The sequence below is a fragment of the Sorex araneus genome, chromosome 5, assembly GCF_027595985.1.
Source record: "Sorex araneus isolate mSorAra2 chromosome 5, mSorAra2.pri, whole genome shotgun sequence".
Taxonomy (NCBI): domain Eukaryota; kingdom Metazoa; phylum Chordata; class Mammalia; order Eulipotyphla; family Soricidae; genus Sorex; species Sorex araneus.
Genome location: NC_073306.1, coordinates 208916299 through 209028721, shown reverse-complemented (window position 1 = coordinate 209028721; position 112423 = coordinate 208916299). Strand labels below are relative to the sequence as shown.

Genomic DNA, 112423 nt, shown 5'->3' with positions numbered 1-112423 from the left:
CATTTCCCTTGCATGCGGTAGACCCCAGTTTGATCCCTGGGTCCGAGAGAGTTCCCGAGCACTGTCAGGAGTAATTCCTCAGTGCAGAGCCAGGAGTAACCCCTGAGCATTGCAGGGTGTGACCCAAAAAGCAAAAGAAGTAAATAGAGTAAATAGAATTACCATAGGATTCAGCAATCATAGGATTCAGCAATCATAGGATTCAGCAATCCTATATATATATATATATATACGTATGTATTTTCTGTTATATATATATACAAAAAATTTAAGCAGGTACTCAAAGATCTACTTATACATGACATTCATAGCAGCATGATTTATAACAACTACAACATAAAAGCAAACCTAGCACTCAATGGCAGGTCATAGAACGCTGTTCAGTTTGCAAAAAGGAAATTCTTGTATGTACTATGTGTAAACCTCCTGGTATATGCTGTATATATAGATTTATGTTAAATGAATTTAGTTTGGTCATACAAATACTACATGGCTACTCATACAAAGTACTTAGAATGATCAATATCACAGCTGGGTTTTTTTTGCTTTTTGGGTCACACCTGGCGATGCACAGGGGTCACTCCTGGCTCTGCACTCAGGAATTAACCCTCGTGGTGCTCAGGGGACAATATGGGATGCTGGGAATCAAACTCGGGTCGGCCGCGTGCAAGGCAAACGCCTATCCGCTGTTCTAGCGCTCCAGCCCCTATCCCAGCTGTTTTAGGCTAAGGGCACATTTGAAAAATAATAATACAGGGGGATGAGAGCGATACTACAGCGGGTAGGACAGTTGGCTTGCACACGGCTGACCCGGGTTCAATTCCCAGCATCCCATATGGTCCCCCAAGCACCACCAGGAGTAATTCCTGAGTGCAGAGCCAGGAGTAACCCCTGTGCATCGCCGGGTGTGACTCAGAAAGCAAATAATGATGATGATGATGATGATGATGCAATAACCCACCAACACTGAACTCCCATTTTCCCATGACAGTAAGACTGCAGGAGCTGGGGGCAGGGGCCATCGCTGGATGGATGGCAAGTTCCAATGCTCCCTCTTGACAGCCCCAGTGCCAGCTGCCAGTCAGTCGGCCATATGGGTCATCTCCCATCCCTGGCCCTTGAAAGTGGCTGCATTTACGAGCTCAGAGAGAGAAAACAGCTCGATGTGAAGTAAGGGCTTTCCCCACAGACATGATCACGGGAAGAAGAAAGGCACAGCAGGAGACATCAGCCCTCCCGGCTTTGCTGAATCTCAACCATCAGCAAACAGTATGAGAAGTGCTAACGGGGGAGAGAGGGGACCTTAATTTTCCCAGAAACCTAATCATAGTGGAATTTGCACCGTGTTTCCTCAGTTAAGCTTGTTTGAATCCTTGTTTCCTTATGAAGTTTCTAGAGGCGCTGGCTCCAGCATTAGAGCAGAGATGTACCGAAGTGCCAAGGCCCTGAGTTTGAGCCCAGCACCACAAACCCCCCTGAGCATTGTTGGGTGTGCACCCTATAGTTTTTTTCCTAAACAGTAATGAAATCTTGTGAATATTATGTAAAGCTCAACCTATTTACAGGAACACAAACATGGAGTTATTTTTCAAGACACAAATTCATAAATTATAAATTGTAAGTGCAGATTGAGTACACCACAGGATTTTGTGTGTGTGTCAGGAAGGCCACATCTGGCTGTGCTCAGATCTTACTCCTGGCTCTCACCTCAGGAATAACTCCTGGTGGACTCGGGGGACAAGATGGGACGCCAGGGATAGAAGCCAGAGTCTCCTCGTGCAAGGGGAGTGCGATACTCGCCGTCCTATTGCTCCAGCCCCCACAACCGTGTTTGAAAGCATGAGATGTTTTAGGCTATTGTGAAGCACATTAGTCAGGAACCACAAAACTGGTCCGGGGAGGGATGAAGAAAAATCTCTTTTTACATATAAAACACAGCCGTACAGAGCAAGCAGGTAAAGGACCAAACAGGACAGGCTCTCAGTACCTGTATTATAAGCCATTAAGTCCCAAAGGGGCAAGACAGACAGACAGACACAGAGACAGACAGAGAGAGAAGGAAAGTGCCTGCAAAGAGAGACAGGTGGGGGAGAGGGTGGCCGGAGGGAAATGAGGGATATTGGTGGTGGGAATGTGCACTGGTGGAGGGATGGTGCTGGAACACTGTGTGACTGAGATCAGACCATGATCAGCTTTGTACATCTATATCTCATGGTTATTCAATAAAAATAAATAAATAAATAAATAAATAAATAAATAAATAAATAAATAAATAAAATTTAAAACTGAAATTTTTAAGGAAGAAATAAGAAAAACAAACACACCGCCATAGACGTCGATCAGAAGTGGGTGTGCAGTGTGTCTGTGGTGGTGCAGTTCTCCAAAGGGAGGGCCTCCAGGAAAGGAACATTCGAAAGGTCCCTTGAGAGTGATGATGAGGACATTCTGGGCAATGGCCAGTGGCAGGGCACGATGGCATCAGCATTTAGTCACTATCCCCGCTGCCGGCCAGCCAATGCCCGGGGAGCAGCTGAGAAGCCCTAACCGGGCTCCCGTCCTCTCACAGTCATTCCCCGCTGCGGTTCCGCCAATACTCAACAACCAGGCCACGAAAAATGCCTGTGAGGAACCCAGTGCACATTCACTGCAAAAATAGGACCCGAAAGCACAAATGCTTTTGCTCAAAAAAGGAGACGCGCGCCAGCACAGATTTCCAGAGTAGGATGGCTTCGTTACACAAGCAGAGGTTCATCTAGGGAAACTCTGCACCCGGGCCAAGAAAACATCCTACAGATACGGAGGAGGGCAGCTCTGGGCAAGTCCCCGCGAAGTGACCTCACCCAGGAGAAGGCTCGTAACCTCCAGTCTGGCTGCTCGAGACACGTCCTGCGAGGGGAGAGCACAGATGTGTCTGACAGCCCAGCGGTGCCTCCCCGGGGCTGCACTGCTTCAGAGGGGGGCCTGGGGGTCCGTCCCAAGGTGAGGTCAGAGCAGAAGAGCAGCAGCATTCCTCGCTCCTGCGGCCCATGACTACCGGCCCAAACGCCCCGACACTCAAGGAGGGCCGGGTCCGAGCTCAGCGGTGACAGGCGACCCCGGGGAGTTTGTGAGCGGATGTGTTCCCAGAGTTTGATGAAAGGGCTGTGTTTTATCTCCTGGCCTGCAAGTCATCATCCCTCCCGGAGCATCGTAGCAGCTCATGTGAAAAGAAGAGGCGTCCTGGTTCCTAGTGCGGGAGGCACCCGGCATCTCCAGAGGCGTTCAGCTGCCTCATGATGACGTCATCATCTCACCGTTGCCTTTGTGTATCTATTTCCTACAGTGACTATAGTTTGTTGAGCTCAAATCTAATTATGCATTGGACAAAATACTGAGCAAATATTGTTTCTTTTGATGGAAGTTACCCTTTAAAATACATATTATACTGAGAGCATCCTGCCCACACGGCAGAACCTGGCAAGCTCCCCGTGGCGTATTTGAGATGCCAAAAACAGTAACGATAGGTCTCATTCCCTGGACCCTGAAAGAGCCTCCAATCATTGGGAAAGATGAGTAAGGAGATGCTGCTAAAATCTCAGGGCTGAGTGTAATAGAGACATTACTGGTGCCCACTCGAGTAAATCGATGAACAATGGGATGACAGTGATACAGTAGTATTATATTATTATATTTCTCACTTGACAGATAGGGCACAGAGACACAGAGGTTGAATCCACTAGCCAACGCCCCCCAGCTAGGATGAGTCAGAGCTGCAAGCTGAATACAGGTCTGTGTGACAGTGCCATTTCCCACTTGGAGGAAAAATAATTTTATTTTATTTGTATAAAGTAGTTCACAATATTTAATTACTTGTAATATTCGAACACCAATCCCACCACCATTACACCTTCCCACCACCATATTTCAGATGTTTCCTTCCTGAACCCCAACCCCTACCACAAGGTGGAATAGAAATAATTTATTTTGTATTTTTTGTGTGAATAAACTGCTGAAAATTCTCTAAAAAAGTTTCCTTAGAGGAAGTGTGTGAAGATTGTTGTATTTCACCCAGGGGCCAGTTAAGCCCTTCTCTAAGAGATGACTAAAGGTTGTTATGTTGACTAGAGATGACTAAATGTTGTTAAAGGTTGAGACTTGTGTGATTATATGTGTGTAAGCTTAGCACAGCGGTTGGGCATTTGCCTTTCATGCGGCCGACCTATGTTTGATTCCTCCGCCCATCTTGGAGAGCCCAGCAAGCTACTGAGAGTATGGAGCCTGCACAACAGAGCCTGGCAAGCTACCTGTGCATATTGGATATGCCAAAAAAACAGTAACAATAAGTCTCTCAATGAGAGACGTTACTGGTGCCCGCTCGAACAAATCGATGAGCAACGGGATGACAGTGACAGTGATACACATATATACATATATATCTACAAAAATATGTTTCCCTCTAAGATTGGTTGCTTCTGTTTTAAACCGCATTAAATGTGGTATGCTACTCTTGGAATATGAGTGGTGTGAGGTATGAGATGTCGCAGCCACACGGTCCAGGGGAAAAGGAATTTGAGCACAATCTCAGAGTATTTGATAGGTACACTTGATTGAGGGGCACCAGAATTTATTCCTGATAGTATTCGGAGGCAGCCGTCTCTGTCAGTCAAGTATTTGGACATCCTCGGACAGTCTACTTTCTGTTGGGAGGTGGGTACAAAAGAGAATGGTACAAATGACCTTCAATTTAGAGTTTAACTGACTCTGCGTCAAAGTTCTGGACACGAGTACCTTCATGTAACTCTCTGAGCTGCGATTTAAACATAGGTAATAGATTTAACAATCCATGGTCATGGTCAAATATCATCACCTTAGTGTTTTTCATAGTATTTACTCATGCCAGGGATTGAACCCAGAGTCTTACAAATGCAAGATAAGTGCTCTGCCTTTAAACCACATCCCTGGCTCTCAAACTAGGTTCATTCAGAATTTTTTCATTGGTGACTAAAACTTCTCAAATGATGGTGGAGGGAGAGAGAGAGAGAGAGAGAGAGAGAGAGAGAGAGAGAGAAATTTCTTCATTAAAAACCCACCCAGGGGCTGGAGAGATAGCACAGTGGGTAGGGCGTTTGCTTTGCACGCAGCCGACCCAGTTCAATTCCCAGCATCCCATATGGTCCCCTGAGCACCGCCAGGGATAATTCCTAAGTGCAGAGCCAGGAGTAACCCCTGAACATCACCGGGTGTGACCCAAAAAACAAACAAACAAAAAAAAAAACACCCAGCAGAAGGCAGCTGGAATAAAGGAGGGATGACTAAGTCAATGATGGTTGGAGGAATTACTCGGGATGGGAGATGTGTACTGGAAGTAGATAAAGGAACAAACGTGATGGCCTCTCAGTATCTGTATTGCAAACTATAATGCCGCAAAGTAGAGAGAGAGTTGGGGGGAAATTGTGTGCCATGGGGCAGCGGGAGGGGGGTACTGGGGATATTGGTGGTGGAGAATGTGCACTGATGGAGGGATGGCTGTTCAATCATGGTATGACTGAAACTCAAGCATGAAAGCTTTGTAACTGTATCTCACAGTGATTCAATTAAAACGTTAAAAAAAAAAAAACACCCAGCAGGACTCAGGAACTAGTCCCAGGTTCATGTTGAGGTCATGCCCACAGTTTCTGCTCCGGCCTGTTGAGCCCTTTCTCCAACCCCCCACCCCCAAAGAGATTTCTTGCTATTGTGATGAAAAACTGCAGTAACACAGAGAAAGCGATGGAGATTATGACTACAGTGTAAAATCTGCTTCACACAGGTACAGCCTATCATGAACTGGACCATATTTAAGGAACTGGAGATTTTGATTAAACTGAGATTCCAGAAGGGGAAAAAAATGCATTAAGGTATCCTGTTGGGGCCAGAGAGAGCTTTCATCAGACAGGGGTACATACTCTACGCAGGAGACATTGGGTCAGTTCCTGCCACCAGCCGGTCCCCCAATCACTGCCAGGAGCAACCCCAAGCACTAAGCCAAGAGTAATTCCTGTGTACTATCATATATGGCCCCAAGTCAAAATAAATAAATGAAATAAAATATAATATCCTGATCCCCCTTGCCCGCCAGTGCAGTCTTACTTCTTTGACTTAAACTGTGCTCCGTAAACTCAGTCCTCCATCTCAAAGTGTATTTTCCTAAATCTTTATTTTCCTAAAGTCCTCAAAGATTCCTTATGTTCCCGATTCCCAGTTGTCACATGATGCTGCCTGTTTCGTCATCTCTTGCCATGACTCCTCCGGGAGTATTCACTTCCTGAGATCAGTCCTCCCCTGAGACCCATGCCTGGGCCACCTCTCAGCACGTACCTGCCCTCCTGGGGAGCACCACTCTGTGGGGGCCACTTCCCCACATCTGGGACACCACCCTCCCCGCTACATGCTCCAGCCCCGCAGCAAGAGAACTGCTGAACCCTGGTACTGCCGGTCAAACCCTAGTGGCCGCCACCTGGCCGTGCTCACTGTCCTCTCTTGTGCGGCCAGGTAGCGTGTCTGCCTGGAGTCACCCATACGACAAAGAACTGAGACTTTTCATTGTCCCAGTCCTGAAGTGGAAACAGGGCTGCTGAGGTCCTGAGTTTTCGGAGGTTCCATTAAATGGCTTGTTGTGTTTAAGGCCAAGGTCGCCACTTCCCAAGATGCACTTGAGTCCATTGAGGTCTGGCCTGGGGTCAAGTCTAAGGGAAACAGACTGTTCCACACCCCAATGGCCATGATATTGAGCTGATCTGTCTGCCTGGTTTCCGTTACAATGAGCTTTTCCTCATGGAGAATCTATCCCACTCATCCCTTGGGCATAGCCAAAGTCATTAAGTCATACAAAAAGCTAGGTTCAAAGTGGACCCAACAGACAGCAGGCTTCCATGCAAATAGCAATTACCACACACACACACACACACACACACACACACACACACACACATTTTTTTGAGTTTTGCTAATGTCAAAAATATCCAACCTACCACAGATTATGTTTCTGTCTCACAGAATTTTATTACTGAATGTTCACTGTCCCCTTGTGCCATTATCTTTTCACCAAGAATGTTAGAGGGGCCAAAAAGAAAAGCAGGCTACTGAAAGGATGCTGAAAAGAGTACATTTGCTATTTACATTGTGTCATTCGTGATACATAATATTCACTGTCACTGTCATCCCATTGCTCATCGATTTGTTCGAGCGGGCACCAGTAATGTCTTTCATTGAGAGACTTATTGTTACTGTTTTTGGCATATCCAATACACACGGGTAGCTTGCCAGGCTCTGGCACGAGGGCGAGATACTCTTGGTAGCTTGCCGGGCTCTCCGAGAGGGGCGGAGGAATCGAACTCGGGTCGGCCTTGTGAAAGGCGAATGCCCAACCGCTGTGCTATCACTCCAGCCCATACATAATATTAAACCTGAAAATAATGGAGCCAGAGGAGGGCACTTGCCTTGTACATAGTTCAGTCCCTCGCACCCATATAGCCCCCTGTGCACCACCAGAGGTAATTCCTGAGTGCAGAGCCAGGAGTTGCTGAGCTTCACCGGGTGTGACCCAAAAACGTATAGTGGATGCAATGTGGTCACAGCAGTGCTGAAGTCACCACACCCATCACACTCCCCCACTGTCCCGAGGTCCGCTCCCACCTGAACTTCATTCCCCTCGAGTGCTCGGTAATGCTTATCATCCAAGGCTATGGATTTATCACACTCAGCATTGTCTTTGCACAGTATTGTATGCCTTTTCTGAAATGCTTTACATGAGGGACTCATTTCCTCAGTCAATCAGAAGTTCGGAATCAACAGCTACTTGTCTTGCTGTGGGTTGAATTGTGTCACCCCCAGAAATAGATGTTAGAATTTCAATGCCTGGAGTTTGTAAGTGCCATTTTTTTTTTTGTAATTAGGGTCTTTTCTGTGTAAGGAAGTTCAAACGAAGTCACATGGATTAGGATGGGTCTTTAATCTAGTGACTGGGGTGCTCCTAAGAAGGAAAGAGGGACACACAGGGAGAAGGGGGCCACGTGACATAGAGGCAGAGACTGAACCTTCTCTACGAGCCAAGAAATGCCAAAGATTATTGGAAGCCACTTGAAACGGGGGAAACGTCGGGAAGGATTCTTTTGTAAAGTCGTTCTAAGGGACAAGTGCCTGCTGCCACCTGCTTGCAGACTTCCAGTCTCCAGGAGAGTGAGAAAATAAATTCCTGGTGCTGAAGTCATGGTCTGGTCATTTATTCTAGCCCTAAAAGAGCCGTTTTGTTCCGAAGGTGCTGGGGGTTGGGGGGACCTTCCCAGGCCAATGGTGGGGGGGACCTGCAGGCCAGGAGAAAGACCCCAAGCCCCAAAGGACTGGGCCTGGGCTTGAGACATCTCAGAATGTACCTTTCAAAGAAAGTTTTAAACTGACCTGCAACAGAGACCCTCCTACCTTCTCTCTTCTCCCTTCAGAACAGAAACACCTGTCCTGTGTCTTTCCCCCGGGCCCTCCACCACCGCCACCACCTCCCCCCGTGGGTTTGGAAGCAAATAACTTGATTTTTAGGGGCTGGAGCAATAGCACAGCGGGTAGGGCATCTGCCTTGCACACGGCCAACCCGGGTTCGATTCCCAGCATCCCATATGGTCCCCTGAGCACCACCAGGAGTGATTCCTCTGAGTGCATGAGCCAGGGGGAATCCCTGTGCAACGCCAGGTGTGACACCCCCCTGCCAAAAAAAAGTGGATAACTTGATTTTTAGTTTCACAGATCCATAGATGGACCGAATTTTGCCCCAGAAGGAAACATATCCATAAGGACATTCAGCTCTGTGGTGTTGAGCTTCCTAGTCAGCAAACCAACCGGGAGCGGCTTCCTGGCCGGGCTCTGACAGAGACCGTCGCGGCCACTCTTCATGGTTTCGTTTTCTCCTCCATGTCCACTATCACGTGGGCGCCCGGTGACTCCCAGGGAATCGCACTCCTTCTGACAGTGGCCCCTAAACTCCTTCTAGGCAAGATGTTTCCTCGGACACCGAACAGAGACAGAGATGTGTCCTTCATGTCACTCAAAGCTCGTTGGATGCACAGAGGTTGTTGAATGGACCTTTTGGTCTTCCATCTGAGTCCCCCCTTCTGAAGCTCATGGTGAGTGCGTGGAGCTCATACCGACCACAGGGCCTTGTCCACAGTTTGCATCCGAGACTCAAAGGAAACCCTAGCACTAAAAATATTTTTAACTGCTTTAGCTTCGTGCTGAACCTTCTGGACAGTGCTGTGCTGGTTGGGTGAGTTCCTATGCAGTCATGAAAAAGCTCTTGAAATGTCGAAACTCTCTTGTCCCACTTAGACTCTGGATAAGCTTTTCAAATCTGATCTACAGCCGCATTTGTGAGGTGGGCTTTGCTGCGGGCCTATTGTCCTCGGCTTCTTGAATGGTAGGCTATTTTAGAAATGAGAGAAACAATGAGAGTTGAACACCAGCCAATGAACATTTCCAACATACTTAAAAGCCATTGTGCATTCAAGAGACTTTTATTTCCAAAAACAACTCGATGACATAGTTATTAGAAGTACAGTGGATCTTTTTTTACTGTGTTTAGATCAATAAAACCTAGAGACAATCTCCTACATAATTGAGGGAAAATGCTCTAGCTTTTCTCTTCAGATGTATTTTAAGAATTTATCCGTAGGGATCAAAGCTTGAGAGTTTTGTAAGAAATATGTAAGAGTTTTAACATGTAAAAATTTTAGACTTTGGGCCCCCGGCGGCCTCTTGTAGAAATGCATCTAAATGTGAACTGAGCTACAACCCCATGCCGCCCCAGGAGGGGGAAGGTTTTTCTCTCTCGACTTTTTCTCTCGGCGGGGGTGGTGGCAGTGGCGGCGGCACCCACGTGGCGACCGCTGTCTTCTAGAACCCAGTACCCAGAGGTACGAGTTTGCAGTGACGTGGCGCGCAGGAGATCTTGGGATGGGGGTGTTACCGGCACGCTCTCTGCCCAGACGAGATCCGGAGCAGCCACACACGAAACTGTGAACTGAGCTAAAATATCAGAAACCCAAAACCGAGCTCATATATTCTTCATTCTCAGCAATGGAAACAAGTTACCAAGTGATGCCTTTTCAGCAGGTTTGATTGTTGGGGGGAAATTCCAAATAATAATAGTTTTCCATTGAAATATTGAGTGTATTCAAAGTTTAGAGAGAATAAAGTGAAGATCATTAGCCACAGAGGTGGGGGGATGGGAGGGGGTATACGGGGGTTCTTGGTGGTGGAACATGTGCACGGTGAAGGGATGGGGGTCTGATCATTGAGTGACTGAAACTTGAACCGGAAAGCTTTGTAACTTCTTTCACAGTGGTTCAATTAAAAAAAATTTTAAATTAAAAATTAAAAAATTATCCAGTTCACTTTGATCAAATTATTTTGGGATGGTTGGTTGGTTTTGTTTATTTGGTGGGGAGGGAATTGGGGGCAACACCTGGAAGTGCTCGGGAATTATTCTCGACAGTGCTCAGGGGATCGTGTAAGTGCTGGGAATCGAATGTGAGCCTTCTCTATATGAAGCCTTTCTCCCCCGTTTTCTAATTCTATTATTCGTATGTTGATTTCATCATCATTTATTATTCCATTTAAATTTTTCTCTGACAAATTTTATTTCAATGATATCATAGAAACATAAAATATCAATTTCATTACTAGAGTATATTGTGTGTCAGATCTCCAGGGGCTGCTCGCTACAGCTTTCTGCTCACTGAATCTCTATCATGAGCTAAAGTCAGCCTGGCAAGACCGTCTCAGATCGGGCCAGAGAAATCAATCATGCAGGGGTCTCGGCAATGATCTCTGGCACTACACATGGTCCCCTGGACTCCACCAGGAATGACCCCTGAGCACAGAGCCAGGAGTAAGCCCTGAGAATAACATGGTGTGCTTGGCCCTCCACCCCCAAGGGAAAGAAAAACAAAACGAAAAGCGATCTTGAACAGAGAATATTTATTGGAATAAGAAGTTAACACTCGGGGTTCCCGGGAAAATTACTTGGAGTCAGCCAAGACGTGCCATCTGGCTAGTCCTGCGTTGGTCGGCCTCAGCCCTGTCCTGCGTCTCCAACGCCCCGGAGTAGCTCCCTGGCACTGGGCACCAGGCACCGGGCAGAGCAGGACCCGCCCGCCCTTTCATGCTGCCTGCGGGGAGACTTCTCACACTCTGGATCTCAGCTGAGGAAACACCTCTCATTGTCTGACTTGGCGTCGTCTCTCCTGCGCCTGGAGAGGCGATTTAGAACAAGGACTCCTGATGCCGGGGACCTGAGGCGTCTCCTGCCAGCTGCGACTTGTTCTCAGTTCCCGGGCAACGCGCCCAGTTTCCTCTGCCGAAAGCCCCCGACTGCCGCGGAGAGATAATCCTTGCTCCTGTTCTCTGCCGGCTCGCAGAGATAAACAGGACATGCCCGGCAGCCCGTGGTCTGAAGGCTCAGACGCCTAGGACCAGAGGTGGCCTTTTTTAGGGCTTTTTTGTTCGGGATTTGTGTTGGCGCTTGCCTTTTCACCCTGACCCGAACATAAATGTCAACGAGCGCAATTAAATTACACCCCAGCCCTCCAGCTGGTGTTGGCAGAGAACTTGCAGTGCGCAGAGCTCAGGGTTGGGCACTTAGAGGATGGCCCCTTCCAGCTCACTCGGAAAGAGGTTTTGGGGGGCCGGAGCGATAGCACAGCAGGTAGGGCGTTTGCCTTGCACGCAGCCGACCTGGGTTCGATCCCCGGCATCCCATATGGTCCCCCAAGCACTGCCAGGAGTAATTCCTGAGTGCAGAGCCAGGAGTAACCCCTGTGCATCGCCGGGTGTGACCCAAAAAGAAAAAAAAAAAAGAAAGAGGTTTTGTAGCCTTGCAGGTAGGGGAACAGAGGTGTAGTAGCCTCCCAAGGGTCTGGACCTTGGACCCACCCTACACCCACCTCATAAAACGGATGACACTGGAAACTACTGCTCAGCATTACCAGGCTCCTGTCTCTGCACATGCCAGCCCCGTCACTAACACTTGCGGAGCGTCTGAGGGAGACAGGGCTTCTGCAGACCTCCTAACGGAACACACGAACCAACTGTAGAGCTCAGAATCACCTCGTTTCGCTGGCGACGCTCAGTGCCTCCTCTGCCAGCTAAGGACACTAAAGATGAAACCGCTTACATAGCGTGTCCCAGTCACAGAGAGTTAGGAGGGATAAAACCAGGCTGGGAATCCAAGTTCCCAGCAAGCACACACACACCTAACCACTGCATGGCACTCCCCTTAAAGGCGGCCTTGGTCAGACTTTCCTCATCCAGACTTGTGAGGATCAGCTGAACAGACGCAAAAAACACCGTGCAAACAGCGTCTGACACGTCGGAAATGTGCGAGAAATGAGAAGCAGCAGCAGCAACAATTAGACACACACGTACATATAAATAGGCCGGATGCTGAGACGAAAATAAATGCATCCCTCCCGCCTGTTTTACAGGAAAACTTGTCCTATACACCAGTAATCCCCTCAGAGGTACTCGTGGCTGTGTTTGGGAGATAACTGCAGCATTTAAAACCACACACAAGTGTGCTGCATTATATAAAAGGGTGATGCTTCACGCACATGTGAATTTCCCAAGGTCACGCAGAGACAGGGTTAAAGCATCTGACGTACTCTGCGCTTATTAAAATTCAGAGTGGATTCATGAGGACAGTTTCCAATTTAGCGATGTAAAACCCATCTGTAGTAAATCTCCCCTGCCTTGATTCCCCTCCACCCCCGCCCCCACCCGATGGTCTTTCTGAAGGATCTCATGGAGGATGTTGTGTTTTTTTTTTTTTCTCAAAGTCTTAAAATAAAAATCCCCCTCCCCACGCCACCCCCCGCCCCGGCCCCCGTGCAAGATATCTTGCTTATAAAATCTTTGAGTTGCTTGAGAAAAAAAAAAAATGCATAGAGCCAAGTGCTTCAATTCTGGCCAAGTCTGAGCCTCTCGGAACAAGAGCTGGAGGCTAGGATTCTTTAACCCGCGCTGCGCCAACAGGATCGCTCCCTCCTCGGGCTGCAAGCCGCTCAGCCTGTAAGAAAGCTCCTCGTGGAGGAAGAGGGAGGGAGAAGCCAGCCAGAGAACTGCAGGAAATCTGCACCGGTCCCAAAGGGGGGGAAAAAAAAAAAAAAACGATGACAGTGTGAAAAGATCTGCAGCATCAACCTCCAGATTGCCTGTCACCTCAGAGCCCAGGAGTTGACAGAGCCGCAGACTCCCAGCCGCAGATTTGAAAGAAAGCAGAGCTAACAAGGGAAGAAATCTCAATTATTTCTTCTCATTTCCTGGCTGGGCGTGAAGAGGGAATTCAACTTCAGTTTCAAGCTGAAGTTCTGGGTTCAGCCACCTCCCCAGAAGGTAAGTTTGAATACATCATTATGTTGTCTACTTGCATTAGCTAAACTAGCTTGGGTGATCTCATAAAGCTAACACTGTTGCCTAGATTTAAAAAAAAAAAAAAGCCGCCGTTATTTTTACCAAAAATAAATAAATAAACCTGTCGTCTTATTTACAGATCACTGCTTCATGGAGCGGGGGGGGTGGGGGGGGAGGGGGGTAGCTAACCTTTTTATGCTCCCTTGTCTTCTCTGAGATTAAATAGGTTTAATGAATGATAGTTTTAGTAGGGACCAAGAGCTCATGTAGCTGAGTCGATAACAATAATAGCAATCAAAGTCTATAATGCCCGATCCTGAAATGTGATTCTGATTCGTAGAAATATTTTACTCATTAAATAAATCCCAAGAGAATTGCTTCCCAAAAAAGCTTTCAAATCAAGGGAATTTGCATGCTTTCCATGCTTAAATGATCTGCAATTGTTCAGTCAATAATATCCTTGGCCCAGTTTGTACCTAGCAACAATGTAGAAAGGGAACATTTTGCTTCCTTTGATAAGAAAAAACAATCTCCTAATCAGCATACACGTCTTCATGTTTTAATTGCTATAACTATCACGCTTTTCTGGATCCATTGTATAGCTCTGTAACTAATCATTCCGTTTCTCCTTTTATCATGTTTTAAGATGCAGACACACACATTCGAGTTCCCTGATTCCTAATGCAGAAAGGAGGAAGGGAAATGAAAGAGAAGGGAAGCGTATGGTAGCATGCTTGGTCAGGCGCTCCCACACTTGCCTTCTAAGCAGAACAGCAATGCAAAGTCATGCCCAGCTCACTCGTCCCCCCCCTTATCTGAGGTCGCACTGGAAGGAAAAAAAGCTGGATCCCAACTGCAGATCAATACTGTTGATACATAACCAAGAGGCACTGCAGAAAGAAAATCTCTTGTGCAATGCCTTAAACCTACAAGGAGGTTATATATGTCACCTTGGCGTTGTAGCTCAGTCCTCCCTGGCCCAGAGCCTAACAGCACTGAAATGTTCCCTCCGTCCAACTCAGCAGAAATCTACTCCCCCTTCTCTCTTCTCCTGGGGACCAGTTTTATTAGTTTACAGTCTAATCTCTTAAATTTTGATGGCTACAATTAGTATCGACTCTATTTCTTTTTAAAAGGTCGCCACCCTTAAGGAAGATTTGTTTGTGTTTTTCTTTATTCAATAAGTTCTAGCAAAACAAAACCATCTAGTTGAGCTATTTATCTTCTCGCCAACTGAACCTGCTTTACGCATTTTGGAAAAGAACACTTGCATGTTATTGATGAATTTTTCCTCTTTCAGGGAATTTTTGTCCTATCATTTGACTATTAAAATACTGGGGTTTCCTTTCAGATCCCTTGGGATTTTGTCTCTTTAGCTTCTTGCTTGCAACTTCACTTATCAACTGGGTAAAGGAAAAAATGATGACAGAAATGGAATGATAGTGACATACCTGGACAACTTCAAAACATTATTCATTTCATGTCCTCTTGACTGTTTCTTAGTTTTACTCAGCTGACTTGTAACAGCAGTTAAATATTCCTACTTATGTTTAACACAATATCCAGAATACGTTAGGGATCTTTTTTCCCACCAGGAATAAACAACTCTTTGGTTGAAAGATTCCACTTGTCCTTACCCCTCACACATCACTTAAGAATAACCTTCACTGGGGAGAAGGCAGATGGAATAGAGAAGGGATCACTAAGAAAATGATGGCAGGAGGAACCAATCGGGATGGGAGATGCGTGCCAAAAGTAGATAATGGACCAAACATGATGACCTCTCAGTGTCTGTGTTGCAAGCCATGATGCCCCAAAGTAGAGAGAGAGAGTATGGGGAATATTGTCTGCCATGGAGGCAGGGGGAGGGTGGAAAGGGGGGTATACCCGGGATACTGGTGGTGGGGAATGTGCACTGGTGGAGGGATGGGTGTTTGATCATTGTGAGATTGTAACCCAAACATGAAAGCTTGTAACTATCTCACGGTGAATCAATAAAATTTTTTTTTAATTTTAAAAAAGAATAACCTTCACTGAAGGGCAGAGGCCAAGAGAAGCAGGAGAATTCCCTCCTTGGGCCAGGCTGCCTGAGCTACACCAACAGGGAGGGGAGCTAAGGCCAACAGCAGGAGCCCAACAAAAGCAGGATGGACTCCGTGGTGGCACCCCCTGGGCTGGCCCTTTTGTCTTGGCCATCAGAAGGTAAACAAAACTCCAGTGTGGTCTTAACTGCAGGAGGGACGGTAGGATGCGAAAGTAAATAAGAAGGGTGGGTTGTAAATACATGCAGTCCCGGTTTGTATCAGGCCTTTATCTGGCTCCGTGATCAGACAAATGCATCTTTCTTTGGCCCCATGCCGACAGATGACCCTTTGATTTTTAGTTCTCTCCTTTGTGGGAACAGGGATCATAAAACTAGCTGCCTCCCCTCCCCTAGACTTTCTGTGAATTGAATGAAGAATTGGCCGAGCCTGGGCTATACGATGCTTCATATATTCCCGTTGATAGTAGCACGGACGACGTCCCTGTGTCCGTCACAGCTCTGCAGAGGGATGTATCTGCTAGGTGCGGAGTCGGACGCCAGCGTCAGCTCCGTGTCAACGTGAGCAGAGCAGTTCTGACAGAGCCTCCGACTCAGAGCACACGCAGGTTCAAACCCCGGCTCTGCCCCCGTGGGTTCCGTGAGCAGCGAGAGCTTCCGAGCTCTCTGACTCCGTTTTCCCCTATCTTGTAACCAAATAGCACTTTGGGGAAAAAAGAGAAAAAAAAAACACACACCCAAATGCAGTGGCTGCCGGAATCGAGATATTTGCTAAGTGTCAGGGGTAGGACCTGGAGATTTCAGGTGGCCGGAAATTGCACTGATTTTTGGAAGAAACCTTATCTCCCCCCGAGAAGTGTCCAATTGTGCACTTGAAATGATTGCTCTGATGATAAAGTTGGGAGCCAAGCAAAAATTGATCTTTTGAGGAGTCCTTTTGTGCCCTAAGACATTGAAACCGACACTCCACACCCCGCAGGAGCACCTGGACTAGGAGTATTTATTACTGAGGGTCTCCGGCCCCATCAATTAGTTGTGTCTTAATGGCCAACTGCAGGGAGCCCGGAGAGCGTTTTCTGTTTCAGGCTGCCATTAAGAAGAGAGACAAAATGCTGCCTTGCAGTCAGCTCTGTTTTACTGGCCTACTTGGACAGAGGGGAGACCCCCAACATCGCCCCTTTCTCATCCGTGCCAAAGGCAAGAATAGGGGTTTTGACTTGCCCGAGGGGGAGTTTTTCCCTCTCCACTGAAACTCCAAGGCAAGGATTTGCTTTTTTGTCTTTTGTTTTTTGTAAACGTCGCCCCTATGTTCCTCGCACTGAAATGTCAGCTGCTTTTTCTGGCGACATGTCTCGGAACAGCCTGTCGCCATAGCGATGAAAGAGTATAGAGAGACTCCAGTTTCGTGTGCCATTCTGAGAAATAATTCTTAGGCTGCTTTTAAAATCCCTCTTTAGAAACGAAGTCTCCAGGCCTGGCTCTCTTCCTTCCTCTTATGCAACTGACATAATTCGGCCAATTGCAGTAGCTAAATGTTTCCTTTAAAGGTTCAGTGAATGGGTGTTAAGAAAACGAGCAGGAAAGCCACAAAGATAGTGGCCAGTTTACTGTGCGGTGGTGCAGGGGGAAGTAACGGGGGAGGCAAAGAAAGGGAAATAGGAAATGACCTTACTTTATAGCACAGAGGGGAAAAGTCCAAAAGTCCAATTTCCGAGTTCCCACTGGAAATTGGGAACTTTTTTCCCAATTTCTGTTCCTACATGACCCTCCAGGAGGGCTCTGGACTCAGGCTTCTCTTTCTCCTCAAACCAGGTCCTCTCTTTGCCTTCGACCTGCCCTTTGACATTGAAACATCACAAAATTGTCTTGGGAATGGAAAGCAATAATGCACCTCAGAATCTTACCTTCTCTGTTGGATTTGAATAGGGGTGATTGTTGTTATGAATGAAGCAGGCCAAACCTCAGTTTCCCTTATCCAGTGAGGATGACGGTTCGTTTGTAAGTTTCATAAGGTGAACAAAAATAATGGTTATGGAAGCAAAAAAAAAAAAAATCGGGGCTGGAGTGATAGCACAGTGTGGAGGGTGTTTGCCTTGCAGGCGGCCAATCCGGGTTCAAATCCGAGCATCCCATATGGTCCCCTGAGCACCGCCAGGAGTAATTCCTGAGTGCATGAGCCAGGAGTAACCCCTGTGCATTGCTGGGTGTGACCCAAAAAGCAAAAAAATAAAAATTTTAAAAAATAATGGTTATGGGTGCTTCCAAAGAAATCACTCTTTCAATGCTTTTTTTCTTCTATACATCGAACGTTGATAAAATGACTTTTCCAAACTTTGACTCTCTCCATGAAAGCAGTTGAAATACAAGCCTCAGAATTAGTGCTGCATACACATGAAAAATTAGATCTCTAAAGGGAAAAAAATTAAGAGTTAAGGGTGTTTTATGAAGAATAACAATGAGCTCATTTTGGCCAACATTAGGGCATATGGGATTAAGAAATCTTATCTTTTAAAATCTTGCTTTTAAGAGACTTTTCTGTTTCCAGTGTCTTCCCGCTTGCAACTGTGAAATAAATAACATTTTTCTTACACTTCAGACAATAAATGCAATCAGTGTCTTATACCACGGGAAAATGCCAGAGGTGCGGCAGGAGTGAGGATAGGGAAGGGCCGTGGGGCTCGTGCAGGAGCGGAGAGTGTTGTGTTGGTAGGGCTGCAGCGGGAATCTAAGCATGGCTCCGTCTCTGCACAGGCCCAGCCACGGGGTGACCTTGAGCCTGAAGCCGGCCAGAGTCTGTGACCAAATGCACAAACGGGCAATAGCTTACTGCCCAAGCACATACTTGGGACACTGACTCTATTGTTACGTAGAAATATCTAATGCCTCATTGTATTTTAAGTATTTTCTACTTTTTTAAATGATTTTTTTATTCTCATAGTACATGAAAAAAAATTGTTAAGATTCTGCATCCTCATGTGTCACCTCAGCGTCTTTGCCCACTGACCCCTCCCTGCAGTTATCCAGAGCACCTCAGCAACCCTCTCTGGCCTGTTTATCACATGTCTGAAAAATGTAATGATGCTGCAAATGTTAACCAAAAGAAAGGGAAATAGGAAGCAAAAGAAAGGGAAATAGGAAGCAAATAGGAAACACGAATCAATTCTTATTCTATGACAATGATCTCTACCTCCTTCTTACTTACTAGATGGCTTTTCCCAATGCCATCTAAAAGCTCTTGAGCATGTCAAGGGCGATTTCCTAAAATTGTGCAATTCCAACATTTGTAATAATGAACTGCAAGAATAATTACTAAATCTGCTTTAAATATCTCTCCTTTTTTTATTATTGCCATGATGACCTTCTTAAGCACAAAAGTATTTCTTGTGACCTTTTCAGGCTGTTATCCTAAAATGGTACTTGCTTTTCCAAATGAAGTAATGGAGACAATGGTCTATAAAGAGACCTAAATGAGCACTGGATTATAAGGTGAATCCTTCTTCCTTACAGCAGGACTTATGGCGAATAGAACATAGAAATCTATATCGCATGTAGCTATGCGTTGAAGTAAGTGTTGAAAGCAAACCTTGGGTTCTAAAAAAAAGAGCAGGGAAGGAGTTTGACTTTTACTCAAGGTCAGTGATGGTTTATCCATAACTCGAAGGTTAAATAGAGGTTAACAGCGGGAGAGTGTGTGTGTGTGTGTGTGTGTGTGTGTGTGTGTGTGTGCGTGCGCGCGCTAGTGGGTACTGCAAGAGAATTCTGCAAGTGAGACCAGCCTGTGCAGAGTCCTTCCCTGGGAGGTGGTGGACAGAGATGAGACTGAAGCAAAAGGCAGAGCAGAGGAAGCTCAAACCCTAAGCGATGCTTCGTGATCTTCTTTCTCTAAGCACCACGTGTATTTCTCCTCTGCTTGACTCAGAGTCAATATGCGTCTTTAACATCTCAGATGAATTCTGATTTAGCTCAAAGCTCCAGCGGGCATGAACGAGAAAGTCTGTCTGTAGCTCAGATCCAGACACAGGATAGAAGCGTTAGGGATGTTTAGTTAGGTAAGATGATGGTGGATGATCAGGGTTCCAGAAAGATCTGTGTCATAGAGCCTGCATGTATCATTTGTCTTAAAGGCTTGAGCACCTCTGTGTGAACGACTCAGCAGAGAACTAGAAGGGCTAGAAAGAGAAGAACTTTTCTATTTCTAGGAAACTGTAGCTTTTCCCCCTCCAGGTACCTCCAAAGCCAAGCTATAGGAGCTCCCTCAAGAGACTCGAGAATACTTTAAAAGCCCTAAAACATCAGTGTCGAGTCCGGATCAGGTAACAACGCGTCTCTGTTAGCCACAGTATGACAGAGGGATTTGCTCTCTGATAAGAAAGCTTTTTGGTTATCCTATAACCACAGGGTGAGGGGCAATTTCTCTTTCAGTCTGACTATGAAGTACCTACAGAAATCATTTTGTTTACTACACTACCCTGAAAGGAATTTGTTCCATAGTTACAATAATGTCCAAAAATAGTGGCCCACGGGCTTCCTCTGACATAAACAAATGCAGTAGGAGATGGCTGGCCGTATTTGGAAGTGTGTACTACGGAAAACGACAGGTCGATAGTAAGAAGGAAAATAAGAAACAGGGAAAACAGGCAACGTCAACTCTCCTTTTCCTAGAGTACGTGATTTGCCGCTCTCCATTCATTCGATGAATGACAAGATGAAAAGGTCAAATGATCCTCATCTTGAAAACCAAAACTGTTGCATCATCACATTTTTCATGGCCTCAAGAGAGGAAGGAGGACTTGTAAGTCTCTCTGAATGAAAGAAACAACAATTTAGGGTCCAGGTAGTCGGTTCCCAGGAAACTCAAGACAACAAGAAGAAAACTAAGTGGGAAAGACTTGGAGTAATAATGACCAACAGAAAAATATATTGAAAGAGTCCTTGACATGGCCAGTACAAAAGGTGCAAATGGACAGACTCCACACCTGTTCTCCTTTAGAGCTCTGGGCATTTCCCCCTCTAACAGGCTCAGCAAGGCCCTCTTTGGTCTTATTTTATGAATAAGCAGTTTGTGAATGTTTGGGAGAAACAGAAAGAGAGCGGAGATACAAAGAAAGCACAGGTACAGAGAAACAGAAGTGCCAGTGGCGTCAGATTGTTAAGATAGATTTAAGTGGCAGATTTTCAAAACTGAAATTCACTACTTGGAATCTGAATTTCAGTGTTCCTTATTCAAGCATAGATAAGCTCATTTATTTATTTAATGTTCTAACAATTACAGGAACTGAGAAAAAATCAAATACAAAGGTCTAGTCTACCTAACCTTATTATTTTTGTGTGTTGGTTTAGTTTTTCCTTTGGGTCACACCCAGTGTTGCTCAGAGGGACCATGTGGGTGCCAGGGATTGAACCTGGATTGGCTGAGTGCAAGACAAATGCACTATCTACTGAACTATCACTCTGGCCCCCTATTCTACCTAAGCTAATTCTAACTGAAACTTCTAGAAAATATTTCAGGGAGTGAAATAAAGGGCTGGAGCGATAGTTCAATGGACTCAGAACATGCTTTACATGCTGGAGGCCTGGAGTGTATCTCCAGCATCACCTACTTCCCTGAACACCACAAGGAGTGACCGTGGAGCACTGCATCAACCCCCAAGCACCAGCAGGTGCAACCCAAAAACTGAAAGAAAAAAAAAGAAAGAAAAGAAATAGAAATAAAGCCAATTGCAAATGAAAACTCAAAATGAACCAGAGTTCTCAAAATATATCCTATCTTAATATTTGAGTTCATTCATTAGTCTGTAGCACTGTGTCACTGTCATCCCGTTGTTCATCGATTTGCTCGAGCGGGCACCAGTAACGTCTCCGTTGTGAGACTTGTTGTTACTGTTTTTGGCATATCGAATATGCCACGGGGAGCTTGCCAGGCTCTGCTGTATGGGCAGGATATTCTCGGTAGCTTGCTGGGCTCTCTGAGAGGAACAGAGAAATCGAACCCAGGTTGGCCACGTGCAAGGCAAACGCCCTACCCACTGTGCTATAATTCCAGTCCATTCATAAGTCTAGATGAAGAATAATATTCCAATTCAGTGTTTCTCTACCTTTTTCTACCTCGGCCCCTGGCTGACCTTATTTTCTTCCTGTGATCCCCTACCCTACTGGGTGTCCCTACTCTGGCGCTTTGAACCCTCACTGACAAACTTTCACCTATGGACCCCGTGGAATAAGACCAAAGTGGGCCTTACTGAGCCAGAGACCAGTGGCGACGGTCACCCCCGAACCCACTACTTAGCGTCTCTCAGGCCATTTCCTGCAAGCTGGACTGACTGTCATCCTAGTTAGTGAGAAGCATATTTAGGTCCCTTTCCTCATTTTTCCAGGGACAGAACGTGTAGACCTGCTGAGAAATCTAATTAAACCCCTATTCATGGTGCAATCCAATTACAGCCTCTCCCATGGCGAAAGCCAATCCTTTAGACAAAGGGAAGCCAAACAAAGGGTCTCAAGCAGGGGATGTGGCCTTGTCCTCTCCTAGGCAACTCGCACAAGGTTGCAGTCCCCTTGACTCCTCTTGCTGAGAAACGATGCTCATAACCTATTTCCAACTCCTTTCCCAGTAAGTAGGGGAAAACATTTTCCTAGCTGATGCCAGGAGTTTGGGGGATTTTGTCAGGGATTTGTCAGCTGAGCCAGGCAAGTGTTGAGCCAGTCTCCATTCACATTTTGTTTTGTTTTGTTTTTTTGCTTTTTGGGTCACACCTGGCGATGCACAGGGGTTACTCCTGGCTCTTCACTCAGGAATTACCCCTGGCGGTGCTCAGGGGACCATATGGGATGTTGGGAATTGGACCCGGGTCGGCCACGTGCAAGGCAAACACCCTACCCGCTGTGCTATTGCTCCAGCCCCTCCATTCACATTTTGGATGAAGCTAGGTGATTTCTCTCCTTGAACCGGGGCTTGTATGTTGAACAAGACGGCAGCGGGGTGGGAGGGCGCAGGAATTGGTGAGCTATTTAATCCAACCTCTTCCTCCGCGAGCTGTTCCTGGTACCTGTAAGGGTCTGTGCATCCTTTGTATCAACCTATTCGCTTGAGGATAAGAGACTAGACCTGGGGCTGGAGTGATAGCACAGCGGGTAGGGCATTTGCCTTGCACACAGCCAACCCGGGTTCGATTCTCAGCATCCTATATGGTCCCCTGAGCACCGCCAGGAGTAATTCCTGAGTGCAGAGCCAGAAGTAACCCCTGTGCATCGCCAGGTGTGACCCCAAAAAGGGAAAAAGAAGAAACTAGACCTGCTAAAAGAAGGGTCACCCCCAAATTCTTAAAACCTAATTGGAATAAACAGAGACATGTCAAAAGAACCATTTGTGGAATTACAAATTTTACAGCACCTGTCCCCAACTGTTAAAATGGTACAGTCAGTAATTACCTTCTAATCAAACCTTTGTCAATACTAATCACTGAAGGCTGTTGAATATGTAGAAAATCCAGATTTGCAGCTTATTCCTCAGCAAATCAGCAAAAATTTTGGAAAGAGCATCAAATTATAGGTTTTCACTAAAAACAAATAGAGTGGTGATTATTAAATATTTTTTTATAACCACAGTTAATGATAGTCAAGAGAGATGGGATTTCACTATTGACCATGACCTTCAAGAAGCTCCAAAATCAAAGCATTTTTGCTATCCTTGATTCAATTTGAATAACCTGATCATCAGCATAATATGACAGAGACTTGGTGAGCAAGTGATCCAAGATCTATGAAACTTAAGACTGATTTGCATGTTGGTCTGTTACCAGGAAGATCTGGTTCCTCTAGGAGGAGACCAGTCAATTGAGAGACAAGTGGAGGAGCCAGAGAGATAGTGCAGGGCGTATGGTGCTGGCCTTGTACTTGGTAGACCCTAGTTCGAACCCTGGCACCACATAGACCACCACCCAGAACCAACCAGCAGTTATCCCGAAGCACACAGCCAGGAGTAAGCCCTGAGCGCTACCCAGTGGGTCAAACATCCCAATAAACAAATATTACAAAAAATAAATGACAGAGAAATCATTTTTTTAAAATAGAGAAATCTTTATTAGTAAGAAGCCCGAACTTTGGAAAACATCTGCTTCACATCCTAAAGAACCACAGTGCCCAAACACTGCATTGGATTTTCAGAAGGGGCCAGGTGTAGGCCAAACAACACCAGGGGGTCAATACGTTCCCTGTGGGTGGGTCCTCTGCGGTATCTGCAAGTCTAAGCAAAGATTTCTGGTTACGGCTTCAGCCAACACCTTATCTCCCTTGTAAAAAGCTTCTGAGGGAAGGACAAGATAAGGAGAACATTCTCTACATTCTCAGCACCCCTGCCCAGAAAAGCTTGATGACTTTTTAATTTTTGAACCCAACTCTTAATTTATTTTGGACTAATGTCAGCCCTGAGCAACTGAACCTGTTTCAAGATATTGTATTTGCTCAGCTGTTGGTGCTCTTCCTGCCTTTCTCCAGCATTTGGTTGGGGACCAAGCAACTCGGGCTGCCTCTGGGTCAACGGAGTTCTCTCTCTGAACTCGGAGGAAGCAAAACATAGGCTCCAGCCCAGATGTCCTCTTGCCCTTTCTTTTCCCTTCCTCAGCACCAACTCTGGCAGGTAGCACTGCACTCTGAGACCCTCGTTGTGGGGCTTGGGTTCACATAGACCTGGGAAAATTCAGCCATTTCCTAAACAGAGGTCGAGGAACGTTCTGGAAGCTTTTGTTTTCAACTGGAAAAACTTCCCCCTAAAATCTCATACCCTGCAGGGATCTTGGTAGTCCTTGGGGGGGCCAGGGTGGGAGGTGGAGCCGGGGGCAGGCTTGGAGGGGGGGCGCCCCTCTGCAGCACCTGCCGGCTGAGGAGAACAGCGGACTGATGCTCTCGCGTGATCTTATCACGAGTTCAAGGGAGTGAATTTAGAAGCAAGCGTTTTCTTCTAATACGAGCATAGGATTCTGATTGGGCAGGAATGTCGGCAGTTATTATAGTTGAGATCCAGATATGACTAATTCCCAGCCCTGATTGCTCTACTTCAGGACTTTCTGTTTTATTGGTCCCAAATTGTATGCGTTTGGCTGTTGATCCCACTGAGTGCTGGAGTTTCGGCCGACACTGGAGGCCAAAACCCTTCCCAGCGTTTTGGTAACAGAGCTCATGTCTCCGGGAACCCTGTAACCTACTGTTCCTTCTTTACGTTTGTATATGGTCGTGCCGCAGGCAGCTGGGGAAGGGAGCTGGAGGGGCTGCATTTCTGTGTGGTGCTCGGGCCACAAGGCCACCCTGGTGTCAGGGTCCCAGGCTGTGGGTGTGCTGTGTGCATGCCACAAAGCCAAAAGGACTCACTCTCCGAAGTGAACACGTGCCAGGTTCCCCGGGAACGGTATTAGTCATCCGAAATAAAACTGTCTTTCAATCTCACTAATTAGATCGCTCTGGACAAGGCCAATTTCTGCATGTTCTGGAACTGAGCACTGAAAAACCTCACATTTTGAGAACAGTGTCTCACATGTTTTATCTCCCTCCTGAGCACCGCAGGGCGTACCCCCCCCAAAAAAAAGAACAGGAATACACAGATGTTAAATGTTTATCTGGGGTGGGGGGCTGTGCAAAGTGCCAGAGTCCCGTGTCCCTGAGCCCACCCGAACACATGGCCCACCCGGGCCAGGCCAGGGATGCCCCATGCCCTCACGCTCCTCTGCAGGTGGTTCTTAGAATAACAATTTTTTAAAAATAAGGGGCGAGGAGATGGCTCACAGGATTGCGGAGACCCGGGTTTGATCCCCGGCCCTGCATGGTCTCCTGAGCACTGCCGGGAGTCAGCCCTGAGCACTACCGGATGTGGCCCAAAGCCAAAACAAAAATTAACCAAAAAAAAAAAACCAGTGAAAGATTCGATCTCACTGAACTCATGAAAAGAACAAGTGCCATGTTCCTCAGGACACTATTGGTCATACAAAATAAAGCAACTTTCTTTTGATTGAACTCATTAGATCACTCAGGACTGGGCCAATTTCTGCGTATTCTGAAACCGACACTGGAAAACCTCCCATTTTGAGAACGACGTCTCAAATGCTTCATTTTCCTCTGGTGAGGGGAAAGGAGCATAATGGGGGGTGGGGGGTGGAGAATCGAAGCCTGAGCTTCTCCCCTAGGTTCTGGGCTCCTGCTGGAGCCAGAGCACTGTGGAACATGCAGGAAATGAGACCCAGAGGTAAGGGACACGTGGAAACTGCCTGGTCCAACCCAAGACCCTTCCTGAGCCCGCCCCCTGCTGGCTAGCCGTGCTCCTCTCCAAGGCCCGTGGGTGCCAGAGCACCTCCACACCTGTGACCACACTGGGGGAGTCTCGCTGGTCACATGTGGATGTGGCGTAGCTCCTGGTTCTTCCTGCAGCAGACAACCTCACACCACGCAGTGCGGGGACGCCTGCCCTCACCTTGGGTGTGCTCGTAAGGCCCCCACACTTGCCAGACAGGCCCGGGGGCTCGTTCCTCTGCACAGGGAAACCGTCCCCATGTCCTGCTTTCCAAACAGCTCAGACTGAATTTTGATGTCCTTAGTACTGTCGGCAAAGGGGACGCAAGGGTCTGTGAGGAGAACTAAAAGATATCCTTGGGAACGACGAGCGAGTGTTCAGAACAAACGACAAGCGGGGTGTGTGGTTGTGTTTGTCTGTAGAGAAACAAGTGCTTTCCCGAGTGTCCTTCGGAGAAGGGTTTAGGGCACACTCAGTCTGGGTCTCTCCTGAGCGGCAGCCCCCTCCCCCCAGGAAGGGGTGTGGACTCGTTCGCACGTCCCTGACGTTTCTGCTTTTTAGTCAGAAAATGGGAGTGCAACAAGACTTCTTTCTACATCTGTTGAATCTCAAGTATTTTCAACTTAAAAATATCTTCATCCGCATGAAATTTGCTTATAACTGGATGGACACGGGGAGTATCATGTTAAGTGAAATGAGTCAGAAAGAGGGGGACAGACATAGAAGGACTGCACTCATTTGTAGAATATAAGATAACAGAATATGAGACTGACACCCAAGGACAGTAGACACAAGGGCCAGGAAGATTGATCCATGAGCTGCCTGCCTCATGAGCTGGGGGAGAAGGCAGCTGGGATAGAGAAGGGATCATTAAGTCAATGATCATTGGAGGGATCGTTAGGGATGGGAGATGTGTGCTGAGAGTAGATAAAGGACCAAACATGATGGCCTCTCAGTACCTGTACTGCAAGCCATAATGCCTAAAAGTAGAGAGAGTTTGGGGGAAAGTGTCTGCCATGGAGGCAGGGGGAGGGGTGGGATGCAGGGGATACTGGGGCATTGGTGGTAGGGAATGTGCCCTGGTGGAGGGATGGGGGTTCGATCATTGTATGACTGAACCTCAAACATGAAAGCTTTGTAACTGTATCTCACAGTGATTCAATAAAAAAAATAAATAAATAAAATCTTCATCCCGCTCTAAGGCTCCCAGCAGATTCCCGCAGAAACCCTAGGCAGGCTTGCGCTGAGGGCCAGGCTCTTTGGACAGGGATTCTAAAGAGATTTCACCCTTGGCATTTTGAACCAAAATGTATAGACTTAAAATATCAAACAAGAAAACAATACAATCAAGGTCGGGGAGGAATTAATTGGGGGATGGGAGGAGATGTGATTAAGGGTTTGGCAAGGGTTGGCTCCATCCAAGAACGGGCTCCTCGGAGCGAGCGTGCATGCACGTGAAGAGAGCACTGTCTCAACCCCCAAATGCCGCTGGGAGAGGGTGGTCTTCTAGAGACAGAGAAACCACAGAGGCAGAGCCCAGAAGAAACATGCCTTGATTTCTCTCTCCTTCTCTCAGCTCTCTCCTGACAATGCGCTGCGACTAAATCCAAAAGAAACCACCGGGCCGGGGACGGGCCTCTGCCTCGGGAAGGCTTAGGGCCGTGGGGATGGGCGGGCGCGCGTTGGATGAGCCGTGCAGGCCCTAGCTCTCTTCCCAGCGTGGGAGAGTTAGAGTAACAGCTGCAGGCCAGCTGTGCCCACTCCTGGCTGGAATAAACCATCCCACACCCCCTCTGAGAGCAGGAGTCAGCACAGCTTTCACCCTATTTCCAAATAATCCCAACCCCAGCCATGACGCCCACAGGGCTGGTTCTCAGAGTCCAGAGTCAGTTGGCCAAAGGGATGGGCCACGATCTCCCTATTCAGCGCGTCAGCCCTCACCCAGGCACCGGGAACCCCCGCCCGGTGCTGAGTCCTGCAGGGCTCTCATCAGAGACTCACAAGAACCAAATACCCGTCAAAGCCCACCATTGTTCCCCATCTGGTCCTCATTCCCTGAGAATGAGGCTACTTGGAACCGTTCTGGGGGTATAGTTTGAAGCTTTTCTTCGTCTTGGAAGAGAACCACACCAGTGAATAGTTCTTGGTACATTCTCAGAGCTAAAAGCACTTGAAATTCTTCTCCCAGCTGAGCTGAACAGCCAGGCTCACTCTGTGAACAAAAGAAGAGAGGCCCTTTCCACTGCGCCTACGGAGGCTCTTTATATTACGCTGCCTGAGTTTAAATAACAAGAGAAGTTAAGAATAAGAGGAGTCAGAAGAGAAAGCCAAGAACCTGGCTTAGGAAGAAAGAAACTCCAAGGAGGTAGAGAATGAAACTAATTAGCAGGTAGGAAAAAGAGCAAAACACAGGAGAAAAAGTAGGATTGGTGAACTGGTTATTCCAGGTAGTAGATTTTTTTAAGAGGCAAATAGCCATGCCATTCACATTGTGAAGCAAATCAGTTCTTCAACATGACAAATGACACAGATCTCCAGGTAAGCTCCAGTTAGAAGTGGACCTAAAATTTGTGAACTATCAGTTTCTAGAGTGTAGATCTGTCTTTTGTGATTTTGCGGGGTCTGGGAGTGCAGGATCCAGTCCAGTCCCCTCAATGTGAAAGCATGTGGGCTACCAAGGAGCTACAAGCCTGGTTTCTGGAGGCATTTGAGTGGTGTGTGTGTGTGTGTGTGTGTGTGTGGTATACGCAGAGGATTGAATTCAGGATCTCATCCAGACAAAGCATGTCCTAAGATATCTCAAAATTAACATATAAAGCTTGTAAAGAGCATGTACAAATAAAGGTCCTGAAACTTCAGTTTCTCAATTAGCTCTGGCCATACTCAGAGCATCTATACTCAAAAGAATACGGGGTGACGGGGAGAGATTGGGGGGAAGGAATAAGAATAAATAAAATTAATTATGAAGAAACCCTGCATTAACAGAGTAAATAAAGGTACAAATACCATAAAAGGTATCAGCAAAAGAGAATGAACAAGGCAAAAATAATTTTACCCACAGGACCGAGTACTGGGGGAATTTCTAGTGAGCCGACAAGTGTCCGAGAAAAAGACGGGACTCTGGGAATCCTATCCTGTGGGTAATTCTGAAACGAGACCCCTGGGGTGGGTAGAGGAGAGTGGCAAGATGAGGAACTCTGAAAAGATGATGAAGAGGTGTAGGCAAGTGGCCTCTGCGTAGTCTCGCCTAAGCTAAGACAGTGGGGATCTTCAGATATAGTGAAATACAGTCCTCAGTGACATGCTGTAGGAGAGAGAGAATGTACTAGTGTCTCCTGAGCTAGAGAAATCACTTGGCTCGCATACATGCTCTCATCATGACCCGGGACAGTGGCAGGAAGAGACTGGGGAACCGCTCAGTGGTTAGGCAGTCAGGGAAATGGAGCGGAGGTGAGAGGTGGTACGAAATGGATTGTGCGAAAGTGAAGTGCTTAGTGAGGGACTGGGCAGAGAGTATCTAGGAGAAAATATCAGGGAGGAAATCCATTAATGAGCTACTTATTAAGAATCAATGATAGAGGGGCTGGAGCGATAGCACAGCAGGAAGGGCGTTTGCCTTGCACTCGGCCGACCCGGGTTCGAATCCCAGCATCCCATATGGTCCCCTGAGCACCGCCAGGAGGAATTCCTGAGTGCAGAGCCATGAGTAACCCCTGTGCATTGCCGGGTGTGACCCAAAAAGCAAAAAAAAAAAAAAAAGAATCAATGATAGAAACCCGGTTCAGAGCAACAGTACGAAAGATAAGGCATTTGCTTTGCACACAGCCACCTGGCTTGCATTCCTAGCATCCCATATGGTCCCCTGAGTCTACCGGGTGTGATCACTGAGCACAGAGCCAGGAGTAAGCCCTGAGCACCGCCAAGTATGACCCAACTCTTCCCCCACAGACACAAACACAAAAGAATAAGATAGATCATTTTTAAATAAACAAAATTGAACAGAGCCAGGAAACAGCTCAAAGAGCGACAGCACCTGCTTTGCTAATGGTGTCCCGGGTTTGACTCCTAGAGAAGCAGGTCCTAGAGCACTGCCAGGGGTGGCCCCCGAGCAAATCATGTCACATTATGAAAAGGCAAAATTCAATCATTAAAATTATACATGTCAAATAGTATAATAATAATTGTTAACTTTTTGAAACAAAAAATAGTAGAAATAAAAAACACAAACATAAAAAAGAATTCTCTAAGGATGCTTGGTTTTAGGATAGTCACCATATTCTAAAACTCCAGATGAGGGTCTTCGGCATTTGTGGTTTCATTTGGCAATGAGGCACTCTATTCTTTTCTTCAACATAAATGAAGCATTAGTTTAGTATTAAAAACATGAGACACTATATTCTTAACAGATGAGGAAAGCTCTCTTCCAAGTTCTCTGGGATGTCGCGTCTTTCATCTCTCTATTCTCCTAAACAGGAGCAGCAGTAAGAAAGAAAAGAAGAAATAATTCTAAGATAAATGGATCATTTAAGTCTCTAACATTTTAATTCTTGGTGTTGTTAGGTCAATTTTTGCCTTATTAGTGTTTTTAGAAAATGATAATACAGTTTAAAAAATTAACCAATTATTATATGATCATATTTGAGTCTCAAAGCAACTGTAAAAGATAAGTTGGAAAAGCACTGTTATTTTTCTCGTTTTGTAGATGAAGAGGCCAGTGACTTGACCCAAGTTTTATAATTGGTAAGAAGCAGTTCAGGTCTAGACTTTAGGGTTTTGGGACACATACAAGAATCCTTCCTACTATTCCACTGTCTTTGAAAAACTCATACTTTAGGCAAAAAAGATGTTTCTCTAATTTCAGATCAATGCTATACAATCTGATCTTCAAGAAAATACCTCAGTAATCAAAAATTCATTTCTGCATTTTCACCTACAGCATTATTTGCCTTCTCTGCAGATTCTTGTAATCCAAAGCACATCCAAATGGAATGTCTTGAAAGACCTGAGTTTTCACTTGACCTAGAATCATGTTCTTCACACTTAGCAAAGACACGGGTCTTATCTTCAAAGTCCTTTTTACGCACCCGCTAGTGCAGCCTCCCTGAAATCTTCGGCATGACTTCAGCTGTTTTTCAAAATATCTCGTTTCCCAGGAGGCTTCTCCTGTCTGCTTTGTTTATACAATACATTTGATCCTAAAATAAGACTCGAAGGCCCTGAAGTTATTCTGATCACTATGTGGCAAATATAATCCACCCAGTGAAACAAAAATATCCACGACTGGTCCGAGGATCAGAAAATGCAGAACAAGGAAGAGGACAAAAATTTCTAATTCTAGGTACTACAGAGGCCAAGAAGGTCCTGCAGATGCTACATCATCTGCAGCCCCAAACCCAAACTGAAAATAATAAAATAGAAAGGTTGCAATGGTTTCCCACTTAATGCATTCTAAATGATACAGTCATATTCTGATTATAAATACTATTGGAAATAAACTTAGGGTCCCTAAAAAAATCCTTGGCATTCTACTATTTCTTTTGGGGTTAGGCCAATATGAAAATACCTCTTACCTGAGACTAGAAAGACAGTAACTCAGGAATATCTATGTTTTTTAGCATATTGATTCATGTAGAAAGCTGGAGTTAAGTGTATGGAACGTAGGATAAGCAAATTTGTTTTAAATAAGGGAATTAAGTACAAAACTGTTTGAAACTAGAACTCCTGCACAGTTAAAATCAGGGAAGGAGGAAAATGTGAAAGGGAGGAGAACAAGTAAGAAAACACTAAAACCAGTTTCCTTACATGACACCAAATATAAGTATAAATGATAGTAATGATATTGATGAGAGGATCAGTCAGAGTTATGGAAATAATAATCGTTCCATATTATGGTGCTTCAGAGTTTGCAAAGCTTTTCCGCCCCACACCAATATTAGAAGAAATTATTGTTCTCATTCGCTGCTGCACGACCTCTTATAGCCTAGTTCTCCCTCTCAGAGAATCTGACAATGTACCAAAAGCATCCTCCCCGCATGACAGAGCCTGGCAAGCTTTCCGTGGCGTATTCGATATGCCAAATACAGTAACAATGATGGGTCTCACTCCCCTGACCCTGAAAGAGCCTCCAATGCGGCACTGCTGGGAAGAACGAGTAAAGAGAGGCTGCTAAGATCTCAGGGCTAGGATGAATGGAGATGTTACTGGCATCCGCTTGAGCAAATCAATGATCAACGGGATGACAATGATACAGTGATTCTATAGACTAAGTTTGAAGAGTCCAGTAATTTACCCCATGGAGTAATTAGTGCCCAGAGGAACAGGCTCAATGCCAGAACCCCTGCTAGTCCATAGAAGTTCTGCTAGACCATGGAGAAGCCGACATTCAGAACCCACAGGGCAGCTTTTTGGTGTTTAAATCTTTCCAATTCTTAAATCTTGCACCATATAAACTTAGATTCTCCGAGTTTTTGCTTCTTGCAGTTCAATTATTACCTACCTTCTTTTTCTTATTGGACCAAATGAAACAATGTAAGAAAACATTGAATAACTGAGAATTTCTATGTAAACATAAGGAAAGTTTAAATGTTAAGTGAATTAATATTTCTGGGGCCTCTTTTTCTCCTTTCTTTCTTTCCTTCCTTCCATCTTTCTATCTTTCCTTCTTCCTTTCCTTGGTTCTTTCTTTCTTTCTTCCTTTCTTTCTTTTTTTTCATGAGGCCAAATAGATTTTATTGAATGAAACTTACTTAAATAGACATGAGGGGAGAGAAAGGGAGGAAATGCAAGTAGAACACAGGTTTCTCCAGGGTGGAAAAAGTGAGCAAAGGTACTTAGAGACAAGCGGGCAAGGTATGTGTTCACGGGAGGACAGGGCTGGGAGAGCAAGGCGCTCCTCTTTTTCCTAAGGAATTAAATTCCCTCATTTCTTCACGTCTCTCACCTGTGCCTTAGTACTAGACAAGGGAATATTTATCGAGGGTGTGATGTATCATCTCGCTAAATTTTCATCATCATCTCATAGTTAAAAAACCAAGAGTCGGGGACTGGAGCGATAGCACAGTGGGTAGAGCATTTGCCGTGCACGCGACCAACCTGGGTTCGATTCCCAGCATCCCATATGGTCCCCTGAGCACCACCAGGGGTAATTCCTGAGTGCAGAGCCAGGAGTAACCCCTGTACATCGCCAGGTGTGACCCAAAAAGCAAAAAAAAAAAAACCAAGAGTCAAAAATTGCTGAGCCATCTAGCAGGCACTACGCCAGCTGAGTATCAGGGCCCGGTGATGCTGGAGAACCTGCATCAGGACCAGGACTTCCCATGACTCAGCAGTTTGTGATTTTCCTCCATTGTGGCTGTGTAGCGATCACCTCAGATCTGAACTACTGAAAACCAAGCCTCTTTCTTGCATAGATGCTTCTGCCGTCGGTACTGGGTTTAGCTGGATGGTTCTTCTGCTGACTTTTACCAGTTTAGTCTCCATAATCTCTGTACTGCTTTTTCCCTTGAAGAATCCTCCCTATTAAAATCATTCATTCAGTACCCCAGGCTTACAGCTGAAATTTTCTAATTGATTAATAAAATAAAATTTTGAAGACAAAAATTTTAAGAAAATTTTCGAAAATTTTCTAGTTTAATGTACAGACACTAATGTTGTAGTTTAGCCACTGTCTGCTCCCATTTTTCCCTCTCGACAATGACACATGCTACCTGTGTCTCCGGACAGTCACCTCCGCAGCTTCTACCCTCCAAACTGTCCTTCCCTGTTTCACACAGCCAGCTTCTACCCTGGATTCTCAAGTCTCAGAGCAAGCATCGCCTTCTCTTAGAGGCTTTTCTAAAAAGGGCCATGTGCATAAGAACACAGACCTAAAACTAAGCACGTAGCTCTCAACTACTTCACTGTACAGCCTTAAGCATGTCCAATGACCTTACTCTCCTTGTTAGTGAAATAGTAGCAGTGAAGTCCTTGAAGGGATTAATGGACAGAGTCAAAGAGTATGTGCAAAGGAACGTCTAGAGAACAGAGCCTACGGTTCAAGCACTTACGATTTAGTAAACATGAGCAATATTGACTTCCAATTTTAAGTGTTTCTAATCTTTATTTCCACTGCATTATGTACATACTTGCCACATTGTGCTAGGTGGCTGGTTCACTTACCTTTCTCCTTTGAAATTCTTTACAAAGAAACTTTGAGGCCCTGTTTCAGGCAGCCTCTAGTGAGTATTCAATGAATGAATAAAGGAATGAAATGGAATGAATGAAATGAATGAATAACTTATCTTTTCTTCACTTGTTTAAACGCATTTAGATTTTTTAAAGTGTAGGAAACTTTTGATATTATAGAACCAAATTAAGGGAAAATGAAACCCCACATTTTAAAAGATTCTTTTAAAACACACAATACTTTTGATGATTTTTGCTTCCCTTTCATGTTGCTGCTATTAATAAGAAGCAGGGCTCTGCCAACTTCTTTTGTTATCTGAGATAGCACTGCACTGCACTGTCGTCCCGATGTTCATCTATTTGCTCGAGCGGGCACCAGTAACGTCTCCATTATGAAACTTGTTGTTACTGTTTTTGGCATATCGAGTACGCCACAGGTAGCTTGCTAGACTCTGCCATATGGGTGGGATACTCTCGGTAACTTGCCAGGCTCTCCGAGAGGGAAGAAGGAATCGAATCCGGGTCGGCTGCGTGCAAGGCAAATGCTGTACTGCTGTGCTATCGCTCCAGTCTTTATCTGAGATAAAGATAAGAAAATCTCCTGGAGCTAAAGAACGGTTCAGTATATAGATATGGGAAGGAGATGCTTTAAATACTCTACTAGAAAATCATGCTGACCTCAGAGCAGACGTTAATTATATTATTTTTGGTGGAGGGCCACACTCAGCCATGCTCAGTGCTTATTCCTGGAGGGGCTCAGGGGGCCATATGTAATGCTAGAAATCAAATCCTGGTCAGGCACCTGCAAGGCAAGTACCCTACCCACTGCACTATCTCTCTGGCCCTTAATTATAGTATTTTCTGGAGTTGTAAGTTGTTTGTCCAACAATCACAATTTGATTATTATGGAAGATAAAAGAAGAGGAATAAAAGGATCCATTGAGCACTTCCTAGATATCAACCATTTTTACAAATACTCCTTCTTCGAATATTCACAAAATTGAATTAGATGTTATATTCGCCAGGGTATCTAAAGAAAAGAACCAACGGGAGAGAGAAAGAGATGCATAATTATTAAACAGTTATGGAGGATGAGAAATCCCATGATCTATCATCTATGACTGGAGACCCAGAAAATCTGGGGGTTCTACTGGCTCCCAGGCCCAAGTCCCCACCTGTACCGACACCCCATCAGGAGCCCCAGTTTGAGGGCAGAAGAAAACCAAAGCCCGAGCCCCAGCAGTAAGACCGAGAGAACAACTCCTCCCTTACTCCACAGCTTCCTCCTAGTCCAAGAAGGCCACCCACACTGAAAGCGTGGCCGGCTTTGTGGAGCTATGGACCCAAACACTAACATCTTCTGGAAACATTTGCACAGAACAAACAAAGAGTAATGCTAACCAAATGTCTGAGCATCCCGATATCTGGTCACATAAAATTAACCACCCCTGGGCTGGAGAGACAGTACAGGGCTAAGACACTCGCCTCATGTGAGTCCAACCCCAGCTCAATCCCTGGCAGTATGCCTGTCCCCTGAACACAGAGTTAGGAACGACTCTGAGCACAGAGCCAGGAGTAAGCCTTGACATTGAGCACTGTTTTGGCTTGACTCTGAGCACAGAGCCAGGAGTAAGCCTTGACGTTGAGCACTGTTTTGGCTTGCCCACTGCCCCAAAATTAACAGCACAGCGGGTAGGGCGTTTGCCTTGCACGCAGCCAACTTGGGTTCGATTCCTCCATCCCTCTTGGAGAGCCCGGCAAGCTACTGAGAGTATCCCACCCACATGGCAGAGCCTGGCAAGCTCCCCATGGCATATTCGATATGCCAAAAGCAGTAACAAGTCTCACAATGGAGCCGTGACTGGTGCCCGCTCGAGCAAATCGATGAACAACAGGACGACAGTGCTACAGCGCTAAGCATTATATGGGAATTTTTAAATGGGAATCTGAGGTTCCATGGCTTAAATAACTTGCCAAGGATTGCAGAGATGGCGAGTGTGTTGGTCCAAGGAAAAAACATACGTGTCCTTTCAGTACCCAATGCACCATGTTTCTGCTGTTAAACCAGTGGCTCTCTGTAGAGGGGGTTTTGCATTCCAGGACCCGACAATGCCAGGAACATTTTTTTTTTTGCTTTTTGGGTCACACCCCGGCGATGCACAGGGGTTACTCCTGGCTCTGCACTCAGGAATTATTCCTGGTGGTGCTCAGGGGACCATATGGGATGCTGGGATTCGACCCCGGGTCGGCCGTGTGCAAGGCAAACGCCCTCCCCACTGTGCTATCACTCCAACCCCAATGCCAGGAACATTTTGGGTTGTCGAGACGGTGAGGGCTGGGGACTCCACTGACATCCAGAAGTCCAAAGTAAGGAGTGAACAACACCATCACCACTGCCGCGCAGCACCAAGAACCCAGAACATCACAGTGTTCAGAGTGCCAAGTAAAACAAGCAAAGAAACTCTGCACTGGATATTATTTTATACTTTTTACCTTTCTCCAAATAGTAGAATAGTGATGATAAATTGATCTGAAATATCAATGGCTACAGTGTCTTAACTTTAACACTGGTAGGACGAATGTCAATCCTAGAAGACAAACCTAGAAGGGAAACTTCACTTCTCAGTGACCGCCTGCTATTCCCATTCCCTGGAATGAAATGTTCCTGTTACAATTAACAATAGAAGAAATAGGGGCTGGAGGGAGGACAGCACAGCAGGAACGGCACCTGCCCTGCACACAGGCAACCCAGGCTTAATCCCCGGTATCCCAAATAGTCCTCTGAGCCCCGACAGGAGTGACCCTGAGCACAGAGGCAGGAGTCAACACAGCTTTCATAACACCAACAACCACCCCTCGAGGGTATTTTTTTTTTTTGGTTTTTGGGTCACACCCGGCGATTCACAGGGGTTACTCCTGGCTCTGCACTCAGGAATTACCCCTGGCAGTGCTTAGGGGACCCTATGGGATGCTGGGAATCAAACCCGGGTCGGCCGCGTGCAAGGCAAATGCCCTACCCACTGTGCTATCGCTCCAGCCCCCAAGGCTATTTTATTTTTGACACGATAAAATCATAGACCATCTGCTGAGCAGCGTTTGTGGGCTTCTGGAACCACACTCAGTGATGCTGCGGGACCTTGTGTTGCTGGAGATTGAGCTGGAGGCTGACCAGGGTCAGTCACATTCAGGACCTGCCCCGTCACCCCTGGGCCGTCCGCTTTCCTCAGTGTCCATTGCTTAGGACAGCTCTCTGTGGGGCTGGAGTCCACACGGTGTGCTGGAGCCCGAGGGCCGGAGCGTGCTGGGAGCGGGCTCGGAGCAGCAGCTGGATGCGGCCCAAACGCCAAAAGGAGAAAAGAAAACTGCACTGAAAAAGGAAAAGTGAATTTTGCAGCTCTCTTGCCCACTTAAGGACAATGCTAGTGCCAGAGTCTTGCTCTCCTGATAATTGAATGTTTTTTGTTTTGTTTTACTCCAAGACCTTTTCCCACATAACTGACTAATTAGGAGAAAGCAAATAAGGAGTTGTTTCTTTTGGTTTTGTTTTTGTATTTGTTTTTCTAAGTAGGGCACCGTCGAGCAGGAGCCAAAGAATCTAAGGCTCCAGCAGTTCCTCCTTTCTTCTTTCAGGGGCCACTCCCGTGTCTGAGCTCAGGGGTCCCTCCTGGGGGGGCTCACGGGGCCGTAGATAGTGCCAGGGATCAAACCAGGTTCAACCACAAGCAAGGCAAGAGTTTCACGCCGTGTTCTCTCTCTCTCTCAGCTCCCCTCCTGAGTAACCTAAACCATTTGTAACACTTTCTTGGCCCATGTCTCTGTATGGCATGAAGCTCTTGCAAAAATCAAATAAGAAAACAATATCCCATCTGAAAATCTGTTTGGAAAACCCTAGGGACGTGGGTGATATAAACTTTCAGCCTCTTTTATACACTGTAGCACTGTAGCACTCTTTTATTTTTTTTTTTCTTAAAGAAATATTTTATTGAACCACCGTGAAAACAAGAAAAAAAATACAAAGCTTTCAGGTTTAAGTCACAGTCAAATACTGATTAAACCACCATCCCTTCACCAGTGCACCCGTTCCACCACTAAGAACCCCAATACACCCCCCTCCCACCCACCCCCCATCTAAATAGCTAATGATTTTCCCAGTATTCTCTATATATATTGAGTACATTCCATATTTCCATACAGAACTCACTATTTTTTTTTTTTTTTTTTTTTGCTTTTTGGGTCACACCCGGCGATGCACAGGGGTTACTCCTGGCTCTGCACTCAGGAATTAGCCCTGGCTGTGCTCAGGGGACCATATGGGATGCTGGGATTTGAACCCGGGTCAACCATGTGCAAGGCAAACGCCCTACCCGCTGTGCTATCTCTCCAGCCCCAGAACTCACTATTATTGATTGGAAATTTTCCCCAACAATCAGGCCTGCTGAATAGGCATCATCTAATAATTTCTCTTCATTGGTAAGAGTGAAGACTTTCGCGGCCGCGCAGTTTTGGGTTTCTAATATTTTAGCTCAGTTCACAGTCAAAATGGATGGCTGCAAGAATCCGCTCTGGTGCCAAAATGGGTTAGGAGACCTCAGGATCACAGTCAATAGGCGGGAGGCTCTGCTTCTCGTGCCGCGGCTCCCGGTTCATCTCTGGGCGGAACTGTAGCACTCTTTTATACACTGTAGCACAGTTGTTCATGGATTTGCTCAAGTGAGCACCAGTAACATCTCCATTGTGAGACTTGTTGTTACTGTTTTTGGCATATTGAATACACCACAGGGAGCTTGCCAGGCTCTGCCATTTGTAAATAATGTTTATTTAAAGAGTCAAATCATATAAACACACAATCCAGTCTGAGTCCTCCGAGTTTTTACTTAAGTAACATGTACTCAGCTTTCTCTGAGGGATGGCGTAGAGCAATTGTAACTAATCCTCCAAGCTGAGTACATGTTATTTTCATTAAAACTGGGAGTTGAGGGGCTGGGGCATGGGCTCAGCAATAGAGGACCCCTTGAATTTGAGGATGTGGGTTCAACCCATGCACTGAAAAAGAAAAAGAAAAAAAACATACTAGGGAACATTAAAGGTCGTAAAAGTTTAGACACGATTTTCCCTCCGTTCAATCCCAAATGGCCCTGAAGAAACTTCATCCTCATCCTTCCAGTGCGTGAACCCCTGGCCCAAGTTTATATGGTTAGATCGGTAAAAGGATCTTCTTATTATTCTGTTAGACTTTTATTATTCCTAGCAAGATGAGGAAATGCCAACAACTACTTTTCTTCCGCAAAAACTTTACTTTAAACATTGGTTTATATCATCATGTAGTTACAGATCAATATCTATATACCTAGCGTTGCTACCAGAATTCCACTTTCATTCGTTACCATTCTGTTGATCCCTTTTACTCAAATTCCCCCAGGAGTTCTTCTGACACGCAAAGCCTCAAAAGATTCTGTTTCCAGGAAGCTTCTGGAAGCTTTCATGAACTCCATGAAAATGAAAAAGAAACCCCAGGCAGAAAAATGCAGGAAACAGGAACTCAGACTCAGGAGCACAGGAGCTGTGTAGCGATCTCCCAGAGATCTCTGAGGGAAGGCAGTGCAGCCAAGGGGGTTTCCAGTGGGAGCAAAGACACTGGCAGGGGGTTCCCCGAAGGGAAGAGGCCTCTGGGCTCCCTGGCTTGTTGTTTTGCTTCTGTATTAGAAAGAACTGCTGCCACCTTAGGGGAAAAATGTTGGAGAATTTGAAGAGTAAGAGATGGGTCAATGGAAGAGTGAAGGGTGAAATGCTTCAAGAGAAACTGCAACACTCTTCCTCTCTTCCTCTCTTCCTCTCCCTCCTTTCCTCCCTCCCTTGCCCCCTCTCCCTCCTTCTCTCCCTCCATCCTCCCTCTCCTTCTCTCCTTCCCCCTCCCTCCCTTCCTCCTCCTTCTCTCCCTCTCTCCTCCCCCTTTCCTTCCCTCACTCCTTCCCCCTCCCTCCATCCCTCCCTCCCTCCCTCCTTCTTCCCTCCCTCTCTTTGTCTCTCTCTCTGTCTCTCTCTGTCTTTCTGTCTCTGTCTCTGTCTCTCTCTGTCTCTGTCTCTCTGTCTCTGTCTCTCTCTGTCTCTGTCTCTGTCTCTCTCTGTCTCTGCTCTGTCTCTGTCTCTCTCTCTCAGGCTCACAGATGTGAGAAGGCAAGAGTCCCGTTTCTGCTGCTACATACAGGCTGACTCTTCAACCCTGCATGTTTCTGTGGCAGTCTAGAGTTTGGGATTTGAAAGCCTGTAAATTCCAGTTTAAAATACATCGTGCTTACCAGCCCAAAGACGCCACGGAACCACCCTTGATCCCGCACCAACTCCCACGAGATTGCGGATCCCAGATCTCTAGTCACAGGCACACTGCTCTGACGGGCAATATTGTGTTGACAAAAATGTCCTTTGACTGTACGCGTTCATTCCCCTGTCGAGCAGGGAAGGCCAAAGAGGTTTGGTTTGATTTGTTTTCTTTCCGAATCCAAGACATCACATTTATCTGATGATTTTTCTCTTCACGGCGGACACTCACAAGTCTTAATACCCAGGCTCCCCACAGACCGTCCATAAAAGGAAGCACGGTCGTGACTCGAGGTTGGCTCTGCCCGCCAGAGCTGGCCAGAGCTCAAGAAGTCCTCCCCGCAGAGGGAAAGCGGCCCCCTGTCCCCGTTCCACGGATGAGGCCCCTCCGGCCCTCGCAATGTCTGCCTTAAGGAGACCGTCCTCTTAACCTGCTCCTTGTCTCCTGGTTCACAGGCTGGGAAGCATGAAGACGCTCTTGCTCTTCCTCTCCGTCTTGGGAGCTGTGGCCGCAGTCCCGGTAGGTACTTGCCTATATATGCTTTATTTTGCTTTTAGGCCGGTGGTGCTTCGAGCTCAGGGATCACTCCTGGTGGTTCCCCGGGTGACCAGGTGGGATTCCAGGGATCAATCCCATGTGGGCCGCATGCAAGGCAAACACTCTCCCCTCTGTTCTCTCTCCCAGGCCTGGTAAATATCATTGCTTGGGTGATTACAGCTCTCCCTCCTGAATCATTTCAATGGTCAATACTAGAGAAATTCTCCGTTTGGAGAAAGTGTTGTTTTATTTTATTGGGGGGTCACACCCAGCGATGCTCAGGGGTTCCTCTGGGCTCTGCACTCAGGATTTACTCCTGGCGGTGCTCGGGGGACCATATGAGAGGCCAGGGATCGAACCCGGGTTGGCTGGGTGCAAGGCAAATGCCCTACCGCTGTGCTATCTCTCTGGCCCGAGGAAGTGTTATTTTACAGAAGTTCACAAGTCCTTTTTTGTTGGGGGTTGTGTGTGTGTTTTATTTATTTTGTTTTATTTATTTCTTTTTTTGCTCAAGCAAAGAGTAAATGGCTAGAAATTTTGAAATTTTGTTTGTTTCTTTGGAGATGTTTTTCAGTGCCAAAACAAGGGGGCAAAAAATTTGAGCTCTCTTACCTTTAGAAAAAAATATTTCAGAACCGGGGCTGGAGGAATAGCACAGCGGGTAGGGCGTTTGCCTTGCACGCAGGCGACCCGGGTTCGATTCCCAGCATCCCATATGGTCCCCCAACACCGCCAGGCGTAATTTCTGAGTGCAGAGCCAGGAGTGACCCCTGTGCATCGCCGGGTGTGACCCAAAAAGCAAAAAAAACAAAAAAAAAATTTCAGAACCATTACGTTCTACAAGATGCAACAACAACAACAACAACAAAGCTTTGGGTGTTGAATATCACTTTATCCGCCAGGGACTGTGTCAAGTACCAAACGGCCGGATGAAGTAAAGCTTTCTCTGGGAAAGCATCGTGTTAGCTGAGAGAGCTCACAGAGGTCGCGGGAGCGAACGGGCCACCGTCCGGTGGTTCCCTCCGACATGCTGGCTGAGGACTTCTGAGTCTGTCACGGCGGGGGGGCGGGCTGGCTCCCAACCAGCCTGCAGGGGGCTTCCCGGACAGCCCTGCTGAGGGCAGGCAGGACTCGCGTGTGCTTCTCCTCAGAGTGGGACGTACCCGCCGCTGCCTCACACGGCAATAAATCATCACCGGGAGGGTCACTCCAGACAGGCAGCCGTGACCTGCAGGATAACCGCTGAGTAGCATCCCACGGTGTGGGCGTGCTGCCGCTTCCCTCCAGTTACCTGAGGGAGGGGGGGTGTTTATTGTGGAGGAGGCCTTGGGCCACACCCTGTGGTTTTCAGGGCTTACTCCTGGCTCTGTGCTCCGGGATCACTCCTGGGAGGGCTCCAGGGGCCGGACATGGAGCCAAGACTCAAGCCTGGCTCAGCGGCATGCAGGGGGCACCCCCTGGACTGTCTCTCCGGCCTCCCTTCCGATTACTGTCCATGGCCCTTCACTGTGTCCAGTTCTTGGTTGCCATTATTTTCTCAGTGTTGTGGGAACTGGGGGTTTAAGGTAAAACTGCCAGCAAGTATAATTTCTTTCCACCTTTATCTCCCAACTCAGTTTTTATTGCGGTACACTCTCCGCCTCTTTGACTGCACAAAGCAACTGCTTATCTCTGTCCCTTCAGTTCTTTCCTCTCAAGGCCATTTTTTAAGTTTTTGCTCTTGTTTAGAGAACATGGTTTCAGTGCTGTTCGTCCTTGTGGTCTCCATGTACGTGACCGCACCCTCACAACCCCCAAAACGCTGATAACTCCGCACCTTGGCTCGCCTGAGAGTCTGTCCCTGTTTTCTGCAAAGCTTCTGGCTGCCAAACTGGTCGGTCGATTCAGTTCCCACACCGATACGACTCCCGGACCAAGCAGTTCTTAGCAAAGAGAACTTAGGATGCCTAGTCCCGGCTGAGTCTCCCAGGGCCACCTCAGCCTAGTTCCCGCCCTACCAGAGCCCCGCAGCCACACTCCCGCCCCCAACAGCTGGGATGCCCAGTAAAATATTCTGGATTTTCTGGAGGGACATCTCCAAACTCTACAACAGGAACACTCCACTCAACTAACAAAAACACGAACACAGAAGGTTCAACCAGCAACGACAGGCGAGAACTTGATGTCCCCAGGGTGAGATCTAATAGTTTCACAAATTTCCTTTTTCTGAAGTATATTTTCATCTTTCATTTTTTTTTTTTGCTTTTTGGGTCACACTCAGCGATGCACAGGGGTCACTCCTGGCTCTGTACTCAGGAATTACCCCTGGCGGTGCTCAGGGGACCATATGGGATGCTGGGAATCGAACCCCGGTCGGCCGCGTGCAAGGCAAACGCCCTACCCGCTGTGCTATCACTCCAGCCCCTTGATCATTCATTCTATCAGCCCTTTAGTGGTGACAAGCAGCGTAAAATAAACGACTGTGGGCCTGTGGCGGGGGCAGGCGTGGGGCGTGGCTGGGGAAGGGAGACAGTGGAGGAGGGCAGGTGACAGTGGCGATGGGATTGGTGCTGGAATATTAAATGCCTGGAACAAATAGTCATGGACAACATTGTAAATCTGTTGTTTAAACAAAGCGGGGGAGGAAAACAAGACAGAAGGGAAGTAGAACCTATGAACACAACCCAGAATCCCGTTTCAGTAGTGGGACGCCCCAAGGACATTATGGCATTCCACTGAAGTGACAAGACTGAAGGCAGCACTTCTGCCGCAGCAGGGGACCCCACGGGGACCTCGCTGTCATCTGAAACGCATGGCAGCATCCTGGCGGCTACTGCGGCTGTGAAAGGGGCTTCAAATGCCTTATCAGCGCACCTGCCCGGTCGCTGCCTCCGTTCAGGGAATATTTATTATTTACAAAAGTAAATATCATCTCATAGAAGTTACTCATTTTAAATCTTGTGATCATCTTCCCTCCCACCCAGCTGCTCCCGAAGGACGGGGTTAGGAAATTCCACCCAGATTTCTGGAGCGTTGCTATAAATAGAGACGCAGTCGTGATATCAAGCAGGAACTTCGGTTTCGGAAACTCTCTGGGAGAAAACGGGCCCCTGTGTTTTCTGGGCGTTTCTCCTGCTCCGGGAGAGGGGGTGGCCAGGATCTCCTCTTAGTTCCCTTCCTTGGTGTCCCTTGCTGGCAACTTGCGGAACTGTCCACCAATCCTCTTCCCTTTTCTTTTCTTTTTATCTTTTTGAATTTAGGACTTTCATTTATAATATAGCAATGTAGATTCAACAATTGTAACAAATTCCGCTTTGACAGCAGATGATATTAAATGGGAAGGTCCATTCCATTTGGGAATGGACACGTGTATGAAAAACTTTCCTTCATTTTTCTGTGAAGGAGATAGAAGGAAATAAAAAAAATAGAAGGAAATAAAAACAGCTCTAAATAACAAAGTTTTTCAAATATTTAATGCAAATTAGTCCATTAACAATTTGACAAAAATTCTGAACAGACCTTTCTTCCATGAACATATACTCAAATGGCTAAATTGCACATTAAAATGTTCTCAGCAAGTGGCCAGAGATACAGCCCAGAGGACATGCCTCACACGTGGCCAACCCTGGTTCATTCCTTCACATTATACCGATCCTCTTTTCTCTATTCTCTTTTGGAAAGTTTTTTCACATCGAATTATTCCCCTAAGTGGAAAAATAGTAAGAAGCAAGAGAACAAAATGCATCTAACATAAATTCTGCACTGGATGACTTTCTTTATACTTGAAATCAGCATCACAGGACCTAATGGCCAGAGACAATGCCCTCCAGCTCCAGCCAGAGTTACGGCTGAGTGTCGGCATCTGGTCAGCCCGGCAGCTCTTTAGTGCTCATTCACGGTGAACACCTGCCAAAATAGCAGGCCTGGTTCTTACTACCACTGTGCCACACTACCACTAAAATTTACATGGAAATAGGAAAGTCCTACAAATATACAATTTAGTAAAAGTGAGAGGAGGGAAATTAAGGAAATGTTAAGAAAAAAAAACTAAACAGGCCAATGAAAGTTTATAACTGTTTTATCCTTTAAAAGGAATGCTGGGGCTGGAGCAATAGCACAGCGGGTAGGGCACTTGCCTTGCACACGGCCGACCCAGGTTCAATTCCCAGCATCCCATATGGTCCCCTCAGCACCACCAGGAGTAATTCCTGAGTGCAGAGCCAGGAGTAATCCCTGTGCATCGCCAGGTGTGACCCAAAAAGCAAAAAAAAAGAAAAAGAAAAGAAAAAAATGCTGGACTTATGTTAGAAAAATACTGTTATAGATAATGCATAAATGTCTGCATTAATAAGTAAACAGTCATAATAAAACTAAAGACTATCTTTTCATCAAATTTCTCTTCATGTGAATGCAATATATTCCCATTATTTAAAAATGGCAATATAAAGGTGCCTAGAATTTTAAGCATTAATGTCCATATGTCAAGAATAACAAACCAGCTTTGTTTCTGTTTCCTAGACAAATGCAAGGTTCCTACGTGATGACTTCGAGCCAACTGCTGACTCCTCGAGTTCTGCCCCACAGGCTGAAATCTTGGGGACCCCTGCCAGCACTGAAATTCCCATTCTAAATGGTGAAGATGAAGAAAATGAAAAGGAAACCTCAGATTCCTTAGAAGACCATCTTAAGCATAAGGTAGCACAGTTGTACCAATATTTGTTAGTTCTCCAAAGCATGGTCAAAGAAATGACCACGTTTCAACTTGGTCTTCAAAAAATAATAATGTTTCATATATAATTATACAATTGCCTCCAATCATAGCATTGTAATAATTAATTAATGAGTTTTACTTCTATAGTAGTTTCACTGTTTCACAAATCCAAATTCAAGTTAAACTTGTAGCTATAAAAATGGGAAGAATATCACAAATAAAATATAATATATGAAGAAAAATAACAATAAATATCAAATGTTGAGTCGTGAGTTACAAATATTATATAGAAATACTGTATAGTTTGTTTCAAAACTAATATTTTTTTCTCTTATGGGTGAAAAAAATCTTCAATATTAAAGTCAAAGGAGGAAAGTGACAACCCAGATGATCAGGACCCTAGCCACAGCCCGGAGCCTGAATCAAAGGTTCTGCAGGAAAAAGACGGTGACATCAGTGAGAATCTGGAGGATGCACCCACGGAAGGTACCCTGGAGCTCAGAGAAGACGAGAGTGAGCCTCAGAAGAAGGAACTCCCAGAGAACACCGATTTCCTGGCTCCTGATGTTGCTTCTGTGGTAGATTCTGACCCACACGAAAGCACGACAAATGCAGAGAAAGCCCAAGAAGAGCCTGTGAGTGACCCACAGCCTCACTCGAACGGGAGCAGCAAACAGAGCCAAGACCTAAGTGAGCCAGACAGTCAAACCCAGGGCCCGAAGAGTTCCAGCGAAGAAAGGGAGGAGGAAAAAGAGTCGGGTGAGGTTGGTGTGAATCAGGACGACCAGGAAAAGGAAAGCGAGTCTCCCAAGAAGCACCCTGGAACCCCGCAGGGGGAGGAGAGTACCAAGTCTGACATTGCGGGAGAGTCTGAGCAACCAACTCAAGTAAGCAAGATGCAAAAGGACGCAGCTGAGCAGGATAACCAAGAGGATCCGTCTGACACAGAAGCGGAAGACGAAACTTCATCAAAAGTCAAAAAGCACCAGCAAGATTCAGAATGGCCGAACCAGGAGGAAAAATCTGGCCTGGAGGGTATGAGCGACGAAGAGGAGATGGAGAAAAAGTCGGTTTCTGAGCCGTTGCCCATCGAGCCTGCGGATGACGAGGGTGACATCATTCCCGGAAACCATGAGGCTGATGATGATGAAAATGATGATGATGATGATGAAGAAGAAGAAGATGAAGAAGACGGCCACAGGCACAGTGCAAATGAGGACGACGCCACCCCGAGCCAGGCCTCCCTGCAGAGTGAAGGATCTCAGTCCGACTACCACCATCTCAAAAGTGAAGAACAAAGAGAGCGAGCACATGAGAAGGAGAACAGTAGTGAGGCTGGCCAGCACCACGGGGTAAGAGTTTTTCTACCAACGCTTGTCCAATGCAGCAATCAGCTCTACGAGCAGCCATGCTGAGCTGTGTGTGTGGCAGGGTTACTGTCGTTAACAACTCTCTGTATTGCAGGTTTTAAAAATAAATCTTTTAAGTCCTCATCACAAGAAAACATTTTTCTGTAACTATGTAAGCGGTCAAATATTAACTAGAATTCATGTGGCAGCTATTTCTCACATATACAAGCATTAAAATCATTATGTTGTATACCTGAAAATGACACATGTAATGATACCTGTCGAAACCTAAATTATAACAAATTGGAAAGTTATGTCAATGTCATGACCTTTATCTGTGCTCTGTGTATTTTGAATATCTCTCTGAATGGTCTACTGATATATGACATAGTTATTTATTTTTACCTCCATCCCTATCATTTGGCTGAGAGAGTTAGTTTTATCTGGGTTTTCCTAGAAGCCAACCCTACGTGTGAGTGCAGATTACAGAAGTTCAACAAAGAGAAGTGAGAAAGTGATACAGGAAACAGAATGAAACAAACAAAGGGCATCTCCTTCAATGGAGCAAACCCTCCTTTGAATTAGCCCGTTTGGACAGTGGAGGTCAGCTGGGATCTTTATATGAGAGGAGTAGTGGTTCCTAGCTTTTATACTCTCTTTTTTGAGCAGGTCCAATATATTTCCATGATTTTCCTGGCACAGAGACGCAGATAGTGCAGTTGAAATTCCCTGGTGCTAATTAAAAAATAGTGACTAATGGTAAACTCGGACAGGTATGGGGGACTGGTGACAGATGATCTGATCTCGACTGCAAGTACCAGTGATAATCAAATGAAATTATCACTGTCTAGCCAAGTTCCTCTAAACTAAGAGGTCCACCACTGTTTATACAGTTCGCTGTAAACACTAAGAGAAAGACTTCGCATACCATTTTGTAACACAAACACACACTAACGTGACCATCAGGAAATGCAAGAGAGTAAGGTAAGGGAGAGACATGCTCTTTGGGTGTTTATATGAAGCAAAGCCTCCAGTCCCTCCCCAGGAAGACTTGACACAGCTTTGGGGGGGACCAGCTCACGGCTGACCATTCTTAGATGGAAGTTTTCTCATACTTTAGAAGCTGCACAAGAAACCTTTACCAATACCTTCTTAGGAATTACTGATGCGACCACGTCTTAACTACAGACGCAATCATATGCAATTGTGACTGTTTCCCCTACTCCAAAAGGGAAGTTCCAATGTTTGTGGCACCATTCACTGAGGGATGCCCAGGGATGCAGGGCTGAATCCCACTGGTGGAGGGGGGAGGAAAGAACACATGTGTCCTCGGAGGTTAGCACTCCCACAGGTGTGGCTAGCGCCTTTGTGAGATCTGAAGTCATTCCGCTATGGAAGGCTCTATGAAGGCGGACACAGGCGAGAGCTGGGGGGGACACGTGCGTTGTACGACAGCTATCTCTACTTAGCAGTTGACTTGTGCTCTTCCTGTAATAAAGGCCACCAAGAAAGCAGAGAGCTTGGCCCCTGAGGATGGAGGCTCAAGTGAAGGCGACTCGAGGCTGCACAGCGCTGGTGAGTAAGCACCGTGTTCGCGACGCTAGCAGGAAGGAGAGGGGTTGGCCCCAGGGAGCCAACACAGTTGCCCCTTCTCCATGACAATTCAGAACCTCTGCTCCCCAGGCTCCCCCCGGAAACGCTGCCTACACTGAACGTTTTCCCATAGCACACTTGTTGTACAACTAAAGGCAAAATGCATTTACAAATAGAGCGCCCTGTGTCCGTGGTACAATAAAAGCTAGACTTCTCTGTCCCTAACTCCTTCTGCTTCTGAGAACCTATTCCACCTCATTTATTCTCAAAGTCATAAATACTAACGAGTGAAGTTTCCATGTGTGATCAGTGTCCAGCTCCCAATCACAGAGGCTTTGTGGGTGAGGCCTCCCCAGCAGGGAGGAAGCCACGAGAAGTCAGGAATCAACCCAGAGCCCTGGGCTTGAGATACAGACATACATACATACACATGCTCCAGTCCTTGGAGACATCTCCCCGCATGTCCCCCCCCTCCGGTCACAGACACTTTGGTCCGTGACTTATTTAATCTCTGATCCATAAGCACAAAACTGCACTGTAGACCTCAGACGCTGACCATGACAAGCAGACCGAAAAGAAGAGTTTGTCCATTTGTGGTGGGGGCTGTTTGGAGCCGCACCCGGCACTGCCCAGGGCTCACTCCTGGCTCTACACTCAGGAATTACTCCTGGCAGTGCCCAGGAGACCGGGTGATTTGTTGGGGATGGAGCCGGGAGTCTGCTACTTTCAAGGCCAACGCCCTCCCCCCTGTTCGATTGCTCTGGCCCTAAGTCTGCCCGTTTAAAATCTTCGATTCAGGGGCTGGAGCGATAGCACAGCGGGTAGGGCGTTTGCCTTGCACGCGGCCGACCCGGGTTCTAATCCCAGCATCCCATATGGTCCCCTGAGCACCGCCAGGGGTAATTCCTGAGTGCAGAGCCAGGAGTAACCCCTGTGCATCGCCGGGTGTGACCCAAAAAGCAAAATAAAATAAAATAAAATAAAATCTTCTATTCAAACCGCACAGCAGATCTGACTGTCATCTCAAACTGTCTGATGCCACAGGGTTCCCCTGAAAATGAACACAAGCCCTCAATGGGTTCCAAGTGTTTTCCCAAGTGTTCTCTCTTGTTAATGAGACTGGAACTATCGGCCTGAATGAATTTGGGTTTACTTACGCCATTGAGCTGTTACATGTTTCTATCCAAACTTTTCTGTTAGATGTGTGCATGAACTTCCAGTGTAAGAGAGGGCACATGTGCAAGGCTAACCAGCAGGGGAAACCACACTGTGTTTGCCAAGATCCCATGACTTGCCCTCCTGCGAAACTTCTCGACCAAGTAAGTATTCTCCGGAGTGGTCCCCGGGGGATGCCAAATAGTGATTTGAAAGCAAGTGGTTTGCTATTGAAGTTTTTTAATTTAAAAAAGTCCATTCTTAAGTAATATTGAAAAAAAATAACAAACAGTAGCAAAATTAAAGAATTTCAACTGTGCCCTAAAAAGGCAATATGACATTGACTCATAGACTTACTTCAGTTCTGAGTTTCTCTGGCACTAAGTTGCCAACACCATTGCTGTAATTTGGTCGACTGCTTTTGGGGGGTGGATACAGTTTTGATTCAATGGCCCCATTGTCTGATGTCTGATGGCCACATCTGCGGCACACTTGAGATTCAGCCAGGCTGCAAGCTTAAGGCAAAGAGCATCTTCCTAGTGAATCCTTGTAAACAACACCTTTTCCATGCCTATTTTCTCCTAGGTTTGTGGCACTGACAATCAGACCTACCCTAGCTCCTGTCATCTGTTCGCTACCAAATGCAGGATGGAGGGGACCAAACGGGGGCACCAGCTGCAACTGGATTATTTTGGAGCTTGCAAATGTAAGTTTCTAGAACAACCATGCTGAGAAAGCTTTGGGCGGATCTACGCATAGCTGCATAATATAGATGCATGTAGAGCTTTCCCGGATACGCCAAGAGAACAATACCAGTGTTGTTTTGAACCCAAGGCTGCACATTAAAACCAACTGGGAAACTAAAAAAAAAAAAAAAATAAAGATGCCCAGACTTGAACTAAAAATGAACTAAAGATTTAACATGAGAATTTTATTCCATGGCATTGTTATTTTTTATTTATTTAAAAAGTAACCCAGACAATTCTAAAATGTAGCCCAGGTTCAGAGCCACTATAATAATACTATTCACTTAACAACTGAGATGAATCATTGGAATGTTCTTAAATGGTTCAATCTTTTACCCCACTGACATTAAGCCTCTGCCAAGAAGTTTGATAACAACACATTCTTCTAACAGGATGGAATCTCCATCGTGCATCAAAAATAACACATATCAGAAATAATATCCCAGATGGAGAATTAATCCTTGTTTCTTTAAACCACCATGATATAACATTACCTTTTACTACCATATAAGCAAACTTCCACCTTTTTTTGTTAATCAATAGCTCTGTATGCCCCCCACCCCCTGCCAAATTCCAATTCTGGTTAGGGTATGTGATTCTCAGACTTGAATGAGAATGAAAAGTTTTTAATTTTACATTAATTTTTAATGTAAACTTTTAATTTTGCTTAAATTTGTTAAAATTTAATTTAATTTAATTTTAAATTATGCTAGGGTGCTGAGAGTTAGTACAGCATAAGTACCAACAGAGTAAGGTACTTGCCCTCCTGAGCCCACCGGGAATGACCCCTGGACACAGAGCCCGGATAATCCTGAGCACCAGCAGGCCTGGACTCCCCAAAAAGTTCAATAAGATAAAAACAGCCTAATAGCCACATTCTGCCACAGATTGATCCCATCAAAATTTTTCTGAGCAGAAGCCGGAAGCCGGTAGTTTTGAAAACTCCCCCAGGCCATCCTGCTGTGCCTCTGGGGTTCGAGCTCAGGGTGGGGATGCCGGGGTGGTCACTGCTGCCCCTACCTGGAAGCTGGTGACCTCACCATGGAAACAGGGTAAGACCCAGAGATTCATGTTTGTTTGCTCTGCCTGGAACAGCTATTCCTGTTTGCACGGACTTTGAAGTGGCTCAGTTTCCTCTGAGGATGAGGGACTGGCTCAAGAATATCCTCATGCAGCTGTATGAGCCCAACCCCGAACACAATGGCTATCTGAACGAGAAGCAGAGAAATAAAGTAAGTCATCTCCAGGGCGGCACGAGGGGCTTTCCCTAGAGCCTCAGTAAGCACGGGGTCCGGGCAGAGCCGGAAGTCCCCTCTGTCTGCACTTTGCCAAAAACCCACTTTGCTTTCCCAGGTCTGTTTAGGGGATATGGGTTATCAGGATATGGAATATCGGTCGCCATTGCCCTCACGCCGGGGATATGATCAAACTGCCCCTTCCATGCATCTAGGACAGTGGCTTAAGGACTCTTTCATTTTATTTTATTTTGCTTTTTGGGTCACACCTGGCGATGCACAGGGGTTACTCCTGGCTCATGCACTCAGGAATTACTCCTGGCGGTGCTCGGGGGACCATATAGGATGATGGGAACCGAACCTGGGTTGACCATATGCAAGGCAAACGCCCTCCCCTCTGTGCTATCGCTCCAGCCCCCTAAGATGGACTCTTGAACTCAAACATAGAGCAAGCTCTGGCTGAGCAAAGTGAACCTCAATTCAGGCCAAACATCTGATTTAAATCGGAGCCTCTCTTCGGCTCTCAGAGGCCAGACAGATTTATCACATAAAGGAAACATGTTACTCCCAATGTCAATAAAGACTTAAAAGTTTAGAATATTAATTCCAGAACTTCCCAGGGAAAAAAATGCATTTATCATATTAGATGCATCTTGCGTATCTGGAATCAATTTACTCGATGGAGAAAGAACAATGAAATCCTGAGCAAAAACCTCTACCTTAGGAGCTCACACTCGAGCAAAGAGACAGAGTCCCAACAAATAAACCCATATGCAAGAATTAACACCCTTACAGATATAGAAGTACATGAAAGTGTTTATGAGGATGCACGTATAAAGTGTGTCTGGTGAGATGAAGCATGCCACGAAAGAATAATAAAGGGAGGAGGGTGTTTACGAACTGTGTCAGATGCTGATTCCAGATGGTAAGACGGGAACTAAAGGCTGCATAGGCTGGCCATAGCTGACCTTGACGGTCACTGTTTCCACACATGAGGAAGAGAGGGGGCTGAGTGTGGGGGCTGGACCCGTGAATGGGAGGAAGGATGTACAACGGCAAGGATTCCAAGGCTCTCTGCTATACAGGGGAAATATGAAATGAGGTGGGAGGGGCTATGAGTGCAAGATCCCCCCATCCGTGAAAGATGGCCGAGGCTGTTTGCTTCCGGAAATCATCCAGTCGTGAAGGAAACACACGCAAGGTGTTCTTGAGTTGATGAGAAAATTCAGGCCTGGGAACTCTGGGAGCGGGTAGAAATCCTGATCTGATGGCTTCCAAATACCCACTGGGTGGAGTCACAGCTGGAGGGCTTCCACGCCTTGCCCCACACAAATGTCTATCCTCTTTCTAATAGATGTCACAGTGCGTTTGGAGCATGTTCTCTCTGTGACGCGGGAATTTGATCGGTGGTGTCTGATGCGTAGCACAGGAAGGTTGAGCGGAGACTGAGTGGGAGCAGGCAGGAAATCAGAGGCTTAACAATGGCATGAGACGGGGGAGGGAGAAGCAGGACTTTCACTAACAGTCTTGCCCACATCATTTCAGCCTTCCCATAAGCCCTTCTCATATTTCAAGGAACGCATTGACCACGGCTGGGCTAAAGGAGGAAATGGCGGAATTTAAATTTTTTTCATCGGTTTTAAGGACTGGAGAGATAGTACACTCACCGAGAGATAGTACACCCACCTCCACGGGGTCCCCCTGAGTTCCAGCCCAGCACTGCGTGCAGTCCCCTGAGCTCTGCTGGTTGTGGCCCAGAAAAGACCAAAATAAAGCTAATAAAAGAAAAAATTCGTCCATAAAAAATTAGTTGTTGTCCTCTGTCAAACAAGAAAGACTGTGCTGGAGAGAGAGTACAGAGGTTAACAGGTGCCTGGCGTGCCCGCCCCGACCCTGGCACAGCCTGGGCTCCTGAGCACCACCAGAGGGCACACTGGAGCACAGTCAGAAACTTGTGCTGAGCACAGTCCTGTGAGAGCCAAACCCACCCCTCCCCCCCACACACACATAAAAGCTTTGAAGGTATTTAACCTGGTTTCAAATGACTTTAGCACGTTTTCCTGTCAGTCACTTTTCAAGTAAAACTTGAAGAGATAGAAAACAATGATACTGGGGTTGGAGCGATAGCACAGTGGGTAAGGCGTTTGCCTTGCACATGGCCAACCCAAGTTCAATTCCCAGCATCTCATGTGGTCCTCCGAGCACTGCCAGGACTAATTCCTGAGTGCAGAGCCAGGAATAACCCCTGTGCATCACTGGGTGTGACCCAAAAAGCAAAAAAAAAAAAAAAAGAGAGAGAAGAAAGAAAGAAAGAAAGAAAGAGAGAGAGAGAGAGAGAGAGAGAGAGAAAGAAAGAAAGAAAGAAAGAAAGAAAGAAAGAAAGAAAGAAAGAAAGAAAGAAAGAAAGAAAGAAAGAAAGAAAGAAAGAAAGAAAGAAAGAAATAGATAGAGAAAAAGAAAGAAAGAAAGAGAGAGAGAAAGAGAGAAAGAAAGAAAGAAAGAAAGAAAGAAAGAAAGAAAGAAAGAAAGAAAGAAAGAAAGAAAGAAAGAAAGAAAGAAAGAAAGAAAGAAAGAAAGAAAGAGGGAGGGAGGAAGAGAGGAAGGGAGGAAGAAAGGAAGGAAGGAAGGAAGGAAGGAAGGAAGGAAGGAAGGAAGGAAGGAAGGAAGGAAGGAAGGAAGGAAGGAAGGAAGGAAGAAAACGATGATGCCATTAACCCCATCTGATTCCCTGATGGCCTTCCCCCTTCCTAATCCCAGGTCAAGAAAATCTACCTGGATGAGAAAAGACTCTTGGCCGGAGACCATTCCATTGACCTTCTCTTACGGGACTTCAAGAAAAATTACCACATGTACGTGTATCCTGTGCACTGGCAGTTCAGTGAACTTGACCAGCATCCCACGGACAGGTAAAAACCCTCTGCTTGCCCATTATTGGGTCATTCCCCTCTATAATGTCTAGCTCTTGATGCAAAGATAATTCGAAAAAGATCGGGAAATTTCTTGTTCCATTCTAGAACCTTGATAAGCCAAGTGCAGGGTCTAAATACAAACCTCCACTGAGTGTGACAGAAGGGGGCCAGGTCACTGCTCCCAGCTGCCCCCCCCCCAGATGCCCTCCCTGCTCACTCCTGAGACTGCGTCTCTGACCTGGTCCAAGTCAGGCCACCTGCCATGCGCACAACATTCAGGTCAGAGTGTTTCGGGCGAGAGCAAGGCTTGAGTCTGCGGTGTGGGTGGTGTCCAGTGATCTCGGATTCATCCAAGCTCCCCCCAAAATTGGCTACGGAAAACAAAGATTCCAAGTTGAAAAGAAATGAAAGTGTACTGAGGGGCTGGAGCGATAGCTCAGCGGGTAGGGCGTTTGCCTTGCACGCGGCCGACCCGGGTTCGAATCCCAGCATCCCATATGGTCCCCCAAGCACTGCCAGGAGCAATTCCTGAGTGCAGAGCCAGGAGTAACCCCTGTGCATCGCCGGGTGTGACCCAAAAAGCAAAAAAAAACAAAAAAAAGAAAAAAAAAAGAAAGTGTACTGAATAAATACAGAAACGCCCCAGGTGAAATGGGACTCAGAGAAAGAGTGCAGCTGATCATTGTCTAGGGTGTCTGTGGGCTCTCTTCGCAATAGTGCTAGGGCGGGCCACTGCTCTGTGACAAACAGTGCTCTCTGTTTCTCTTGGAATTGCCAGGCTGGGCGAGGGTACCCTGACACCTCCTGCGAACATGCGGCTCTGGGCAGATGTTAGGCTAGTTAAGCCCTTTCGAAGCTGCAGCTTCTGCTTAGTGGCTCGGAGACCATGGAGGTTATTAACACTTCATTTGCCCACAAGATTGTTTACGTTTTCTGGCTGAGGAGGATTGCTGAGTCTTCCCTGCCTTGGCTAGTGAAGAATGGTAAATAATGTCACTGACTCCGACTCGGATAACCACATTGTATGATGCAACAGTTTTCATAAACTTTCTTTGACTGAACTTTTTTTTTTTAACAAATCCATGAGCCATTCTGTTGTAACAAGCAATATACAATAAATTATTTTGAGCCTGCTAAGGAGGGCGGGCCTGGAGGGAAGGGGGAAAGTGGAGACAGACTCTGGCCCTGAGATTGGGGTTGGAACACCAGGCGCCAAGGGCAACTGTACTGTGCACAGCTTTGTAAGCCGTGGAGTTTACATAAAGTTCTTATCTTTAAAAAAGAAGTGTCTCCTGACAACTGACAAGGGAAAACTGAAGAACCCTTTTTCACAGGGATGGGTGAGAACTAGGTTGTGTGAACACGGCTGCTGGCAGGGAGGCCCTAGGGCTCTAGAGTGGGGCGGGTTCCAGGGAAGAGGGGACCTTGGACCCGCCCCCACTAAAGTCACCGTCCCTAGGCACACACAGCGGGTGTCATCCACAGCGCTTCACAACTGCCTTTCTCTCCGCCGGCTCAGCCTCCCCTGGGAGAAAAGTGTCTTCGGTGATCCTGAGAAAGAGCTTTCCCTCCAGCCTGTCCTTTTTTTATTATTATTTTTTTGTTCTTGGGGCACACCCAGCGTTGCACAGGGGTTACACCTGGCTCATGCACTCAAGAATTACTCCTGGCGGTGCTCGGGGGACCAAGTGGGATGCTGGGAATCAGACCCGGGTTGGCCACGTGCGAGGCAAATGCCCTCCCCGCTGTGCTGTCGCTCCAGCCCCTGTCCTTTATCTCTTACAGGGTCCTGACGCATTCTGAGCTGGCTCCTCTGCGCGCGTCCCTGGTGCCCATGGAACACTGCATCACCCGCTTTTTCGAGGAGTGTGACCCCAACAAGGATAAACACATCACCCTGAAGGAGTGGGGACACTGCTTCGGGATCAAAGAAGGTAAACGGTGGCAGCCAGAGCTGGGCTCTGCTCCAAACTAGCCCTGGGGCCCGAGCCCGCCTCGAGCCGGCTGACCGCGTGTTCAGAGGTGCGACAGGGAGGGCAGAGGGCCACAGCGCACGCGCCGTCGGTGCAACGTTGTTTCTTACGCGGGCAGAGACCGAGAAACACGCAGGGCTCTGCAGCTGGCTAAAAACTCAGAAGATAACGGGACCCCAGGGAGCTGGGCCAGATCCCGTCTGACTAAGGAGGAAAAGAGGGAAGGGTATTTATAGCCTGCATCTGTCTGGATATTAGGCCAAAGTTTCTTTTCAAATTACATGTAAAGAATAAAACAGCAAGTCGGATTCTGACGACCAGAGATGGAAAGGTGTCTTATAATGTATTCTAAGATATCAACACACGAAAACTTAGGCCATATACCACTGCAAGCTGTGCCCAAGCATTAACCCAGAATGACCCATGTCTTTTTCTTTTGATGATTAAAAATAAATTAGCAAGTGGGGGTGGAAGGATAGTTCAATGGGTAAGGAGTTTGCATTGGCTATGGCCAACCTGGGTTCTCTCTCCAGCACCCAACACTGGTCCCCCGGCCACGCCCAAGTAAGCCCTAGGCACAGCGAAGCGTAGCCCCCAAACAAACAAAAATAAATAAAATTTAAAAACTGGTAGATTTTTTTATTGGCTGCTGTCAAGGTATAATTTAAATATAAACATGAGTTTTGCCAGATTCTGTCTTCACCTACTTTTTATTTTCTTTCCCTAAGTTCGACTTAATTTTATGAGCAAGCACCTTTTTCAATGAGCAAGATTTGAATGATGTGCAAATAATGAGCAATAAATACTGCTGGCAGGATGTGCCAATGATGAACATCAAATTTCTAGAGTAGAAATTTCACATATATATTCACAACACACATGATAATGATTATGCATCAATTAATAATGAATTTTATCAAAGGTTGATGATTTCCAAAAAAGAGATACATTTCCCCAAAAGAACTTCACTTAAAAAATATTCTCCATTCATGGGCTGGAGCGATAGTACAGCGGGTAGGGCGTTTGCCTTGCACACAGCTGACCTGGGTTTGATCCCCAGCATCCCATATGGTCCCCTGAGCACTACCAGGAGTAATTCCTAAGTGCAAAGTCACTTGACCCAAAAAGCAAAAATATATATACATTCTCCATTCAAATGCATAATTCACTTTAAAATGCCTTGAAATTGAAGAAATAGCTGAGCATAAAATATTTGGTTATTATATGTACATATATGTGTGTAGAAGAATTGTCCTTTTCTTCTATTATATTCTGTTAAATAAGTTAAACTGTGATTGGTACAGATAAGAGACTCCATTTCTTGCCGTGAGGACCCAAGGCTATAGACAGAGGCTTCATTTCTCACTTTGGCTTGGTTGATTGGCTTTGGGGCCACACCCAGCAGTGCTGAGGGCCTCCTCCTAGCTCTGGGCTCAGGAATTATTCCTAGTGGTGCTCAGGGGACCACATGTGGTGCAGGGGATCAAACCAGGGTGGCTGCTTGCAAGAAGTGTCTGTACTATAGCTTGGACCCAGAGGCTTCCGTTCTTGCCATGTGGTCCTTTCCACAGGTCTTCTCAAGGAACTGCCTCTGGCCTTTTTCCAGAATGAGTGACGGAAAGGGAGAGCAAGTGCAAGAGGAAGAAGCAGGAAAGGGAAAAGAAGCAGGAGGAGGAAGGAGGAGAGAGGGAAAGCAAGACTAAATCTGAAGCATCTTTTATAGCCACTTCAGAAGTGACACGCTTTCTCCTGCCCATGTGGCATTAAGCTACACGACGGTCCAACTCTGACCCGAGGGAGGCTGCTGGAGGAGGGGGTCTCAGGGACCCGCTCCCGCGGAGTTTATTCTCCACCGGGATTGGTAGAAAGTGTCATCCCAGACAGACTGAGCCCGAGCCGACTGAAACATAATGAAAGCTTTTATTTGGTGTTTGATTAGGACTGTAGCCTGGGAGACACAAATTTATGTAACCCTCGAATCATGTTCTGCATTGCCTTGGATAAGGCCGGGCTTATAACCACATGGTAAAGGAAAGATAGTTCTCATTTTGGTCAACTCTGCAACATGAGGGTGCGGAGTAGACCGAATGCCGATGGGTGGCCCACTGTGCAAATTAGGCAAGACGCCAGTGGCACATCTCCTGTTGCAGGAACAGGAAAACTTGATGAAAAGTTAGTTGAGCAATGATTGGTTGCTTTTCCACTCCTCCCAAAGGTGGATCTGCTCAAACTAGCGGCCTCGACATGCCTGAGTGTGCCATGACCCCACCTCAACTGCCTACCCACACCTTTTGGTCTTACCCAGACTAGAACAGCTATACTTTCTTCCCTCCCTCCCTTCCTCTCCCCCTTTCTTCCCCTCCTCTCCCATCCCCTCTCCTCCCCTCCTCTCTCCTTCCCTCCTCTCCTTTCTTCATCACTTCCTTTTAGTCCCACAAGTCAACAAGCTATTAAGACCTAGACCCTTACAAATAATTACTATTTCCTTCCCAACATCCGTTTCATGAGCACAGTACTTATGAATTCAGCTATATCCCAAAAAGTGACCAAAGCTGTTTTTTTTAATGCCCATAATAAAGAGACAAAATTATATAGGTACAGTTGCCTGAACCTTCCATCCACTATCAAGAAGCAAAAAAATATTCGGTGGGACAGGGCATATTCTTAGATGCCATTTTCCCAGGGCATGTGACTTTAAAGGAGTGATCAAAAGGAAAATTTGGACAAACTCCCACCGTGTAAGGAAGCCAGAGAGCTTTGCTCTGCTCTTTTGAAAGTTCTGGCAATTCTCGTACATGTCGAGGTCGCTGGGCTCAGAGCGGGGCTGGTGTCTGGGAGGAGCAGGAAGAGCTTCAAGTTCAATGACTCGCAAAGCTCCTAATGATCTTGTTTGTTCACTGTGGTTTGGCTTGGATGACGTTATTTTAAGGACGGAAAGGATTATCACATAGTGAGCCAATAAAGCAGATATTAAATACTTGGTCAGAGCCAGTAAACAAGATCTGCTTTGGGAGGCAGCTGAACAGACCAAAGTGGGGGAAAAAAATTATCTCCATTGTAAATATATCCTTTCTTCTTCCCTTAGTACTGAGAACCCCACAGAAGAGCAAGATCAATTTTCCTTAGTATTTTCTTGAATCTTAACTACCTTCAGTCTGAATTAGATGTACTTAAATATTTCAGCCAGAGTCACGTTTTTACTTGCATGGAAAAGTGAGGTTCCATTTGGAAGACAAATTTCATTTATTCATTTTACCATGACAGGGGATGTATTGACACACAAGCACATTTATCCTTGTGTGTCCTAGAAAAACTTTCCTAGTCAGACTAAGAGTGTGAGCAAGTCAGAGCCTGTAGGTCCCACTAAGCCAGCTAAAGACATCACCCTAAAAGCACTGGAGGGTCACCAAAAAGTTTCATACTTAGTGATTTCACTGTTCGTAAGCAAGGTTCCTTTAGTCAGATTGTGGAGAAGCCAGAGCACGGTTGATAGGGCACTGTGGTGAACCCCAGCAGGAGATGAGGAGAACTCAAACTAGAGGAGTTATGGCGGAGGGAAAGAAATGTAAATCACTTAAGATATATATTTAAATATAATGTATCTTAAATATATTATAGTTTAAAGTACATAGTTTAAATATATCGTATTAAATATATATCTAGTCATGTTCAAGATAATAAAGAGTCAAGATGTAGAGCATACATAAATAAGACCATATTTGATAGAAAAAATGTGGGTGTGAAAGGAACAGCCCATTAAGAGATTGCAACAAATAGAAATGCAATTCCCAGGTTCCTCTTTTGGGAAGTTCAATAGAGGTAAGTCACTTATAGAATGATGCGCTCATTTGTGGAATATAAAATATCATAGTGTGAGGACAATAGAGACAAGGACAATAGAGACAAGAGCCAGGAAGATTGCTCCACGGTTGTAAGCCTGCCTCGTGAGCTGGGGGAGAAGGCAGCTGGGGTGGAAAAGGGATCACTAAGTCAGTGATGGTTGGAGGGATCGCTCAGAATGGGAGATGTGTGCTGAAAGTAGATAAAGGACCAAACATGATGGCCATAATGCCCAGAAGTAGAGAGAGTAAGAGGGAAACTGCCTGCCATAGAGGCAGGGGGAGAGGTGGAAGGGGTGGGCAGGGATACTGGGGACATTGGTGGTGGAGAATGTGCACTGGTGGAGGGATGGGTGTTCGATCACTGTATGACTGAAACTCAAACATGAAAGATTTGTAAGTGTAGCTCATGGTGATTCAACAACAACAAAAAAAGAGGCAAGTCACTTTTCACTGAAGTCAAAAATATAAGGACAGAAGTGTATTTGGTGAAATGAAAAATTCTATTTTGGACCCGCTGAGCTTTTTAACACTTAGGATACTAATGCTCCACTGATAACTGACCATAAGGTGCATGTTTCAGCACCACATATTCCAAAACTGGAGTGATACAGAGCAGATGTTTCACTGTCCCTGGGTAAGGGTAACTGACTCTATGGGTCTGCTTTTCAAGATAATGTTTGGAGGCCAGAAAGATAGTAGAGTGGGTAGAGCACTTGCCTTGCATGTGGCCCAATCAGATTCAATCCCGGCATCCCACATGACGCCCTGAGCCAGCCCAATGATCCTTGAGTGCAGAGCCAGGAGTCAGCCCTGAGCATGTGTGGGTGTGATCCCAAACAAACACAACAATAAACAAACACAACAAATAAACACTGTATTTGGAAATTTTAAATGCACGTTTGAGTATAATGACTATGCATAGTAACTGACCTCAGGAGAGAAAATTAATTCCCCAAGGAAATTGTGTTCAGTTACATGGAAAAGGATCGAACACCAGGAACAACATCTGGATCAGTATTCTTCGATTTTCCACACCTGTGGACCAGTTAAACCTGCCACAGGATTTGGGGGCATATCTGGGGCCAACCGCCAGGAAATTTCTGCAGACTTTGACCAATCTGTGCACCACAGATTGAAGAACAGGAATCTAGATGGCAAATATGCACAGGAAAAGGAGTCCGTGAAGGAGAATAAAAAGACTCCTGAACGGAAAAAATAGAACTGTGCCATGTGGAAGGAGCTATTTCAGAGGAAGAACAGCTGAACGGTGGCAGTTAATACTGAGATCAAGTTCTTGGGGTTGAGAAAGAATAGGAGTGAGAAAGGGTAGAGTACAAGTTTGAAGGCAAGAAAGAGAGAGGGCGAAGGAATTTTTTTGAGGTGCATGGGGTTAAGCATTCATCCATTCATTCATTCATTCATTTGTTCAATGAGTGTTTATGGATGACCTACATAGTGCTAACAGGTTAAACAGCATATTTACCACTAACGTGAAATACATCATTTTTAAATGAAATATATAAGGGGGAAAGGAAAATAAGTGAGTTCAGAGTGATCCTGAGGAAGGGGAGTAGAATAGTCCTAAATCTTTCAACAGAACAATAGGAAGAAGACAGAAACTACGAATGAGGGGGATGGAGTGATAGTACAGCGGAAAAGGCATTTGCCTTGCACGCGGCTGACCCGGGTTCGATCCCCAGCATCCCATACTCCAAGCACTGTCAGGAGTAATTTCTGAGTGCAGAGCCAGGACTAACCCCTAAACATTGCTGGGTGTGACCCAAAAAGAAAACAAAATTCAAAAAGTATGAATGAATGTGATAGAAACCAAATTTTAAGCAATGAGACTACTCTTCCTGTTTCACAAATAGTCAGTTCTCAAAAGCTATGTACCAGAGGCATCACCCTTTCCTCATTTGAGGAGTAACGTGTCTCGAGCAGGGAAAATTTCTAGTAGCCCAGAGTTCCTCACATCAGCGTGCTTTCAGTTCTGGTTCAACGGTTCCTGAGTGGAGGTGGGCCAGGCCAGCAAGCAGGGATCCGCTTGCCCCTCCAAGACGCTGTCTTTTTTCTCTAGAAGAACAAGTTCTTCTACAATTACTAGGTTGAAAACGGGAGTGAACTGACCCAAGATTTGCGTTTATTCCTGTGTCATATGTGAGCAACCCTTCCGGGAAAGTCACTTGGTACTTCCCGGCTGATCCGTCCCCCCCACCTGCCCTGTCAGTGAAGCTCAGCCTGGACACTCCGGTTCAGGAAGTCAAAGGCAAGGCTGTGAACACGTTTTTCTCAAAGCTTCACTGTTACTCTGACACCCTGGGAGGGCTGAGAGTCATTGTATACTCAGCCCCTAAAGAGATGCTTTTCTCCTCTCTAGCGGCAGGGTGGGGGGGGAGTTCCGCCCATGGTTTTTCCATGGCTACATTCTAAAGCATGTTCTGTTCTGTGTGTGTTTTGCAGAAGACATAGATGAAAATCTCCTGTTCTGAGGTGGGTCTCGAATGCACTCAGACTTTCCAGCATCTGCATCCGTATCACCACATCTGAAATCCGCACAGCTGTCGGGCTCCCAGAGACTGGCTGGCGAGTGTCTGCCCTGCTCAGAAGACACGAGAGCAACTACTTAGCCATACTGTATGCGCCAGGCATCTAGTAGTACCTGAAAATAAAACCCAGTCGATATATGCAAAATGCAGCATAACTGTTCGTGAACAACCTAACTTATTACACTCTGCATCCATTTACGAGAAATGTACTAATCATGAAACTTGAAAAGCTACGTTCATTTTGTCTATAATACCTGCACATCAAGAAAATGCAATGAGGCTCTTTAATTGTTAATGTGTCTTGTTTCCAGTATCTTAATAACCTAATAAAAATCCAAATGCGTATGCAAGTTCATTTCTAGTCATTTATTTCAAGTACATGTGAAAGGCCAGCTCAGAGCTCCCGTCATATCAAACTGTAATTGTGCTTCCAAAGAGTGTTGGGTGTGGCTGCCGACCTTCCTTCTGGGAGACAAAGGTCTGGTTGTAGAAAACTCACTCCTAGACTCGGCAAACCTATGGTGGTTATTGGGAAACGGGAAATGGGGGTCGGGGGGGAAGTGCAGGATGGGATGGGGAGAGAGAGGGAGAGTACAAAAGGACAAAGGGTCTTTTCAGTGATGGGGACAGCACTAGACTCTGCTGGTGAGAGAGTGACCATCATACACACACACACACACACACACACACACACACACACACAGAGTGTTATGAAGCTGTAGCACTATAGCACTGTCGTCCCATTGTTCATCAATTCGCTTGAGCAGGCACCAGTAACGTCTCCATTGTGAGATTTGTTGTCACTGTTTTTGGTATATTGAATACAACAGGGGAGCTTGCCAGGCTCTGCCGTGCAGGCGGGATACTCTCGGTAGCTTGCCGGGCTCTCCGAGAGGGACAGAGGAATCAAACCCAAGCCGATATGAAGCTAACCCCCTGAAATATCATAGTATTGTAAACCAACCATAATGAAAACTAATATTTTAGTCACAGATAATTGTAGTCAGAAATGCTCAGTTGTTAGGTAGCAGCTGCTCATGAACATTCTTTGTCTAAAAGAAAAATAAAACAACTGAAGTGCCCTCTACCAAACTCAGTTTACAAAGGAGATGATTAACTGCTACTTGAAGAAATATCTTCTGGCTTTTATGCCGTTGCAAGCGTGTGGCAGAGGAGAGAGAGGGACACAAAATTTCTATACATGTCCGTGTCCTCAGAATAAAGGGAGGGCCAAGATAACAAAGCTCGGAGTGCTGATGTTCAGTACAGTCAAAGAAAAGCATTTTTCCTGTGCATTGATAGCAAGAATAGGTATTATAAAAGAAAACCCATGCTTTTCTTTGGACTCTTTTTTTGGGCAACCATTAAGCATAGTAAAGGCTAGATGTCAAAAAATATAGACTCCATAATCGAGCTTCCCGACATCTGAAATTTGTCAATGAAAGAACTGGTCACCATTCACCTTACAGTACTTAAAGGAGTTGTTCGTGTATTGGGGACTTCCCCAGTGGTGGTGGGGAGCTAGGGGCCACTCCCAGCAACGCTGGCGCAGGGGCCATTGAAGTGATGCTTCAGTTCAGCAGACCTGGAGGACCAGCAGGTACCAGGATCAAACTTGAGCATTCGGGCGTGTGAGCCACGCACCCCAACCCTTTGAGCTATACGACTGGCCCCGAAGATGGTTTTTGCTTGTTCGGGGGCCACACGCAGCAGTGCTCAGGAGTAACTGGGAGGCTATAGGAACCATTTGGTGTGTCAGGGATTAAACTCTCACTGGCCGCATGCAAGGCAAACGCCCTACTCCCTGTACTGTCACTCCAGCCCCCCTAAAATGACCTTTCCATATCCCTTCCTATCTGAAATGAAAACTCTCAATGCGAAACATGCTGGATTACTTTTGCAAGTCAAAAACTTGCTGCCACTGTTGTTATCAGCCTTGTTGGCCAGTCAGACTATCCCCTGGAATTTTCTCTGAAATATACTTCTGTGAAAGTCTGCGAGTTAGGGTTGGTTTCGTCTTTCCCCTTTTTATTGAAGTACCATGATTTACAATACCGTCAGCCATAGTTTCACACCTTCATCGTGCCAATCCCATCCCAGAGCGCCTGCTTACCTGCACCAGCATCGTAGGGGCCCTCCCACCCCCCGTCCTCCAAGGGAGCCTCGGTTCTGTGGGTCATCTCTCCAGCCCTGCGGCCTTCGGTCCTGTTCCTCTCACTACGTCTCTGAATATCCCACATTGGAGAGAGATCCTTCTGCATCTCTCCTTCCGCCTCACTCCTGCAGCAGGACACCCGCAGTTCCATCCACAGAGTAGCAAATCATCTCTTTTGGATAGCTGGGCAGTGTTCTGTTATGCAGATATACCACAACTTCTTTATCCCGTCGTCTATTCTTGGGTCCTAGGGTTGTTTTCAGATCTGTGAACCTAAGGGCACCAAGGCCTTTTGTGAATAGATATTTTGGACCTTGGGGTTAGATGCCAAGAAGTGGAAGTGCTGAGTCATCTGAAAGCTCGATTCTTAGTTTTTTTGAGCAATGTCCATATTGTTTTCCCAAAAGGTTGGCCCAGTCAACATTTCCACCACCTGAGGATTAGGGGTTTTTCCATACATCCGAGTGGCATTGTTTGCTTTTGCTATTTTTATTTGAGCAGGCCACACCCAGCAGTGCTCAGGCTTTACTTTTGGCTCTGCAATCAGGAATCACTACTGGCGGGGCTCAGGAAGCCGTGGGGGGCGCCAGGGATCAAACCCAGGTTGACTGCGAACAAGGCAAGCATCCTACCCACTGTACCATGGCTCCAGCCCAGCGCTGACAGTTTTTTATCTTTTTGATGTGTGGCAGTCAATATTGTTTAGATTTGCATTTCCCTAATGATAAGTGATTAGGATCACTTTTTCATATACCGGTTGTCCCTCTGATTATCTTCCTTAAGGAAATGTCATTTCCTTAAAGAAGTGTCACTGATCATCTTCATTAAGGAAGTTCATTTCTTTTTTTTTTTTTAAAGAAATATTTTATTGAACCACCGTGAAAACAAGAAAAAAATACAAAGCTTTCAGGTTTAAGTCACAGTCAAATACTGATTAAACCACCATCCCTTCACCAGTGCACCCGTTCCACCACCAAGAACCCCGATACACCCCCCTCCCACCCCACCCCCCATCTAAGTAGCTAATGATATTCCCATTATTCTCTATATATATTGAGTACATTTCATATTTCCATACAGAACTCACTATTATTGATTGGAAATTTTCCCCAACAATCAGGCCTGCCGAATAGGCATCATCTAATAATTTCTCTTCATTGGTAAGAGTGAAGACTTTGAGTCCGCGCGGCCGCGCGGTTTTGGATTTCTAATATTTTAGCTCAGTTCACAGTCAAAATGGATGGCTGCAAGAATCCGCTCTGGTGCCAAAATGGGTTAGGAGACCTCAGGATCACAGTCAATAGGCGCGGAGGCTCTGCTTCTCGTGCCGCGGCTCTCGGTTCATCTCTGGGCGGAAGGCGCGCCGGGAACACCCCCCCTCCCAGGATCACCTACAGGCTACGTCACTAAAGAAAGTCCTACCTCCTGGTGGAGGGGTCTTAGAGGGTGGCTCTCACCGCGTGGCTGCTGCCGCTGCCGCCATTTTCGCTCAGAAAAATGGGGTGGAGAGGGAAAAAAAAAATCCCTCCCCGGGCTGCACAAGGTTGTAGCTCAGCTCACAGTCAAAATGCATGGCTCAAGCATCCGCTCTGGTGCCAAAATGGGTTAGGAGACCTCAGGATCACAGTCAATAGGCGCGGAGGCTCTGCTTCTCGTGCCGCGGCTCCGGTTCATCTCTGGGCGGAAGGCCAAGGAAGTTCATTTCTACTCTTCATTTTTTTGATAGGACTGCTTGTTTTTTAATTGCTAAGTTTTACTTGAATATTAAGCTTTCATCAGGTGGACAAATATTTTCTCTTCCTTTAATTCTTGTCATTGTTTCGTTCATGGTGCAGAAGTTTCTTAACTTGACATAGTCTCATTTGGTTATTTTTGTTTCTGTTTGCTTGACCAAAGGCATTGAGTGATAGAAAAATGACACTAGATTAAATGTCATAAAGAGTTCTGCCTGTGATTTCCTTAATATAATTTATGGATTGAAGGGTCTGATATAAAGGTCTTTTATCCACTTGGGACTGCTTTTTATGTAAAGTGTAAGATAATTTTTTTACATGTAGCTGACTAATTTTCCCATCACTCCTTATTAAAATGGCTTTCCTTGCTCCATTTTACACTTCAAGTTTTTTTGTCAAATAATAGCTGTCCAGATACCTGAATATTTATCTGGGCTCTCAATTCTATCCATTGGTCTGAAAGTGTGTCTTTATTCCAGTACCACACTGTCTTCATTACTATAGCTTTATAGTAGAATTTAAAGTAGAATTTAATTTTTTTCTACAATTATTTTGGCTATCCAAGAAGTTTTATTCCTCCATATACATTTTAACGGCATGTGGCCTGTGTTTCTAAAAATGCCTTGGATATATTTATGGAGAGTGCACTGAATCTGTCCAGTGCTTTGGGAAGGATGGTCATTCAGACAATATTGATCCTTCTGATCCACACAAAGGGAGTGTGCTTCCTTCCTTGGGTCTTCTTTTGTTTCTTTTACTAGTAACTTTCCCCATAAAAGTTCTTCACCTCTTTTGTTAAGAGGATGTCCCATTACTTGATTTCTAAGTGTGCTTGTTTTTGTTTTAAGACCACACCCAGTGGTGCTCAGAGCTTACTCTCCAGCCCTGCTGCTTGATTTTTTAATGGCATTGTTTTTCTAACTTTCATTGTTTGCATCTAGTAAAGCCACGGACTTGTGTGTTGAGTTTGTCGCCTACCACCTGGACTCCTACAACCTTCCAAGACTGAATGGGGATGAAACAGGGCTCCTCAACCGACAGATTTCTAGCAAGGAAACTGAAATGCTAATTTAGAAAATCTTCCCTCAAGTAAAAGCCCAGGCCCAGATGGGTTTACTGACACGTTTCTTCCAAACCTTCAAAGAAGGGCTGTAGAGTCAGGATAGCAGGAAGGGTGCTTGCCTTGAATGCTGCCAACATAAATTAAATCCCTGGCACCACATGCAGTCTCCTGAGCACTGCCAGGAGTGATCCCTAAGCACAGAGTCAGGAGGAAGCCCTGAGCACAGCCAGGGTGACCCCCACTCCCTGTCTCCAACAAAGAGACAAACCTTCAAAGACCTACTTCCAACCTTCTCAGGCTCTTCCAGAAAGTCAAAGAAACAGGAACCCTCCCAAACCATTCCTGCAAGGCCAATAGTGCCCGTATACCAGCAGCAGACAGAGACAGCACTAGAAGAGAAAGTTAAAGGGGACAGAGAAAGTACAGCTGGTTGGGCATTTATTTGTCTTGCATGTGGCGAGCCCAGGTTTGATCCCCAGCACCACTTAGAGTCCCCAAGCCCACAGGACCCTTGAGTGCAGAGTCAAGAGTAAGGCCTGAACACTACTGGGTGTGCTCCTCCCCCACAAAAATTTTATAGGTCAACTTAACTGATGAATACCTATGTAAAGTTCTTGACAAAATATTAATGAATTGAATCTAGTAATACATTGGAAGAATCATATGATCGTATGGATAGAAAAATAGCACTTTATGAGATCCAAAAACCCTTTTGTGATTTAGAAAAGAAAATCAACTCTCAATACAAGGGGAATAGAAGGAACTTTCCTCAATATAGTTAAAGCCATTTGCCATGCATGAACCTATAGCAAACTCGATGGTGAAAAACTTCCCTCTAAGCTCTCACACGGGACAAGGTTTCCACTCTCACCACTACCACTCAGTCGAGTAACGTGAGCCTTTCCATAGTGTCTGGACAAGAAGGAGATACTAAGGGCATTCAAACTGGAAAAGAAGAAGTCAGACTATCACTATTCAGTGACATGATACTTACCCAGAAAACCCTAAGGACTCCATCCACAAAAGCAAACTAACAAGCAAAAATACCTTCCTACAAATAGAAATCAGGTTTTTATCAGAATAATCTGGTTAAAGTCAAAATTGTACTTTGCATAGCACAGCGGGTAGGGCATTTGCCTTGCAAGTGGCCGACCCAGGTTTGATTCCTCTTCCTCTCTCAGAGAGCCCAGCAAGCTACCAAGAGTATCTTGCCCGCACGGCAGAGCCTGGCAAGCTGCCTGTGGTGTTCTATATGCCAAAAACAGTAACAACAAGTCTCACAATGCAGACGTTACTGGTGCCCACTCAAGCAAATCAATGAGCAATGGGATGACAATGATACAGTGCTACTTTGCATCTCTTGGGAGGCTCACCCACAGTGTCCAGGGCTATTCTTGGCTCTGTTCTTAGAAACGCCCCGGGGGTACTTGGGGGACCAGATGGGTGCTGTGGATCAAACCAGGTTGTTAGCATTTAATGCAAGTGCTACCTCCTGTCCCATCTCTCTGAACACCTGTACTCTGTGTCTCTTAATTCAATAAGTCACTTGTTAAATACATCATATCATCCCATGCCATTTATAGAGTTCAATTCATATCATCTTCCAACTAGGGAAATACATTTAGAAATTATTTCAAAATGCATAATGTCTTTAATACATATTGCAAGGAAATGTAATGATATGTCTTACCTAATTAAAAACACAGCTATCTATAAATCTGTTAGAAATTAAAATTATATTTGTAGGTATTAATTAAACCTAAGTTACCATTGGCATAGTAAAAACTTTTTTTAAGGCCAACCACACTACCTAAATATTTACTGAAAGTACTTTACTTGAAAATAACTTTCATTTTAAAATGAAAATATTATTTAATTCTAGAGCCTTAAATGTCCTATTACTTAAAGCTCCCACATGTTTAGCTGCCCTAGATGATATAGTTCAGAAGTGCTTTAATATGTTTAGTGACCACAATTTTTAACTGTGGGTTGTTTGGATACAGACACCACCCTAATCCCAATCAAGTTGCTGAAGTTATCTTCTCGGCAATTGGTCTTGAAGACATCTCTGTATAATTGTGTTACTTATAAATTGGAGTTCCTAAGCTGCAATCAGTTGTTCCAACTTAGTTTTGAATTTGGTGACTCATATTGCTATGACCACAAAGGCATTAGTAACATGGTTTAAATACAAGATGGGCAGAGGGAGTCTAAGACATCACGCCGCTTCTTGAATTCATTGTTCCAAGGGCCACTTGAAGCAAAGGTAATTTCTTTAAAAATTCTAAGGGAGTCTTGTGTCTTGCAATTTATTGATTTCTTATTCATCCATTTATCAAAGTAAGAAGAAATTCAAGGCTTGAATACAGAAGAGGAGAAAAAGTGGCAGGCGGGGGGAGACAAAATTAAATTTAAAAAAATTATAACTGAGTTTCGAACACTATAAAATACTGAATAGTGATTTATATCTACAGATATATGTTTGCTTCTGATGTCAACTAAAATCTCCTTAAGAATATTATAATGTTATTTTTTTTCTCAAAATTTAGTTCCAGAGAACAGTTACTGGTTTCAAACTGATTAAGGTAAGTTTATTTGAGTAAAAAGTCATTTGACGACCACAAAAAGTTTTCTTCCAGAGTCAAAGGCCAGAACAAGGGACCTTGCTTTGCTGTGTTGAATTTGCTCCTATTGTGCTCCTTCTCTAACCCCTTCCATCTGGCCAGATCTTCCCGCGTCCTTCCCTTCCTGAGAGGTTACACAATAGCAATGTCTACAGCATATGTCACCTTGGTAAGTCTCAGGGGACAGGAGCTCAGCGTGGACATATTGGCGTGTGACATGATTATATTGCTGAGATAGTGGAGATACACCCCCTCTGTGAACATGGGGACGCTGGTGTAGAGGATGTGTGGGGAGAGATCATGAGTTCAGTTACCTGCAGTCACCCCACAGGTCGAGTGCAGAACACGAGGTGAGAGCACAGTGGCGTGTGTCTGCAATGTCATGAATCTGAGAATGCGTGTCTCATCTAAACAGCATCCAACATCAGGGGCTGGAGCGGGTAGGGTGTTTGCCTTGCACGCAGCCAAACCTGAGTTCGATCTCCAGTATCCCATATGGTCCTCCCCCAAGCACCACCAGGAGCAATTCCTGAGTGCAGAGCCAGGAGTAAGCCCTGAGCATCGCCTGTTTAACCCAAAAAACAAGTAATAATAATAATAATAATAATAATAATAGCATTGTAGCACTATCATCCCCTTGTTCATCAATTTGCTCAAGCGGGCACCAGTAATGTCTACATTGTAAAACTTGTTGTTACTTTTTTTTTCTTTTTGGGTCACACCCAGCGATGGTCAGACTGTATGGGATGCTGGGAATCGAACCCGGGTCGGCCTCTGTGCTATCGTTCCAGCCCCATTGTTACTGTTTTTGGCATATTAAATTTGCCACAAGGAGCTTGCCACGCTGTTCCATGCGGGTGGGATACACTCGGTAGCTTGCCGGACTCTCCAAGAGGAATGGAGGACTTGAACCCAGGTCGGCCTCGTGCAAGGCAAATGCCCTACCCACTGTGCTATTGCTCCAGCACAGTCATTTCTATTATAGAAATAATAATAATAATAATAGTTGCTGCAACAATGTTGCAGTAAGGTTTAGCTAGACAGCCTGAGGCATTTAAGATATGCACGCGAAAGAAATATACGTTTTTGGGGAGGATTTATTCTTATTCTAACCTAGCTAGGCCTGAGATTATGGGATGTTGTATACCAACAAATAATAATAGTAATAATAAATAAAGAGCATCCGACGTCTTAAGAGGTCACTGTTCTGGGCGTACAAAACCTAATCCAGGGGCAGGCCTGGGCCCGAACACTATTTCCGTGCCCAGAAGCCATGTTTCAAGTGCTCTCCCGGCCTTCGGTTGCAGGCTGCGCTCTCAGGATGAGACTCCTCGTGCTGGCGGGCCTTTTGAGTATCGCCGCTGCTTTTCCTGTCCCCGTGAGTACCCCTCCTCGGGGGTTGGCCCCAATTCCCGCCAAGAAACAAAGGATTTTTGAGCTAGGTTTCCTCCATCTTTCTTCCCCTCTCCCAAAAGAGGGCTGGGTTCGGGAAAGTCAAAGAACCAGGGATTTCCCATTCTCTCTCAGCCCAGGGCCGTCCCCAAAACACGTCTCAGCTCCACTTGTAGTTTGCCATCTGAGTTGTGAGAGAGAGAGAGAGAGAGAGAGAGAGAGAGAGAGAGAGAGAGAGAGAGACACTTCGACATCTACAGGGAAGAACTGTAATTTGAACAGGGGATGCTCACCTGGGTCTCCACTGCACTCTGCACTGAGTCTCTTCCTTGCCCAGACATCTACTGTCGGCTTTGGCTATGACTTCTCCATGGATGCAGGCAAGAACTATGAGTCTTGTCTGTTTGTTAGTTTGAAGAGTTGGGGGGCAAATGGGTAAAATATCCCCCTTTCCCTGCACATTCTGTAACAACCGAGCTCGCCGGGAAGGGAGATCTCAAAATTTGTTTGGAGATTACAAAACTTAAACTTGTACTTCCAAACTCCCTTCACCATGAGCTTACAAATGCTCAGAACTAAAGTAAGAAAACCTGGTCAAACAAAAAGAAGGGAACAGTTATAAGCTCAAATATAAATAAAAATATTATTTGACATAAATTTAAAAGCAGAAGGCATTGCTGTAGATAACTGAAAAAAATTAAGGCAACTCTTCCAACTATAGCTTCGACTGCTTTTTCCAACAACTAGAACAAATAAAAACTTACTCCTAGAGGCAGTGAACCGACGGTGAGGAGCTGAGCGAAGGCGGGAAGCGAGGCTGGTGCAGGAAATGCAGAGACGCCCTTTCGGTAGCCTGCTGGCGACAGAACTTTGGTGTGGGTGCTGGATTACCATTCACATAGGGGACTCACGCTAGCCCCCTAAACTACTATGATACCATATGTCTTAACATGCATGTGTGTTCACACATAGGTTATCACATACAATAACCAATAAATTTTAGTTTTTAAATTCATTTTTTTAATTGTTTAAGAATCACCGGGAGTGGCTCCTGGACCCACACGTACTGAGTGAGTGAAAGAAGGGAAGATAGGTTTAGCAGCCTTACGCGTCCGAGGTGGGGCTCCAGCCGAGAGGGCAGAAGGCGGAGTGACGCGTTCTGTTCTTTGGCACCAATCCCCTCCCGTCATGGGTAGCGCAGTGCCCTTGTTGCATGCTGGGCCTTACTTGTCTTGCTTCTCTTCACAAGTTCGCACATTCTGGAGGCAGTTCCAGTGAACAGGTAAACTTCATATTTCTTTCAATGAACGCGTTCGTGAATGCAAAGGTTTTCAATCGTCTGAAATGACTAACAAGCGTTTCTTTCCTCAGAGATTCAGCTTCTACCCACCCCAAGGGCCGCCGTTCTTCCCTCCCATTCCATTCCCGCCACCGCCACCGATCCCTTTTCCACCGCTGATCCCCTTCCCCCCGCTGCCCCCCGCGCCGCCGGTAAGCATGGGTTGGGGTGGGCTCCAACGGAACTATGTCTCTTTCCTGGCTGGGTGATGGTTATGAACTTAGGGACTGTTCACATGCTTCACCCGGTGGGGTCTGCGAGCACTCGAAGCACCACCAACGTCTGTGACGGGTGGACACTGCCCCCCACCAGCTGGCAGACAGTGGTACATGGTGGCCAGCGAGGAGAGGGGCAGACGCAGGATGCTCTCTTGTGAGATCGAGCAGCAGAGGAAGGGAACAGCAGGGAGCCCAGAGCTACATCTGCCTGAGGGGGTCCCCACGGTCGTGAGAGGGGCTGGGGCCGTGTTAGAGGAGAGGCAGAGGGCCTTGGGCGGGGACCCCAGTGGAAGGCAGACACGGGTGGAGGGTGGGGAGTGTCGGAGTGCGTGAGACGAGCATTTGTAGACTTACTGTAAGGCATGGGGTGACTACATTCATTTTTAATCTAAAAAAGAATGAACAGCTTCAAAAGAGAAATTAATGAGCAAAACTATGAACACACAAGACAGATTGCAGGGCTATGGGTTGGACTGATTAAGCAAATACATTCCTCTTGAAAGAGGAAAAATGGTCTTAAATCTATTAGAATCTAATTGCCACCAACTTGAAGAAAGTTTTTCTGGGAGTCAGGAGATAGGGGTGGGGGGGGGCAGATGGATGAATTAAGACATGGGAAACTGAATGAACAAATAAGAATGTTCACCTTTTTTTTTTTTTCACAATTCACTCTCTCTATCTTTTTTCCCCCCATAGATTCCAATTCCTTTTCCTATTCCTTTTGATCCAAATCAGGTAATTATACTTAATTTTCATTTGAGAAAGTTTTGAAATAAACACAAAATAAGGACTTGAAATTTTTTTAGACTGAGCCAGAGAGAAACTTGATACCAAGAGTAGTTAACATTCTCTTTGGGAAAACCATTAATTATGGATATTTTATCTGGTTTGAGTCATTTAATATACACACTTCATAGCCACTTTAAAACTGAGAGAACCCTGAAAACAAGAAGAAAATGTATTTAAATAAAAACACATTCCAGTTCTGCTATCTAACTTTGGAGTAACCTTACATTCGTTTGACCCTTACTATTTGCCAAAACAGAATTAATTATAAAGTTCAATTCGCTTCTAGAATTTTATGCTTCTACCTATAATGAATAACGGAAAGACCTTGGCATGAGATGATTATTTAAGTTTTTCTTCTGACAGGATTTGATTTACTCAGTAACAGGTCAAAATACAGTTGCGTGTGACATCAATTCTAAATTTTTAATAAAATTTTTATTGTAAGGATAGGAAATGATTTTAACATTTTCTTTCATAAAGAAGTGAGCAATGATAGTATGGGAGGGGGACTTTTTGCCTTGCAAATAGAGAAGCTGGATTCCAACTCCAGTACCACATATAGTCCCCCAAGCGCCACCAGGAGTAATTCCTGAGTCCAGAGTCAGGAGTAACCCCTGAGCTTCACCCAAGTGTGATGCCCTCCCCCACCCCCCACCCTCGCCAAAAAGAAAAGAAATACTTCCCAAATGTAGTCCTTTTATCAACTTATTGAGTTTAAATTTAATGATCCTGCCAGAAGTTCTTATTACATAGGCACCCATAACCAAAAATGTGACTTTGTTTCCAGACAGATATGAAAATGATGAGTATAAAGAAGGGTAGAAAAATATTACTGAATATGAATCCAATAGCATAAATATGGAACTGTCAAGTAAGCTTAAAGTATTTCACTAACCAAGCTAATATAACACGTTTAACACAGAAGATACAGATAAAATGTTGAATTTCAACTGTTCATTATTGACTTGTGCTCCCTTTACCATAGGTCCAGACAATTAATGATTTCATAACGGTAAGTCTATTCTGCCCTGTTACTCTATACTGTGTGGTACAACATCACTTGCGGGGCTGGAGCGACAGTACAGCGGGGAGGGTGTTTGTCTGCCTTGCACACGGCAGAGCCTGGCTTGATCCCCAGCATCCCACTTGGTTTCCCTGGGCAGCCAAGGGGTAATTCCTGAGAGCAGACCCAGGAGTAACCCCTGAGTATCACAGGGTGGGACCCCTCCCCCCCAAAAAATGTCACTGTCACTGTTATGCCGTTGCTCATCGATTTGCTTAGAGGGCACCAGTAATGTCTCCATTGTGAGACTGTTGTTACTGTTTCTGGCATATTGAATACGCCACGGGGAGCTTGCCAGGCTCTGCCGTGCGGGCGGGATACTCTTGGTAGCAAATGCCCTACCCGCTGTGCTAACAAAACCTAAAATATCACAAGCAACACTCAGTTCATTGTAAAAATCACCATCCAGACTAGTTCGATTCCTTTGGAAATAAAATTAAGAGGTTGTTTAAAATAATCCATCATAAGAAATTTATGTGTCAAGGAAAATTCCAGGGCAAACAGGTAGGTCTCTGAGCTTAACTGGGAATTTAAGATTTTTAAGTTTGAACATCTAATGCCTTCCCCACCATTCAGGACATTGCAGGCCATTTACAGTGACAAATCATAATAATTCTAGCATATCTCCAACTAAAAATATTTTAAAACTGCCTTCGGTGATTAGTTGCTGATGACACAATGACTGCACTCAGTGACCTGGGTTTGGAGAGCCGGGAGTCTCTTCCCTTCTCTTTCCTCCTAGTACAGCTGTGTAGACCTAACTCTTCAGTCTCTCCCACCAAAAATATTTCCACAGACACATCACTCATTCAAATGATCAAATCTGACACTTAATACTGATTTGTACTTTATTTTCCTCAACTTAAAAAAAATGCTGCTAGGGGGGCTGGAGAGAAAGCACGGCAGGTAGACCCCTTGCCTTGCACATGGTTAACACAGGTTTGATCCCAGCATCCGTTGTGGTCCGTCAAGCACCACCAGGAGTGACCCCTGAGCTGGACTGTGATCTGGGGCATGCTGGGTGTGGCCCCAGAACGAAACAAAATGCTACCAGAAGAATCCTGTTAAAAGATCTTCTGTTACACAGTCACCATGTTAACGTTATTATTTTTTTTTCTCGCCGTGGTCAGGATTAAGGCAGGAGCATAGTCAGGGATCCTGGGAAAGGAATGTTACTTCCATTCTAGGGAAGAACTGCACAGCCACAACTACACACTCCCCCTCCCCACACGAGGCCCTGCCTTCTTGATCAAGGGTCCCGTTCCTGGGCCCCGCCACCCCTGCCTTTCCAGCCCGAGTGTCTGGGAAGCCCAGGGCTGACGGATTCATAACTGTTCTCAGTGTCGGCTTCAAAGCCTTTGCTGTGGGAGGGGAAAGACCCGCCTCCTGTTGGAGCGTCAATAAAAGCACTTTATGTGGGGGGTTATCTTTCCAAACCCCTCACTCCCTGTGCCACTGTTGGCAGGGCAAGGCTCTGCTCACCGTGGGCGTGGGAGAGAGTAGATAATATAATGCTTTCTCGTCACTGTGACAAGACAGAAGCAGATGTGTCTAAGACGTCTGCAGGGGCTGGTTCCGGCGACAGCGGACACACTGCGACTTTGCTACCCGGGGAGGCGTGCGGGAGCCCCCTTCCCTCAGCCTGGCCCTGCCCGTGGGGTACTTGTTGAAATCTAAAATCTCTTGGGTGAAAACACACCCGTAGATTCAGATGAGGCCAGGTGTGGGTCAAACCCAGAGAGAGGAGAGAGGGCCTAAAGGATGTGACAGGGAACACATCACACTCAACTAACTGCCCCGGCTCGGAAGACCCCACAGCCAACAGCACGGAAGTGCAGCCACGTTGAGGCAACGTCTCCTCCGCATGCAGGTGACCAAGAGCCAGGACGCCCCGCTGCAGGGACAGCAGGATGACACAGTGGGTCCACACACCTGTTTGTGACCGTGAGACACAAGCCAGCCAGATGGTCTCTGGTCTTTCCGATAGATTGAAACCAGCTACAGGGCAGTTGCAAGAAAATATTTTTATAGATCAAGAAATTTATTTTTATTTATTTATTTTTTTTGCTTTTTGGGTCATACCCGGCGATGCACAGGGGTTACTCCTGGCTCTGCACTCAGGAATTACCCCTGGCGGTGCTCAGGGGACCCTATGGGATGCTGGGAATCGAACCCGGGTTGGTCGCGTGCAAGGCAAACGCCCTACCCGCTGTACTATTGCTCCAGCCCCTAGATCAAGAAATTTAAATCTTGATGTTGCATTTTTTGAACTAGTGCAGCACTTAAGTGGAACCCCGAGTAGCACAGTGGAATTAATTTGGGGGTGGGAGACGTGGGGAGTGGCCACGCCCAGCGGTGCTCAGGGTTCCCTCCTGGCTCTGTGCTCAGGGATCACTCCCAGTGGGACTCGGGGCACTAGGCGTGATGCTGAGGATCTATCCGGGTCAGCCACGTACAAGGCCTTAGCGCTGTCCTATCTCTCTTGCCCCAACATGGGATTCATTTCTCACAGATTTTCATTTAAAAATGTTTAACATTAATGTACCAAGTTTAGAATAACCGGAGGCTGGAGTACATGGCTGGCACTGCTGGTCTCCCCAGCGCCACCTGGTGGTCAGCTCTGCAGGGCCGGGGACCAGAACCACAGACCCACGCCCTGGGCTGAGGATTTCCAGGGGCCCTAGGTCCCCCGCACCGAGGGGTAGCCCACACCCCACCTATTTTATTTTAAAAATAAAACCGTAAATTCTTCTTTTTCCACAGTTACTCATTTCGATTTTGAACCAACTCGGAGTAAGTTAAAATTTATTTTTAAGTGATTATACTACAATTCTATGTCATGAATTGATGATAATATGTATATATTTTTCATTTTAGGGCTTTTTGGGGGTAAGAATTTACTTCTTTGTCTTTATTAATACAAGTAAGTGGCATTTAATCCCAGAAAAGGTAAGTACGTCCCTTCCAAGCCACAAAAACACGCAGCAGAATCAAACCCGACAGATCTACCTGACTTGGTGCTTTAGAGTTAGGACCTGGAGTTCCTTCAGGACATTTTGATCACGATCTAAATCTCCACTGAGGGGGCTGGAGTGATAGCACAGCGGGTAGGGCGTTTGCCTTGCACGCGGCTGGCCCGGGTTCGAATCCCAGCATCCCATATGGTCCCCTGAGCACCGCCAGGGGTGATTCCTGAGTGCATGAGCCAGGAGTGACCCCTGTGCATTGCCAGGTGTGACCCAAAAAGAAAAAAATAAATAAATAAATCTCCATTGAAAGCTGCGTCTAAACTGAGGGGCTAAATGGGAATTATTCTCATGATGTCGCTGGTGTTTCATAAATTTTCATTTGTCAGATGATAGGCAACATTAGATTGTGGGATTTCAGATGGCAAGTTTCACCTCAGGTTTACTTTTGTCTCATGGCAAATTGGTGTAAACCGTGAGGAAGTCTGCCATAAAAATACCAACCCTGACCTCAAGGCAACAGAAGGGCAGCAGCCAAGCTGGTGGACAGACTCCTCACCCAAGGACCGGCTCAGTCTCTCCCAGTCGGCTTGATCTAAAATTATGCAAAGGGGCAGAGAGAGTACAGGGAGTCCGGGGCTTCCCTTGCACGCGGCTGACACAGGATCAATCTCCTGCATCTCTATGGTCCCCCTGAGCACCGCCAGATGTAATACCTGAGCACAGAGCCAAGGGGTGTCTACCCCCTTAACACCACCTCCCCCCCCAAAAAAAAACAGGCATGTGGAAGGGTCTACAGAGACAGCACAGTGGGGAGGGTGTTCGCCTTGCATGTGGCTCATCCATGTTGGATCCCCGGCACCCCATAGGGTCCCCTGAGCTCACCAGGAGTGATCTGGAGTGCAGAGCCAGGAGTGAGCCCTGAGCATCGCTGATAAACGGCCCAAATAAAGCAAACCAAAGAAGAGGGATAAAAAAAAATATTCGGGGCTGGAGTGATAGCACAGCGGGGAGGGCATTTGCCTTGCACACGGCCGACCCGGGGGTTCAATTCCCAGCATCCCATATGGTCCCTTGAGCACCGCCAGGAGTAATTCCTGAGTGCAAAGCCAGGAGTAACCCCTGTGCATCGCCAGGTGTGACCCAAAAAGAAAAAAAAAAAGTATGCAACAAAAACCCCCAAAAGACCAAAAAGATACATTTCCTTTTCTAGTATCTAAATTAATATTATGATTATGTAGAGAATGTATTGACTTTAATCTCTACTTTGAGAGTTGTTGAGACAAACTTTTCCCAGTCACAATTTTGAGAGAGAGAATTCTACTCAGATTTTCCTGACAATTTTCACTAGCCTGAAATGCTTCATGTCTTATCTCTTCAAAAGCTCTATTATCTTACAGCAGAGATTAAGTGAAGAAAATTAAGTTCTACGTTGAGGGTAGATATTGTTTGTTATGTCCCCAAATGCCTAATGATTCCATAGTAACTCACCAGCAGCAATAATCACCACGGGAAAGGGGAGGAGCTGAAAAAGATTCGTGGCAAAATCATCTTCATGGAACAACAGTAATCTTTATCCTTTGCTTTGACAGTAATAATTCACTCCAATATCAGAAGCTGCATACGGTGAGTAAAATCTCCAAATACCTTACAAGCACTGTGATACATCTGAAAATAAGTCCCCTCTCCAGGGTCGAGAGAGAATAGGGGCCAACGTCTTTCAGGCCGCCTAACCAGCTTCTAAGACACTCACTCCCAAGCACAGAGCCAGGAGCAGCCTGTGGGAAGAGCTGGGTCTGCCTGAAGATGAAAAGAAAGAAATATCCTGTGTTAATAGGCGCCAGGAAACTAGTTCAAAGAGCCAGTGTGTGGGGCTGGAGCGATAGCACAGCGGGTAGGGCATTTGCCTTACAAGTGGCCGACCCGGGTTCGATTCCCAGTATCCCATATGGTCCCCTGAGCACCGCCAGGAGTAATTCCTGAGTGCAGAGCCAAGAGTGCATCGCCGGGTGTGACCCAAAAAGCAAAAGAAAAAAAAAAAAAAAGAGCCAGGGTGTGTGTCAGGCAAACACCACCAGGGGGCGCTGGAGGCCCCCAAGCAAGGCTACCTGGTACCTGGGCAGGATCCTGCACCCCCAACCGTCAACCCACTCAACCAAGCCCCCTTCACTGGAGTGGCCGAGGCCCCCTGCGCACTGCTGCGTGCTCCCTCCAAAAGGCGCTCAAGAGCCTCCCGTCGGATGTGCCCATATTAGTAAGTTAATAAAATAATCAAAGCTGATAATAGCAAGGCCAAGTTAATTACAAGTGCTTATTTTTGGTCAATATATTAAAATTCGATGATTAAAACAATATGTATTTAAAAAAGGAAACTGAAACCCTGAAGCCTTTTTTTTTTCTTTTTTGGGTCACACCTGGTGATGCACAGGGATTACTCCTGGCTCTGCACTCAGGAATTACCCCTGGCGGTGCTTGGGGGACCATATGGGATGCTGCGATTCGAACCCGGGTCGGCTGCGTGCAAGGCAAACGCCCTCCCCGCCATGCTATGGCTGCAGCCCCCTGAAGCCCCCTGAAGCCTTTCTAAGGGAAGCAAAGCCTCTAAAAATGTTTAGAATGTTCTAGGTCACACTCTTTAGCTCCCAGACTTTAGCTCTGGGGACAGCTACGGTCTTAGGTAAGTTGAGGACCTGCTTCTGTTTCCGTTGAAATGCTTTCAAGGCCCAGGAACACCCCCCAGGAAGACAGTGTGGGGCCACTTTTCCTCCAGCCCAGATAACATCAAACGGGTCATCTTGGGGCCAAAGTGACGCCAACAATTCCTACCGTGCTAGGCAAATTCTAGGTGCGCCTTCAATTTCCAGCCACGGAGCCAGGGAGGCAGGGCAGGGGTGAGGCGCTGCCTGCGTGCTGCTGGCTGGTTCACTCCCCGACCATCCCAGGGACCCCAGAGCACTGCCAGGCGTGTCCTTGGGGCTCTCCTTCACGGCTCGGAGGCCTTGAAATGCTCCCCGCACAGGCCATAAACGCATTACCATGGCAACATGGGGACTGCTCAAGGGTCGTCTTCCAAACGCACTCGGAAGAAACAGTCGTAAAACCTGCACGGCCTTCGGAGAGAATCCAGTAGGGAGATTCCAGGTTTTGCAGCCAGGCAGAGCAGAACCCAAACCCCAGATCGGACCCTGACTGAATAAACCCGGGGGTGGCCTTCCTGGATCAGTCTCACCTGCAGACTAGGAATTCTGCCCTGTCCTTGCCAGCATTCTCTCGAGGGTTTGAGCCAATGTGAATGAGTGTGCAATCGGTACTATTGCTGCTTATCGAAGGCCTCTAAAGGACAGAAAATAGTCCATGAACGCAAGAAAGTCGAACATGAAGGCATTACCGAGTAACATAAAAATAGAAACATCCTCCAGAAACATCTTCGACTTAAACGTTTTTGTCTTTCTTGATTGTAGACGGTGCTGGAGACCAGCAGCTGTGTGGCGATTACCTAGTTAAACCTGTAGTTTAGCAGCTTACTGTTTTGCATCCTTCGAGAATGTTCCAGAAAAAAAGGAAAATCCAAAATGCTCTGAAAAAACTGTGTCTATAGACCATGTACTGTGCTTCTCCTTAAACCAAAGTTGAACAGAACCTAATGTCTTCTTCTCTTTCCCTCCCTTTCGGGGAGAGGAGTCTGGTGCCGGCCCACCCACCCGGGGTGCTCAGGGCTCCGCCAGGCCGGGGCTGCCCTCCTTCCCGGGGTGTGGGGCTCACACACTGCACCCGCCGCAGTGCTCACATGCTGGCCTCACCGTGTGCAGGACCCCCTCGTCCAGGGAGCCCCCACACACTCGGCGGAGGTGGCACCGAGGGTCCCGAATGAGTGTGGAGCCCCTGACCCGCGCTCAGCAGCAGGCCATGCCAGGAATCGAACCCTGAGCCTGGCGCCTGCATAGCAGGGCTGTGGCACGAGCCCGTCCTGGCCCCACCTCAGGGCCTTTATTAATGTCCGTCTCAATGGCTCGAGCGGTAAACAAGAGAACATCACTCTTCGGGGAATTACCCGGTTTCTCTAAAGTTTTTGTGGGGGGCTGGAGCAATAGCACAGCGGGTAGGGCGTTTGCCTTGCAATGTGGCCGACCCAGGTTCGATTCCCAGCATCCCATATGGTTCCCTGAGCACCGCCAGGAGTAATTCCTGAGTGCAGAGCCAGGAGTGACCCCTGTGCATCGCCGGGTGTGACCCAAAAAGCAAAAAAAAAAAGTTTTTGTGGGCAGCGGTGGCTTTCGAGAGGTCTATTCTGCACAGGAAGGAGCAAATTTTTATTTATTTATTTATTTATTTATTTATTTATTTATTTATTTATTTATTTTAATTTTTATTTTATTGAATCACCGTGACAAAAGTTACAAAGCTTTCAGGTTTAAGTCTCAGTCATACAGTGATCAAACACCCATCCCTTCACCAGTGCAACATGTTCCCCCCCAAGAACCCCAATATATCCCCCTCCCACACCCACCCCTCACCCGAGTGGCTAATGATCTTCACTTTACTGTCTCTATACTTTGGATACATTCAGTATTCCAACAGAGAACTCGCTATTATTATTTGGAATTTCCCCCCAACAATCAAACCTGCTGAAAGGAGCAAGTTTTTAAAGTTCAACCTTGATGGGGCTGGCGTGACAGCACAGGGGGGAGGGCGTTTGCCTTGCACACCGCCGACCCGGGTTCGATCCCCGGCATCCCACAGGGTCCCCCAAGCACCGCCAGGAGTAATTCCTGAGTGCAGAGCCAGGAGTAACCCCTGAGCATCGCCAGGTGTGACCCAAAAAGCAAGACCATCCGCCTTCAGCAGCAGCCTCCCCCTCTCCGGGAAGGCCTGGACTGGCGCCGAGGACTGGGACGTCAGAGAACTAGGGCCGTACACGAAAGCTCCCTAAACAGAGCGTTCCAAGCTGCTGGGGAAACTGGAAATACACCGGGGACAGAAAAGTCCCAGTTCTGTCCCCGCTAGCGTGCGCCCGGCACGTTTCTTCGGAATCTGAAGAAACAAAAGCAAGCAGCTCGGGCAGCCCGACGCCTCCTCTCTGAAGCTGTCCGGTCTGATCCAGGGAGGAGGGGGGTGGGGGTCAGAGATGGCGGGTGCCCCAAGGGTCTCCAAGGTGGGAGGTGATGTCCCTCTGCCCCACCGCCTCCCGGGGCGCCCCGAAACCAACCCTTCCCTCTGGGGCTCGTCACAGTAGCAACGTGGCTCTCAGACACAATTCCAATTCTTAATTCCCTTCCTCAGGAAAACACGTCCAGCCCAAGGCGTCTCTCCTAGTACGATTCCAACCGCCTCTGAGCACGGTTTGCTAATTCACTCACGGCATACACGGCCACAGTCGTGCAGAACAGACGTACTCATCTAGAGGACTAACGTCCTGGACACATTCTTTTCATTTGGGATTTTTGAAAAGACAAGAAACTTGGTTCCTTGATCATTAACTTTATTGACTTCACCGGTGACTAAAATTACCTCATAAAATTGGTGGTTCGTGTTAAAAATACACAAAGTTCCCATTTTGGAAACCAGCTTCAGTAAGACGGAAGACAAACAACTGAAAGAAGCCTCAGTTTTAGACAACGTCGGGGCCCCCCCCGAAGGGAGGGCCTCTGGTCTTAGACAACTAGGAGGAGGAGGAGGAGGACGGCGAGCTCTGTGACAGGTGGAGACGCGCCTGGGGAGCAGGTGGCCCTTATTTCCATTGCAGCTCCTCAGCTCAGTGCTCGTTTAAGTCCGGTCATGCTGAAGTCGAATAATACAAAGTGTGATGACATTCCTTCGGGCCGGAAAGAATCCCGCCCTGTTTCACGGGGTGTGCTGTTCCCCCTGGCGGGTCCTGCGGCCCCTACACCCCCGGCCGTGGGCCTGCAGCCCCCTACACCCCCCGGCAGTGGGCCTGCGGGCCCTCGCTCCAGTGCGCGTCCCGCTTCTCGGCCACGTGGCGGATGAACTGCGCGTGGCTGGCGTAGAGCTGGAGCTGGTCATTGATGTCCACCCACTTCGCCTTCCCGGCATCGTCCCCGGCCTCCAGGGCGAGATTATCCATGATCTCACCTGGACACCGAGGAGAAAACACCGTCAGCAGAAAGGAACCCAGTCGTGTCCTTTTCAGCACTCCCGACACCTCAGGGTGTGGCTGAATCAGTCATCACCGCACAGGGCCCGGGTGGACACCTGAGGCCACTGGCGCCTCCCCCCAGGATGGACACCTGAGGCCACTGGCGCCCCCCCGGGATGGACACCTGAGGCCACTGGTGCCCGAGCCAGGCTGGGGCAGGAGCCGCACCGGGGACTGAAAGGACCAAACAGCACGTCCCGGGGCCAGAGCCAGAGCCAGACTCGACAGAGCAGGGGACGGGCAGCCGCAGGGGAAGGCAGGAGGAGCAGCGACAGGAGCCGCCCACACAGGGCCCTGGAGCGCACGCACAGTTCCCACACTGATCCTGTGCTCCCTCGGGTTTGCACCCCTGAGCCTCAGCATCTTACTCGGACACGGGGAGTACAGACAAAAACAAGACCTAAAGCATCACCCCTCAGGGTTCCAGAGAAGCTGGTCAAAGTCTAAAGGAAAGAAAAGCTTCTTTTCCCCTGATGATACCTTATTTGGGGCCCTGGGGACAACCCTGCCCTGCCCTGGGGCTGCTCGTAGCTCCTGGCATAGCCGGCAGCCCAGCCGGGGCCCCTCAGGGCTGGGGATCCAACCCGACAGCCAGCCGCAAGGCAAGCGCCTTTTGAAACAGAATATCCCCCTCTCCTTTTCCAATAAAAATATTGGATTTTTTTTTATTGGATTCCCCCATCTAAAACAAATACTTTTCATTCATGGACTAGAAAAAAGCATTAATTTTATAATTTTTCTTTGCTTGGAGTATTTTTGGCATTTTGTTTTAATAATAAATGCCTACCATAAAGTATTTCAAACTTTATGTATTTCAAACTTAAGTAAAATAAATATAAATTAATTCTGGCCATAGATCCTACTTCCAGCCCAAATAATTCAATAATCCTCGGGACATGATTTTATATGAAAATTCCACCTTGGTTTGGCATACCACCAACGGACTGAAGGCAGTTGGCTGCTAGCCACACTCTGAGGCTTTCCTTCTAACACCTTGTTAATAGCCTCATTTTATTTTGGTTTCTTTTGTTTCATCTTGGTGTGCCTTTCGGGCCACACTCGGCAGCCGGGGCCACTTGCAGCAGTGCTCAGGGGACACCACCCTGCCAGGGTCCGGGCTGGGCCTCGGTGCTCGGGGCAGGACACCCCGCGGGGAACAGCCTGGTCTGACACGAAGCACGAGCACAGCCCTCAGAGCAACTTCTCCTCCCCAGTTACAGTTTCTTAGAAACGTGATTCTCCCACCCATCAAGTTGGATCAAGATGCTAAAACTGAATTATGCCTGAGGTTACTTGATTTAAATGGAGTCCCTAATCCGGTCGGATTAATCAAATCCAGGAGTTACCGGTTTCATCGTGGTAGTTCACAGCTTCCGTCTCCATCCACGCGTTGTCGGTGTTGCGAGGGTCATCCACATACCCCTTGTAGATCTGTTTCCAAAAGAAGGTAGATTTAAAAAACATCTAGGGTGAACGGAGGGTGGAGAAACTACCTCCTTGGAATGAGGAATGCGGTAAGGGGCATACTGCAGAATAATATGCATTTCACTCATATGCTAATGAGCAGCCTAGGGGAGGAAGTACAGGAAGCCCCCACTGGGCCACTCTCTCGGACCCCACACACGTGCCCACGGACAGAGGGGCCTCTCCCACCCACGGACACGCCTGGACAGAGGGAACATCTCTCCCACCCACGGACACGCCTGGACAGAGGGAACATCTCTCCCACCCATGGACACGCCTGGACAGAGGGAACACCTCTCCCACCCACGGACACGCCTGGACAGAGAGAACATCTCTCTGACCCACGGACACGCCTGTGGGTACTGTGACCTCTGTGGGCGTCGGTGGACACAGCGAGTGATACTGTTCACCCGTAGAGAGAGTGACCTGAACACTCTAGAATCCCCAACTTGAACCTCTACAATAAAGTGACGAGAAGCATCTGGGGTCCTGCATGCACTCAGGATAAGCCCACTCTTGCGGTAACTGTAAAGACTGATATTTAAGCTATGAACGGATAAAAATGATTTGCATATAGCCTCCTAACATAAACGTGATCGCCCAAGACACTGTTCAATATCACTTATAACTATGAAACTGCAATTCTAGGAGGATATCAAAACTATTCCGACAAAATAAAACAACAACAGAACAACAAAAAGGAAAATAAAAGAGAAAAACAAGCTAAAGAGAAATCTGTCATTTCCCTTAAGATTAGTAACTTATAAGGTAATTTTAATCACAAAAATAAATAAAATAGCATGAAATTTAAAAAGTTATCAATCAGGAAAACTCTGAATGACAAACATTAAAATATAAATTCCTTTCAGAAGAGCTGAATTCATAGAAATTAAATGTTTTTTCTGTTATGAGGGTAAAGTTCATTAACTCATACCTACCAGCTCTGAGCACCCCCAGGTACAGCCCTGAAGTCTATTAAAATAAGAAAAATGGGGCTGGAGCACAGCGGGGAGGGTATTTGCCTTGCACGCGACTGACCTGGGTTCAATTCCCAGCACCCATACGGTCCCCCAAGCACTGCCAGGAGTAATTCCTGAGTGCGGAGTCAGGAGCAACCCCTGAGCATCATTGGGTGTGACCCAACAAGCACTGTAGCACTGTTGTCCCGTTGTTCATCCATTTGCTGGAGCGGGCACCAGTAATGTCTCCATTGTGAGACTTGTTGTGACTGTTTTTGGCATACCGAATACTCCACGGGGAGCTTGCCAGGCTCTGCCGTGCGGGCAGGATACTCTCGGTAGCTTGCCGGGCTCTCCGAGAGGGACAGAGGAACCAAACCTGGGTCAGCGGCGTGCAAGGCAAATGCCCTACCTGCTGTGCTATCACAAAACAAATCTTTGTGGCAAGCTGTTTGCTGACTGACTTACTTAGAGAGAGTGCAGTCCTGCCAGGCTGGAACTGGCAATACAATATCATTAGTATGTTCTAATGATAACGTGAGATAAGTCATTATAGAAACACCTGGAGAGCTTGATAGACAGTGCACAGTTAAGGTGCTGACAGCAAGTCCTGATTCAACCCCTGGCATCACATGCCAAAATCCCTGGTCACTACCAGAAGACTCTCCTGAGCACGAAGTCAGGAGCAGCCCTGGAGTACCTTTGACTGTGGAGAAAGGAAGGAGGGAGAAAGGGAAAGAGGAAGGAAAGAAGAAAAGGAGGAAGGAAGAAAGGGAAGGAGGGAGGGAGGAAGGAAGCAAGGAAGGAAGGAAAAGGGAGGAAAGAAGGGAAAGAATGGAAGAAAGAAAGAAAGAAGAGAAGAAAAAAGCATGAAAGGACAGAAGAAAAACAGACAGAAAAACTAAGGGAGGGCCTGGCATTTAATTTTTAAATTTTATTATTATTATTATTATTATTATTATTTGCATCACACCCAGCGTTGCTCGGGGGTCACTCCTGGCTCTGCACTCAGGAATTACTCCTGGCAGTGCTTGGGGGCCCATATGGGATGCCGGGGATCAAACCAGGTTGGCCGGGTGCAAGGCAAACGCCCTACCCTCTGTGCTATCACTCTGGGCCTGGCAGTTAAAACAGAATGCCAAAAAAAGGGGTAAAAATTAATTTTTTTGCAAAATGAGAGAAAAATTTGCTGCCAGTAAAGACCATCGTGACGTTTTCCTCTGGAAGGCTTGCTCTGGGGCAGAGTCTCTGCTCTCTACGTGGGGGTGCGGGAAACTCAAAAGGAACAAAAAAAGAGAAGACAAGTGTGATTACCAGAAGGGACTCACCTCGGGCCGCTAAGATAATACAGCAGGTACAGCTGCTGATGTGCACGGGGCAATCCCCAGCACTCGGCCCTGGCGCCAGGCCGAGTAGGCCCTGAGCCCCACGCGGGTGCACACAGCCCCCGCCCCTCACAGGACAATGTGACTGACCTGTAGAAATCTACAGCAAGGCTGTTTATCACTCCGTATTTCTTTTTTTTTTTTTTTTTTTTTTGCTTTTTGGGTCACACCCGGCGATGCACAGGGGTCACTCCTGGCTCTGCACTCAGGAATTACTCCTGGCGGTGCTCAGGGGACCATATGGGATGCTGGGAATTGAATCCCAGTCAGCTGCGTGCAAGGCAAACGCCCTCCCCGCTGTGCTATCGCTCCAGCCCCCCATCCGCATTTCACACACAGAAGGAGCCAGTTCCGGGAAACGTCCTGCCTGACTTCCAAGTGGCCGTAAGGACCCTTCGCCCCCGGGCATCGCCGGCTCACCACGAGGTGGTCCTGGCTGAAGAGCTTGTGCAGCTGCTCCTCCAGCTGCCTCTTCTCGGCGCTGGACTTCTGCAGGGAGTTGAGCGCCTCCTCGCTGAACTCGCGCCTCAGGGTGGCGCTGATCTTCTCTCCCGGGTCCACCATGCCCTGAGCCAGGGGTGCAAAGAGCCGTGAGGGAGGGAGATCTCGGCCCAGGACCGACTGCAACAGAGGATGTGACGCCCCTGGGCCTGCCCCGAGACGCTCACTGTGCTCACACGCTCTTCTGAGGACACCTGCTTCCCGGGACACGGGCCGCCAAGCCACCGCACACGGCTGACCAGTGACGACACTGGCCACCCCAACTAGCCGGGCCAGCCCGACACATTTCCGCATTTCCGCATTTCCAACTCTGGCTCAGGCAGCAGCCGGAGGCAAGAAGGGCACCAGTGGCCATTCCCCACTGGTCAGCCGCTTTACCGCCATCGTCCACCCGCTCCAGACACACGGCCTCCCTGGGGGCCCCGGGAGGGCCCCTGGCTGCTGACAGCTCAGTTCTAGGTGCCTCCCCTCCCTTCCCTCTGCTCTGCACCCCGAACAATCCAGGCGCCTGCTCTGTGAGATCTCCTCACACCAGCTCACCTCCGCTGGAGCAGGAGCACCCCCGCACTCCCAAGGCTGCTCTGCGCCTCGGCCCCGCCTCCCTCCCGCTGCACCCAAACTCAGGGCCCTCGGGGTGAGGCAAAGCTGCCAGAGGCTGGTGTGACAGCCCCTCTGCAAGAAACCTCCCTGTCCCACTCCCTTGGCTCTGGACGGCCCCGACTCATCAAGAGCAACCGGGGGCCAAGAAGGTGCTCAGTGGGCCTCAGTGCACACACGAGGCGCAGGCACGGAGCTGGGAGTGACCCTGAGCACCACCAAGCGCGGCCCTGGCCAGACTGTGCAGCACAGCCCTTGGTGACCGCTAGCGCACTCCGATGCTTCTCCGCCATCTTCTGTCACCGACGTCTGTCTGTCTGTCCTACGGGCCACGGGTGCGTGTGCTCAAGGGCACCTCCGGGCTTCCTGCCGGTCCCCCGCCCTCGCTCCAGCCCCTTCCCCACAGCCTCCTGCTCGCTCCCTCTGTCGAGAGCAGAGCACCGAGGGCAGACACTCACCGATGCTGCCTGCTGCACCTCAATGCCTACCATACTAACGGGAAAAGGCTCAGAGACAGAGCACAGGAGATGAACGGCGTTCAAACAATGCCGAGACAACACCGACTGCACTCACCAGAATTTCAAATTCATGGCAATAAAAACAGACATCCTCTGATGAAATCACTAGTAGCTTTGCACTCAAAATGAGTAAGTTTGACTGCCTGACTTGTAGCAATTGGACTAAACTTCAGTCGCAATCAGCCGAAATCTTTCTTTCCGTGCTACTTGGATCCTGCAAAGTAAAGTCAGCTGACCACTTGCATCCTGCACATCTTCTACTTGCATCCTACCAAGGAAAAGCTACTCTGGAGTGAAGAATGTAGGGTCGCCTCACTCACCAAAGGGTCTCCGTTTCTCACGACAGCACTGTGAGCACACACCCGCTTTTAAAAGCTACTTCAAATACACCACTCAGCATGAACTTAACAACAACAACAAACCCCACCTGATATTAAAATGCTGATATTATGGGCATTTTAAAGCACAGGGACTGTTAAGTCACACAAGTTTACTTTTTCTTCGTTATGCCTAAAGGTCTCAAAGTTCAACCAACAAATACTAAAAGTCTTACTTTGGGCTTGGAATACGGTTGAGTTCAGAGATGGAACTAAACGTCCCAGGACCGACACACATGGTATGTATTACACGCTCTCACTGGTAATCCCATGATGTAGATATGACGTCTGCAAAGACGAGATCTGAATTCCACATCACTCAGTGCAGAGCGGCCGGGTCCGGACACAGCTTAGGTCTCTGACCTCAAAGTTCACCTCTCCCTGGTTTTAGCACTGAACTCAGAGTCAGGGCCTTGCTCTACTATCCTACACTTGCGACTCACAGTGACCCTCACCACAGGGTAAACCACGAGAGACAACACTTCTCTGCTGGAAGCGGAGAGGGACAGGGATAGGGAAGCCCCACAGCAACCACTTCAGGCGAGCAAGGGGACGGAGAACATTCGTCTGGCTTCAATGCTTACCCCTGGGATGGCCCATTCTCCACAGTCTTTCCTTTTTATCGCCACAAACTGTAAGATATTTTTTCCAGATACGGGGTGGGTGATTTTATTTCCACTTTTATCCCTTTTCCACCTAAAAATAACAATGTAAAATCACAACTAATTTAGAACAAAATCCAACGTTATATTTCAAGCTTGGGACAAAGTTATAAAGATGAAGTTTTCATTTATAAGAGTATATATAAATTTACCTCCTATCTGCTAGTTTTATCAAAATACTATTTTGCATGAGAAATATCCTACAGTCAGCAAGTTATAGACCAGGATTATTGTCTACTGACTACAAGGATATTACAGTCTCTGCAATGAAAATTCAGAATACAAATAGGTGGTACTACTTAAAGTGTTATCCAAAAGAAAAATCTTAAGCTAAGCAGAATTTAGAAGCAGCATTTAAAAACTATTTTTTTTAAAGAAATTATAGGGAGTTGTCCTGTCCCCGGCACTACTGGGGTGCATCCCCAGCACCCACAGAATTACAGGTAGTGTAAAAATCTAGTGTCTTGGTTTTACAGTTCACTCTGAATTAGTTATCGTCAGAGCATATTCTCTGAGGAATCTCCGGCTGGTATCATAAGCTTTGTCTCTGTCTTCATGCCTTTTACGATTAGGGGGGGGAAATGCCACTCTGCCCTTTACTTTATATTTTGAATTAAATTCATGTGATTTTTAAAAATTATCAAGGCACTTTTAATTTCAGTATGGACATACACAAATCCCAGTCTCCTTCCGAGGATATGAATAAATCTCCCACCAGTAAATCCATCTCCCAAGCCTAATTTTAAGAACTGCAAGAACTGTAAGGACTGTCCCAGGGGCAGAGAGACAGTCCAGCAGGTAAGGCGTTTGCCTGGCACACGGCCAACTAGGGCTGAACCCCCAGCACCGCACATGGTCCCCCGAGCACCACCAGGCATACACCCAGAATAACCCCTGAGCACTACTGGGTGTGGCCCAAAAAACAAAAACAAAAATGAAACAGAAAATAAAAGGGCGTTTCAGTGAAAATAACAATTTTTGAACTTCTAATACTAAACAAAACGTCTACGATTTTGTCATCACTGTTCACGAGACTTGAAGAGATACAGTAGCTGAGACAGGAGCTGCACACCTGTGTTACAGTGACGAGCAGTCTGGCCCTCCCTCCCTCCCCACACGCTCAGCAGCTGAGACAGGAGCTGCACACCTGTGTTACAGTGACGAGCAGTCTGGCCCTCCCTCCCTCCCCACACGCTCAGCAGCTGAGACAGGAGCTCCACACCTGTGTTACAGACAGTGACGAGCACAGTCTGGCCCTCCCTCCCTCCCCACACGCTCAGTAGCTGAGACAGGAGCTGCACACCTGTGTTACAGTGACGAGCAGTCTGGCCCTCCCTCCCTCCCCACACGCTCAGTAGCTGAGACAGGAGCTCCACACCTGTGTGACAGTGACGAGCAGTCTGGCCCTCCCTCCCTCCCCACACGCTCAGAGCCAGCTGTGGGGCTGCTGAACAAACAGCACGAACGAACAAACGGAGAGAGCTTGGTGTCGACAGTGAACAGACATGAAAGACTCATTTCTGCAACATCTGTTTTCAAGGGTGCCAGACAGAAATGACGCGTGAAGCAGAGCCAAGGAACCAAGTAATGTGTTCAGGAAACCGGGTGCAGACGTGGAGACTGGCAACTGTGGGCATCCGGGTTTCCGTGGTGGTACCCACCCACCGGTTCTTCAACAGCAGCCGTGGCTGTGTGCACGAGGACCCTTCCCCAAGTCCTTCTCCCGTGGGGGAGCTGAATCCCCGCCCCACCTCCAGGCACGGGGGCAGGTCCCACAGGCTTGATTCTGGCCATATTGCAAAGCCAGTGCTGCTTCCTGCCACCTTCCGTATGCCATGTCCCCAGAGACGCTGCTGTGACTATTTTCTTCCCTTTATTTAAATCATAAAATCTCTGAAGATGTCATTTTGGTGTCACGGACTGAACCCAAGCTAGCGATGCAGAGCATGTCCTCTTCCACTGAAATCTACCCGCCGTGCCCACTGCAGTGAGTGAGGACAGTGACGAGTCACGCAGGCTGGCAGGCGGACACCCAGGAATGCAGAGAGAAGGAGAGGCAGGTAGGTGGGTGGGCAGAAAGGACACAATATGGGGCGGGTATCAGGTAAAGATCCCCTCTGACAGGGAACTCAAAGGGCTGTAAGGCAGGATGGATACTGAAGTCTCACTTCCTGAAACTTGCAAATAGGGAACTTGGAAAGAAAGTCTGTTTGCATACAGAATATAGTGACCGCCACATGGGAGGAAAAACTGGTCAGAAAGAAATCCTAAAAATAAAAACAAGTCGGGGTTGGAGCAATAGCACAGGGGGTAGGGCGTTTGCCTTGCACGCGGCCGACCTGGGTTCGAATCCCAGCATCCCATATGGTCCCCCGAGCACCACCAGGAGTAATTCCTGAGTGCAGAGCCAGGAGTAACCCCTGTGCATCGCCAGTGTGACCCAAAAAGCAAAAAAAAGTAAAAATAAAAATAAAATAAATAAATAAATAAATAAAAATAAGTCAAAGAATGACAGTGAAGACAAAGTTTCCTAGATGTACTAGAAAGAAGATTCATACGGAGAGTCATACGGCTAAATCCACCTGCCCATACAATTCCCTGACCCCCACGGTTCTGCTTAATGTCCACTCAGGGCCTCTGGCTGTGAGCAGGCAGGCCAGCCAGCTCTGTCTCGGGCACACGACGCCCTGCTCCTCCGGCGAGTCCGGGTCACAAGGCTTACCTGTGACAACCAGTCTTCGCCACAACAGAGTGGGATAAAAGTTAATTAAGTTCAATTTAATGAGACCCCTTTCTCCTAGAAGAATTGGGGGCTGGGGGGTCTACACCTGGCTGTGCTCAGGGGCTTTATGGGCGCGGCACGCAGAGAGCGCGCTGTCCGCTGGACTCTCTCTCCAGCCCCTCCTAGAGGGAGTTTTGCTTCAACCAGCCCGGTCTCCTTCCCCTCAACATTCACTGAGACACTAGTACGAGCCTTTTAAGGCCTCCCCTTGGTCGCGGCCCAAGCTCTGAGTCCAGTTCAGTCAACTTTTGTCGGGTGCTCTGGTCTGTCATCACCATGCCCCACCCTCCAGACTTCCAATTTTCCGAAAGCGTTTTGTGTTATATTACCCACAATATTTCCTTATTTTTAACTTTTTATCTTGCAAATGCAGCCACAGCCCTTCATTGACAGGGAACTAAATCGTAGTATTCTTATCCTTTAATGCGTGTGTGTGTGTGTGTGTGTATTCTTACACTCAACTTGGGAACAAACAGGTGCTAAGTATCTAGTGAATTTACTTTGTTTCAGTAATACCTAACAGACTTGTATAGTTTAGAACCACAACTTTACCCTTACAACAGACCACTATAACTTGACGAAGATTTCCATTACAGATTCATGGATATGCCAAATACGCACAAGTACACCTCCTAAATGAGTATGCGAACACATAATTAGAGTTGCATTTTCTCAGTCTGTTACTGAATATTTTCTTTTATTCTCACCGAGTTATGATGGGATCTGCAGCATGGTTTGGGCCCCAGCGCCCCAAAAGACCTCGCCCCACAAGTCCTGTCCGTCCTGCAGGATTTCTGGGAAAGAAAAACATAAAATCAGTTGAGTGTTTTGATTGTGTAACTCAACTCGTCGTGGTGTAGAAACAGGGCGAGGCAAGTGGCGGCTGTACTGCACCCGCCTCGCCGCGCTCAGGCTGTGGGAAACTGCAGGGTCTGATTCAGGCCAGAACATCCCCACAGGAGCCCCGGCAGCTACGCAGGAGAAACCAGATCTACGCTGAAACGCCATAAACCGGGAATGGAAACAGAACAACAGAGGCAGACGCAGCAGCCTGCTGACTTTGGTAAAATAACAAATCAAGCCAGTACTCGGACAAGCAGGAATCACAGTCAGCACCCCTAAACTCTGCAAATGAAAGGAAAACCAGGAATCCGCCGCACTGGCAGACAGGGACAGAAGACCAGGCAAGTCCTCAAGTTCATCAAAATTCTCAGGCCAAGTGGAGGACCTGAAACCAACACCCCAGGCAGTGGCAACGGAAGGTAAACAATCACTGAAAGAGATTGTTTCAGTGTCATCCCTCTTCACGATACTTGAAGAGTACTCAAGATACTTGGAGATACTCAACTCCCGGAGGAACTGATTCAGAGGATGACGGAATCCATACAAATGAAACTGAAGGAGCTAAAGAGTACAACAGCAAGTTAGGAAAGATGAAGTCATGAAATTTGCTTATAAATGGATAGGCATGGAGAGTATCATGCTACGTGAAATGAGTCAGAAAGAAAGGGACAGACATAGAGGGACTGCACTCATTTGTGGAGTATAGAATAACATCATATGAGGCTGACACCCAAGGACAGCAGATAGACACAAGGGCCAGGAGGATTGCCCCATAGCTGGAAGCCTGCTTCATGAGCAGAGGGGAGAAGGAAGATGGAATAGAGAAGGGATCACTAAGAAAATGATGGCTGGAGGAACCAGTTGGAATGGGAGATGTGTGCCGAAAGTAGATAATGGACCAAACATGATGACCTCTCAGTGCCTGTGCTGCAAGCCATAATGCCCAAAAGTACAGAGAGAGTATGGGGAATATTGTCTGCCATGGAGGCAGGGGGAGGGTGGGAAAGGGGTGATATAACGGGGATATTGGTGGTAGGGAATGCACACTGGTGGAGGGATGGGTGTTTGATCATTGTGTGATTGTAACCCAAACATGAAAGTTTGTAACTATCTCACAGTGATTCAATAAAATTTTTAATTGATTAATCAATTATTTTTTTAAAAGAATACAACAGCAAGCCAAATATCTGAATTCTAGATATGGAGAGATGTATCGGTGAACTTGAAGACAAATACAGTCCCTAACAATAATGACGTGGCAAAAGGAAAAACGAAGTAGATGGACTGCAGGGCAGTATGTTAAGCAACATAAGTCAGCGGGAGAAGAACTAACACCTGGTCCTCACACACTATGGGACACAGAGACACCAAATAAGGCAGTGGACAGCACCAGCGGGGACAAACCCCTCGCTTGGATCACAAAACTGAGACCACCAAACTCTGGGAGGGAGCGCCAGCATAAGGGAGGGCCCAGGACAGTGGTCAGAGCACTCTGGGGGTGGTGAGGTGCAGGCACTCTGTATATCCGAGAAACCCGGCGAAAGACCGCAAACACAACTGCCACCATAGTATATATAAGGAGAGTAATATCTTTTAGAAAAAATGCTTTTTAAAAATAGTGTTAAATTCTCTGGTTATTTATTTTTACTCTTATGTACTTCAATAAATACTTACTCGAAGCTATTATTTCACTTAATAAATATTAAAAGTACAATTTTATATCCGATGATGCCTCCCTTCAAGGTAGAGTGAGAAGAGACGCATTCAGTCGACACTGGCTCCCCTTACTGTGAAATGGAACTAACGCTGCCACGGAGCATTTGTAGTAACTCCTGAGACTACTTCTGTCAATTACTTCATGCGACATCCGTAAGAGCCAAGCACTCAGCACGCGTTCCTCCTCTTCCCCACCCTTCACACACTCACTGCTGTCTATGCTCTTTCTAGCACCTACCTCGGCCTGCCGTTTTCGATCTCATAAAGGCCATTCTGGCTTTTCCTCTCCACATGTCCATCCTTCTCATTAAACTTGGGAGAAAAGTTACTTTCGCTGTAATGAGAAAAGAAAAACACAAAGTAAGAAACAGTGCTCAGCTAGTAACGCCATAATAATGCCATTCAGTCATTCCGAGAAAGCAATATCCCTGGAACCAAATTATTCAAGTCTTTTAGTTATTCATTTATAAATTCATCTTACTCCTTGAAGAACTGTCACTGTCACTGTCATCCCGTTGCTCATCAATTTGTTCAAGCGGGCACCAGTAACGTCTCTCATTGAGAGACTTATTGTTACTGTTTTTGGCATATCCAATACGCACGGGTAGCTTGCCAGGCTCTGCCGTGCAGGCTCAATACTCTCGGTAGCCTGCCGGGCTCTCCGAGAGGGGCAGAGGAATCGAACATGGGTCGACCTCGTGAAAGGCGAACGCCCAACTACTGTGCTATGGCTCCAGCCCCTTGAAGAACAATTTAGGAAAAAAATAATTTCACCAACACCATAAGCCAGCTATGGGATGAAAGGGCAGCAGAAACACTGGGATTCCTCCAACATGCTGCGAGGAAGGATCACGCTGCCATCAGCAAAAGGACTGTGGGAACACTAGCTCCAAAAACAATATCCCTTGTCTTATCTCGATGTTTCTGTGTGATGTAATTTTAATATCTATCAATGTATACTGATCAATGTCTTTGTCAAAGTAAAGCCATAAAACAATGAATTCATCCTATAAACTGTACCATGTAGATTAAGACCAATGTAGTAGATGCTGGAAAGGATGTAACTCTGGACCCGGGTGGTGTCCACAGACTATGGAAATGTGATTTTACTGGGCTGTACTGCACACTGCCCTTCACAGCAGTGATGTCAGACCGCAATGAAATTATTTTTACATAACTTTCCTCACCTTACAAAATCACCCACACAAGTTCCCTGGTGTAAAGGAAGAGCGTGTGAGCTCAGGGGCAGCTCTGACAGAAGTGTCACTTTGCTTTTTTAAGTCTAGTAAATAAGCATAGACACATTTAATAAGCAGAGAGGTATTTCAGTTCCAGTAAATGAGCACAAATATTCGTGCTCTGTTTGAGAAATAATTTCCAGTTTGAAAGATCTAGGCATTCTTTAATGACACCTAATTAATCTTCCATCTAACATAAAAATAAAAAAGAATTAAATGATAAAAATCATGAGATTATAAAACTAGAATTATTGTACTTTCGGGAACACTAGATTTTCTGTTAAAAACAAAATGCAGAAACCTAGTTATAACTGAAGCATTAATAAAAGTGATAAAGCTTGGTGGTATAAATTCAGCACTTAAAAAAATTAAATTTAAATAAGCAATGTATTTGATCTTCCTCTATACAGCACCACTGAACATCACTAATTTTAATTGTGCATACTGCATATGTAAATATATATACATATATAATAAAATAAATATACATATAAAATACATACACAATAAAATAAAAATAAATCATTTAGAACAAATAACTTATCTAACTGGCTAACATGATTAATAATAGTACTCTTATACGATTACAAACACATCTCCGGATAAAACACGGGCTCCAAACGGTGTCACCAGTGTAGGATAACACAGCCTCAGGTAGTTTAGGTTTACTGGAAGTTACAAATAAACAAAGAGGCAAGTTCCCACAAACCTAAACTACCTGCGGCTACGTTATCCTACACACCAGCAATAAGCCCTTGGGAAGATCTGACAAGGGAGTGAACTGAATCTGCCCAACAAGCAAAAGGTTTTTTATTTGACAAGCTGAATACTATCTTAAAAGGGCTATTAAGTACAATAAATCTGACCATGAAATCAAGCTGTGGGAACTGTTGCGGTTAGGGTAGCAGTGCAGCAAGGTGGTTAGAGCCAGAATTCTGCCAAGCTCCGGCAGCAGCTGGCTCAGGAACTGCAGCCGAGGGCAAGCTCTGGGTCCCGGGGTCTCCTATGAAGGGGGAAGAGCAACCCTGCCTGCCCGCGGAAGGACTATTCTAAGGAACAGTACTAGCGCTGACAGCAGTGCAGAGGCGCCCAGCTCACCACCGTTCCTGAAAGGCAGCCCTGCTGCTCGCTAGCAAGAGGAGCAGAGCCGAACCCCGCATGGGCACCACTCCTCTGCAGCCGCGCATTCTCATGGGGGTCTCCCTTCTCCCTCTTCCTGCCCCCTCCCCGTCCCCACCCTCTGCCCTCCCTTCACAGACCTAATTTCATCATCCTCTGTACTTATAAATGAGGGATAAATATACCCAAAAAATATATTTTTTATGTTAATCCAAGTCAAGATGTTCAAAATAACGACAAAAGACGTTCTGCGGATAACTGGAAGGGACAGATGAAATGCCCTCCCCGCTGTGCAATGGCTCGGGCCCCAAGCCTACGTAATTCTTGAGCTGTCCCGACAGTGGACAAAGCAAACTCCCCCTCTCGTGGCTGACGCTCACCTGATCTGTGGGTCGGCCCACTGGGGCCCGGCCAAGACCGAGCGGGCCGTGTACTCCACAGGGTCATAGTCGTGCCACTCGACCAGCCAGCCCACCTTCTCGTTGGGCACCTGGCGGCGATGCACCTCCGAGCCGGGGTAGGGAGAGGTGCGGGCCTTGTGGTGGGAGGGCACCTTCGCGTCCTTCGTGCAAGACATGTCGTTGGAGTTGAGGGGGAACCAACAGGATGAAAAGGCGCTCCTGGTGGGGCGGGGCGGGAAAGAAAACGAGGTTTTCAGAAATGTCAGGAAAAGAACTTCAAGAACTGAATCTAAAAACACTAAATAAAAACCTTTCCATTTCAAGGGATTAGAAATCGAAAAATTGCAACTTTATGCATAGGAGTGTAACAGTCCCACATGTGAGAAATTATTTTCAGGTACGAAGAAACTTTAAGGATAGCTAAATCTTATGGATATCTACCGACTGAATGTGTTTCTGCGGAGAAAACAGGAAATTTACTGGGTCTTATTATCCGTTGAGGGAAAAAGGCTCGTAACGCCAACTCAACCATATAAACAGAAGAAAGCCAAGGAAGTCCACACGGCGGGAGAGATCCGGAGAGACACCCGGCAGCCCAGCACGCGTGTGTAAATGTCCGGCAAAAACGCACTGACGGGGAAGAAACTGAAACTACACTGTTGTAGGTTCTCATATTGTACGTAATGTAATATCATGTGAAGACAGACTATGATAAATATACAAATTAAAAACTAGAGTGAAACTTAGAAAGTGAAATTAGAAAACAGTGCTGAATTTGTGTGTTAGTAAACACACACAAACACATACAAGAGACTTTTGACCATAGCCCCGTCAAAATGTGTCACTCTCCTGGCTAAAATAAAGATGAAAACTTCAATGGTGTTCAACTAGAACATCTAAAGTCAAAAACAAAACTCCTGGGAACGCGGCAAAGCAAGGAGAACACCAGTTCCCTGCTCTCACGCCTCTGGCCGAGTCCCGGACAAACAGCGGGCAACTCGGAGAGGTGGTGGCGTGGGGTCCGCGTCACGGGGCACTCTCGTACACCGAGAGGCACCCCTGGGGCACACCTGATGACTTCCGCACGCCCCTTGCAAGAATACGGGGACTGAGTCAAGCTGGGGGAAACACAGAGCAGCCTGGGGCTGGAGGACACCTTGCAGGACACTGGTCTCGGCAGCGGCGAAGGCTATCTGAGGGAAAGTCAGAGGCGCAGACGGTTCCAGATGGATGCAGACTCGAGACACAAAGTGAAATCAGTAATTCTGGACTGTCTCCGGCACCATAGAAGGTGGGGAGGGGGCATCCTTTAGAAGTACAGCAGGATGAGGATACAGAAAGGCTAGTTACTGCCAGTCTCTGAAGAGACGCCGAGCCAGTGGAACCCCAGTGAAAGTCCCCGCAGTCAGGTCTCCAGGCTGCAACCCTGGGCCTTCTCTCGGGCAGCAGTGCCCCGTGCCCCCGTCTCCCCCCTACTCCGCCTGCAGCTCCACCCTCAGCCTCGGGCACAGGGACAGCTCAGCTCCACGGCTTCGGGGCTAACGTCGGGAGGGACGCCAAGCCCGTGAAACGTCCCGTTCTACCACCCCTGGCCGTTCCCAAGTTTCCCAACACCAACAGCTCCGGGAGGAGCACGGCAAATGAGACGGGGAAGTCGCACAGAAACCCACTAAGCTCAACGAGAAAAAAACAGTGACATCCAAAGCTCAACTAGCGACTCAATCCTCAGACAATGACTTTAATAAAACTGCTGTGAGATATAACGTTCACAAATTTTCTTTTACCAAACTAATCTTTCATGATTCCACTTGTCATTTGGTTGTGACCAGAAATATGAAATAAATGATTTAGTGAGTGCCTGCTGGCAGGTAGGCAGGAAAAGAGGGACAATGGTGGAGGAAAGTCACACTGGTGGTGGGATGTCGCCGGAACACTGGACGCCTCGAACAACTGCAATTGTGAGCAACTCTGTAAATCTTGGAATTTCAATTTTTTTTAATTTAAATTTTCTCCCATCAAAGCTCAGAGCCAGATGACTTCATCCGTGAATTCTACTAGACACCTTTTTAAAAATTAACAGCAACCCTCCTCAAGCTCAGGAAAGCTTTCTAGCAACAATCAATGTATATTCACTTTCTTTAACCCAGGAATTCCATTCCTGGAAAGCAGGGTTCGATGGGCAAATAAATCTTAGGAGTCAAGCTGCCCCAAAATATCAGAAGCCTGAAATTTCCCTAAGATTTATGATCTTTTTTTTTTTCTTAACTACCAGGTAGTATAGTTATAAAGTGCGTAGTTCATGCTCGGATGTAAGGCAGAGATCATTCACCTGCACTCTGCAGTCCGTGACCTGGAACCCGTCTCTCCCCACCCCTACCCACGCTTGGTAACCTCAGTCCTGCAGTCAAAGTCCAGGCACTTGTTTGGGGGACACCGTGTGGTCCCTGGCTTTCTATCTCTCTATATATCACAGGAATGAGATTAGTTGTATCTTCCTGATGTATTTCACTGAACATGACACCCTCTACCGCCAAACTGTGGCAAAAGACAGGATTTCACTCAATCATTTCAAAGGCAGGACAACCATTCTTTCTTGAACACTGTCCTTTCACTGGCCTTTCCAACTCTATAAAAACAAGCAATAAAAAAAAAAAAATTTAAACCTAAGATTTTAAAACTTTTTTTAAACCAAGCAATACCGGGAGTTGCAAACTGGAACAGCCAAGGTTCCCACATGCCTTTTCTGTTATTCGGGGGCTACCCAGAGTTCCGTCCTCAGGGTCCGCTCCCTGTGGTACCGGGGATGGACTGAGGCCTGCAGGCAGTTCCAATCCTCCACCTGCCTTTTCCACAAGTTTCAGCGTCCCACAGAATGACATGGAAAGTACAGCAAGTCCTTATACGCTCCCACTTTATACACACACAGAGGCCACTAGCCCCAAGTCCTTATTGTACATGCGGGTCAGTACTGGTATTAAACACGGGACACCTGGCCAGTTGTCACATACACAGACTGGCGGCACGCCTGAGAAACCCTGAGCTCTCAGCCCACCTCCACCACCTCCCCCCAACCCTGGAAGCTGAGGCAGCGTATGCAGCGTGTTGCCTTTTTCTGATGTCACAGGATGTCACGGAGTCATACAGAGGAGTGGCTTATCCCACCGTGAAACAGTCTTACGGTTTCTTCATGCTGTTTCTTGCACAGCTTGAACACTAGGGGGGTGCTTCAGAACTGAGTACCACTCCTGTCTGCACACCAAGAGCATCCCGGCCACTTCCATTTGGGCGACCACGGAGGAGTCTGGCACAAACATCCGCACGCATGCTCTGTGGGGCCAGAGCTCAACAACTCACTGAGCCCACAAGCGAGACTGCTGCGTCAAGCGCCAAGCCTCTCTTTGGCTTTTAAGAAACTGTCGATCCTCTGACTTAGCTGCTTTGGTCCCCTGTTTGTTTCTCTGCACCTGTGTGTGCACCTCAAACTATTCTCTCGTGGCCCTTCCTAGGCTGTGGAGGAAAGCCACGCTATTCCCTTTGGTGCTCACGATGGATCCGTGGAGCACTGTTTCACCGCAATCATCAGGGGAAGACTGACCAGTCAAGAACTTGCAGGTCCAGAGGACCTGGACACTAGTATCAGGTGGTAGAATACTTCACTTGCAACTCATGTTGTGAACATCAGCACCTTCCCCCGTTTTCATGCTGCATTTGCGTGTGACTTCTCTGGAAATCCAGATAACCGGCACTGAAAGTATGATCTTCCTCCCCTCCCCGAACCCATCCCCAGAGTAACGATCAGGATACAGGAAAACACACCCGCCGGGGGGCTAGAGCCCACTACAACAGGCAGCTGTGCGCTGGCCTTGCACCTGGCTGACCTGGGCTCAATCCCCATCCCCATCTGGCCCCCTGGAGCCCACCACGAGGTATCTTGGGGGCGCAGGACCGGGACTGAGCCCTGAGCACCCCCGGGTGGACCCCAAGACGGAAAAACAAGTCGCTCAGTCCCTTCAAAAACCGCAAATAGGGCCGGAGCGATAGCACAGCAGGGAGGGTGTTTGTATTGCACGCGGCCCACCTGGGTTGGATCCCCGGCATCCCATAGGATCCCCTGGCATCGCCAGGAGTGATTCCTGAGCACAGCGCCAGGAGTAGCCCCTGTGCATCGCCAGGTGGGACCCAAAAAGCAAAAAATAAACTGTCACATCAAAAGCTAGTGACCAGTCAGGCCAAAGGGCAGATACAGTGCAGTGGACAGGGCGCTCCCAGGCTCAGTCCCCGGCATCCCATATGGTCCCTGAGCTCCGCCAGGAGTGACTCCTGAGCACAGCGCCAGGAGCAGCCCCTGTGCATCGCCGGGAGGGACCCAAAAAGAAGGGGGAAAAAAACCAAAACCTGGCACATAGACCTCAGAGAGGCCCGTTCAGGGAAACCCCAAAGCTGTGCTCGCGCCCAGCTGCCCCCGGGCTGGAGACAGGGGTGCGGGCAATGCTCCCCGCGCGCCCCCGCCGCAGGACCGGCCCCGGGGCCCCCGCAGCCCCCGGAAAGCCCCAGGAGCCCAGACGGGGCGCAGGCTAGCCCAGACGGGGCGCAGGCTAGCCCAGATAGGGCGCAGGCTAGCCCAGACGGGGCGCAGGCTAGCCCAGACGGGGCGCAGGCTAGCCCAGATAGGGCGCAGGCTAGCCCAGACGGGGCGCAGGCTAGCCCAGACGGGGCGCAGGCTAGCCCGGCCCGGGGGGCCCGGGGCCGGCGCCAGGGCGGCTCGAGGCTCCGCGGGGCCCGGGAGACGGGGAGGAGCGCGAGGGGGAGCGGGCCGGGCGGACCGGGCCGCGGGGCAGTACCTGCACGCCCAGACGCCGCCGCGGCCCGCGCACCCGCAGGCCACCGCGGCCAGGGCCACCGACAGCGACCACGACGCTGCAGTCCTCCCCGGGACGCGGCGGGCCATGGGCGCCGCGAGCCTGTCCGTCAGCCCGCCCGTCCGTCCGCCTCACCCCCGCCTCGGGCGCCCGGCGGGACCCTGACAGCCGGCGCCGGGCCGGGAGGGGCGGGGCGGGCGCGCCACGGCAATTTACGGCGGTGCCGCCGCCAAGCCCGGCCGTAAAGCAGCGCCGCTTCCGGTTCCGGCGGGGCGTGGCGGAAGTGCCGAGAGCGCGCGCGGAGTGGACGCGGCTCGGCTCGGCCCGCTGCGGCCGGTCTCGGGGTGGGGGTCGGCGCTCCTGGGTGGTGGTGGGAGGGGGAGAGAGGCCGGGCCGCGCCTCTCTCCAACTTGCGTTTTAAGAGACGGCACCGAAAACGGGACTCTCAGCCGAGTTCTCTGCAGTTCCTCCCGACCCCGCGGGGCCAGCGCGTCCACCCCGCGCCCCTGCCCGCGCCCCGGGCGTCTCCGGCACCGGGGTCCATCCCCCGGGCGTCTCCGGCACCGGGGTCCATCCCCCGGGCGTCTGCCGGCACCGGGGTCCATCCCCCGGGCCCTGCCCGCTCCCCAAGCGTCTGCCGGCACCGGGGTCCATCCCCCGGGCGCTGCCCGCTCCCCGGGCGTCTCCGGGCACCGGCGTCCACCCCCCGGGCGCTGCCCGCTTCCCAGGCGTCTGCCGGCACCGGTGTCCATCCCCAGGGCGTCTCCGGGCACCGGTGTCCACCCCGCGCCCTGCCCACTCCCCGGGCGTCTCCGGGCACCAGTGTCCACCCCCCGCGCCCTGCCCACTCCCCGGGCGTCTCCGGGCACCGGTGTCCATCCCCCAAGCGTCTGCCAGCACCGGTGTCCACCCCGCAGGCCCTCCCCGGGGTCCCAGTTCGAGGCCTGGTGACACCCGGGCGCCCCGGGGCGGGGGCGCGGCTCGGAAGCCCACAGCGCACCTCCTGGGGAACCCGTTTCCGCATCAAAACCGTTTCTAAAAACCTCGGGTGGGATCCAAGCCTGGTGCCAGGGGTCGCTTCCGTTTCCTTCCCTCGCCAGCAGCCCCGTCTCGGCTGTCCCCGTGGGCCCAGCACACTCTCGCCTCTCAGGACCCCGCCTTACTCAACATTCTTGTAAAATCTTGAGGAAAGGAAGTTAGCCGTTTCCCAAGACCCTAAGTTCTGCCCCAGAGACAGATCATGAGCACTGCCCAGGGCAGAGGGTCAGTTAAATACCCCACAGCCCTACACTAGCCAGAGCCCTCTGCACTTAGGAGAGATGCGGAGACACCAGCTCTCATGTAAGAGAGACGGCACAAAAGCTCTTTTAACTAGTTCTATAGTTTCTTCCCTACTGGGGAGTGTCTCCTACTTACTTGCCAATAGACTCTTTTAATTTTCTTATTTGACTCTGAGCATAATAATTACTCCTTTTTTTTCATTCTTGAAAATAGTGCAGCCCCTGGGAACCGTGGAGGAACGCTGACCCGCACTCAGCTTCTGCCAGGCACTGGGGCGGGTGCACGCCCTTGGCCAAGGTGCAGGGCTGATAAGGCGGAACTGCAGGCCGTGCCTGCCTGAGCCTCCCGCCCTGGGGTGACTTTGCTTCTGCTTCGAGGAGCATCACCCATAGTGGCCTGTGGGTGGTCTCTGTCCTCCACCCACCCCCCCACCCCTGCCCTTGCATCCTTCCCTCCACCCTACCTCAACTTTTGAGAGGTCTCCGACCTGACTCAGGAAGTGCATTTCATGTCTGTGGACCTATTTCCGGCCACTCTCTCCCAAGGCCAGTTCCTCCCTGACTCACTGCTCGTCATCCAGGTCGGCACTTCCTTAACTTGGGGAACCAACAACATAACAGTGATGCCCAATGAGTCATGTCCCTGAGTCACCCGTGGCCTTACGAGCCCGCCTCGGGTCCCTGTGACAGCCCTCCAAGGCCGTGCAGATGCCCTCGCTCCTCTAGTGCCGCAGACAGTCCTGGCCCTCCTGCGTGCTGGGCTGCCCTCAGCCTCTGCTTAGAGGGTGGAGGGGGGCAGTCGGAGTCGGGGCAGAAGAGGAGATAAGGCAGATAAGGCAGGGAGTCACGAAACCTTCCGTCTGAGCAAAGGGAGGAACTGAAAGGGCCTCAGTAGTTTCAAAGCGAAGCACGTCCCTGTGCGTTTCAGGGGAGGCTGGAGAGCCCCATCTGCAGAGCTGATCACTGGGTGGTAAACTCTGCCTGTAGGAGCCCAGGGCTGCCACTGTGCGGTCCTGAGCACTGTGGGAGTGAGCCCTGGGCTCCTCCAGGTGTGGCCCCAAAGCAGAGGATGGAAAGGCTAGCACACATATGCACACGACAGTGCTCAGTGCTAATGTGAAATTGATGTAGTCAGATAGATAGGGAAAGACCCTGGGCGATGAAAATTGAGATTTAACAGAGTCTCTAGGAAGGAGAATCTTCCTTGGGAAGTTCCCCGAAGAAGGCCATCACCACTCCCAACCTCCCTGGTAACCTCCTTAGCAACGAACTTTTACCTGGAAAGAAGCCCCACGTGGGGGCAGGTTGGAGAAACCCTGTAAAAGACACCTTGAACAAGGGAAGGGCGCGCAGATGCTGCCCGGGCCCATGTGCTGCTTGTGTCTACGTGGCCGAGCACATGTGTCGCCCGCATCTCCCCTCTTGAGATGTGTACTCTCATGCTCTTGTGTCTAGTGCTAGGATGTGTGTAGAGCTCTCTCAGAGAGAGCTCCACCCTCTCTCCACCCGCGTTCTCTCTTGAGCGCGCTACTCTTACTCCTCACTCCCACTTATCCCTTCCTCCTTCCCTCAAAAAAACCTCTAAATAAAATCTGTTTACTTCAATGCTTGTCTGCTCCTGAAATTCTTTTCCTCGAGCAAGACAAGAACCCAGTAACCTGGGTCCCAGGTGGCAGAGGCGGTTGGGGAGAAAGTGACCATCTTTCTCCTCCCCGCTTCACATAAGTCACCCGTGGGGCCCACCAACATCAAAATGATGATGGTGGGTTTATTTTCCAATAGCACTGTAGCAGTGTTATGCCATTGTTCATCAATTTGCTCGAGTGGGCACCAGTAATATCTCCATTGTGAGACTTGTTGGTACTGTCTTTGGCATATCGAATACACCACAGGTAGCTTGCCAGGCTCTACTGTGTGCGCAGGATACTCTCGGTAGCTTGCCAGGTTCCCTGAGAGGGACGGAGGAATCAAACCCAAGTCGACTGCCTGCAAGCCAGATGCCGTACCCGCTGTGCTATCGCTCCAATCCTCCTTATTTTTCAGTATAAATTTTAATTGCAGTAACATTGCATTAGAAGTCTAGGTTTCAGCGTCTGTATCTCCGACATTAAGTTTACCATGAAGAATCCACCCCTGATCTTCACCCTATAATGGCCCCTTTCACTTGGTTTACCCGCCCACCTTCCCCTTCCCTCTGAGAAAGCTGCACAGGTTTCCCTATAGGATGTGTTTATTGGATGGCATGAGAGGGATGCTAGCGTCAGAGTGGCTAAGGATTCCAGCTGTTCTCGTTTTCCTATTCGTTGAACTCAATTACCCACTGGCCTGGTGCTAAATATCAGGAAAATGTTGTAAACAAGATGGAACAAGGCCTGGGTCTTATGACTCTTTGTATGGGATGGAGGTGAACCATAATTAAATGAGCGAAGGGGAGCTCCGTATCAGAAGTGCTACTTAAGCAATGGACAAGTTGCTGTGAAGGAGTGATAGGTTTAGTTATAGGGGAGGGTATTGGGAAAGGCTTTTAAAGAGACCTAAGGATGATGTAAGGACTAAAAGGAGCTGAGGTCATGCTAGGGGAAAGGCAACAGAGATAGAGAAGGGACCACTAAGTCAATGATGCTTGGAGGCTCGCTCGGGATCAGAGATGCGTGCTGAAAGTAAACTATGGACCAAACATGGTGGCCACTTGGTACCTGTACTGCAAACCATAACACCCAAAAGGAGAGAGCAGGGGCTGGAGCAATAGTACAGCGGGGAGTAACTCCTGAGTACAGAGACAGGAGTAACCCCTGAGCATCGCCGGGTGTGACCCAAAAAGCCAAAAATAAATAAATAAATAAAGAGAGAGAGAGAGCATAACACCCAAAAGGAGAGAGAGAGTAAGAGGGAATGTGCCTGCCACAGAGGTGGGGATTGGGACAGGGGACGGGGTGGGGGGGGCGGGTGGGCAGGGAAATAGGGAACATTGGTGATGGAGAATGGGCACTGGTGGAGGGATGGGTGCTCGATCATTGTATGACTGAAATGTAATCATGAAAGTTTGTAAGTCTGTAACTGTCTCACGGTGATTCAATTAAAAAAATAATAAGAGCTAAGGACTGAGAAGGTGAAAGCTGGCAAAGAGCTTCTCAGAAGTGAGAAGGGTCAGGTGAAATCAAGGATCAAAAAGGCTCCTGTGGGTCAGAAAATGCTCAAGGGCTGATACACATGTTTTTCAAGCAGGAAGCCTGGTTTAAACTCCAAGCACCACTGGGAGTGACCCCTGAGCACTGAACCAAAAGTGATTCCTGGGCACCACCTGTGAAGCCCAAAAACCAAAAAAAAAAAAAAAGTAAGAAGGAAAGGAAAGAAAGAAAGAAGGAAGAAAGAAGAGAAAGAAAGAAAGAAAAGCAGAAAGAAAGAAAGAAAGAAAGAAAGAAAGAAAGAAAGAAAGAAAGAAAGAAAGAAAGAAAGAAAGAAAAGCAGAAAGAAAAGCAGAAAGAAAGAAAGAAAGAAAGAAAGAAAGAAAGAAAGAAAGAAAGAAAGAAAGAAAGAAAGAAAGAAAGAAAGAAAGAAAGAAGGAAGGAAGGAAAGAAAAGGAGAAAGAGAAAGGAAGGAGAAAGAAAGAAAGAAAGAAAGAAAGAAAGAAAGAGAAAGAAAGAAAGAGAAGAGAGAGAGAGAGAGAAAAAGAAAGAAAGAAAGAAAGAAAGAAAGAAAGAAAGAAAGAAAGAAAGAAAGAAAGAAAGAAAAGGAGAAAGAGAAAGGAAGGAGAAAGAGAGAAAGAAAGAAAGAAAGAAAGAAAGAAAGAAAGAAAGAAAGAAAGAAAGAAAGAAAGAAAGAAAGAAAGAAAGAAAGAAAGAAAGAAGGAAGGAAGGAAGGAAGGAAGGAAGGAAGGAAGGAAGGAAGGAAGGAAGGAAGGAAGGAAGGAAGGAAGGAAGGAAGGAAGGAAGGAAGGAGGAAGGAAAGAGCGGGCCAGAGAGATAGTACAGCACTTGCCTTGCATGTGGCAGACCTGGGTTCGATCCCTGGCACCATCTAGGGTCCCTGGGCACCACCAGGAGCAACCCCTGTGCAGAGTCAGAAGTGAGCCCTGAGCACCGCTAGGAGTAGCCGGGAGACCCACAGCGAGGAAAGCAAGAAGGCCTGTGTTCGGGCGGGGCCGTGAGCAGGAAGCCACAGTTTGCCTTCAGCTGGAGAAGCGGCCCGAGGGGCAAGCACGGATCCCCGCTTCCCACTCCCTGTCCCCCCTCCCCGCCTCCCCTGTGCCAGAGGAGAAGTGTGTCGGGTTGAATCGTCACCCTCTCATCTCCCTGCAGCTCAGGGAACCGCGTGGCCCTTCCTAGCCCGGGACATGGGTCTCGACACCTCCTGCGTGGGCCTTCTGGGAAGTCCCTTGTTTTCTTGGCAAAAGTGCACCCGCTCTGTTGGAAAAACTGACTGTCCCTTGCCATTCCCCTCCAGCACAAGAGGCAGGTCCTATCGGAGGACCAGGGGTCACGAGACCACAGTGACACATGCGCCTAATCTCAAGGATGGACGGCGGCACAAGGAAGAGCCGGAGTCTTGTGTGACTCCCTCAGCAGCCACACTGGAGCTGGAGAGGCTGGGCAGGGCACAGGAGAGCCCCCGATGGCCCCTCTCGTCTCCATGGAGACCAATCAAGCCATAGAATAAACCTCATCAGCTTAGTGACACACAGTAGCAAGTTTAACTGCACATGCATGGAGACTGTGCATGGATGTAAAATCTGAAGCAAATGGGGCCAAAACGAGGGTTTTCACCCAAGCTCGGGGTGGAGTGGTGTCTGGGTGTACAGGGACAGAGGACGGGGCTTGGGATCAAGGTTAAAAGCTCTGAAATCAGGTGTTTGCGCTGTCCTGTGAAGAGCTCACCTGGGCTCACCTGACTCCAGGTAATACTCCCAGTTCCATGCTCTGTACACTTGATTTTTTTTTTTTTTTTTTGCTTTTTGGGTCACCCCTGGCGGTGCACAGGGGTTACTCCTGGCTCTGCACTCAGGAACCACCCCTGGCGGTGTTCAGGGGACCATATGGGATGCTGGGAATTGAACCCGGGTCGGCCGCATGCAAGGCAAACGCCCTACCCACTGTGCTATTGCTCCAGACCCGCTCTGTACACTTGAAAGCATGGGAGAAAACATTTTTTTAGGGGACTTGACTGACCATTGATGGAAATTATCCACACCCTGGAGTGACATCGCAGGAGAAGCTGCTCTGCACGTCCCGGACTGTCCTTCACCTGCCTCTGCCGTATGAGGAGGAAACGCATCTTTGTCACCAAACCGCTACTGTAGTTGGCTTTGCTGAGTGAAAATCTTGACCCAGACCCAAGTCTTGGAAGCCATGGTATGGAATTGAGCATTTTTCCCAGACGCAAAGGGCAGCCATGAATCGTCTGTCGCAGGCTGATTTTTCTCACGACCTAGTGAAACAAGCAATGCAACATTGAAAACTGGACAGAGCAACATGGCGGTGGAGGTGGCAAGTCGGGTTCCGGATTCTAGATATTCGTCGCCTCTCCCTCTCCCACAAAGGCTGAGCCGGAGCAGGCAGCTTCCTCTTCTCCCTGTGGCCAGGTTTCCCAGTGAGGAGAGGCGGCATACCACTAGCCTTGTTGTTTTATCAGATAATGCATGCTAAAGGAAGTTTGTTTTTTTCTCTTTGGGTCACACCGGCGATGCACAGGGGTTACTCCTGGCTCTGCACTCAGGAATTACTCCTGGCGGTGCTCAGGGGACCATATGGGATGCTGGGAATCAAACTCAGGTCGGCCACGTGCAAGGCAAACACCCTACCCGCTGTGCTATCGCTCCAGCCCCCTAAAGGAAGTTTTAAAAATGCTTTCAATTGACAAAGCCTGGCTTTGAATATTAACCCTTTTCTAGAAATTCAAATCTATTCACAGTGACTCCTTTGTTCTAACTCACATCTCTCCTTCCCCCCAAAACACTGAAGCCATTATGTGTATGTACCAAGTGTTCTAGATATCCAGAACTTAAAACACAGCTAAAAATATTCTGAGATCATGATTCTCTTATTTTTCCCTTTGACCATGTGATCCCAGCACGTTCAGTAACTTCCTTACGGCTGTTTCCTCACCTGTGGAGGTGCCATCATCATAGGACTATGAGAATGGATGAAGATAGCGCTGTCATAGCACTGTCTTCCCGTTGTTCATCGGTTTGCTCGAGCGGGCACCAGTAACGTCTCCAGTGTGAGACTTGTTGTTACTGTTTTTAGCATATCGAATACGCCACGGGGAGCTTGCCAGGCTCTGCCGTGCGGGGGGGATACTCCCAGTAGCTTGGCAGGCTCTCTGAGAGGAATGGAGGAATCGAACCCAGGTCGGCTGTGAGCAAGTCAAACACCCTACCCGCTGTGCTATCGCTCCAGTCTGGAGGAAGATAACTCTTGCCAAATATATAACAAAATTATGATAAGAATTTCAACCGGCAAAATAGTACAATGGGCAAGGCATTTGCCTCCTAGATAGTTAACCCCAATTCCATCCCCGGCACTTCACTCAGCCCTACAAAGAGTGACCCCTCAGCACAGAGCCAGGAGGGAGACCCGCACACCCCCCAGGTGTGTCCCAGACCCCACTCCCCCCAAAAAATAATTATTTTTTTAGGCATCTAAAATGTGCTACTATTTACTACGCACTTTAATCATATTTCTGTCCCGGAATCCAGTGAGTGGCGGCTCGTCACTGGAAGGCCAGTGACTGAGAGACACAGGTGAAGGACAGTTTTGCTCAGGAGCAGCAAACTGAGAAACGGGGGCCTGTCATCAGCAGACACTGTCTCCCGCCCAGGCTGGGGCGCAAGGTTGGCAGAAGGCCTGTGGGCGGCGCAGACAGAAGCAGCCAAGGGCGGGGGGCTGTGGGGGAGAAGGGTCCAGGCGGGCGGCACCGTGCTGACGTCAGTGGGCGGAGTCCGGCCCCCGCTACCTGTTCTCTGCGGAAACCTGGAGGTCCCATCACTGCCGTGTCAGCCGTGGGCGCTGGGCGCTGCCGCCGGGGAGCAGACCCTGTTGTTTGTTCGTGTAACACTAAACACAGTTTGTAGCAACATTTCTTAATGTGTGTATGTGGGGGGGGGTGTAGGGGGGAGATGGGGGAGGGGGAGGCAAAGGCCAGGGATGAGAGAAGATCCAAAACTTCTCTGGAGAAGCAGCTGGCACCGCAAGTGCCACGTGTGAACCAGACAATAACCCGCGGGCTCAGGCACTGGTTCCGTACTTTCATTTTTGTTGGTTTTGTGGGCCACTCCCTAGAGCTCGGGGACGAGTACTGGTTCTGTACCCAGGAGTGACCCGGGTGGTGCTCAGGGAACACTCTTGCGGTGCTGGGATTCTGACCGAGGTCACGGCCACTAGAGGTTCGTGCAAGGCAAGTGCCTTCCCTCTGCACTGCTCCCGAAACTCAGAGACAGGAGGCAA

General features: G+C 47.5%; 2 protein-coding genes across 3 annotated transcripts; one reads left to right on the top strand and one right to left on the bottom strand.

Moving 5' to 3' along the window:
* The first annotated feature begins 13109 nt into the window (after positions 1 to 13109).
* Positions 13110 to 63129, top strand: SPARCL1 (SPARC like 1). The gene is made up of 11 exons (XM_055137670.1): positions 13110 to 13395; positions 40665 to 40728; positions 45244 to 45420; positions 45799 to 46788; positions 48285 to 48360; positions 49579 to 49697; positions 50119 to 50239; positions 51375 to 51511; positions 54272 to 54420; positions 56209 to 56357; positions 62699 to 63129. The coding sequence occupies exons 2-11, from the start codon at positions 40675 to 40677 to the stop codon at positions 62725 to 62727; spliced, it is 2001 nt and encodes a 666-aa protein (XP_054993645.1). The 5' UTR covers positions 13110 to 13395; positions 40665 to 40674; the 3' UTR covers positions 62728 to 63129.
* Positions 63130 to 83588: 20459 nt separating this feature from the next.
* Positions 83589 to 103914, bottom strand: NUDT9 (nudix hydrolase 9). Of its 2 annotated transcripts, none has more exons than XM_055140374.1 (8): positions 103684 to 103914; positions 98822 to 99061; positions 96323 to 96418; positions 94233 to 94319; positions 90666 to 90777; positions 88509 to 88655; positions 85627 to 85711; positions 83589 to 84216 (listed from the first exon to the last, which is right to left on the bottom strand). In XM_055140374.1, exons 1-8 carry the CDS (start codon positions 103788 to 103790, stop codon positions 84038 to 84040), a joined length of 1053 nt encoding a protein of 350 aa, XP_054996349.1. In that variant the 5' UTR covers positions 103791 to 103914; the 3' UTR covers positions 83589 to 84037. The 2 variants fall into 2 exon arrangements, with proteins under 2 accessions (XP_054996349.1, XP_054996350.1); XM_055140375.1 differs by lacking the exon at positions 103684 to 103914 and adding an exon at positions 101262 to 101470.
* Positions 103915 to 112423: the final 8509 nt, after the last annotated feature.

Excerpts from the sequence above, each read along its gene's own strand:
- SPARCL1 (XM_055137670.1), top strand. The coding sequence starts at position 40,675 with ATGAAGACGCTCTTGCTCTTCCTCTCCGTCTTGGGAGCTGTGGCCGCA. Across the intron at positions 40,729-45,243 it reads GAGCTGTGGCCGCAGTCCCG|ACAAATGCAAGGTTCCTACG; the intron begins GTAGGTACTTGC and ends TCTGTTTCCTAG. Across the intron at positions 50,240-51,374 it reads TTATTTTGGAGCTTGCAAAT|CTATTCCTGTTTGCACGGAC; the intron begins GTAAGTTTCTAG and ends TGCCTGGAACAG.
- NUDT9 (XM_055140374.1), bottom strand. The coding sequence starts at position 103,790 with ATGGCCCGCCGCGTCCCGGGGAGGACTGCAGCGTCGTGGTCGCTGTCG. Across the intron at positions 96,419-98,821 it reads TGGGCCGACCCACAGATCAG|CGAAAGTAACTTTTCTCCCA; the intron begins GTGAGCGTCAGC and ends TTCTCATTACAG. Across the intron at positions 88,656-90,665 it reads GAGAATGGGCCATCCCAGGG|GGCATGGTGGACCCGGGAGA; the intron begins GTAAGCATTGAA and ends CCCCTGGCTCAG.